Source organism: Agelaius tricolor, unplaced genomic scaffold (genome assembly GCF_023055355.1).
Source record: "Agelaius tricolor isolate 1412-34295 unplaced genomic scaffold, bAgeTri1.0.p SCAF_19, whole genome shotgun sequence".
Lineage (NCBI taxonomy): Eukaryota > Metazoa > Chordata > Aves > Passeriformes > Icteridae > Agelaius > Agelaius tricolor.
In genome coordinates this window covers 13,568,653-13,689,494 of record NW_027269279.1, presented here as the reverse complement: position 1 = coordinate 13,689,494, position 120,842 = coordinate 13,568,653, and the positions used below count along the sequence as shown (strand labels likewise).

At 49.6% G+C, this 120,842-nt stretch overlaps 7 protein-coding genes and 4 long non-coding RNA genes across 31 annotated transcripts; 3 read left to right on the top strand and 8 right to left on the bottom strand.

Moving 5' to 3' along the window:
• Nucleotides 1-9,067: 9,067 nt before the first annotated feature.
• MRPL28 (mitochondrial ribosomal protein L28) lies at nucleotides 9,068-15,360 on the bottom strand. The gene is made up of 5 exons (XM_071444386.1): nucleotides 14,946-15,360; nucleotides 14,709-14,861; nucleotides 11,973-12,107; nucleotides 10,521-10,607; nucleotides 9,068-9,506 (listed from the first exon to the last, which is right to left on the bottom strand). The coding sequence occupies exons 1-5, from the start codon at nucleotides 15,231-15,233 to the stop codon at nucleotides 9,423-9,425; spliced, it is 747 nt and encodes a 248-aa protein (XP_071300487.1). The 5' UTR covers nucleotides 15,234-15,360; the 3' UTR covers nucleotides 9,068-9,422.
• Nucleotides 15,361-15,891: 531 nt separating this feature from the next.
• PGAP6 (post-GPI attachment to proteins 6) lies at nucleotides 15,892-33,652 on the bottom strand. 3 transcript variants are annotated; one of them, XM_071444379.1, is made up of 13 exons: nucleotides 33,509-33,652; nucleotides 29,285-29,462; nucleotides 27,636-27,843; nucleotides 27,424-27,557; nucleotides 26,798-27,063; nucleotides 25,065-25,390; nucleotides 24,310-24,403; nucleotides 23,610-23,733; nucleotides 22,852-22,988; nucleotides 20,835-21,013; nucleotides 19,865-20,011; nucleotides 19,359-19,475; nucleotides 15,892-18,508 (listed from the first exon to the last, which is right to left on the bottom strand). In XM_071444379.1, exons 1-13 carry the CDS (start codon nucleotides 33,594-33,596, stop codon nucleotides 18,212-18,214), a joined length of 2,295 nt encoding a protein of 764 aa, XP_071300480.1. In that variant the 5' UTR covers nucleotides 33,597-33,652; the 3' UTR covers nucleotides 15,892-18,211. The 3 variants fall into 3 exon arrangements, with proteins under 3 accessions (XP_071300480.1, XP_071300481.1, XP_071300482.1); XM_071444380.1 differs by having other exon boundaries at nucleotides 27,424-27,524; XM_071444381.1 differs by lacking the exon at nucleotides 33,509-33,652 and having other exon boundaries at nucleotides 29,281-29,391.
• Nucleotides 33,653-33,866: 214 nt separating this feature from the next.
• On the top strand, nucleotides 33,867-36,003 carry LOC139598234 (uncharacterized). Its single transcript, XR_011681840.1, has 2 exons — nucleotides 33,867-34,388; nucleotides 34,993-36,003. It is a non-coding gene; the product is annotated as an uncharacterized lncRNA (long non-coding RNA).
• A 5,025-nt stretch (nucleotides 36,004-41,028) lies between these two features.
• Nucleotides 41,029-41,868, bottom strand: LOC139598229 (hemoglobin subunit alpha-A). The gene is made up of 3 exons (XM_071444371.1): nucleotides 41,711-41,868; nucleotides 41,358-41,562; nucleotides 41,029-41,256 (listed from the first exon to the last, which is right to left on the bottom strand). The coding sequence occupies exons 1-3, from the start codon at nucleotides 41,803-41,805 to the stop codon at nucleotides 41,128-41,130; spliced, it is 429 nt and encodes a 142-aa protein (XP_071300472.1). The 5' UTR covers nucleotides 41,806-41,868; the 3' UTR covers nucleotides 41,029-41,127.
• Nucleotides 41,869-43,884: 2,016 nt separating this feature from the next.
• On the bottom strand, nucleotides 43,885-44,788 carry LOC139598232 (hemoglobin subunit alpha-D). Its single transcript, XM_071444373.1, has 3 exons — nucleotides 44,629-44,788; nucleotides 44,311-44,515; nucleotides 43,885-44,065 (listed from the first exon to the last, which is right to left on the bottom strand). The coding sequence occupies exons 1-3, from the start codon at nucleotides 44,718-44,720 to the stop codon at nucleotides 43,937-43,939; spliced, it is 426 nt and encodes a 141-aa protein (XP_071300474.1). The 5' UTR covers nucleotides 44,721-44,788; the 3' UTR covers nucleotides 43,885-43,936.
• A 54-nt stretch (nucleotides 44,789-44,842) lies between these two features.
• Nucleotides 44,843-48,372, top strand: LOC139598233 (uncharacterized). 2 transcript variants are annotated; one of them, XR_011681838.1, is made up of 2 exons: nucleotides 44,843-45,139; nucleotides 47,855-48,372. It is a non-coding gene; the product is annotated as an uncharacterized lncRNA (long non-coding RNA). The 2 variants fall into 2 exon arrangements; XR_011681839.1 differs by having other exon boundaries at nucleotides 44,843-46,650.
• On the bottom strand, nucleotides 47,079-49,396 carry LOC139598231 (hemoglobin subunit pi). Its single transcript, XM_071444372.1, has 3 exons — nucleotides 49,085-49,396; nucleotides 47,915-48,119; nucleotides 47,079-47,342 (listed from the first exon to the last, which is right to left on the bottom strand). The coding sequence occupies exons 1-3, from the start codon at nucleotides 49,177-49,179 to the stop codon at nucleotides 47,214-47,216; spliced, it is 429 nt and encodes a 142-aa protein (XP_071300473.1). The 5' UTR covers nucleotides 49,180-49,396; the 3' UTR covers nucleotides 47,079-47,213.
• Nucleotides 49,397-55,532: 6,136 nt separating this feature from the next.
• On the top strand, nucleotides 55,533-99,438 carry NPRL3 (NPR3 like, GATOR1 complex subunit). Of its 10 annotated transcripts, none has more exons than XM_071444359.1 (14): nucleotides 55,534-55,698; nucleotides 57,412-57,481; nucleotides 62,314-62,352; nucleotides 65,718-65,847; nucleotides 68,994-69,068; nucleotides 71,058-71,232; nucleotides 72,452-72,533; nucleotides 78,697-78,834; nucleotides 80,311-80,467; nucleotides 82,754-82,860; nucleotides 84,011-84,140; nucleotides 84,658-84,790; nucleotides 92,114-92,303; nucleotides 93,438-93,577. In XM_071444359.1, exons 1-14 carry the CDS (start codon nucleotides 55,581-55,583, stop codon nucleotides 93,445-93,447), a joined length of 1,554 nt encoding a protein of 517 aa, XP_071300460.1. In that variant the 5' UTR covers nucleotides 55,534-55,580; the 3' UTR covers nucleotides 93,448-93,577. The 10 variants fall into 10 exon arrangements, with proteins under 10 accessions (XP_071300458.1, XP_071300460.1, XP_071300457.1 ...); XM_071444356.1 differs by lacking the exon at nucleotides 84,658-84,790 and adding an exon at nucleotides 96,041-98,759 and having other exon boundaries at nucleotides 55,535-55,698; nucleotides 93,438-93,630; XM_071444353.1 differs by lacking the exon at nucleotides 84,658-84,790 and adding an exon at nucleotides 98,766-99,438 and having other exon boundaries at nucleotides 55,536-55,698; nucleotides 71,079-71,232; nucleotides 93,438-93,630.
• LOC139598227 (uncharacterized) lies at nucleotides 57,464-70,382 on the bottom strand. 2 transcript variants are annotated; one of them, XR_011681836.1, is made up of 3 exons: nucleotides 69,690-70,382; nucleotides 63,917-69,243; nucleotides 57,464-60,839 (listed from the first exon to the last, which is right to left on the bottom strand). It is a non-coding gene; the product is annotated as an uncharacterized lncRNA (long non-coding RNA). The 2 variants fall into 2 exon arrangements; XR_011681835.1 differs by lacking the exon at nucleotides 57,464-60,839 and having other exon boundaries at nucleotides 63,671-69,243.
• On the bottom strand, nucleotides 79,237-90,646 carry LOC139598228 (uncharacterized). Its single transcript, XR_011681837.1, has 3 exons — nucleotides 90,224-90,646; nucleotides 88,149-88,269; nucleotides 79,237-80,144 (listed from the first exon to the last, which is right to left on the bottom strand). It is a non-coding gene; the product is annotated as an uncharacterized lncRNA (long non-coding RNA).
• A 1,589-nt stretch (nucleotides 99,439-101,027) lies between the features above and the next one.
• Nucleotides 101,028-120,314, bottom strand: MPG (N-methylpurine DNA glycosylase). Of its 8 annotated transcripts, XM_071444367.1 has the most exons (6): nucleotides 114,530-114,570; nucleotides 114,103-114,205; nucleotides 110,459-110,609; nucleotides 109,639-109,864; nucleotides 106,354-106,558; nucleotides 101,028-101,547 (listed from the first exon to the last, which is right to left on the bottom strand). In XM_071444367.1, exons 4-6 carry the CDS (start codon nucleotides 109,858-109,860, stop codon nucleotides 101,153-101,155), a joined length of 822 nt encoding a protein of 273 aa, XP_071300468.1. In that variant the 5' UTR covers nucleotides 109,861-109,864; nucleotides 110,459-110,609; nucleotides 114,103-114,205; nucleotides 114,530-114,570; the 3' UTR covers nucleotides 101,028-101,152. The 8 variants fall into 8 exon arrangements, with proteins under 8 accessions (XP_071300468.1, XP_071300470.1, XP_071300469.1 ...); XM_071444369.1 differs by lacking the exons at nucleotides 114,103-114,205; nucleotides 114,530-114,570 and adding an exon at nucleotides 120,148-120,314; XM_071444368.1 differs by lacking the exons at nucleotides 114,103-114,205; nucleotides 114,530-114,570 and adding an exon at nucleotides 120,148-120,314 and having other exon boundaries at nucleotides 110,459-110,606.
• Between the last annotated feature and the right edge of the window lie 528 nt (nucleotides 120,315-120,842).

The following is a 120,842-nucleotide window of genomic DNA, read 5'->3' as shown; positions in this document are numbered from 1 at the left end:
ACCGGCCCCGTTAGGCACCACCGATTTACTTATAATTGCTGGGTAAATAGTCAAGACAGGCCGCTTTCATCCCGCACCCAGAGATTGCTCTTCCTCATCTCCTTTTTTCCCTACTTTTTTTTTTCCCCTTGGAGGAGGAAGCCCTGAAGAGCAGCAACACTTAAGGAAACTCTTTGAAGGCTGTTGCAGGAAGTGGTGCCTCCCTTGGCCAGCCTTTCCCATCGCTCCCGCTGCACAATGCCTCAGTGCCAAGGCTTTCCTGCACCATCACGGCTCATCACCATCAACCCTCATCATCCTCCTCCTCAAGGAGCTCTCTGGCTGCAGACACACGATGCCCTATCAGCCATTTCTTCTGTTTCCCATGGGGATTACACACTGGTTCATCCCAAGAGCCAGGATGGGGCCAAGCTGTCCTCCATGACCTCTTCCCCCCTTCCCCACTGCTGCCATCGTGATTCCTGCTCATAGCACTGGTGTTTTCTGACAGGGAACTGGCACTGCCTGGATCAGCCATCCCTTTTCCTGGCCTCGTGGTGCTGGCTGGAATGAGGAAGTGCTACCTTTGGCCATGCTCATCCCTGGATGCTTCCTGCCTCCCTGCTGAGCTGCTCCAAGCCAGGTCTGTGAGGCCCAGAGCCTCCCACTCCTCTGGAGGCTGTTGACCATGATGGACAGAGCGCAGGGCTGGACAGCAGTCCTGTGATGTGGGCATGGGCTCATGCTCATGGCTGAGCAGGTCCTACAGGTGGGAATGTGGTCCTGGCTCCACCCTCATGGTCCAGGGATGGATGTGGCAGCCAGAGAACAGCAAACAGCCCAGCCCAGCCCTGCTGGCTGGAACACCAGCATGGGACCTGCAATGTGCTTCTGTTCCCATGGGTCATTACTGGCACCAAACAGCAGTTCCAGGAAAGTGGGGGGAAAAGGGGTCTAAGGAGGAACCTAAAGACTGAAGAGATCTGGAAAAAATGGACAACAAGGCAAGAGATGAAAGCGTGGACTTGAGGGAAAGGAAGCCGAGGTCATCTTCCCTTTTCCTCCTCAAAGCAATCCAGAGAGTGGAATCCTTCAGGGCAGCTGCAGGAGGAGCATGAGGAGACTCTGCCCAAGCTCATTATTTTGTTGGGAGAACTGGGCATTCCCACCCTGGGGAGCAGAGAGGAGACAAAGGTGACCACAGATGTCAACGAACCCAGCTGACAAGAGAGCAGAAAGGAGCTGTGGAGCTGCAGGTGTGTCAGGGCTTTTGAAGGAACTGGGGGAGAACAGCTGATCCTCAGACAGATCCCACCTACCCACTGCCAGAAAGAGTTGTCTGGAGCCTGCCACATGTGATAATAAATTTCTTTTTCACACATCACAGGGAGAGCCTGGAAAGGGCTGGTCACTGACCCCGACAGCAGTACCAGTGAGTTGGCAGAAACACTCCTGGAAATGGGGTTTGTGGGCACCAGAGTAAATACCCTCCATCTGGGAAACTGGGGTGATTGTGAAGGGAAGCCTGTCTCCTGGAGGAGCAGCAGCAGTGAATGATGCCCACAGTAAAGCTCCCATGGGTGTGCAGAGGGCTGGTGACAATGTGGTCACCAAAGGCTTCCAGAGAACTGGAGGAGAAGGGGCTGGCTGGTGCCTGGAGCAGCTGCTGCTGACAGTGCTGGTCCCAGTGCTGGGCAAAGAGCCCACCTGGGGCCAGGGCAAGCAAAGGGAGGTACCAAGGGTGGGCTCTCCCCGCCCACGCTCATCAGCAGCCGGCTCAGGGTGGCTGGGAAGGCTCAGCTCAAACATTGCAGCCGAGCACTGCACCCCCAGGGCAGCGAGTGGGGCCACAGCAAGGACGGTGTCCCGGCCCCAGCCGTGCTCTGGGGCAGGGATGGCTGCTCCGAGCTCTGCTGGGCACGGGGGGCAGGTTTGGGACTCGGGGATGGGACTCGGCACAGCTCGGGGTCTGTTCCCGGTCCTGCCTGGGGCTGCTCTCCTGCTTGCGCTTTCTCTGTCTATTAAAGGCAGCGTCTCTCTGAAGTGCTCCGGGGTTTATCTGGGTGGGGATCGCTCCCTGTGCCCTGAGCACGAGTTGGGACTCCCGGGTAGCTGCAGGTCCCCAGCAGGGGCAGCTCCCAGCGGCGCTCGGGCCGTGGCGCAGAGCCCGCGCTGCCCTCCGAGCATCCTCCGAGCATCCTCCGGCCGCTCCCGTTCCCATGGCAACTCCCGGCTCGCAGCTCCGAGCCCGCGGGTTTGGCCACGGCCATCACGGCTTCAGCCACACGCAGCCACTGCCAGCTGCCTTGCCAGGGTGCCCTCACCTTCCAGCCCCTCCTGCCCCCGGGACCTGCTGCTCCCCCCACACAGGAGCCGCTGCCTTGGAGCCCCCACTGCTGAGGGGCTCCACAAGCCCCTCCTGTTGGGGAAGGTGAAACAGGAAAGCCTTATAAATATGATTGTCTGGCAAAAGATTTTGAGAATATGGAAACTATAAACGAGATTGAAATGAAAGCAAACTTTGAGATACCTTAATTACTGAACAATGGGAAAACAATGGCATGGCCAGCTGAATGTAATCCTCTTTTGATGGAACAACACCCTCTGCTTGCAGACAGGTCCAAGGGTCAGAGCAGACCCTACAGCTTGGCAGAGGGGGCCCAAAGAGGAGTTTATAGGGTTTGAAATGTACCAGAGTATTGTAATGTAATAGGCTGTATGTAAATGCTATAAGATTTGTATATTGTACTAGATTGGTTAGTGAGAATTGGAATATTCAACACAGAAGAAGATTTATTGTATTGGAATGGGAACCTCATGCTCTTACCCTTTTACTCTCTTACCCTTTTTACTCCCTTATGCTCTTACCCTTTTACTCTCTCACCCTCTCATCCTCTCTGCCCCTCTCTTCTCTGGGGCCTGCTCTGAGCTGTGCCTGGCAGCTCCCAGCAGGGCCCTGCACCCAGGCCCTTTGCAATAAACCCCAAGTTCCTGACCTGGCTGCAGAGATCTGGGTCTCCATCCATCCCCACCGTCCTACCCCCGATGCTCCTACACCTCCAACTAAGTATCTTTCCCAGAGCCCTACAAAGGCCTTAATTCACCTTTTTCTTCAGCATATCATGCAGAAGACAGGAAAAAAAAAAACAAAAACAACCCAATAAAAGTGACACAGCATTCAAAGAAGAGAAGGGAGCTCAGCAGGACAAGTGGGTCTGGGTATGAGTGATTTTCACAGTACTTTCAACTCTGCATATCCCAGGACCAAGGAGATTTCAGCTCTGCACGTCCCCTGCATCCAAGGAGATTTCCCTCCTTTTTTGGTGCTGGCACACAGGTTCCACACTTTAAAACAGTGGTAGAGAACTGCTGTGAAAAGAAAGAGTCACAGCTAATGACTTCTGGAGGAAAAGCCTTGCAGCAAGACTTGAAGCTCAATAGACTGAGAGGATAAAGTGTGAGAAAGAGGAGAAAATCCCATGGATGGCAAAGTCCTGCACAGGGAGCAGAGCATGACAAGGTTCCATTCCCAGAGGTGGAGCAAGGCAGCTTAAAGCTAGGAGTAAAGACTTTCCACCCCTTGAAACCTTCCAAATCCATACATGACTTTTAGGGGGAAGGATTTAACAAGCTCAGGTCCTCCAGCAGCCTCCAAAGTCAAGGGACAGCAGTAGTAAGGAATAAAATGAGCAGCCATAGACAGTTATGGGCTGTGGGGGCAGAGTCACCTCACATCCAGTGGGCAGGTGAGACTCACCTGGGAAAGTCCACCTGGGTCTCACAACACATGCAGGAGGGGGCTGTCAAGGAATTTAAAGGGCTGTCAAGGAAATTAAAATGCCTTGGAATGTGTGAGCAGTCTCCATGGGAATAAATACCTGGCTGAAGCACAACAATCCTGGCCCCATCCATGCCTGGAGCACTGGCAGAGAAATCCCCTTCCCCCTGCTCCCTTTTCCCTAACATGTCCCATCCTGTTTGCTTCCTCCACCTCATTCCACCTCTGCTTCTGGGGGGACACATCCCTGGGGCCACCAGGGCACAAGGACCTGCTCAGAGCAGCCACATCCCTGGGTACCCAGAGGCCCTGTGAGCAGAGCCCACCTCAGAAATGCCATTTTCTGTGTTTGAGTGCTCTGGCTGGCCTGAGCCAGCACCATTTCCATGTTACCATGGCAATGGCTGCCTGGAAATGCGTGCAAGGGATGCTCAGAGCAGCAGAGTCCAGCCAAGCAAAGGCCTCTGTGGCCACCCTGGAGCTGCCATGGCCATCCCCCCTCAGCTCTTCCTCCTGCAGCCAAGGAGCCCAGCCTGAGCCCCTGGAGTGTGCCAGGAGAGGGGAATGGAGGGAACTGCCCCGTTCTGTGTGCCCATCTCCCATGTGCAGTGTGCCCAGTCCAGCTCAGCCCACAGCTGCAGGAGCTTTTGGCAATTCATTTGCATATGGAGATTTTATTAGCTTGTTGTTTCTTTCTTTCTTTGTTTTTTGGTTTGTCTTTTTTTTTTTTTTTTCTTTTTTTCTTTCTTATGACTCCTTACTGTAACAATTAAGCCCCAATGTTCCTGCCCACCTCTGCTCAGGCTCAATCAGACCCTGCCTGGCTGCAGGCTGGTGTCACCCCAGGGAGAGTCCCCCCAGAGCCCTGCCACCACCAGGCCACCACCGTGCCCTGACACACTGGCCATGCCTCGTCCCCTGCAGGGCTGGGGCAGCTGGGCAGAACAAACAGCGTGTCAGGAACCAGCAGGGCTGGAAAAGCCAGTGGTCACTCCTGGAGAGCCACCAGGACCTTCTGCTGGCCACAGGCAGCAGCACCCGAGGCTCCCAGCCCCAGGGATGCTCACACAGAGCCAGGTTGGTGGCTGCTCCACTTCCCTGGGCTCCAGGTGATCCAGCACGTGGCCAGTGACTCCATGCTGCCATCCCTGCCTGCAGCCACCTCTCCTGGAGGTGATGCTTTGGCACACCAGGCAATTCCTTGGGAGGATGGAGGAAGACAGAGCACAGCACGTGGCAGCAGGAGGAGCTCAGGCAGGAGGGTGACTGTCCATGCCCCAGAGGAGGGAGCAGAGCTACTGGACTCCCTCCCCTCCAGCCAGCACCTGGGAGCTGCTCTTCCTCAGACTCATCCTCTCCTCTCTGGCTGCTTTGCAGGGAGGAGCTGCAGCACAAACAGTGAGCTTGGGAGGACCTCTGGAGGTCTCAGCCCAGGCTCCTGCTCCAAGCAGGGCTCCAGGGCCTCACCCTGTCCTGAAAACCTCCACCTCTCCAGAGCCTGTCCCAGACTGCACCACCCTCCTGTGGAAGTTTTTTTCCCAAGTCCAGCCAGTGTTTCTCACTACCCATGGGCTCCTGTTCTTCCCCTGCAATGAGCCCAGCTCCATATTGATCCCCAAAATCCAGAATGGTTTGTCGCTCATGTGGTAAATATCCACCAGGATATTTGCTGCCATTTCCTGATCCCCAGAGCAAATTCCAGGGAGAGAGCAAAGCTGTGGGGGGTAAGCACAGCCCATACTTCCACCTCCAACAGTCTGAGCATCCCAGACCAGCTGTCTGGAAGGAATTGAGTCCTGTGGATCTGAAAACAAACACTGCAGTGATACTTGAAAGGGTTTGCTGGAATTGTCCAAGTGAGTTTCTAAATCTCATGTCTCCTTGATTAATGCCATAGGACGGGGGATTATTTCAGGCTCCATTTTGAGCTGTGCTGACACCAAGTTTGGGCTGATTCACACCCCTTTGCAACAGTGATTCCAGACCAAGAGCCTCCAAGCCAGGAGGGAAAGGCAGCTCACCTCTGAGACCACAGGAAAGGACATACTGCTTGTGCTATTGCTCCCCAGATACCCCTTTTGTTTGAATACAAAGGGGCTTGTTGGGAACTTACAAGGAAAATCTGTTTAATTCATGAAGGTAAACAGGAAAGAAAATGTTTGTTGAGAAGCAGAGCCTTAATCTCAAGCTGGTTTTTTGATCAGTGACTGCGACTTGCTGGGAATAACAAGTGAGACAGGCAAAACCCAAACATTGCTTCAAGACACCAGCAAACACCAGAATTCAGAACCACCAAGTCCCAAAGAGCAGGATTAGCCCAGCCATCCCACCCAAGGCCTCTCCTGCTTGGATGTTTTTTCCCAATTAACTTTTTTCTCTGCTTTATGACTTTGCAATGTTGGGTTTGGGGGTGATTGCTCCTTCACAACTGAAACATGGGCCCAAATTTCATATTCCAAGGGTCAGTTTCATATTTGTGGCTTGCTGGGACTATTAAAGAGAGTGGCATGTTTTTGATACCTGAGGAATGAATGAAACAGGAATCCCTCAATCCTGGATTGATGTCCCACTTCCCAGTGCTGGTGGCTGACACAGCACACGTGCCTCTCCCAGCCTCTCATCCATCATCCTTTCACTGCTGTTTTGATGAGATCATTTTTCACCATTCCCCTCTCCAAGCACTGCTATTCCAGCCTGGTTTAACTCTGCCAGATCCAAGGTGACCCTGGCAGGGCTCTCAGGCCCTCTCAGTTTGTTGGGGGCTGTCACATCCTTGCCAGCCCGGTGTTGGATCCTCCCCATGTTCCACCTGCCTGGGTCTGGCTCTGGGCCAGCAGCAGAGCCTGGTGACCTTTGCAGAAGGCTGAGGCAGTGCTGGGGTCTGAGCAGGGCTGGGCAGCCAGGCCCTTCCTCTGTGCAGGGGTGGATTTTCAACTTCAAGCTGACAGCACCCTATTGCACCCTGGGTTTGTGGCATCTGTGGCTTCCTAGGAACATGTTGTCATGGCAAACTACCAGCTCCTCTGACCCCTCCTGTCAGGGCAGCAGGGGAACCTTTATCTGAGCCCACCCAAACAGGGAAAACCATCCCTCAAGCAGCTCCAAACTCTCCAGCTGCAAAATCAGGACAGGACTAATAACACAGAGCCCTGAGCTGTTCCTCTACCTCCTCAAGGCCACCTGGCTGTGGGGTTTGTAGCCCAAACTGCCCCAAATGCTGCACAGGAGTTGCCTCCCCACCTCGAGACATCTGCTGCTGTGCCCAGCAGCCCTGTGTGCTCCAACTGTGCTTCTCCTGAGGCTGCAGCACCCCTGGTCCCCAGACTGCAGCTTCCCTCAAGGCAGCAGAGTAATCCATGAGAGTACATCTCTGGGCCACATCCAACATGGGTGGAAGGAAAGGAGCAAGGGGAAGGCTTCTCCACCAAGGCAGGATGACAGAAAATCAGGATTCACCATATCCTAAATAGATCCCCCCAGAGACCCTCCTGCAGCTCCAGCTGTGCTCATGCAGTGCCCCCCTTAGAACCCTCACCCCCAGCAGGACAGGAGCTCTCCCCAAAAGCTCCTGGTACCCCATGTCACCCACCAAGCAGAGCCTTCATCCACCCCAGATGGTTGTGCCCCAAAAGTGTGACCCCAAACCCCTCAGCAGGTGGGGCTGAGCTCCCCAGCACAGCTCACTAACCCCTGGGGTACAGCCCTGTTTGTGTTCTAAGTTGGTGACCTCTACATCTTACTTTGTAAAAATGTAGTTGAAGTCTTTGCTGCTGTCTGGCAACAGGCTGTGCTCATGCAGTGCCCCCCTGAGAACCCTCACCCCCAGCAGGACAGGAGCTCTCCCCAAAAGCTCCTGCTGCCCCTTGTCACCCACGGAGCCCTCCTGAGGCAGCAGCTCCTGCAGATGCCCTGTGAGCAGCTCTGGAGCTCAGTCAGGGTCCAGCCATGGAGGACACACAAGCAGAGCCTCAGCTCCACAGAACCAGAACCTCCCACCCCTGGGACAGAGCAGCAGCTGCTCATTGTCCCCTCAGCCACTTCCAGCAGCTCCTCAGTGCCCAGGGCAGGGGCTGGGCATGTTCCAGAGCAGGGCCAGGACAGAGGCATGGCTGGAGCTTTGCTGGGAGCTGCATTAAAATGCATGAGCTGAGCTGGCCCTAATGATGAGCAGAGCTGTCACACAAGGAGCTTGTCCCAGCTAATTATCTCTAACGAGGGCAGAGTGTCAGGGTCCCCGAGGAGCTGGGCAGCAGCTTCCCACTCAGCTCAGTTGCAGCAGAGAGAGAAGATAACCAAATGTCATTGTGCTGGCCTAGCTGCACTGTCATTAATTAGGCAAATATGACCTTCTGTGCCAGTTTGCTCTTGAGAACCTGGACTTGCTGGGGATGGAACATAAAGACAGGCTGGAAACATTCCAGCTTCTGCCACCCAGGCTGTTCCCCCTGTGCCCCTGCAAGAACAGCACAGCCCTGCCTGGCAGCCCCAGCCAGCCCTACCAGCCTGTGCCAGGCTCCTCTGCAGGCTCAAATACCCTTATGGGGACTCCAGCCCCTTCTCTGTCCTGAAGAGCAGCAGAGAAGTCTGGTTTTCATGAAATGTTGTTGTTCAGATCCCATTCAAGTCCAGCACCTCCCTCAGCCAAGCCCCAGCACTGCCCTGCCAAGGCTCTGTGCTCACCCAGAGGCTGCTTCTGCACCATCCCCAAACCTTGCAGGCACTGCCAATCTCCACTCCTCTGGGGTCCTGCTCCATTCCAGCACAGAGGGCAGAGCCACACTCTGCTCTACAAGGCCAGTTTCTCTCTTAGCAGTCCTTATCACAAACCCTTGGTGTGCCAGAGAGGGGGAAGGCAAAGTCTCTTCCACAGAGATGAGCCACACAAGGTTCAGCCTGCAGGCTCTGTGCTTGCCCCTCACCTCAGAGCTGAGGGGAAAAGTGCAGAGGCTGATTCTGATCCACCCAGAAACTCACTGCACCACCACAAAGCTTCCAGACAATACCAGGGACTCCCAGTGCTGCTCATCAGCCTGTAATTATGGCAAGTGCTTTGCAGTCCCTTGGTGCCAGACAGCAGCAAAGACTTCAACACCCACTTCAGCCACATCTTTACAAAATAAGATTTAAAAGTCACCAACTTACAATAGAAACAGGGCTGTAGCCCAGGGGTTAATGAGCTGTGCTGGGGAGTTTAGCCGAGGTTTGGGGTCACACTCTTGGGGCACAACCACCTCAGGTGGATGAAGCTGGGGATTGATCTAAGTTACATTGTGTCTCACAGCCCCTGCTACAACACACTGATAAAACAAGTATCAGAGAAAAGTTTACTGCTACTGATACCAAAATGTGTATTTTGTATCACAGATCAGCTCTCAACAGCAGCCAACTGCTGGTACAGGCACAAGATCCACACTGAGTCAGTCTGACAAGGACTCTCAGAGCCACAGCACAGAAACTCTTTCCTCAGCCCACAGGAGCAGGTCCTCAGTGGATTTAGGCTCTCATGGCACTTCAGCCAGGTCCTCAGTGAATGTAGGCTCTCATGGCACTTCAGCAATGTGGCTTTCACATGGCCCCTTCCCCAGCAGCCTGGTTCAGGCAGCAGAGCCCCTGAACCCCACTGCTTTCTCTGCAGCAGGGGTTTTGCTGCCAAGGTTTCTTCCTTCTACTGCTTCTGCACTGCCTGCTGCTGCTCTCTCAGCTGGCTGACAAGCTCCTCAGCATACACCTTGAAGAGGGGAACGGGGTCCTGCAACAAAGCAGAGAATAAATCATGTGAAAGGAGTGAGCCTGAGCAGCAGCAAGGGGAAGATGTGACTGGGTTTTATTCAGGGGCTGAACAAGGCAACCTGCTGTGCCACAGCTGCTGCTCAGCTCTTTTCTTTCTTTTCTTTTCTTTCTTTCTTTCTTTCTTTCTTTCTTTCTTTCTTTCTTTCTTTCTTTCTCTCTCTTTCTTTCTTTCCTTCCTTCTCTCTCTCTTTTTCTTTCACTCTCTCTCTCTTTTTCTTTCACTCTCTCTCTCTTTTTCTTTCACTCTCTCTCTCTCTCTCTTTTTCTTTCACTCTCTCTTTTTCTTTCACTCTCTCTCTCTCTCTTTTTCTTTCACTCTCTCTCTCTCTCTCTTTTTCTTTCACTCTCTCTCTCTTTCTTTCACTCTCTCTCTCTTTTTCTTTCACTCTCTCTCTCTCTCTCTTTTTCTTTCACTCTCTCTCTCTCTCTCTTTTTCTTTCACTCTCTCTCTCTCTCTTTTTCTTTCACTCTCTCTCTCTTTTTCTTTCACTCTCTCTCTCTCTCTCTTTTTCTTTCACTCTCTCTCTCTTTTTCTTTCACTCTCTCTCTCTCTCTCTTTTTCTTTCACTCTCTCTCTCTCTCTTTTTCTTTCACTCTCTCTCTTTTTCTTTCACTCTCTCTCTCTCTCTCTTTTTCTTTCACTCTCTCTCTCTTTTTCTTTCACTCTCTCTCTCTCTCTCTTTTTCTTTCACTCTCTCTCTCTCTCTCTTTTTCTTTCACTCTCTCTCTCTCTCTCTTTTTCTTTCACTCTCTCTCTCTCTCTCTTTTTCTTTCACTCTCTCTCTCTCTCTCTTTTTCTTTCACTCTCTCTCTTTTTCTTTCACTCTCTCTCTCTTTCTCTTTTCCTTCCTTCCCTTCCCTTCCCTTCCCTTCCCTCCTCACACTGCCTGCCATCAGTGTGTCCTGGAGCCTATGGAGAAGCTGGATGTGCAGCCACAACACCTCAGTGCTGAGCACTGCCTCAGGAAATCACCTTTTTTTCCAGGAGCCTCTGTTTTTCTATGGCTTCTTCCAAACTCAAGCCAACCCATTCAGCTTCTTCCTCTGGGATCACAAATTCCTGTGATAAAAGGAGGAGAAGGTAGCACAGTCTCTGCAGGTGACCAAGATACAAATCCTCTCTATGCCCAGTGTTGGAACCCTGGTTACTGAGAATTTCAGACTTTCTGTGCTCACAGGCACTGATCCCAAGAGAATACTGCATTTGACCTGAGGCCATGGAGAAAACTTCCAAAATTTAATGACAGAACCAAAATTATAAGTGTGTATTTTAAATAGAAGTGTATAATATCACATAGTATAGAACTTAAGAGTTTAAAGTTTTAGATTATAGTAATATATATAAAACCAGATAGAAGTTTTAGAACAGAAGATAGTCCTTCTTCTTCACAGGTTTAGGTGGTATTGTATATTATATAATATATTATATACTATAAACAATATTATTATAAATATAATTATTGAGTTTTTTTGTTTATCAGTTTTTGTTACATTATATTGTAAATGCTTTAAAGCTAATTATTTAAAATTACTCTTTGTTGGTCTTATAATGTATTTTTCATAGTTATATTTTTCTAAAGGATTTAGAAATTTAGTATATTTTTACTTGTAAGGCTATCTTTTGAAACTTGTTTTTAGTTCTATTTCTCTTAACAATGTTTCTTATTCTATGGTATTTTTAAGCTCATGTCTCTTATCTTGTCACTGTGATATTTTCTGAAAAATCCCTTCACCAGGATTTCTCCTGGGAAGATGAGAAGCCTCAGCTTCTCCATGTTTTGCTGCTCTGGAATGTGGGTCTGGAGATTGTTTATCCAAACATGTGAATTGTTTCTAATTAAGGACCAATCACAGCCAGCTGTGTCAGACTCTGAGGAGTCTGTTACAGGTTTTTTTTATTCATTCTTGTTAAATCTTCTGATGCATCCTTTCTCTTTCTTTAGTATAGTTTTAGTATAGCATAATATATATGATATGATATATGATATGATATAATATAATATGATATAATATGATATAATATAATGATATAATATAATATGGTATGGTATGATACGATACAATACAATACAATATAATATAATATAATATAATATAATATAATATAATATAATATAATATAATATAATATAATATAATATAATATAATATAATATAACATAACATAATATAACATAATATAATATAATATAATATATCAGCCTTCTGAGAACATGGAGTCAAATTCTCATCTCTCACCTGGTCCTGAGGACCTCACACCACCACACTTCTCTTAAGGTTTATATATAAATGTATATTATGTGAGATTTTTGTTAGGCTTTGAGAATTTTTCAAAAATTTAGTTTTGACAAATTTATTTTTGACATGTCCCCCTGTCTCTTGGCCAGAAGCACGAGAGCAATGCATGCCCAGGAGCTGAGCCCACCTTGTACTTGTCATAGATGGCCTCTCTGCGGGCTGGGTCGTGCGGGTGCAGCGCGGGGTCGCGCCGGGCCAGGCGCAGCAGCATCGTCCTCTTCAGGTCCATGCCCAGCTTGGAGCACATGTCAGCTCTGGGAGTCTGCAAAGGTGTCACACAGGTGTTGGCCCCTCTGCTTGGGGGGAAACCCTCTTGTAACAGTTTGATGGTACACAGGACTTTGTTGGTCTGCAGCTTGTTGTTTTTTATAATCTTATCTAAAGCTTTGGCACGCTGTCTGTACCAGACTCAGCACACAGGGAAAGCACTGCAAAGTGGTTATAAGATGTACAGCTTCAAGGTCTTTTAAAGTTGTTTCATCTAATTAGCTCTTAAAAGGCACTTTATTTTTACTTTTCTACTAACAACTCATCTCTTGCCTGTTTATGTAACTTTTGCATTGTGGCTTTCCTCGCTGTGAAAAATGTGGATTTTATGATTGGCTTTTTGCAAATATTAGAATGAATATTATATGTGTTATGTTAGAAAGTTAGGCTGTATTAATTTCCTTAAGTAGTGTGTTAAATATAGTTTTAGGTTATAACAATGTTAAAATAGAGACTACACTATGTAAGATACTTTTTTAAAGAAAGGATTCACAGTGAGATAGCAACCACAGGACACCTGAATCTTTCAGAGAAAGAGAATTTATTGCTCTCTTATCAGAAGAGATGAACTTCTTCCTGCCTTGCTCAGCCCTGAAGATACAGTCAGGATTCAGAGGAAGAAGTTGATGATGACCAGACAGAATCCTGTATTTGAATGGAATTTATGCATCATGCATGAGGTGTATGAATATGTAACAGGCTGTTGTTTTTAAGGGTTAATCCCCTGTTAACGTGGGTCTTTTTTCAGGCTTCTTTTGCTTCTTTTCTGCCCAGGAAAAGGTACCTGGACGTCTGTAACTCTTTGTTTTTATTGTCTCATATTGTCCTAATCCAAATTGTCCACATTTTTATTACTCTAATTATATTATTATTTTTATAACCATTTTATTACTATTAAACTTTTAAAATTTTAAAAACAAGTGATTGGCGTTTTTCACACTCACCTAACTGTTTTTGTGCTACTAACACTGTGGAAAATTGAGTAGATAAAGAAGAAGACAGAGACAATGCTCAAGATCTTCCATTTTGCTTTGGTCTACATCTATACTAAAAATCTCAAAAGCTAAATTTCTCACCCAGTGACAAACCATACTACTGTCTATTATCTCTTTCACACTTTGGCAGACTCCACTCTATCTCAGTCTTGCAAGCCCTCTCCATGGACAAAGGTTAAAGGCAGTGTTTCTCTGGGGGTCAGAACCCCTCAGAGCAGACAGATAAATATTCCCTGTTGTGGAAACTCAGGGCACTGGGAATATTTCCCTGTCTGCTCTGGGGTGCCCTGACCCCCAGGGGAGCACTGACTTTGACCCTCATTCATGGAGAAAGTTTCCTAGACTCCAGAACAGACCAGAATCCACTAAGGTGTGAAGTAGATTGTAGAGAGTAGTGTAGGTGTATCACTTAGGTGGGAAATTGAGGTTTTGGGATTTTTTAGTATGTTGTGGATGGAAGCAAGATGGAGGGCACAGGGTGTCATCCTGGGTTTCTTCTTCACGCTTCTTCCTTCTTCTTCATGGGTTTGGGTGGCATTTTGTAATTGGATGGAAAAGTCCCCATTGCAGCTCTTTAGGATCAGTTATTGGGTTAAAAGGGAAAATAACCTAGATGTCAGTTCTTAATTGGATAGTTTAGCTTTAAAAGACCTTGTCAGAAGAGATTGTTGGCCATTTTTGTGGTGCTTTTCCAGTGTGCTGAGCCTGGTGTGGACAGCATGCAAAACTCAGGATAAGATAGATAACTCTAGATAAGATAATAATAAACAAGAACCTGAAGACCAAAAAGATCCAGTGCATCTCTCTTTCCTGACACAAAACCACTCCAAGAGGGTCTCCCAAACAGGGGAGCCCCCTGGGAGGGCCCAGCCAGAGTCCCAGAAGTCGGGGAATTGGCAACAGGAACCCCAACACCCTGTGCCCTGGGCTCCCACAGGGTTAGGGACCAGCCAGGGGGCACAGCAGTGCCCAGCACACTGCCAGCACTGCCAGCTCACCCACAGCCAGCACAGGCTCCCAGGACACACGTGGGGAAAGATCTGTTGGATTTGTTTGGACAACTTGGACAACTTGATCACAGCTCTGAGTTTTTGTATCAAGGGCTGCAGTCAAGAGAGAATTAAAGGCTGGGAGCATTAGAACTGTGCTAAAGCATTAACAGCAGCATTTGTTCAGCCTGGAGGAGAGGAGACTGAGGGCAGAGCTCAGGGGGGGCTGCAGCTCCTCCCCAGGGCAGCTCTGATCTCTGGGACAGGGACAGGGAATGGCTGGAGCTGGGCCAGGGCAGGTCAGGCTGGATTTTGGGAAAGGTTCATCCCCAGAGGGTGCTGGCACTGCCCAGGCTCCCCAGGGAATGGGCACAGCCCCGAGGCTGCCAGAGCTCCAGGAGTGCTTGGACAATGCTCAGGCACAGGGTGGGAGTGTTGGGGGGTCTGTGCAGGGCCAGGGGCTGCCCTGGATGATCCCGGGGGTCTATTCCACCCTGTGATTGTCTGTGCCCAATTCCAGGACTCCGTGCCTGCCAGCCGAGGCTGAGGGCACTGCGGGCACAGCCCGGGAGGATACAGAAATCGGTACCTTGAGAATATATTAGTCGGTACCTTGAGGATGTAGAAGTCGAAGCCGAAGGCGGCGTCGATGAGGTCGAGCGTGCGCATGGTGACGGTGATGGTCAGCGTGGCGTCCAGGATCTCGCTGTAGAACTGACGCTTGAACAGCTGCGGCTTCCACGTCTTGGGCAGCCTGGTGGAGAGCTGGGCACGGCCCGGCCGTCAGGGGCTGCCCCGGGGGAGGCCCCGCTGACACCGGCCCGGCCCGGGGAAGGGCGCAGCGCTCACCTTGTCGTTGCGCGCGTAGCGGAAGCCGCGCACCCATCCCTCGCCGCCCCAGAGCCCCTCGTTGGCGGCGGGCGGGAAGTACACGGGCACGGGCACGTCCTGCACACGTTCGCGCTGCCCGGTGCGCGGGTTCCGCCGGTAGCGCAGGCCGTGCGGCTCCCAGTGCACCGGGGTGGGCGGCGTGTCGTCCTGCAGCGAGGCCAGGTAGTGCTGCGGCAGGCGGGCGCAGATGCCCTCCCGCATCCGCATGGCGGCCCAGAGCCGCGGCGGGAAGCGGTGCAGCGGCATCGCCCCAGCCCCGCGACCCCGGCCCCGCCGCCGCTTCCGCTTCCGCCGCTCGTTGGCTGGGGCAGACGGAGCGCGACGGTGGCCGGGAGGGGCCGCGCCGCGCCCGCGTTTCGTCCCGGCCAGCGCTGAGGGCAGTCCTGGGGCGGCCCCGGTGGGGCCCGAACAGGGACGGAACCGCTGGAATTTCACCCTAATGGACTCGGGGGCACGGCTGGAGCCGCGCCAGGCTGGATTTTGGGAAAGGTTCCTCCCCAGAGGGTGCTGGCACTGCCCAGGCTCCCCAGGGAATGGGCACAGCCCCGAGGCTGCCAGAGCTCCAGGAGTGCTTGGACAATGCTCAGGCGCAGGGTGGGGTTGCTGGAGGGTCTGTGCAGGGTCAGGGGCTGCCCTGGATGGTCCTGAGGGTCCCTTCCCACTCAAAATATCCCCTTATCCTGTGAGGAAGAACCCACGGAGGGAGCAGAGCCCGGGAGCAGCCGCGCAGGGCAGCCCTGGGCTCTCCGTGTTTGGGCCATCCCAAAGCCTGCCTGGGCACGGCCCTGGGGCTCCAGGTGACCCTGCCTGGGCAAGGGGGTGCAGGAGATGCACCCCTTCTTCTTCTTCCACCCCTTCTTCTTCTTCCAGCGCTGTGGTTGTGTTACTGCAGCCACCAGGCGTCTGCCCGCAAATACCATCACCTTTATTAAATTATAAAACCGTAAGCTTTAAAATTTACTGTATAAAATAATCACAGGTATTAACAGCAAAGAAAAAAATAACATTTTTTTCTTTTTTTTTCTCCCCAGATGCAGGAATTTGCTCAGATTTTACCCAAAATAATTAACCCTCCCTCCTGCAGGCACCAAGGCCGGCGTCAGCAGGGAGGGGGCAAAGCAAAAATGAATGATACATAAAATAAAAATAAAATAAACAATCATGTGAGCGGGATTTCTTGCCCCAAAGCTTCTCCTGCTTCCAGCACAGAAATCCCTGAAGGGAAAGGCCCGATAAGGAATTATTGCTTTCTATGATAACCAGCAATACCTGGCCATGTCAGTGGCATCACATCACACTGGGGGCACCCAGGTCACACTGGGGGCATCTGGGTCATATTAGCACCACCCAGGTCACACTGGGGGCAGTTGGGCCACTCTGCTGGCACCTGGGTCACCCTGGTGGCACCCAGGTCACATTGGCAGCAGTCAGGTCACACTGGTGGCACCTGGGCCATACCGGCAGCACCTGGGTCACACTGGAAGCACTCAGGTCACCTTGGCAGTACCCAGGTGAGAGCAGTGGCACCCAAGTCACACTGGCAGCAGTCAGGTCACACTGGTGGCACCTGGGTCCCACTGGCAGCATCTGGGTCACGCTGGCAGTACCCAGACCAGTCTGGTGGCATCCAGGTCCTACTGGTGGCCCCCAGGTTCCAGTGGTGGCCCAGCATGGACGGCACGGCTGTGAAGGAGCAGAGATCCCCTGCCATGGTGCTGGGGCCTCAGCACCACTGTGCAAACCAAGACAGGGGACAAAAAAAGTGCCTAAAAGTGGTAAAAGTTGGAGGAAGACCTGAGGGCCCCGTGTCCCCCTTCCCACCGTGCTGCCCTGGGGGGAGCAGCACAAGGAAAGGCAGGGGACACAGGTGGCAGGGGGATGACACTGCTGGGTGTGGACAAGTGTCCCTCACTTGTCCTGAGCCTGCTTAAAAAGGGGGACTTTGCAGAGGAAGGGGAGGCAGAGGGATAAAGTGCACAGCTGAGCTGGGTGCTCTTCAAAGCAGAGAAAGAACCCCGAGGAGGCAAATCCTTCATAAACAGCTCTTTCCTCCCCAAAGCCACCTGAGGAGGGGCTCCCAGCAGCACACACCAGGCTGACACAGCTGGAAGGATGGAGTTGAGCCCTTATCTGTACAAGAAGGATGGGCAAAGACAACTTCCCTGGTTGCCAAGTTCTGCCCTTGCTTTCTGCGTGCCCTGGAGTAAGGCTAAGGTGAGACATGCTGCAAAGGAGACCATGGCCACCTGGGGAGCCCCTGGTGATGCTCCTGGCTGGGCTGGGGCTGCTGAGGCCTCAGAGCCTGCAGCACATCCAGGCTCTGGGGCACAGCAGGCTGGAGGAGCAGCTCAGGCACCACCCCAACCACCTGTGCTGCCCCAGAGAGAGCCCTGCCCTGCCAAACCCCCCAAAAGGAGGAACACAGTGAATCCCTGAACACCATCAGCCTGGCTCCTCCCAAGCTGAAGTTAAACTCAGACTAAACCCTGCACTGCTGTGGGTGTCACATGCTGCTGCTGCTGCCTCCTGCATGTCCCCACGTGGGGTTTTTCACATTCCTGCCAGGTCTGATCCTGAATCCACAGCCCAAGTCCCAGCCTCATTCTTCCCCCACAGAATCAGGACCAGGTAAAAGCAGCAGCACCTGTTTCAGAGGGAGAGAGGCTGCAGACCCCCAGGGAGATGGCAGCCAAGGGCCCAGCACGTGTTGGGATCAGCTCCCTCCCTCCCCATCAGCACCAAGGGCACTCGGCAGCATTTGCTCCCCAGAGGAGAAGAAACTTCTGTTCTTCTCTTGAGTTCAAGTGCTGGCTGCAGGATGGCAGGGGTGCCCCACATCCTCTGCCAGGACGGGGTGCAGAGAAGAGCCCAGCAGCCAAAGCCTTGGCTCCAGCTCAGTGTGGGCTAAGCCCAAGCCTCATGGATGCAGCAGCAGGGGAAGAAGGGTTGGCGATCTCCCCCAGGGCTATGGGGAGCTGGGGGACAAGCTATTCCTTGATCTGGAACCACAGAGAGCCTGCCCCACCCCAGCAGAAAAGCAGAGGTGGCCTCAAACTTGCCTCCACAAGACCAGCCCAGACCATCTTCACCTTTAAACCCAGTCCATGCTGCGCCCTCCTGCCCAGGGGATGAGCCCATGAGAGGAGTGCCGACGTGCCAGGGGCAGCCACGGGCAGGAGCAGCCTCCCCATCCCTGCAGCCAGGCCAGGCCAGGCCAGGCCAGGTCAGGTCACAGCATAGAGCTCCTCACGGTCATTCTGGCAGATCTGATAGCGACACGTGAGCTTCTGGGGCCAGGCCCAGGGCTTCTTATGCTTGTCCCGAGGAGGGAGCAGGAAAGCCACGCTGCAGGCCACCAGCACGTGCCAGATGCTGTGGGTGTAGTAGTAGTTCTCATTGGTTTCCATGAAGGCGTACACTGAGATGGCAATGAAAGCCAAGGTGATCCCTGGGAGGAGGTAGAAAACCCAGCGCTTCCACGAGGAGGGGTAGCAGTGCCTGCGCTTTGCTCCGTGGTGAACCTGGAGGGGGGGGTCAGAGCACACTCTGGGGGTTCAGCAGCCCAGCAGAGGCTGGGGCAGGGGGGAAACAGACCCCAGAGCATCTGCCAGCCTCCCAGGGTGTGGTGTTACATTTGAGTTAAATGATATGCTCTGTCTCACCCCTTGAAAACGTAGGGTTTATTCCAAGCCTTGAAATATCATGGATCTGTAACCCCATTGGCCCAAGTCTTACTCTGCACCTACTTTGAATCTCCCTGTTAAGCTGTGGGGGGAGACCACAGAGGCTGTCTTGGCCCTTTTCCCCCTAGGATCTCCCTCTCTCCTCCTCCTTCCCCTTCCCCCTTTCTCCCTCAGGAACCATGCTGCTCCTGGGGTGGGACCCCCAATAAACCTCATCTAATTAACACCCTCCGAACTGTATGGAGTCTCCTTGCCCGCGTGCTGCTACCAGTGAACATACAGCTTAGGGGGCCCCCCAGGGACCCCCCTAAACGAACTGCTACACCAGGGTGCTTGCTGTCCCTGAGGAATTTGGCCCCCCTGCTGCTTGGGCCCACCTCTGCTCTGCAAAAGCCCCCCAGGAGCTGGTGGTAGCAGAGCCTGGCACAGATGCTACAGCTCCTGCCCAGGGCCAAGCCACAGCCTGTGTTTTGGGACAGCACTGCAGCTCCAGGTGTGAGACCCAGAACCAGGGGTTTCTTAGCTAATGGAGGGCTAGAAGGTGAATCCCTTGCCCTGCTCCCTCCACCTGGGTGTTTCAGGGTTTCAAGCCATGCCTGGATGGGCTGGAGCCTTGGGTCTGCTCCACCACCACCATTCCTCATGGGGAGCAAAGGGCAGCAGGTCCTGCCTGGCTGCCCTCACTTACCCAGGCTGTAACCATGATGAGGAGGGCGAAGAGGCAGGGACCCATCATGTTCCACACCCCTCTGCGGTCCAGCTGCAGGGACATGGCAATTAACAGGGTCCCCAAGACGAAAAGGACCTGGAAAAGAGACACCACCACCACTGGCAGGAGCTCATCTGTTGAGAGAGCACAGCCAGACATGCCAGAGGCAGGGAGAACCTCTTCTTCTGGCTTCCCAGCTCTGCATCCACACAAGAGTCAGGAAAAACACCTTCAAGAAGGAGAAACCACAGAAGCCACAAACCTTTACCCCAAATCTCAGGGGAAATTTTCAGGCCCAGCCCCTACGAGCACGCAGGCTCACAAGCCAAAGTGCTGGGACAAAACAAGCCAGGGTGGCACTGGGTGACAAACAGGCTGTGTCACCCAGCTGTGTCATTAAATACAGAGGTGAGAGGGCTCGGTGTGGTCACTCAGCTTGGCTGGCTGGGGTCTGGCAGGGCTGTGTGGGGACACCTGACACTCACGTATTTCAGGATCTTCTTGAGGCGGGCCATGCAGAGGATGGTGACCCAGATGGACACCACGGAGCCCAGGAAGTCGCAGTACTGCAGGGTGTCATAGTCCATGATGCACAGCACGGCCACACCCGGCTGGTCACACGCGTGGTAGAACTGCAACAGAAGGGGACAAAAGCAAAGGTCAGCACAGAGCCTGCAGCACCACAGGGCTCTTTGGGAAGGGGAGGCAGGAGAGGGCTCAGCCCACAGGCTGGATCCCTCCTGCAGTGGCTCCAGGAAGCTCCACCAAACTGGCATTGTGGAAAGCAGGTGAGAGCAGGCAGGCTGCAGCTCTGAAAGGGCAGGACACAGAGCTGGGGCAGGGCCAGAGGAGGGACAGATGACAAGGGCACTGAAGCACCTGCTCTGTGAAAAAGTTGGGGCTGCTCAGCCTGGAGAAGAGAAGGTTGCATGGAGAACTCATTGCATCTGAAGGGAGCTACAGGGAAGCTGGAGAGGGATTCTTCTCAGGAACTGGAGTGATGGGACAAGGACTAACGGGTACAAATTGAAAGAGGGGATATTTAGGTTAGATATTAGGGAGAAAATTTTTACTGTGAGCATGGTGAGACACTGAAACAGGTTCCCCAGGGAGGTTGTTGATGCCCTAGCCCTGGAAGTATTCAAAGGCAGCTTGGATAAGGCCTTGAGCCACCAGGTCTAGTGGGGATATCCCTGTCCATGGAACCAGGTGATTTTTAAGGTCCATTCCAACCCTTTAACATTCTTGGATACTACAAGAATGTTAAGGGTTGGAATGGACTTTAACATTAACATTTAACATTCTTGGATACTACAATGTGCCCGTGGAGGAGGTGCTTGTCCAATGATCCCAGGAGCTCCTTGTGGAGCTCCATGATGGGCTGGTCCACCAAGGACTTGATTCTGGCACAGCCAGAGCTCAGGGGGAGGTGAGGGGACACAGGGCAGCCCCTACCGTGGAGAAGAACATGGTGTAGGTGTAGACAGAGGCCTCCACCAGGTAGAAGCGATAGACAGCGACTGCAATGGCGGGCAGGAACATGAGGTTGCTCAGGGTGAGCAGGAGCGTGGCCAGGTTCTGTGTGCCCACGCTCTGGGCCTTGCTGTCATCTGTGCAGCTCCAGCCGCCCCAACCTGCGGACAGAGAGGCTTCTGTGGATCTCCAAGGCCCTGCCTTGTCTTCCCACAGCAACCAGCAGGAGCTGGGGTGCCTGAGAAGGAGCAATCCCACACCAGACTGTCCCTGAGCCTCTTCTGCATCAGCCTCTCACGCTCCTGCTCTCAGGGTGTCTCATTACTCTGCTGTGGGAAGCTGGGGAAGCCCAGCAGAGCCCCGTGGCTGCCCTGAGGACATTCCCCAGGTTGTTCCCATGTAGCAGAGGCCATCCTACATCCACACTGCTACTTTCCATCCCTGCAGTAACTCAACACATGTACTACTTGCTGGTGGAACATCAAGCACTCAAGGGTCAGATGCTTCACGTGATGGTGTAAGTTGGGTGCAAGATCCCAGGAATTGGATGGAGAGTGATCCCCAGCGCTGAGGAAGCCACTGGGCTCCTCTCCTACAAGCTGTCATAGCAGGGCAGACCCCAAACCAGGTCAGGCTGCTCTGGACCTTCCCCAGCTGACTTTTGAAGATCTCCAAGGATGGAGACCTGGAACCCGTGCAAAAACAAACAGCTCTGAAGGGGGAGAAAATGTGTCTTCTTCAATTTAGGTGACAATTTCCTGCTGCAGCCAATGTCTGTGGCCTCTTGCCCTTTCCCTGTGCTCACCCTGCATAGCTGGCTCCAGGGTCCCTGTAACCTGTGGGCAGCACAAAGTGTGACTGGTGGCACTGCAGCTCCTCTTCCACTGGCTGAACAAACCCACTGCCTCAGTCCATGGTGACATCCAGGGCTGCAAAGAACCCTAATTCCCTAATGGACAGTGCCTGACACAAAACAAAACTCTCACTCCCTGACTGGATATCAAAGACTGAACTGAGGCAGTCTCTATGAACACAAATCTGCCTCTCCTTTTTAAAAATTATTTAAATTATTTTAATTAAAGATTAAGGTGCCCACGCCCTCCTTTTGAAAAAAGGAGGTCAGCCACAGGGCAGCTGGGGTATGTGCAGGCACTCCATGGTCAAGAGGCAGAGTTAACAGTGGCATCCATCCCATTCCAGAGGGACTGGAACCCTCAGCAGCAGCTCTGCCCCGGGTGCTGGCTCCCTGCCAGGCAAAGCCCAGGGAACCTACTCTCTCTGTTTTTTTTCTGGGTCACCAATATGCAGATGGGGCACTTTGCTCGGGGTGATTCAGCAGAAAGCTGTCCTCAGCCTGATTCTCCAGTTCCCTTAAGGTGCTCTGTGCTTCCCAGAACCTGGCAGCCCTCGGGGAAATTGGGATGCTGCTCTCCATCTCCCTCCTCACCCATTAGCAGCACTGCAGCAGGGAGGTCCTGGCTCAGGCCCAGAGCAGCAGGGAACCACAATTTGCCTTGTCCTTGTGCTGAGAACAGGTGCACAGACCCACCCAAGCACAGCAGAGCTCTTCTTCCCTCCACCACAGACTTCCCAGGCCATTTAGATAATTAGGAGCTGACACAGATATTCCTCCTCCAGGGGCACCTCTGAGTCTCAGGCTCTTGGCAGGAGACACAGGGACTGCAGCCCAGCCTCATCACACCTCGTACCAGGAGCCCACACAGCAAACCCTGACAGGCACAGGCTCTGACACAGGCATTTCAGGCACCCTGATCTCTCTGGAGATGCTCACCAGCACCGCTCCAAGCCCTGGGGGGCTCCAAGCTGTCCTCATCCCAATTCCCCATCACCCTGGGCGCTTCCCAGAACTTTCCTTCCCTGGGCACTGTGACACTGCCACCCACAGCAAACCCCAGGCTCCCCCACTCCAACCCCACGCCCCTGAACTGTGCTGTCCCCTCGGGGAGGATGGCAAAGCTTCCCAGGAGGGGGCACTCACCAGCCTTGCAGCTGCAGCCGGCGTAGAGGAAGCCGTGCCTGCGCAGGAGGCTGCACTGCCCGTAGGGGCCGCAGTCGTTGAAGCAGGGGGTGAGGTAGGCGAACACGGACACTCTGCCTTCAGCACCGGCACATCCCCTGCAAGGACAGCACGTCCCCTTGCTGCCACAGCCCTTGGGACAGCCCCCTCCCTGCTCCCCATGGCCAGGCCGTGCTCCTGCCTGCAACTCCCTGGTATTTCGGGATCTGCTGCATCCCTCCCTAGAGCCAGGAGCAGAGCCTGCCCCCTCACCCCCTGGGCTGCCAAACTGATGTGCAGGTGGGTGGCAGCTGTCCCCAGACCCCCTGGCAGACCCCAGTGCCCATGGCTGGTCCTGAGGACAGTGTCACCAGTGCTGTTTTGCATCGTGCACTTAGCTCCTTACACAGAAAATCAGCAGGAAGGCAAACTGCAGGAATTCTGCACCTTAGAGACCCCCCAGGAGCGTAACAGCAGCAATTATTTCCCAATTTATCACCTCTGAATGCACCTGGGGAAGGGGAAGCTCCCCTAGGCAGGCTCTGCCATCTGCAGTCAATGTGAGCTGTGCCAGCTCAGCATCAAACAAGCTGCAGGGTGCTCACAAGGGAGCAGGGCCACCCACCTCCCTGTCCCTCTGCAGCCACAGTGCAGCTGAGAGGAGCCCACAGCCCGCACAGGAGGACAGGGTTTGCTCACACAAGGGCAGTGGGAGGTAGTGAGGTGACATCCAGACTCACCCCTGTCCCCTGGGGCAGAGGAGCTGCAGGGACAGGAACCAGTCATCGGTCTGTGGGTACAGGACAATCAGCATGGCTTCTGCAGAGGACGTGCTCACACTCAGAGGGTAGCCCTGGGAGAAAGCTGAAAAAAGGAGAGTGCTGTGATGTGCCAGGGCTTGAGGAGAAGGGCCCACAGCAATCCCAGGCTGAGACTGACCCCACAGGAATCAGCTGGCTCTTGTGGCTCCTGGCTCCTTGCTCCCATGCTCAGGAGGCACCTGGAGAGCACCCCTGCTCTCAAGGTCCTTTTTCTTGAGATCTCAACTTTTTCTTTCATCTCAGTTCCTGGTACATATCTGGGCAGCACAGGGCACCTGGAACAGCCTGTTGTCTTGGCTGGTCCTCCATGCACAGCTTAACTGCTTTGCACACCAGCAGTACCTTCACCATCCCCAAACCTCCTGCCAACAAGGCTGGAAGAGCCCCAGCTGGTAACCAGACCTTCCTTTGGTGGAGGCTATCTCGTGGTGCCAGGACACCACCTGCACCCCAGCACCCTGGGAATGTGCCAGCACAAAAACCTCATGAGAGTTTGTGCAAAAACTGGATTCTTTGGGACACACCATGAAGTCCTGAGTCAGTTAACAGCTTGCCAGGTCCAAAAGCAGAGCCTGGGATGACACAGCTGAGCTGGTGGCAGTGCCAGCATCTCTCCTACCTGTGCTGCAGTTCTGTGTGGCGTTGAGGGACAGCACTGGAGAAGCAGCACTCACACAGGCTGCCACGGTGGCATTGGCCAGGCTCACAGATGTCTGTGCAAACAGAGCAGTGCCCCATGTTAGAGTGCCCCAGTGCCATCCCCCTGCACCATCCCTTTCCCACAGTGCCCAGGGACAATAAATCCTTCAGGTCAAGTCACCCATCAATTCAGAAGGTTTCTGTTTGTGCTGCCACTGTATTGTGTCATGGATGAGAGGCAAGAGACCCTCGTGGGGGACCCTGCCCCAAAGCTGGGACACCCACTCATCATTTCAGCACCAGCACAGGGGAGACACGAGTCAGAGTCTACAGAACATCAGGGCTGAGCCCTGGGCCAGCCCTCAAGAAGTTTAATGGAATTTCAGGGGGCTGATTTTGGTGGTGGGGTGTCACTGAAGGAGGCTGGGAATCAATGACTTGGACAGGAACATCCCTGGGTTCCCCTGCCCAGCCTCCTCTCCTGGTGGCAAGGTGCCAGGCTCCCATGGAGAGGATGGCACTGCAGCTGCTTTCCATTTTGTCTCCTCTGCGTCACTGCCACCACACGCTGCAGGCTGTGCCATTGGAATTGGAGCTGGCAGGTGGGACACGCTGCACGCAGCTAAAAAAGGCTCAGAGTACTTTGTAACAACAAAAAGAGAAACAGTCCCACTGGTGCCTACAACCCCTGGAGCCCTGCCGAGGGGACACAATCCCGTTTGTCACCCTGCTCACCTTGTTGAGCAGCAGACTGACCACGAGGGATCCCCCGCTGTCCATGCCCGTGTTGAGGTTGAGCAGGAGCAGGGTGGGGGACAGGGAGCTCACGGGCACGCTGGGGCCGTTCAGGAGCCGGTAGCGCACGGACACCACGTCCAGGTCCTCCCTGACCACGGGCTGGTTCTGCAGGCAGGAGCTGCTGTGCTGCCCAGACGTGTTCTGCGGAGCCTCTGCTGCAGCCAGAGCAGAGCTGCCTGCTGCTCCTGGTCTGTGGGGAGCAGACTGGCTCTGGTTTAGGCTGATGAAGTTAAGGAAGGAGCTGGTGCTTCCTGGTCTGCAAACTAGAGTGAAAAAGGAGAGGAATCAGCACAGCCAGGTCTAGCACCTCACCCAGCAGATCCAGTGCTCCAAGGAGCAGCACAAACCCCAGGGGGTTTCAAGTGGTTCATGCCCTGCACAAACTGGGGGGTTTCAGGTGGTTCATGCTCTGCACAAACTGGGGGGTTTCAGGTAGTTCATGCCTTTTATGAACTGGGAGGTTTCAGGTAGTTCATGCCTTTTATGAACTGGGAGGTTTCAGGTGGTTCATGCTCTGTATGAACTGGGGGGTTTCAGGTGGTTCATGCCCTGCACAAACTGGGGGGTTTCAAGTTATTCATGCCTTTTATGAACTGGGGGTTTCAGGTAGTTCATGCCCTGCACAAACTGGGGGGTTTCAGGAGGTCCATGCCCTGCACAAACTGTCCCTGAAGTGCCATCTTTGCAGGAGGAGCACCCACAAGCTGGGACACTGCTGGGAGCCAGGCAGTGGTAGAGTGGGTGGAAGCACCCTGGAGCTGCAGGGGAGAGGGAACAGAAGAAGGGATAGCACAGCACTATCAAGGTGCCCAGGGAGTGCTCGCTCAGCACCAGCAGAGCTCAGCACTCAGCTGTCCCACAGGCTGCACAAAAGTCTCTCCCAGCTCCCCATATGTGGGCAAACAAAGCTGAGCAGGAGGGAGAAGCCAACCCAGTGGAAATGGGCACCCTGGTAGATGGATCTGCATGGGACACTTGGAGTCCCACTGCTGGAGACTGTCCATTGCTCCCACAGACTCCAGTACTACCCTCTGATAACACCTCTGCTGCCAATGCCAGTCTTCCAGCACACAGGATGAGGCTCTGCTTTGAAGAGGAGGTGGCAGAAGCCCCAGCAGAAGAAAACTTCCAAAATGTACCTAATTGGTGAGCTTCCAGCAGTCAAACAGGGATTATGGTCATGTAATAGGTGCCTACCACACAGCCACAGGGACCTTGTGACCACCTGAGCCACATGGAGTCACTGGAAATGGTGACACCCCCTTACAACAACACCAGACATTTCCCCAACTAAACCTCTGTGGTTTCCTGCCTGTAGCCTGCTCTTGGCCAATTCGTAGTCAATACAGCCTTAGTCTGGTGTACCACAGAAAAATATTTTCCCCACCAAATTTTAAGCCAGCCACTGCTTCCCAAACAACCTTTAGGACAATAACACTGAACTTTTCACGTGTTTCCAAACAGGCAGCTCTAGAAAAAGCCTCTCTGGGATGAACACCAGAGTTTTCAATTTTGTCCCCAAAGCAAAAACTATGGCATCCAAGAGGAGGCAACCAGCATGATGGGGAGCATGGCCACCACAGCCAAGCACCCAAAGACCCAAGGGGGACACAGCACACACAGAGCTCCCTCTGGTCCTTCTCTTTTGGCTAAAGAACATGGAATCCCACCTGTGAAAGAAGCCAGCATCTCCACCGACACGCTGGCGTTGGCAGTGCCGAGACTCTCCACCATGATCTGCAGCCACTTCTCCCAGGGGGGTGACTCCAGGGCCAGGCTGCAGTTGGTGCTCCCTGTGCAGGTGAGGCTCCTCTGGAAGGACTGGGGCAGGGTGATGGAGCCCAGCAGCACCCTCACAGTGCAGGCTCTCTGCTCGCTGGTGACGCAGCTGCTCAGCTGGAACCGCATCGCCGCCGCGTGCTTGGGAACGAAGACCCTGCAGGGGAGGGAGCAGCAGTTTGCAGGGATTGTACTCTCAACACAAGCCAGGTCCCCAGGGCTTTGTGACAAGAGCTAGACTGCCCTGGTTGATGCTGTGAAAATCCTTCCCAAGGCAAACATCTGGAAGTACTAAAACTCCTGCAGTTGAATCTGTGACCACCTGGGAAGAGCTGGAGAAGGGTGCTCGTGTGCTCCCCGTGCAGACCCTACCACTGCTGCAGGGAACTCAGCAACAGGCTCACAGACCCCCCAGCTCCAGCCCCACGTGGGAACAACACTGCCTTCCCCTGAGCAGCTCGTGTGGGAAGTCCCACCCTGCCATGCCCTCAGTTGCCCACCCGCTGCTCCCACTCACTTGACATGCAGTGGCTTAGCAGGCGAGACAACGGTGTGAGGCATGGGCACACCAGGCTCCAGGACAGGCATATCAGTGAGTCTGAGCACAAACATATCTGCCTGGAACATATAGGGGCATGGAGTGGAGAAACCCTGCAGGAGGGGAGAGCACAGGGGTCAGCTGTGGTTGCGATGAGACACAAGGGGCAGGGCACTGGGCAGGACCCTCACCTTGACCTCGATCCTGCCCGCAGCCTGGGGCAGGTGGGCAGCGATGAACCAGTCCCCAGCAGCAGGGGTGGTGACGTTGACAAAGGTGGTGTTTTGCACAGCACTGCTCAGGGTGATGCTGATGTTGTAGGAGGGACGGACGGTGGCATTGGCAGGAAAGCGGGTGCCCAAAGGGTTAATGACGGGAGGGGCTCCGTGCCGAAAGTGCCTGCAAGATAAACGGGGATACAAACTGGCCTGGGACTGGAAAGGGAGCAGGCTGGAAAACCCCACATTTTCAAGTGGAGTCATCATTTTCATCTGGGGAGGATTGGCTGCTATTAGCTTATCTAGGATTTGTTTAGAGATTGGTTTTACTTGGCAGCTTATTAAGATTTACATGGTTCCATCAAGCCTGGGAGCAAATTTCCAACACTTGCTAAGGCTAAGCCCCACCTACAGAATTCTGCTTTATAATCATCAGCAAATTCCCCATATAGGGAAAATCATCTACAAAGAACTTTAATTTTCTAGCTAAGATCTGCATCTTCCCATTTCCTCTTTTAAGGAAGGCAAACAGACAGACTAAAAACACTTTCCAAGGAAGGCCCCTATTACAGACTTCAGTACAGCAGCACTTCTGCTTTCTAGATAAGCCCAGCATTTGAAGTAGCAGAAACACACACAGCTGAGGAACGTAGGAGATATTTACCCAGTCAATTTGGCATTTAATTTGATTGCTTTTGGACTGCACTGCAACAGGTTCGGCAAGCAGACATGACAGGTGACATGTTATTACTCCTTGGAGCTTATCTGGGTTAGCCATCATTTCTTGGATTATTGTTTAGCTGCTGCCTTGTCCCTCACGTCCCCAGACTGCTGGAAACCTTTCTGGGAAGCAGAAAGCAGGCAGATCATCTGTGCCAGGCTGCTCAGGAGCAACTTAGAGTGCCAGTCTCCCCAGGACAGACCAAGGAGGCACAAGCCAAGCAGCTTCAGTCACTCCCAGATCTCTGTGGAATGGGTGCCAGACACCCGTGTGACTTCATGGGCACAACTTGCTGAGGAAGCTTGGTGTCCTCCAAAGATAAAGCTCAAAATCTGCCAAGTTTTGGACCTCAAATCCTTCAACAAGTCAAGCACTGTTTTAAAAGCAGCATTTCTTTCACTGACATTGAGTTTGCAATCTCCTCATGCTCCTGTATCCACACAACACCACATTCCTCTCCTATCTTTGTTCCAGGCTCGGCCGCGCCCCTCACAAAGTGCCCCCAAATCTCCTCAGTTCTTTTGCACTGGGCAGTTTGCCCATCTCCAGCCATTCTGGGTCTGCTCAAGTCCCTTGTAGCCCTGCCACATCGTTTGGCACCTTGTGCAGGTTCTGCCAGGCCAGGAGCAGCTCTGAGCAGCACACCTGCCTCACTGTGAAGCTCTCTCCAGACTCCTAAGGGCTCTCTGGGACACCACACCTGACAGGCAGCCCCAGACCCGCTGGTAACACGAACACCAAACACTCCTACAGGTTTTAACACAGACTCACTGCTGCTGCATGAAGAAACCACATGAGGAACTGCCCAGCCTCCACAACCAACCCCAGCCACGAGGACCAGGACGAAGGGACAAGAAGCCCACAGGACAAGCCCTGGCACAGGGACACAGGACATACATACACAGTGATCTCCATGCTGGTGCACTCAGGGCCCTTCCCCTGGGATGCCTGCAGGAGCCAGCGCAGCAGCACGGTGTCCTCTGGCACGTGGAAGTGGAACAGCTTGGCATTGCCGTACCAGCTGTAGAAGGAGAGCTTCTGTGCACTCTGAGAGAAGTACTCGGACACATACAGGGAGTCTGCAAGGGAGAGAGCACAGCAGTTGGTGGGGGAGCTGCTGGGGGCAGGCTGCAGGGCTTTATCCACCCACAGAAGCTCACAGGAGGTTTAATGTTTCTTGGAACAGTGCACTCTGTGTCCCTGATTTCTCATTCCAGTCCCATTAGATATGTGGTGATCCGTGCACCTCCAGCCAGAACCACCCACGTGCCTACTATGAAACCATCACGCTGAACCAGAGAGCACTAACAGATGCCTAAACTTCACTCTGAGAAACGTGCCCTGAAGATAAGAGATCACCAGAGACACCAAACAGGAGGAAAAGGTCAGGAGGAAAGGCTGATGGCAGAAGGAAAGGTGATGGAATAGGCAGCAGGAGCCCTGGGCACAGCACAGAGCAGATGGGCGCAGGCAGCATGGGGTGCCCTCTGCCCCAGCAGCAGTTCATGGTGCCAGGAGGCAAGAGCTGTGCCCTTGTCTGCTGCTGAGCACATGGGCTGATGTTTTACATGGGCAGAGAGGGAAAGGATGGGGGATGATGTAAAATGAAAGGAGGGGAGATTTAGATTGGATGTTAGGAGGAAATTCTTCCCTGTGAGGGTGAGGAGGCACAAATTGTCCTGAGAAGCTGAGGCTGCCCCATCCCTGGAAGTGTCCAAGGCCAGGCTGGATGGAGCTCAGAGCAACCTGATCTGGTGGAAGGTGTCCCTGCCCATGAGATGACCTGTAAAGGTCCCTTCCAACCCAAACCATTCTGTGGTTATCCATTTACCCAGCTCAGGACACAAGGTGCTGCCTTCCTGTGACACACAACACTATGCAAATTCATGTGCTGCAAATGTAACTCTTTCAGACATGCCTTCTAAAGCCTAGTGATTTTCCTAGCTGGAAGAAAGGCTGCTGGGACAGTGAGAACAGCCCCAGGGTAGGCTGAAAGGGTGTGCAAGAGGACAACAGCTACTCAGCCAAAGTGCCATCAGGATGAACTAGATCCTCCATCCCTCTGCCCAGCCACACACCTACAGATCGCCCCCAGCAAAATATAAATGACCAAACCAGCCAGACTGCAGCTCAGGGCTGGAAAAGAAGCACCACATCAGCTGAGAAAGGGATAAACTGCACAGAGACATCGGAGTCAAGGCCATCCAAAACCAAGGTTTGTAACACACAGCAAGAGGGCAGAAGGTTATGTCTTCATGGGTCTGTGGAGATGATGGAGCATCTTCTTGATGCTCCTTTCCTACTTTGGAATCCCCGGAGTGGGGAGAAAGTGTGGCACCTTTCAGAGGCAGATTCCTCGTTTCTATCATAGAATAGCAGTGAGGGTGAGTTAACTTGGCCTTCCCTCAAAGCTGCACAGGGTCGTGCTACAAACACAGAGCTGTTATACACAACTGTGTATAAGAAAGACAGCAAAGAAAGAGGAAAACAATCCTTAGGCAGCAGCAGATCCTTGGGACGTAGTTCCTGCCGGGAGGAACCTAATCCTAACAGGAACTACGATTCATTCATGCCCCAAAGGAGGACGCTGCACCCACGGCAGGGCCGGGAGACAGGAACGGTAATCATGGCTTTAACTCCTTGGCAATTTACCAAGGCAGAGCCTGCGGGCATCCTGCGAGCCCAGCAGGGAAAGGAGGAGACAGGAAAGCGAGAAATACCAGCCACACAAGGCAGCTGGAGGATCTGCTCCGGGAGGAAGAGCCTGGCTCTGACCTTGCCGCAGGGGCTGCCCCGGGGGACAGAGCTGGCAGCACCTCCGTGCACAGAGCCAGGAAAAGCCACAGGGAGAAGTGAGCCTTGAGCAGGGCAGCCAAGAGAGCACAGCCCCTGGGCAGAGCTGTCCCACTGCAGTCCCCAGGCCGGGGACACACTGCTCTCCAGCCAGCAAGGAGCAGAGACCACAAAAGGGGCTTTTCAAACCAAATCTCCCTGGCTGAAACGCCAGCACAGTGCGTGGGTACTGTGGACAAGAGCTGGCTGTGATCCCTGCAAGCCCAGGGACATTTCCCTCATTGGGGCTATGGAAAGGAGCTTTCATCAGTGCTGTCTGTACCCCCAGAACACTCCATACACACTTGGCACTCTCATTTCTGGCAGCCCATGGGGACATTTGGGCACAGGAGGAGGGTAGGCAGGGACACAAAGCATCATTAGAGCTGGGAGAGCCCTGGTCCTTCTGCATGCAACAGGTCCCATCAGACAACCTCCAACCTGCCCCAAGCCCACCAGCTGTCAGCCACGGCCACCACCCATCCTGCACGTCCTCACCGAGCCAAAGATCCCCTTGTGTGGGTTTGGGGGAGGACAGGGCGGGCCAAGTGCAAAATTAAAAACCCCAGCAATCAGCAGTGCTCTTTATTAAGGACTGGTCAATTATGTGGAGCGAGCTCAAGAGCATTACCAGGTCAGAGCAGGCAGCCCTGCCCTGCCCACGCACTGCCTGTCACCAGGTGAGCACCAGCTGGGGCTGTGGACAAAGTCCACTGCCAAACAGCTGCTTGTGGTGACAAGGGCTGAGCCCCTGCTCACAGGCTGTGCTGGGCACCCAGAGCTGCACCACAGCCTGGTATGTGACTTCCTCCACCCAGGGTGACAAGGAAATACCACAGATAAGCGGGACATCAGCACAGAAAAGCCTGAAAGACAGGTCACTGCAGCCCAATGTGTGCTTTGGCAGCTCAATGTGAGCTCTGGCAGCCCATTTGCATCAAGAGAGAGTTCTCTGGCATGTGCTGCGCTCTCTTTGTGTCCATCCCCGTCTATTCAGTCTGCTCAACGCCAGCGTGGCAACACCTGGAAAGTCCCACTTGACTGTTCCATGATGTGAAACAAGCTTTAAACTGAGCAGGAGACCCATCCAGTGGATGCTGTTTTCCATCCTCTTCCATACAGATCTCGCATAAGCAGATTTCAAAGGTATCGTGCAAAAACCAGAGGTGTTTTAAGACAAGGAACAGAACTCGGTAGAATCCCTGATGCACGGAGGAGACACATTATTTCAATTTCAGAGTAAAGAGTCACCTGCCACAGCTTGGGTTTGTTTGTCCAAAGATGATCTCATGGGAGTTTTAGGACATAATGCCTTGGCTGCGGGTTTCACAGGGCGCCCCATCAAAGGGAAGGAGCCCTCATTTCAAAGCAGACACCGTCTAAAGCTACAGAGTTGATGAGCCCGACTCGAGAAAAGGCTGGGCTGCGTTGCAGGATGTTTGCCCACTTACAATGTAACAGCAATCCCGTTCCTTTATCCCGGCTCTTAAAATCCACCTGCAAATGTTGCAGAGCAAGGATCCCCTCGCTCCCCGGCGGAGCAGTTGATCTCTGCCAGCGCCCAGCCGTATTCCTACGGAGGTTTTCCCTACAGAGCCATTCCCACAGCCGGCGGGACGGCGCCGGGACAAAGCCGGCACCACACCTGAGGCGCAGGGAGCTCTCCAGGGCTGGGAACCCAGCGAGCAGGATGCCAGAGCAGGGTGGGCCTGGGGCACGGGGCCACGTCCCCGCGGCTCCCCGGGAGCCTCACGCTCTGCGGACTGTGAGGAAGCGATAAGCACCATCCATCATCAACAGGACAACCACGGGCACAACGAGCCCACCCCCGGGACGGAGCGGGCAGGTGAACAACCTCGCCTCCCCAAAAAACATCTCCACCCCAGAGCAGCTCCGGAGGGGGGGCACAATCCCCGCGGGACCCCAGACCCACAGCTCTCCCAAAAGCCCCGTTCCCATCGTCCGCATGCACTGGAAGTAAAGTAACCTGAAAACAAGGCAAACCCAAGGAAAACAAGCGCTGCGAACACAGCAGAGCCCCCTGCGAGTGGCCTGACCTGCCACTGCTCCGCAGGGCCGGCACAAGCGCTGCTCCCCGGGGATGCTCCAGAGCCCCCGGCTCCCTCGGGAAAGCACGAACCGCCCCAAAGTCACCGCAGATCCACCCCGGCATCAGCTGCGACACCCGGGGCAGCTCCCGGGGCTCCCCTCAACACCACCCTCCGCTGTCCCACCGCCGCCTCTGCCCCCCGAGACCCCGCGGATCGCCGCTCTCCGCCCCGCCGGGACTCACCGGGGCCGGCGCGGCCGGCGGGCAGCGCCAGGAGCTGCAGCAGCAGCAGCAGCAGCCGCGGCAGGGGCGGCCCGGCTGCCCCGGCCATGGCCGCCCGCCCGCCGCTGCCCCGGCCCCGCCGCCCGCCCGCCCCGCAGCGCCGCCGCCGCCGCCGCTTCCGCCGCCCGGCCCGCCCCGAGCCCGCCCCGGGCCCGCCCCCCGCCGCACCGGAGCGACGGAGCGGGGCTGGGCTGCCCGCGGGGCCGCAGCTGCCGCCGGGGAGCACCGCCCCGCACGGCCCCGCCCCGCACCGCCCCGCACGGCCCCGCTCCGCCCCGTCCTGCGAGCCCCGGGATGCGCCCGTCGGGTCGGAGCATCCCGGACACGGTGCCGGTGCGGCTCCCGGCTGCGCTTCTGAGCGCCGGGAAGGCCGGGGAAGGTGGTAGTTGGGTACTTGGAGATCAGTTGAAGCTGGAATCACAAACACGCGCATGGCTCGGTCGTGACCGGGCAGCCCACCATGCCCCCGCTCAGACGGGAATCACTGCGGAGGCTCAGCCCTTCAGCTGATGGGTGATTTAATGCTCGTTTCTGCAAAGCCCGTTGCTTTCTCTGCTCCCACGGACCTGCCATGTTCATAGGACTCGCGGGAGATGTGGCTTTCATAGGCACGGTCAAGTCATTCTCTGATTTTCCAGCTGATTTCAAAAGAGTCAAGGATTTTCTTTTACCTGCGTTTTCCTTGGCATACGTCTGATGTGTTCCCCAGCGGAAATAATGCAGCTTGGGGACAATCTCGAAGTCCTCGCTCAGGCAAAAATCCCACCACTCCCTCACCGGTCAAGTCCTCCTTAGCTGAGGACTTCAGAGCTGTTTCCAGTCAGCCACGAGCTCCCTGGAGGTGGAGTTTCTTCTTCTGGAGCTCAAAGTCTTTGCTGCTTGCTATCACAAGACTTTACTCTTTGTAATAAATTCTTGGGGCATGGGAAGGAAATCCCCTGGGGAAGTGCCTGCCATTTTCCAGGAGCTCTGACACCACCAAAATCCCCGTCAGAGCAGGCTGTGTGCTCAAAGCTGGCAATGTCCTCATCTGATTTAGGAGAAGACTTCCCTGAAGTCAGTCCACAAGCTGAGCACATAAAGTTCAAGGGATGGGAAAAGACTATTCTGCTAATTTCCAGCTTCAATTTGTTCACTGCTGGTTCATTTCCCTTTGCCCCTGTGTGATACTATCCTTGGATTTTCAGAGCTCTCCTTCTAAGAGAAAAACAAATAAACCCTTCTGTCCCCATTCTACATTAATTTAGCCTTCAGCTCCACTTCTAAAGATATCAGCTCATCTCCAATCAGCACTTATGAATTACTTTCTTGAAATGCCATTTCTAGTTATTTTCCTCTTAAAAGAGAAAAAAAAAAAAGTCAAAGACCTGAGCATAAATTAAGCTTATCTAACACAATGCAGAGTCAGATCCACAATGTGTTACAATATCTATTTTTTTTCACAGCTTGGGTCCCTTGGAGATGCTTGTTCCCAAGAGAAGCATTCCAGTGTTCCCTGTAACTGTGTGGATGGATGCTGTAGGACATGCCACCTCCAGAGTGACAGCTGCTCCAAACACATGGGGACGTGCAAATGTTGTCATTGGCTCAGTGACTGTCTGGGCTGCTCCTTTTCCCTTTGGCTAAGCAGCCTTGCAGCCTCAGAAGGGGTGAGTTTGGGCCAGGCAGGGTCTCCTTTGGCTGCAGAGCTGGAGCTGGGGCTGAAGCTGGAGCTGGAGAAGCTGAAGCTTCCTCCACTTGCCCAGTCAGTGCATCACAAAGACCTGCAGCCAGGCAGAAGGTACAGCTGCAGTAGCATCTGCCTCATCCTGTACAGCATCAAGAGCCCAGAGGATTCAGAAAATCACACAGGGGATCCTGTCTGTGCTGCAGCCTCAGGAACCGTGGCTGTGCTGGGGTCAGGGCTTCTGTCTGAGTCAGTGACGCTCTGAAAGTGGTGTCGGTGTCCCTGTGATGGTCAGGGCTCACCGCTTCTGCTGCCTGCTCTGTGGTCCATGAGTCCTGAACACAGCCCTTCACATCAGGAAGTCAGACAAAAGAGGAAGACCCTGTTCTGGAGAGTGTGTTTCCTACAGTGCTTCAAACAAGCCTGTGGAGAAGTCTGGATTGGATACTGGAAGTATCCCTTTTCCAGGTTGAGGCAACAACCTGGAAAAATAAATAATGGTGGCCTGTGCAAATTGGATTTATGGAGCTTTAACAGTGCTGACCCATGAATTTTGATAAATACATTTCTACTATTAATAAAGGCACTGAGCTGCTCAGCTATTGAGGGATGTCTAAAAGCTTTCTGGATGAGCAGCTGCAATGCACATTTTGCTGTATTGCTTTCCATAAATCCATAGCTGGGATCCTCCTGGCCATGTGCAAAGGTCTCTGGAGAGCACAGAGCTGGCACAGTCTGCTCCCCTATCTCTGTTTGATCCTAGTGCAAGGAATAAAAAAAGTGTCACTGACTGGAAAACTCTGTTTTAACTATTTTCAGCTAGATCTGCATTGAATTGTGTCCACCCAGCAGCTTGACTTGAAGTCACTGTGACAGGGGAAGGAAGAGAATAACGAGGAACTGTACCCCAGGATTAGAGACCAAAACTCTGCTGTTAGAGTTGCACAGTTTTAGCTTTGGACAGAAAAGTCAAATGATGCTCCATCACTGCAGGAGGCTGCTGAAAGGATATTTGATGTACTCTGTGGAACTTTGCTATGTGCAGCTCTCAGTGTTACTCACAAAAGGAAAAACAGAAGGTCAATCCTTTCTGTGTAGATAAAGAGGGTGACCTGGATAGGGAAATGTGATCTAAAACAGAGGAGGCTGAACTTAAACTGGCTATTACAGCTCAGGAAAAAGATGCTAGAGTCCTCACTGATGGTTTGCCAAAATTGTAGCCTTGATGTGCAGAGAAAAAAAAAAATACAGTGGTGACATCAGGAAGGGCTTGGGCTTGCAAAATAACAAAGAGAGCATCTCCTGCCTGTTGTGTAACAGCTTGGTGCACCCACATCTGTGCAGGTCTGGCCTCTGATCATGGAATCCTATAATCATGGCATAATTTGGGTTGGAATGGACTTTTAAAGGTTGTGTAGTTCATCACCTCTGCCATGGACAGGGATGGCTTCCACTGGGTCAGGTTGCTCAGAGCCCCATCCAGCCCTGGTCTTGAAAGTTTCCAGGGATGGGGCATCCCAACCTCTCTGAGCAACTTGTGCCAATGTTTTACCACCCCCACTGTAAAAACTTCTTCTTTACATCTAATTTAAATCAAATCTCTTTGTTTGAAGCCATCACCCCTTGTCCTATGGCAACAGGATATCTTAGGATGTGAGAACATTGTGGATTTACAGCCCTGAGCAGGGCAACTGAGATCAAGGGGATGGGGTAGCTGCAATACAAAGGGGTTCTGGGGAGGCTGGGATTTTTCTCTGGAGAGCAAAACATGCCAGCCCTACAAAATCATAAAGAGAATGTGGACCTGGTGCATGATGAGAGTTAGAGGCCATTGATCAGCCTGCTAGATTGATTTTAAATGGGTAAAAAGGACTTTATTTGGAGCAGGTGGGAGAATGAACTTCTGGAACTCACTGCCACAGGAGGTTGTGGAAACAAATAGGATCAGCAGGTTTATAAAAGGTAGAGCAAATTCATGAGCAGCAGCAGGCCAACAGACAGATGTTGAAGGTAACAGGCAGGAATGCAGCCTCTGGAATTGCTGTTACTGCTTGTGTGGGAGCTGGAGGAACACAACCAAAGCTGGGCCCTCCCCAGATGACATCTCCTGCTGCTGAAAAATGCAGAAAAACAACACAAGGAGAGAGGAAGCACTGATGTCACCAGCAGAGCACTGCCTACATCTCAGCTCCAAGCAAAATCAGATCTCCCAGGTGGTTGCTGTGTGGTAGGAAGACAGAGCAACCAGCAGGAAGAAAGATTTTGCATTTCTATTCAATTTCCATCTCTGTAGTCAAAATCTAATCAATGCTCATTTTCTGTCTTCTACCACTTTTCCTTTTTCCACTGGCAAAACAGCCAGTGGAGGAGGTGGGAGGATTCCAAAAAGTTTGAATTAAAGTATATTTCAATCATTCCTTATTTTCAGATTGCTTTCCTGAGGAAAAAAAATCCCCTCTACCTCAAAAACTGATGGAAGCCACCTCCAAACATTCAATATCTCTGGGAAAAGAGGGAGGGGGATGGGGTCACAGGAACAAGACCTTAGTGTCTCTTATTGTTAGCAGGGTAAAAGGAGGAAACCAAGGAACCACAAAACAGTTGGGTTCAAGTAAAAAAAAACCCAAAGCAAACAGTGGGACTTTTAATCAAAGAAAGAGATGAGTAATAATCATGTCCTTTGCCAAGAATGAATCCTTTCAGATGAGTCTGTTTTCCTTCCATAACAGATTCCAGTTTTTTGTTTACCATCATTATTTACTGTTCTGTCACCAATAACTTGTTTTGTAGTGGAGAACATCCTTATTAAGTTCTCAGATGTTCCTGAGCTGGAGGGGCTGTAGGCACTGGCTTAAAATTCAAAAGAATTCAGACAAATCAGGGAAGAAAAATCTTTTTTCAGCAGGAAAGATCTGACATTTAGGAAAGACTGGCTGTCCAAATACACAGCAAAGAAGCAGAAGACCTATTGGCTGCACCACTCATGGGTTACACTATTGCCATATTGAATTCCAATATGGGATGCACAAACAAGAACAGGCTGTAAAACACATGATGTTTTCCCTCCTCATTCCAGCAAGAGGATCTCTCACCTGATCCCCTAAGATCAGCTTCCAGTGAGGAATTAATTCTCTATCTTCCCACTGCTTGTTTGCAAGATCCCCCTTGCTACTGGGAAGATAGAAAATTCATGGAGAATTCCTGTTAAACTCCCCTAGGATGTTTGACCTCCTCCAGGAGTGTGTGTTTCTGTGTCTCTCTCCAGGACACACTCCTTAGGGACATGACTATCTAGCCAACATAATAAGATTAGAATCCAACCTATCTGGACAATGCTGTTGGCAGCCCCTCAAGAGCCTGGTGGAAGTCCTGTGATGGGGTAAGTCATTACCATCAAGCTCATTTCCTGATGTTGTTTAACTCCTCTCTCAATAAAAATGAGCTCTGAGATGCCACTTGCCTTGGTGTCACCACAGAGCAGAACACTGGAGGTATCTTTGAACCCTGGGTGCTTTGTCCATCAAGAATGAATGAGAGCTGAGCAAGGCCTGCAGAGAGTGGAGACATCAAAGCAGGCATGACCTGGAGATACTCATCCTCTTTCTTCTGCTGAAGCTGCCTGGTGTGATTCAGCTTCCTGAGGGCTGCCATGCCTGGATCAGAGGGCTTTGTGTCCAAATCCACCTCCCCAGTGTCATCTGGGGCTGTTTCAGGCTGCTGCTGCTGCTGTGGCAATGCAGGAGTTGCCTCCAACTCTCTCCTCAGCACTGGAGCTGCAGCAATGCCAGCTGCAAAACCAGCCTGGGACAGCACCAGGTGAATATTTGCCCTGCTGTGCTCCAGATCATGGCTGCTGTGTGGCTGGTGGGTCCTGAGGCAGCTGGGCAGGGATGCCAGCTCAGGGAGTGCCAAGCTGTGGTCAGTGTGAGTGTCCCACAGGGCTGGGACACAGCCACGGCCACCAAGGGATGCCCAGTGAGGGGACCCCTGTGCTCTGAGCCAGAGCAGGGGGGCTCGGGGCTGGAACTCTCAGCAGGGCACAGGGAATGATGGGGAAGGGTCCTGCACCCCCCTCCAAGCTGGCAGCAGTGTCCCCAAAGCCCTGGGGATGTGGGGCTGGCTGGAAGCCCTGGCTGGCAGCCCTGCTTCTCCCAGCCCTCTGGCTGGCCCCGATAAAGCACCACGGCTTGAGGTCCCCATCTTGTGGCAGCAGGGACAAACGGCTGGGACAACACGAGCTCAGTGGTTCCCCGGCCAGGCAGAGCCCTGGCAAAGTGCTGCAGAGGCAGGACACTGCCACTGCCACCCGAGTGTCCTGCCTGAGGTCACAGCACGGCTCAGGAAAGTCAGAAGCTGAAGCAAGCTGGGAACAGCTCTCACCCCTCACATACACACTGTCCCCACATTGCTCTCACACCTTCTCTCCTGTACCCACCATGCTGGGGACCATGAGGGCCCTCAGTGGCTGGGTCTGGAGGAGTCCAAGTCCGTGCTGGATTTGATGTTGGCCCTTCCCAACGCTTTCCACACCAGTTCACACCTCCTTGCACACCTGTGTGCCCTGAGTCCCCACCGTATGCTGTTTCTCCATGACATCCCCAGGAAGTTGTGCTACAGCTGTGCCTGGGTGATGTTCCTGGCTGGAAGGGTGGAAGCTGCTCCAACACCTGCTCCATACAAAGGTAGAGATTGGCCAGTGATGCCCTGACTGGCTTTCTCCTCCCTTCCTCACTGTGCTCAGGTACAGAGGGTGTGTGGGCTCATAACACCTGTGGTGCTTTGCAGAAGAGACCCTGAAGAGCCTCCTCCTCTCTTTGGAGTTATTGGAGTTTCTCCTGTCTCTGTGCATTCACTGACAGCGCCTGGAGGCCATGGGATTATGGAAGAGGCCATCCTTGCCAGTGCCAAGGATCAGAGGAGCCTGTGGCAACCTTGGCTGGCTTTGTGAGCCACCCTGGGGCTTCCTTGATCCTTCCCCTCCTCACTAAGGACCTCCCAGCCCTTACTCAGCACCTGGCAGGTTGTAGCCTCCTGGGACTATCTGTTGCCCAGTCTCCCACCACACCCACAGCTGGAGGAGAGCCCACACGTTCCTTTATCAGCCCCCACCATGGCCACCCTGCTGTGGGCTGCGATAAGGCCTGGGGGGTGCAGACACCAGCACAACTCCTGGGCTCCTTTTTGTGGGGCCCTGACACCTCCCCACATTGCTGGATCTGGAGCTGAGCCCCATCTGCTCCCCTTGGAGCTCCCCAGGACCCCTCCACAGTGACACCCAGCTATGGGCCATTTGGTGGAGGCAGAAGAAGTCTTGCACCTCTGCACAGCCCTGCGTGCTGGGCGTGCAAGGAAAGATGTCCTGGCACAGGGAGGTCCTCAGGCCATTCCCACTCTGCTGCCAGGCAGAGGGTCACAGGTGCCAGGAGCCCCTGTACTCCTGTGTAGATTTTCAGGAGAAGGTGTCCTCCAGCTCTGTCCTGAACAAAGGTGCCCAGGGCTGGTGGTGCACGAGGGGATCCCAGTGTGGAATTCTGGTGGGACAGCCTGGAGCTGCAGGGAGCCCCAGATCTTCCATGAGTCTCTCCCCTGCACTGGTGCCTAGAAATGCTCTGTTTCCTCCCAGAGCCCCACGGCAGCAAGGCAGTGTCTGCCTGCTGGACACCACCCCCAGATTCTGCCTCCTCTCAGGGACAGCAAAACCAGAGCCCATTTCCTGCATGTACCCACCTGATGGGGAAACCTCCAGTTCAGACCCCCAGAGCACATCCCTCCCGCTCCCTTCCCGCGGGCAGCACACAGAGCAGGACACCGGGGCTGCAGCACAAATGCAAGAGATTTTATTTCAGAACATTTGACTGCTGGCTGTCGGAGGGCTGGTGGGGTGTTGGCTCCAGCTCTGGCCACAGCACACGCCTTAACGGTACTTGGCAGTCAGCACGGTGCCCACGGCACACAGGAACTTGTCCAGGGAAGCGTGGACCTCAGGGGTCAGGAGACCGGGGTTGCGGGTGGCCACCGCCACCAGGAAGCACTGGCCCAGCAGCTGGAAGGCAAAACGATGTGGTGAGCAAGGGCATGAGGCAAGGGAGTAGCCAGGAGGTGCAGGAGGGAAGCTGGGCTGGTCACCCCTCCCCAGACACTCACTTTGAAGTTGACAGGGTCCACACGGAGTTTTTGGGCGTGGAGGTCGCTGAGCTTGGAGAGGGCACCAGCAAGGTCATCGATGTGGTTGACAGCTTCCACCAGGGCGCCCGCCACCTTCTTGCCGTGCCCCTTGACCTGGGCAGAGCCCTTTCCTAGGTCGAAGTGGGGGAAGTAGGTCTTGGTCGCGGGGTAGGTGGCGAACATCCTGCAGAACAAAGGGGTTCAGAGACAGGTGAGACAGGACAAGGTGGCAAAGCACAGCGACAGCTGCGGATGGCGACAAGAGGGGGCAGATGCGAGGGAGTCGGGGCTGGAGAGAAGAGAGAGGGTCACACAGGGAAGAACCACGATACCTCTCCAGGGCATCGGCGCCATATTCTTCGGCCTGGCCGCCGATTTTGGCGAAAACGCCCTTGACGTTGGTCTTGTCTGCGGCGGACAGCACCATGGTGTCACCTCCGAGTCGGCAGCGCCAGCACGGGTGTCCCCGCTGCCCGCCGCCGCCCTTATATGCGGTGCTGGGGCTCCGCCCGGCCCGGGGGTGCTGGACCCCGGCCAGGCGGGGCCGCCGCCCGCCCTGCCCTCCCCGCCCCGCTCCGCTCCGCCCGGGCACCGGCACCGGCACCGGCACCGGTGCCCGGGCTGGCATGGGTTGTGGTTAGGGTCTGCACTGGCACTGGCGGAGGAGCCCGTGTGTGTCCCCTGGCATGGGACTGGCACAGCCTGGATGTGTTCTGGCCGGGTGTTGGCACAGCAGCGTGGGGGAGTCTGTGCCCCACATCCCCACACAGCCCCGTGTGCACTTGCATGCACAGCCTGACCATCCAGCAGCCTGCACACACCCCCCGAGCTGCCCCAGGACACACACTGCCCCTCCAGGCACTGCCAGCTGCCACCTGCGCGTCCTTGCACACCCTGTGCTGTCCCTGCTCAGCCCTCTGCCGTCCAACACCTCCCTGTGCACGGCTGCCCCTCTGCACTCCCTGCTCTGGTTCCTCTGCACACCCCACACCCGTGTGCCCCAACCACCCCACAGTGTGTGCTCTCTGCAGCCCCTGCTCCTCGAGGCACTGCCAGGCCAGCAGAGCCCGGAGCTGCCCTGCCCCAGCCCCTGTCCTGCACTGCCCTGCTGCTCTGGGGCACTGGGGACCCTGACATCTGGCAGGGGGGACACTGGGCAGAGCCACGGGGTCAGCACTGGGCACTGCAATAGCTTTGGGAAGATACCAGGGAGCTCTGTGGTCTGTGGTGAGCCCCGTGTGCTCCGCATGATGAGGAATGTAACAAGGGCAAGGAAGATGAGGGTGGTGAGGAAGGCAGGGAGGGTGAGGGGGCTTGCAGAGCTCACGGTGGGCTCGGCAGGTGGCGCAGACCAGCAGTGACAGCTCACGCCCGTGTTTCCTCCATGGCTGAGGTTCTTATCATTTGTGTTTGGGGGAGATTAGCTTGGTCTGGCACCGCTTCAGAGTGGGGAGGGAGGGCTGGGGGGCTGATTTTCTGGGAAGCAGCAGCAGCAGCAGCAGGGCAGTGTCTGCTGCATGTGTGTGCATGGGGAGAGCTGCCAAGGCAGCAGAGCCCTTCAGACTGGTGTCACAAAAACAAACGGGTGTAAATGCACATGAGCCCACTGGGATGTGGACTGGGGTGTGTTTGAGGATGGAGCACAAGTGCTGTGGGTTCACCTGCAGGTGCTGCCACGCTCAGGGACTGCCAGGCCTGTTTGTGAGCAGGCAGGGTCCCTGCATGCCCCCACCTGCCTCCTGCCTACACCTGGACACTCAGGCATCTCTCTCTTGCAGGATCTCATCTCCTCCCTCTGGTGTCACAGCACAGAGCAAACCCAGGGCTAATTTAGTATCTCTAATTTAGCCCTTCACCTGTGATCATTGATTCTTTTAAAATTCAGGCTCCAAAGTCCTGAAACCAGTGTCCCTATATTGGACTGCAGCTTTGCCCATCCCATTCCTACCCTGCCCAGGTCCCAGGGGAAGAGCAGACACCTGGGGCAGGTGTGGAGGTTCTTCCCTGGCAGTTGACTGGGATTTGTGGTTCAGGAGCTTGAGTCCCAGAACAGTCTTTGTGCTTAATGGTCTGCGGTGGACTTTTTTCACTTCATGAATTCTCAGATTGCTTCTGGAGCTCATGCAAGCACTTAGCTCCTGCAGCACTCCTAATAAAGCCTTAAAAAGCCATCTTGATAGATGGAGACAGGCAGGATTTATCCTACACCCCTATCACCTCCCAGGAATCCTTCAGGGGAATGCAAGGATCACATTTGGCACAGCCTTCGCCCTGCTCCCTGGAGGATTGTAGGCACAGCTTCACTCCCTGATGCTGCCATCAGCTGGATCCCGTGCTGGGGAGGGTTGGGAGCCAGCAGGGCCCTGGGGACACCCAGGGAGCCCAGGGCTGGTGCTGCCCTTCCCGTACCTCATCCACCCCACCCGCAGCCCCCTCCCTCCATCGGGAACACCGCCACACTCCAGCCCGGCCCAGCCCCCGGCCCCGGCACAAACGGACGCGTTGCTGCAGCAAAAGAATCTTTTTTTTATTGATGGTACACAGGCACGGCTGACAGCTCATCTGTACTTCTCAGCCAGCACGCTGGCCACGGCCGACATGAACTTGTCGACGGCAGAGTGCACCTCGGGGCTGTAGTCCTTACCCAGGCGGGTAGCCAGCGCCACCTGCAAGCACTGCGACAGGAACTGCAAGGAAAAACGGGGCTTAGCACCGCCACTCCAGCCCCCATGTCCCCATCCCGGTCCCACACCCCCTGTACCCCATCCCCTGCTGTCCACCCTCCCCCGTCTCCTGTCCTCCATCCCCCGGTTCCCATCCCGATCCCTGTGCCCCATTCCCTGCCCCTCAGTCTCCATTCCCCATCCCCTGCTCCCTGTCCCCCCATTCTGATCCCTGTCCCCATTCCCCATTCCCCATTCCCCCTGCCTGCCTTGAAGTTGACGGGGTCCACACGCAGGTTGTAGGCGTGCAGGTTGCTGAGCTCAGACAGAGCCTGGCTGAGGTTGTCCATGTTCTTGATGGCAGTGCTCAGGGCAGCCACCACTTTCTTGCCATGGCCACGGACCTGGTCAGAGCCCGGGGACAGGTCGAAGTGGGGGAAGTAGGTCTTGGTCGGGGGGTAGGAGCAGAACATCCTGGCAGAGTGGGACAGTCAGTGGGGCTGACCCCAGCTGGACCCACCACGCCGGCCCCTCCGTGGGGCTCCCACCCCCTTGTCCCCTCTCCCATGGGGTCCCCAGGTCTGTACCTTGTCAGGGCCTCGGCTCCGATTTCCTCCTCGGCGCCCCCCAGCTTTCCCCACATCTGCTGGATCAGCTTCTTGTCCTCGGCGGTCAGCATGGTGGCGGCTGCAAGAGTGGCCAGGGATCGGTGGCAGCAGCACTGCAGGGACGCCTTTTATAGCTGCTGGCACCTCCACCCAGCCTTATCTTATCACACGGAGGGGCGGGGGGATGGCCGGGCCCTGGGAGCGGCTGCAGCACTGCCTGGGGGGCCCCAGATGCCTCGGGGGGGGCCCTACCCTAAGGAGGCCCCTGGGGGCCCCGGCTGCCCGTCCTGCCCCACTGCACCAGCCCAACACCAAATGGGGCAGGGGGCAGCACCTTTCCAGGCTGCCTCTTGGACAGCAGCAGCCCCAGGCATGTCCCAGGGGTGCCACAGCCTTGTCCACCCTGGCTGGCACGTCCTCAAACCTGTTATTGTGATCCATTATTCTTCACAGATGGGCCAGGGTCCTCCTTGGCTCTGAGGGTGTTGAGGTAGGTCCCACAAGTGTCCCATGTCCCCTCCAGACGTTGGCACAGCCAGCCCCTCTCTGCCCCAAGTCCCATGGTCTCTGGGTAGGAGCCATGGACAGGCCTTCCCAGAGAATCCAGCCAGGGAACAGCCTCCTCTTTGGGTTCATGGTTTTCCCAAAGTCCATCCTGTGATGCTTGTCAGTCTTGGACTCCTTCCCTTCTTCCCACCCCAAGGTGTGCTCCTGCCTCTCCCCATAAATGCTGGGAACTCCTTCAGGCCGCATGGTGTCTGGTCATACAAGAGCAGTATGTTAGAATAATCGAATTATTAATGTTGATAAGGTGTCTAGGATCCTCGAGCTGGCCATTCCCCCAGCACTGCCAAGGCCAACACTAAACCAGGTCCCCAGGAGCCACATCTACACATCTGCTAAATCCCTCCAGGGACAGAGACTCCAGCACTGCCCTGGACAGCCTGTGCCAGTGCCTGACAAGGCTTTCAGTGGAGAAATTTTTCCTAATATCCAACCTAAGCCTCTCCTGGCACAGCTTGAGGCCATTTCCTCTGACTCTTACATCCTTCTCTCAGTCTCTGCAGGAAGGAGTTGGTGCAAACACGGGGTAAGGGACACGCCAGATGCTGACCTAGCACATAAGTCATGGATTTAAACCTCCAGGTTACCTGACACCAATGGATGCAGAAAGCTTTAAAAGCTGCTGTGGTGACATTTAGATGTTTGGAGCCATTTGATGGCCTGAGAGCTTTCACATCACCTTCCTCCCCCTTGTCCAAGCACAGTCCCTAAATTCCATGGATGAGACGAGGACTGCCACGTGCAGTGCTGGCTCAGGGTGGCCATCAGAGCAGGCTGAAGGCTTTCCACCCACTGTTTCATGCCACAAGTCTCTGAGACAGGAGCTAACATGGTGCTGTGCTTCAGGTTTTTGGCCAAACTGCCCCAGTAAAAGGCTGATGTTCCAGATTTTGTGTGAGCAGCATTTGCACAGCATCTAGACTGTCTCTGCTTCTCACTCTGCCCCCGCCCGGGGAATGCATTTTGAGGTGCTGGGAGAGGACACAGCCAGGCAGATAGGCCCAACTAATCAAAGGTATTTCATGCCATATAACACCGTGCTCAGCAATGAAAGGGAAAAGAAGAGGTCTGAAGGAATTTTAGGGGGGTTATTTATGGTTTTTGCTCATGAACTGGCTGAACATCAGCTGGCCTATGGGATGTGGTGAGGGATTGCCTTTGCATCCCCTGTTTGGTTTTCTTCCTTGTACTTCCACTTAGTCTTCAATTACTAAACAATTATTTCTGTGTGTTTGTTTGATCTTGACCCCCAATTTTTCTTGCTTTTATCTTCCTTTGCCCTTCACCTCATCCCATTGCAGGGGGGAGGTGAGTGGGCAGCTGGGGTGCAGTGGCTGCACAATGGGGTTATCCCACAGAAGAAACACATCAGATACCACATCCCTACCCCATGGAGAGAGGCACAATGAGAGGACAATGCACTGCATTGCAATGCAGGTTTGGTTCCCAACAGCCTGGGATGGGTTTTGGATGGGTCCTAGCAGGGTAAAAGATCTTTCCTGGTCAGCCTGGAGACAGACTATGGCAGATACACCTCGGTGAGCAGCTGCAGTCCCAGGGCTCCAGCCCACTCTGGGCTTCTGCTCCCACTGTTGCTCCCACTGAATGTTTATGTTGTTATGTTATGTTATGTTGTGTTATGTTATGTTATGTTATATTATGTTGTGTTATGTTATGTTATACCCACTGAACTGGCACATGAATTAGTAAGAGATCATTAGTGTATGAATTAGTACATGAGTTTCTAAAGTTTAATATTTCCCCCTCCATATTGTGTAGACGTTTCAGAACACCCCTGCCTGAACAGTCAGGTGTGGGCAGAACATACTGAGAAGAAAGCACAGAGACCATAGCTCACATTTGAATTATTTATTGGTTTTGCAGATGACTGAGCCCCTGCAGCAGGGATTTAAAGAGCTGCCCAGGATGGGGTGATATCCCAGAGCCTGGCAGCAGGGCTGGGCTGTGGATGGGCCTCCCTCTCCCTCTCTTGAGGTGATTTATCTGTACTTCTCCGTCAGAACAGAGGAAATACTGGCCAGGAACTTGTCCCACGCAGCATGAACTTCTGGGGTGAAGTCACTGGGATAGTGGGCAGCCACGGAGCACAGGATACAGTGGGAAAGCAGCTGTAAGGGAAAGCAGCATGAAATCCATCACAGTGAGTGCCAGGTATCAGTGTAGGGGTCTGCAATGGACCTTGGGCCCAGGGTGCTTGGGGATGACAGCTACATGTCCCAACCAGGCAGTGCTGCTGCCTGAGATGGGAGTGAAGAAGCACAGTTGTCTTTTTTATAGGGCAAAAGGCACTGCTTGATCCCCCTCCCTCTTCCATGTGCCCTTTCCTTCCTCAAGTGCAACAAAATGGGACTGTTTATAATTTGTTAAAACTTTGTTCAAGACAGGTGATGTAGCTTGATGTGTGAAGCAGATTCATGAATTACAGCAAAACCAGCAGAGATTTGAGTCTGTCTAACACAAACCACAGGAGCTCCCTGAGGAGCTCTTTGCCTGCACTGGGCCAGAACTTTCATTAAAACACCCAATCTCAGGTTAAAAATTGTATGAGAAGCCAGCACAGTCAGGGATGAAGCTGCCATTAGCCCACATGACCCGTGGTCTCTTAATTTCATGATGGCAGGACCATCTTTGTGATGGCAGGACCACCTTTCCACCCCTGAAAGTCTCTGTGCTCGCTCACCTTGAAGTTCACGGGGTCCACCCTGAGGATGTAAGCGTGCAGCTCGCTGAGCTTGGCCAAAGCCTTGCGGATGTCATCGATGTTCCTCACAGCCTCCCCGATGGCACTCATGACCTTGGAGCCGTGGCCACGGAGCTGAGCTGAGCCTTGGCTCAGATCAAAGTGAGGGAAGTAGGTTTTTGTCTGGGGGTAGCTGAAGAAAAGCCTGGAGGAGAACATGAGGAACAGGGTCAGCAGAAAAATGGTATGAGATAGTAAAACCTCAGAACAAGTGCAGAGTAAACCTTCTGCAGCACATGCAAATTAGACAGCAGGTTTATCTGTCTAGAGAAGAATTAAGTGTTAAAAATTACTAAAGAAGAATTAAGTGTTAAAAATTACTAAAAACTTAATGTAGTTATGGGTTTGGTTTTGTTTGGTTTTGTTTTAATAAATAAAAGCCCCAACTTGTCACCAAATTTCCTGTATTATGTTATAACGAAGTTTCCAGGACCTTCAAATGAAAATGAAGAAACAAGAATTTATATGAATGGTACTCAGAATCCTGAAAGGAGGATCACAGTACTTTATACTGAGCTGTAAATAGCATTTAAATCACTTTGAATAACATAAAAATGTCTGATAATCTCCAGACCCTTTTATGCCAGCTTGTTTAATTGGTATGGACTTTGAATTACTGTGCCATGCTTCATGCAGGGGGTCCAGCTGTCTTGTTTCCTAACAGTTTGTTACCTAACAACTGGAACAATGAAAACTGAGCATCCAGTGAATTTAGTGGACAGCTATTCTCTTAATGCATAAAAACTGTAAGAGAAAGTGCATCACTTGTACAATAAACCACTTCAAGTTTATCCCCTAACAGGGATAATGGTGTTTAGGACACTGAGTATGAATGGCTTTGAATTCCTCACCAGTGCTTCTGGCTATGAATTCTTCTGTAAGGCTATAAGGAGAAAAAAAAAAGCCCTATTAAATTGCTAAAAAAAATCATGGTTTACTGCTAGATTGTGAAGCATTTAATAGCACTGCTATAACTCCTGAAGATTACATATCAAACAGTACAACTCTTTGTCAAGTCTCCCTGGTCCCAGCCTGCTCTCACTCACCCAAGTTCTACATGAGATGCATCCCAACAGCAAAGCCCTCTTTGGAGGCCTGCTGGGGCCTTACCTCTCCAGTGATTCTGCCCCAATGGCATCAGCCTGGGTGGCCACCTTGGTCCAGACGGTGACCACGGCGGCTTTCTCGGCTTGGGTCAGCGTCATTGTGCAGGAGCTGCTGGCTCTGTCCCCTTGCAGTGACTGCTCAGAGCAGGTTTGGACTCACCCCCTGGCAGCCCTGGTTATAAAGGGGAAGGGGGGAGAGGACCTTGGTGCCTGTCCACACTCATTGGTCACTGCAGAGGCCCACTGTGGACTGGGGGACACTTATCTCCCAAGAAGCAATGGCTACCCTGGCAAGGGTCAGCGCACTGTCCTCCTTGCCTGCTGGCCTTATCAGCTTCTTGCTTCTTAACCTAGCAGCTGTGTGGCCCAAAGAAATTGTCTGGACACGTATTGATACATGAGCAGAGAGATAATGCTGCAAAATTCCATTGATGAAGCTTTAGGACACACCTCTAAGCTGAAGAGCGTGTGGGCTCCAGCACAGAGGAGCCTGGAGAGGAATCTGCATTTATTTCCTCCCTTGGTTCACAGATGTGAACACAGGACTCTGGGCCTTTCTGACCCAGCCACTTCCAGCATATGTGTAACATTTCACATAAAATGCTTTGTAGGTAGTGGTAGGGACAGGCTGGGAGATCTGTAGTGCAGCTCAGAGGAGAAATGAAATCTTGATTTTTTAAGAGTAAGTGGAGTAATGGCAGATTTTGCCATTTGCTTCAGGACTTCACTTTGCCAGCCTCTTGCAAAGAATTAGGGACTCACTTCACAATTGCTGCCTGTGATAACACTGGTAGTAAGAATTACTTTGGATACAGGAATAGAGAGTTTGTGAAATTGAGTATCGTGCTAGAAAAAAGTGTGTGTGTGAGAAAGCCCAGTCAGATTTCTTTTTTTATAATCTTCAAACTGCACATCTTTGATTTCTAATGATGTGATATTACTGTTAGTTGTTCCCTCACTATAGAACACGAAATAATATGATGCAGACATGCTGCTCTTTTCAAGGTAAAAGAGAGTTTTAAAATTTTTGACTTTAATATTTATAGATTTCTAAAAGTGACAGTGGATTGGAGGGTGACAGTGCCAGCTCTCCAATGACACTGGATAAACCAACAGTTTATCAAATTTCTTCTTTTCTATAAAAGAATGCAAAACAATAAGTTATTTACATAAAGTGTGTGAGAAAGTTTGTTACATACAAGAATGCAAACATCAGAAAGCTTAGAAAAATCGTTAAAAATCAGGGCAACAGTTCCCTGCACTGTAAAATAGCCCTCAGCACTCCAGTTAGTGCTGGCTGTGTTGTGCTGGACATGCACAAGAGCTCCTGGTCCCACAGCAGGTGGCTGGTACCATCAGGGCATGGGCCCTGCCTGGGTGCAGGACCAAACAAGCAAAACAAAGACCAGCACAGGTCTGTAATCACAGATAAGTGGGCAAAGTGTCAAAGAAATACCCTACTGGAGATGGTTGCTGCAGAAGCTCTGGGAGTAAATATCCTGCCAGCACATAAAGCAGAGGTAAATCTCTTTGCCATGCTGATAAACTACAGCAGCCTCAGACATCAGACACCACTGAGAGCTGGCAGCTGTGCAAAGAGCACTGGCTGGTGCAGTCAGAGGGGTCAGATAATGTTCTCTGCCCAAGCAGCCCTTGTGTGGAGAAGGTTGGTGTGTCTCAGGCAGAGATGTGTCTGCATTTGACAGCAGCACTACCCACGGCCACAGAGGGTGTTCCCCAGCCATGGCCATCCTGCTAAAGGGAAAACCCTCCTAGGGATACTGATCCCAGGGTGGTGCATGGACTGGGGGTGCCCAGCCTATGGATACCTGTACCAGAGCACAGGTGTCACACAGGAGTGTGCCCTGAGCCTCTCAGGAGCCACAGGGAGCTGTGCTGTGCTGTGGGAAAGGTGCTGGGTTTGAGGTGGCACCCCTGTGTGTGTGTGTGTGTATGGCAGGGATCTCTTCTGTGCTGTCACATGGGCAGAGGTCTCTCCTCTCTGGGCAGACTCCATAGCCTGGAGGAGTTGATCCATACTCTACAAAGAGACACCACTCTCCTGGGCTGTGCCTCTGGCACTGCATCCTGGGCTCAGGTGGGAATGAACCAGTGGCAGGGTCAGAACCAGGGATGGGGTCAGACAGCAACTTCTGTATCCTCTGGTGTCCCCACTTTGCTGGGGCAAGTGGCACTTGCAGAAGGACTCTGACCCATCCCTTTTACTCTGCACTGGGCTCTAATTTAAGCTTCTCTGCGTGCCATCTGTCACACAAATTAGAATAAACCTTGGGCTTTCCCAAAAGGGAGGCACAAAGCACTTAGGGCCCCAGAGTCTGCAAGCCTGGCTGGGTTTGGGAATCTTGAATTATCATCCCCTCCATGGAGGCCAACAACTCCTCTGGGATTTAATTTCAGATTGTGTTCAGTGCCACAGCTCCTCCTCAGTCCTCCTGACCATGGGCTGGGTAATTCACTCACTTCAAGAGGGGATATGAAAGCAGACACATCTGAGACACAAGGGGGACAATTGTTTTACCATAGGGAATATTATCAGAGGGCTCTTTGTATACCTTCCCTTTGATAGTGCCATACACATCCCCTGAAAACTCAGAGCTCACTCTGGCTACACAGGTGCAGAGCAGTGCAGTGTCCAGTTCAAAGTGCCACTGACAGCATGGGCAGAGCCAAAGCAAGGAAAACATGGCATTTAACTTTATACAACCTAAATGCATGGCAGTGCCAAGAGAGGCTGTGTTCATCATCCCTTGCTACACACATTCCCAAAACCTGCAGTTTTCCCATAGAAAATTTACTTTGAAAATAGAGATGCTGTTGTGAAATATCCATTTACATAATGTTTTTGTCTCCTCCCCAAAGTGCTGCCTCTTATGTGTTGTGTTCATGGCAGTGCTCCAAGCTCTCCTCAGTCAGAGTGCTTTTAATCAGGGGTTACTCAACCAAGCTGTGACCCAGATAAACACAGGGATAAGGCACAGACTATGAGGATTCCTTCCTATTCTGTGTAACCTGGGCATTGCTTCTCTGTGACTGCAGGATTAAGGTTTGTGTGCACACAGAGTGATGTCTGCACAGGAGGATTCATCATCACTGAAATCATTATGGAATTTGAATTATTTTTCTGAGAGTTACTTCTGCACTATCTCAAATGCCAGAGCAGCCAAAATGTGACAGTGGTTTGCCAGAAGGAGCTCATTGCTCACTCAGGATCAGGGCTGTGCTGGGGATTGTTGTGGGAACAAGCCTGGTGGGAGAAGTCTGCTCCTCAACACAACGTGACATGGAAAATAACCCAGCTCTGCATGAACCTCTCAGCCAAATTCCTCATTCCAGTGCTCCAGCTACCCATGGGGTAGTGAGACAAGGGGTCCTGGCCTCAGGAGTGCAAAGAGCTGGACAACATGATTGCTGCTGTTCCTCTGTCACAGGGCCAGTAGAGAAGACACATCCTCTGGGAAACGCCACCAAACCTGCCTTCCTCTCTTGCTGCTGCTTCTCATGATGATCCACAGCTCCACTGCAGAATGTCAACCCTTTGGGCTGGTCATGAATCTTTGTCAGAAAATCACCAAAGGGGATTTTTTTTTTAATTAATGTAGGTCTTTTTAAATCCAAAATCTGTTCCAAAAGCCGGCTACCAGAATTTCTCATTTTAAACAGCAGAAGCAAGCAACAGACCTATTAGCTAATTGTAAAAGGGGGATTCTAATTTCCAACATCCCTGATTATAAATCCAATTGAATGGAATCACTGTGAGATCAGGGATAACTTTCCCCACGGGCCTGTATTATCCACAGGAACTGCCTTCCCCTCAAGGAGAATTCTGTGGATAAGGGAGGGACATTTATCTGCTCTAACTCTGAAATATTTGAGGCATATTACATTTTGAAAGTCTGGAAAGTGGAGTCTAAATCCTGGCTTTACTCTTTGATTTCCTACCAGGGCTTGAAGAACTTGCAATCATTGCTTTAAATGGCAAGGCTAACTACAATTAAATGTCCAAGAGCTGGGAATGACAGATAGGCCTATAATTTATTATTTGAGAAAGTAAAATTATATTTTGAAGCAAGCACACTGAAATTTTAACATGACAGCCCAGTGCTGGTGTACAAGGAGTGCTCTGCTGTGATAACACGACTGGTCTTTAATCACCCCAGGACAAGTCTCTCCCCTCAGCATTGCCTTCTCTTGCTCAATTGTTATCACTGGCCTTGTGCAGAATGGCCCTGCAGATTATAACCTGCTGGGGCTGCTCATCTCCCTCTTCAGCCACCCACCTCTGCCCTGTGTCCCTGGGGGGACTGCAGAGCAAAACCCAGAGTGGGGATACCTCAGAGTGTCCAAGCATCTAAGTAATGCAATGAAATACAGAAGAATTTACATAAAACCCCAGGGCATCCTCAAATATAATTGCTGATAACTTCTGATCTTACTTAAACACAAAAAAATATGAAGGCACCAAGACTTCTGCCAGGGGAGTAATGTCACCTTCCTAATGCAGAGGCAGGAGTAAAAGCACAGGAACCATGAGGCAGGGTGTGTCAGAGCTGTGAAGTGAACATGAGCAACAAGCCCAAGCCAGCCTTTCCATGAGCATGGGGAGCCCACAGGTCTGACTTCCACAGCTGCCCCCCTGCAGGCACCCTGGTGTCACAGAATCAGTAAGGTTGGAAAAGCCCTCTGCAATCATTCATCTGCAATATTGACACGCTGGATTTGGCAGCTCTGGTGGAAGCAATCTACTGCCAGATGGGGGAAGAATGGAGAGGGACTGGAAGGGAGGACAGAGGGATTCTCCACCTGCAAATCCACCCTCAGTGGCACCCAGGCTGGCACAGGGAGGGTGGAGATGCACATTCAGCCCCTGCATCCCATCTTTTATCCATGGCAAACCCAGGAGAGGTGATCAGTTCCTCTCCCATTAGGGAAAAAGCATCCATGGCCTCATTCCAACCCACAACAAATTCCCTTTGTTCTCACAATTAATTTACCCTTCCCCTCAGTGTGCAGCACATGTGTAATTAGCTCTAGAAAGGCAGAAATGTTATTTCAAAAAACTGTTTGAAACGTCCCAAAGAGGCATTGCAGCAGGTTTTACCCAGTGTTCCTTTATTTCCATTCCCACTCTAATAACCAATGGGCCTCCTTATTTAATACTGTTTTATGGAGCTCTTTTTTTCTTCCTTGTTGCTATTAGAAAGTTGCTGATGTGGAAAAAAAAAGAGGGAAAGTGTCATGAGAAGAGTCATGGCAAACTGAGTGCACTTTGAAAAATCTCTATTGACACACACACTCCAAGGTGTTAGGTTAACCCAGCACTGTCAAGTCCACCACTAAACCATGTCCCAAAGTGCCGTATCCACATGTTTTTTTAAGACTTCCACGGGTTGTGATTCCACCACTGCCCTGGGCAGTTTCACTCTTCCATGAGGATGATAACCCAGGGGGTTCTGGGCGTGGGGGAGATGAAGAGCCCTCACTGCTCTTTGTTACCAGCTCTCAGGAAAGTTCTGGAGTTCACTGAACCATCTGAAAGGCCACAAATGCTCCAAAGTGGCCAAATAACAGCATTGGGTGGTGCAGGATCCATCAGCCCCTGTGGAGGGATCCAGGGCTGGGGCCACCATGCACTCTCTGGGTATGGGGCTGAACTGGGCGTGCTGGGCCATGCTGGGGCCACTGGGCAGAGCTGGAAGGTGCTGGATGCAGGCATGTGAAACACTGGAATAAACTGGGAGTGTGTGGAACAGGGAGTGGTGTCCATGGGACACTGGGGTGATTGAGAGAAAGTAAGGCCAGAACTGGGGGCATTGGGCTGTACTGGGAACAGGGCTGTGTGTGAGGTGCTGGTCTGAACTGGGAATACTGGGCTGTACTGGGGATGAGGCTGTGTGTGAATTGGTGCTCTGAACTGGAGGCACTGGGCTGTACTGGGAACAGGGCTGTGTGTGAATTGGTGCTCTGAACTGGAGGCACTGGGCTGTACTGGGGATGGGGCTGTGTGTGAGCTGCTGGTCTGAACTGGGAATACTGGGCTGTACTGGGAACAGGGCTGTGTGTGAGGTGCTGGTTATAACCGGGGATGTGGCTGTGGGTATTACCCCGAAGAGGTGCTGGTATGAACTGGGAGCACTGGGAACGAGCTGTGGGGGCATGAGATGCTGGTCAGAACTGGGGGCACTTGCCTATATTGGGGATGGGGCTGTGTGTGAGGTGCTGGTCTGGACTGGGAGCACTGGGTTGTACTGGGGATGAGGCTGTGGGGCCATGAGATGCTGGTCAGAACTGAGGGCATTGGGCTGCATTGGGCAGCCGTGGGGCGCAGGGCCCGAGCAGAGGCCGCCCCGGTCAGAGCCGTCCCGGGCAGAGGCGTCCCGGCCGCGCTGTCCCGCCGGTGCCCGTAGCGGCGGCCGCACCGTGTGCCGGCGGAAGCGGAAGGCGCAGCGGCCGGGCCCTTCCTGCGGGGAGCCCGAGCCGGCATGGGCGAGAGCACCAGCCCCATCAGCGTGATCCTGGTGAGCTCGGGCAGCCGCGGCAACAAGCTGCTGTTCCGCTTCCCGTTCCAGCGCGGCGCCGAGCACCCCGCCGCGCAGGACAGTAAGTGCCGCCGCCGGGAGCTGCGGCTGCCCCCGCCCGCAGCAGCCTCCGCCGGGGCCTGGCATCCTCCCATGGGGGGCTGGTACCCCACGCGGACCCCTCAAACCGCCCTTGCGGGCCCGGAACCCGCCCTCACATCCTTCACATTGTCTATGGGGGCCTGGCACCCCTCACCTGGCACTCCGTGCCCCTCACACTCTGTGGGTATCTATCATTCCCCCCACACGCCCCTCACACTCTGTGTGTACCTGTCATCCCCCCCAGACACCCCTCACACTCTCTGTGTACCTGTCATCCGCCCCCGACACCTCTCACACTCTCTGGGTACCTGTCACCCTCCCTTCACACTCTGTGGGTACCTGTCATCCCCTCATACACCCCTCACACTCTCTGTGTACCTGTCTTCCCCCCCCCCATACCCCTCACTCTCTGTGGGTACCTGTCATCCCCCCACACACACCCCTCACACTCTGTGGGTACCTGTCATCCCCCCCTCACACTCTGTGGGTACCTGTCATCCCCCCACACACACCCCTCACTCTCTGTGGGTACCTGTCATCCCCCCACACACACCCCTCACACTCTGTGGGTACCTGTCATCCCCCCACACACACCTCTCACACTCTGTGGGTACCTGCCATCCCCCCCATACCCCTCACACACTCTCTGGGTACCTGTCATCCCCCCCTCACACTCTGTGGGTACCTGTCACCCCCCCCAAACACACCTGTCACACCCTCTCTGGGTACCTGGCTCCCCTCACTCCCTCTGTCCATGAGGACCTGGCCCCCCTCACAGCTCCCCATGGGACTCTGCACCTCTCAGCCCTTGCCCTGCCGTGCCCTCACTCCCCCCAGGTGCCCTGGCACCCCTCTCATCCATCAACTGAACCACATCAGTGCCAGGTGTCCCTGTCCACCTGGGGCAGGTGAATCCTGTGCGTTTTGGGAGCTGCAGGGGAAGGGAAGGAGGAGGCAGGATGAGAAGGATGGCACTGATTTGGAAGAAGTGATTCAGTAAACACTATAAGCTTTAACCAGTAATGGGTAGGAATTACAAAATTTTAGTCTGTGGTCTTGAATAGTGTGCTGGAGGAGGTTTAATTTCTCCTGGAAAACAGGAGCATGGGATTATTCAGGTGCCAGCACTGCTTGCACCTCTTGCTTTGAGGCATGTGGTTTGGGACAGTGCCTGTGGGGTGATGGAGCTGTGTGATCTGGGTTGTGTGCTGGTGGCTGTGTGTTGGGAGAAGTTTAACTCCTCTGCTTAGGGTGTGAGACAGTTTATGAAGGGAGAATAATCTCTAATTCCCTTTCCATTTTTATAGGTGAAATATGAAAATATGGGGGCTTTTTTTGTTTTTGTTTTTTTTTTCTGACTGCTTCCCTGCCACCCCCCTCCTTTTTCTCTGCCACCCCTGCTTTTTGTTGATAAAGGATTTCCCTTCCTTTGACTTTGGGAGCATTGCAATTGTCTCAAAACCTGAGCAATGAGGAGGGAAATTGCATTGGTCAGACTTTTACTTTTCCCTCTTGAACTTCTGTTACCTGTGTCAGTTTCTGTGTATGTTTCACTTTCTCCTCTTCATCCCCTGGAGGATAAAAATTTTCTCCTTTTTTTTTTTAATGTTCTTTTGAGTGAGAATAGAAAAACATACACACACACATTAAGCAGATTTTTCCAGGGTAAATTTATCTTTATTCTTTGCTTCAGACAAACCAAGGAGTCGATATGCTGTGAATGGCTCTGGTGACAGCACAGAAGATCAAGATGGGGACTCCAGGTAGGAGGGAAAACATTTCTTCTGCCTGAGAGGTTGAAATGGAGGAGAGGCAGCCTCCTGCTCTCTTGCCTCCTAGTTCCTAGGCACATTTTCTTGGACTCTATAGACAACAACCTGGCAAAAAATGCTTTAATATCAAGTTATGAGCAACTTAGTGCTTAGTAAAGAGGACTGTCTCACCAGGGAATGCTGTTGAATCTGTTGTTTCCTGGGCAAGATCAGCTATTCTTGCTTGTTAGAAAGGCAATATTGCCCTTTCAAAACTAGGAGTATTAATCCTTTGGCAAAATCCCACTTTTCTTTACCTGCCTACTCCTAACTGGATATATTTTTCAGTTGCCTCAACTTCTTCCCTAGCTCATGTAATGGTCTATTGGAATTGCTGTGCACTAATGAATAACTAATTTTGTTTCTCCAGACAGAGCTGCTGTTGTGTCAGTGGAGTGACACAGTGGCTCAAAAGGAAACTGACACTTGAAGAGAGTTTTTTAAGTACAGGAAATCAGAGGGTAACAAATGCACTGAAAATAGGCAGTGTGGTGTTCAGTATGTATTTATTTATGGATGGACTCTAATTAGTTTTGCTGAACATTTGAAATCTGCTGCATAGCTCTAAATTTATCACTACTAGATATGAGAGAAATCTGGGAGAGAAAAAGGTTTTTTTGTCTGTTGGCCCACAGTTCACTAGCAGATCTTTTTTCTGATATGTATTTTTATTTCCAGTATTAATAAAAAAGAGGTATTTGCTGTTCTTCTCTTTTATAAGAGTACTAAAGAAGTAATCATCACTTTGTCAATGTAAGATTGTTGTTAACTTTATGACAGAGAATGGTTTAACTGAAATTAAAATCACCCACATGACTGTAAATATCCATCAGTTAATTTCATTTTCCAGGACTGGGATCTTATGAAAACACATTTTGCTTGAGGTAATTTGTATCTCTTGCCATTCTGATGCCTTTGAAACCTTCAAACTCAACCTTTGGTTGTGTGTGCAGTGAGTGCAGCATGGACAGGGCACAGCTGCAGGGGGAGCAAACCATGTGTATCTTTGGGAACTGGTGGCTGGCTTGTCAGGCTGGGCTGTGGACAGCAGGAGAGCTCAGTGTTCAAAGCCCTGGCTCTAGAAGTTCCCTAGGTAGATTAAGAAGGTGTTGGAATGATACCAATTTCTGTCTGACACTGATTTGGCAGGTTGGACAAAGCCCTTCATGTGTGGCTGTGTTTATTGTATGTTGCCTGTGTTGCTGAGTTAGTGTGAGACAATATGTGGTTACTGCAGTGATGTAGGAAAAGCTTTTATCATTTCAGATGATGGTCAGGTGAGAAAACTGCTGGTGTTTTCCTGAAGCAGATTTTTACATTGAATGTGCTGGCATGTAACCTACACTAAACAAATATTTAGATTGTTTCATTGTAGTGATGTCCAGGACACCAGGCATGAAAGTTCATGCTTAATCTCCTGCTCAGGTATTTGTTACTAATAAAAGATTTTTTTCAGATCTGTCTGTATCTCCCATGCATATGGAAAGGGAAATAGAAGAGCAGCAGCATTTCTGTTGCTCTGAAAGTTTATTTATTCTAGATGCTGGGTATTGGAGTTTAGAACACTGCTGGTGCTGCTTATATGGCTGGGCATCTGTTTTCTGAAACTCAAAATCCCTTTCAAAACTGTGTTTGTTTGCAGTTTGATTACAGAAAGCTTTTTCCCAGCAGCAATGTAAGCTTCACTCTTAAATCCCCTGCATCCCACACAACTCCTGTAGCAGTTAAATGTGTCCTCTTCAGTGGTACCTGCTAGTAGAAGGACATGCTGATGCTCTTTATATACTGAGTGCTGTTAATTCAAATTAGACAAGAGAAGCTTTGTTGGCAAAGTTTGTATTTTTCACTGACTGATGAGGTGGAAAAAATATGCAAGTTTTGAGTACACAGATGCTTCTTCCAGCAGAAGACAAAAAGGCATCTTCAAAACTGTGCAATGGATTGCTCCAACTTTGATTTGTATCAGGCAATTTTAGGAGTAACAGAGGTTGGTGCCTTGGAATAGAAGAGATTCCAAGGGGAGAGTGGAGACAGAGAAGTGCAGATCCCCTGGAGGGAGGGAGATGCACCTGCTTTGTAAGCTGGGAGAGGAAAGGAGTTTAACCTTCATATGCCATGGAACCAATATCATCATTGATTTTTTTCCTCGCCAACATTATAAATTTTTGCTTCAGTGTGTGTGTTTTCATTGAAGATCAGGTTATAGAGACCAGGAATGGAGCAACTGGTTTTGTGAGAGCCATTCCTTCCGTGGCAGCTCCATCCCTGTAAGATCCTTCTGCAGTGCAGCAGTTCCCTTCCTGGACACTCAGTGCACATGGAGAGAGTTCATCAGCACAAAGTCCAGTCTGTTTTCTGGTGGTGATGATTTTCTGTCTGAAATTGTCCACAATAAAAGTAATTTATGAAGTGGTTTTGTATTATTTTTGGAAGACTTCATCGAGGAAGAGTTGGAAAAAGTTTCTTTTCAATCCCTGCATGTCAGGAGCACCCATGGGTGGTTTTGGTGGCACAAAGTGAGGCTGTGGAGTGGGCAGACTGCTAGGTTGGGTTGGTGGTATATGGCAAGTTTGATAATGTTGTAGGGTTGGGGTTTTCTCACTGCATGCTCAGTACAAAGGTTATTTCAAATTTATCTTGTAGCTGCAGTAGTTCCTAAGAGGGTTGGAGTCATCCTTTTTTATATTGGATGCCTGTCTTTAATTTATTAGTAATCTAGTACCAATTGTGTCCTAGGTAAGATTTACTGTTGTTTTTTCCCCATAGCTATTGGAACCCAGATCAATTACTTTGGAACTGACCTTTCTTAATGCTCTCAGGAGGGACAAAGTCAGATCAGTTTAGGTGCCTTAACTCCATTTCCATGTAGCATATTTGTACAGATAATTGGATTTCTTTTAGCCTCCAGGCTCAATTTCCTGATCATTGTTATGCTTTTTGGTTTTTTTTATAGACAATGGCAGCTTATTCATGATAATCCTTCCCCAGGTTCCTGGGGTGTGTTTGCTTGTATTCATTTCTGCTCAATGGGGCTGTGTTTGGGTCTGCAGAGTACATATTTTATTTCCTGCTGAAAGCAAGTTGAGCAGCAAAAGTGTTTGAGGTGTGTTGATGGTGGCCATGCAACAAAAAGGTATTCAGAAGACTGTCACTGTCAAAACAAATTGCTTGTCAAGTGTCTCTGTTGGCTTCTTCTCAGCCTTTCATCATTTGCACTTTTCAAAAACATCCTTCAGTTTCTGAGTGTTTTACCAGGAATACACCCCCTCCCAATGTTTATGGAGATGCCTGCCAGTCTTCTTTCTTTCCCCTGAAAAAATAGGAGGCAATAACTCCTTTGAAGCCATCAAATAATGCTATGTTAAATTGGTTTGAAATAGGTTTTTTTGTAGTTTTTCTGAAGGTGGTATAGCCAGCAAGCAAATATTCTAATGAGGAAGCACATATAGTAACATATGTTACAGCAGACTTTGCATTTTTAGTAGCAGAGCTGACTAACTGAAGGAGTTTTAGCAAATTTAGCAAATGCTTCTGTTATAAAAACCCCAAGTTACTGACAAACAAGGGTTTGAATGTCCCTTTCTAACAAACAGTAGTTCTCCTGTGATAACATTTGTTTCCTGTGTCCCTCTTTCACTGGACTCCAGTGTTGTTCCTTGTATTTGTTCTGAAAGGCTTCCTTTCTGTAAGCCTGTGCTTTTCCATTCATGCACCCATTCCTTGAAACACCCTTCCTGTAATGTCAGCCCATTGTGTAGTTTGTCATTTGGGCTCTCTAGGTTCTCTTTTCATTGTCACTGGCAGAAATCTGGGTTTTGTATTAAGTAATTGTTGGAGGTTTTCAGTTTGCCTCCCCTTTCTCATGTGGCTTAGTAGAAAGCTTTTATCAGATTAATTTTTCAGTAGATTTATGAAGTTGTTTTATGAACAAGTCCTTTTTTAATCTTAACTGGGGGAAAAAGTGGCAGTTGGATGTTAAAATGGAAACAGGTGTTTCTGATATAAAAGTGAGTACAGGTGCTAACTCAGTCCTGCTCTGTACACCTGTTGTAAAGAAGGGTTTAGGATTCTTTGCCTTGAAAGCTTTTTCAATCCCCTTTTCCTAAGCTGTGCTTATTGCCTGGGGCACAGAGAGGGGCAGGGAAGGATTTCAGTGTGCTGTGAGTCTGGCCAGCCTTGTGTCTGCTGGGAGGATCCCTGCAGGAGCAGTGCTGGCTGTGTGTGCCAGGCCCTTCACAGAATCCTGCAACAACAAACACTTGGCATCCTCTTTTCCTAAGTCTTGTGGGTATGGAAGCTCTAGAACCAACTGGGAAGAGCTGTGGGTTGTTTGGGGCTGCATGGGAGGTTCTTTGGTGGAAATGATAGCAATAGTCTAGGAAAGAAACTGAGGTTTAGAATCTGCTCTAAATCAGGCTGCAACCTCTGCTGTTTCTCTTAAGGTAAGCATGAATTAAAAAGTGTCCTGGAAATCAGCTCCATAAATGCTGTGTACTGTGGGAAAACACATGGCAGCAGCCACTGCTAGTGCAAGGACTAAATTACCTTAGTCTGTTTTCTCCATGCTGTCAAACAGCCTGCAATGTATCCCTGGAATTCACCTTCCATTAACTTTAGACTCTCCTCAACAGTTATATTTCCTTTACAGGAGTTTAACCCTTAATAGTTCATCCTTGTTTTTAATATTATCTCTTTTTTTTTCTCTTTTGTATTTTGTGTACTTGCCTCGTTTATTTTCTTTTGTTGTGTTTTGTTTTGTGTTTATGGCCATGTTCCCATTTCAGAGACCAATGTCCTCTAACTGATGAGCAATTGGTTTCAGGGTAAGACCAAACATTCTAAACAATCACCTTTGTCTAGAATGGCTTTCTTTTCTCACCATCCTTTTAATTGTGCTTTTGTTTCTGGTTTCTGTTTTACACTGAATGATGAGAAAATCATATGCTAAATCACAGTGTCTGTAGGAAATGTATTGCTAAAGGTTTGTTCCAGGATAATTACCAAGGTCCTACTAACATTTCTGTGCTTCCTGTAGGGAATCCAGAATGGGTGTGGAACTGTCCCCTCTGTGAACTGGGAAAAACTGGGAGGCTCTGGGAATGCAACAAGTATAGCCTTGGCATTGTAGTTATTCCAACAAGGAGCCCTGAATCAAATTGTTTTCTGAGGAGAAATGGTTTGAAAGTACAGCTCAGTGAGTAATCTATTTAATCCCAGGGTAATGATGGAGAGCCCTTTAGAGGACCCAGGTTTGAACAGCTGTGCTGGTTGCTTGTTTTTGGTGCCCCACTCAGCTGAATGGGATGAGAGAGGGAAAAGTGCTTAACTCAGGGCCCCAGAAGGAAAAAAAAAAACATCCCTAGTCCCTGCTTAACATAAACCTCACCTACATACTCCGATCCTGTCTGAAGTACTTCAAAGAAAAATTCTTAATAAGAGCCTTGCTTTGAATTCCTGTGGCATATACAAAGTTACAATCCATTCTTGGGGGAAAGAATGAATTCATGTTTGAATCTTCCCCCCTTCTTTTCAATGTGCTGTTGCAATGTTGTGCTCTGGAGAGGAGTGGTAGAATATTTTGGAGAAATCAAAGCTTTTGTTTATTGTATCTCCTTTCTGCCTGCTGAATTCCTTAGTACAGAAGAGGTTTGCTTCCCCCTGGAATTCACAATGCTCAGACTAATCTCATAAAAGGAGAAGGGTTACTGCCCAACTGCAAAACCTAATCTGCTTCTAGCAAACTCTTGGTCTCTGAGAAGTCAGTGTTTTTAGGTCATCTTAGCATACCCCAAAGATGGGAAAACGTGTGTTGAAATATTTAAAGTGTCATTTTCTAAGATGAGGTGACTAATTGAAGTAATGGGAATAACACATCTGCTGTTCCTCAATTTCCCTATTGTCCTGAGGCCTAAGAAATGTCAAAATTATGTAGAGCACTGGGGGTAAAAAAACCCAGATGGCAAAACTATAAATCCAGGCTGTGAGAGGAGGAGAATGGGGCTGGAGTGCAGGTGACTCTTGGGAGAGCCTGTGGTGATAGGGGGTGCACCTGTGTCAGGGTTCTGTCCCTGAGCATGTCCTTTGGCTGCAATTCAGTACTCTCCCATACACAGAAGACCCTGGTAGTGAGAAGATCCTGAGGACTTTCCAAAATCAGCCTTTTAATCTCTCCCTCCCCAAAGAGCCACACGCGAGGTAGGGCAGAGTGGGCTGTTGGTGTCAAGAACTCCCCTGGGAAACTGCTGAATTCCTACCTTTAGCACTACATTTATCTGTTAAAGGATCTGCTGGTGTAATTCCTTGTGGAAGTTATCAGAATGATCAGTTGATCAGCTCCCAGGTATCCTTTGCCAAGGCTGGAGGAGGGAAGGGTAACTCATTTCTTACCAGGAAGCCGACATTTTCTAGTTTGCCCTCCTTCTCCCTTCACCCCCCAAAACATATGCTCCTTTTGGATCCACTGCTGTTCCCATCTTCCTGGCTCCATGATGAGCCTATTAACGAGCTGCTGAACAGGGCAAAAGGAGGAGGAGAAGCTCCCTGCTGTCATAGTGACTTTTTTTCCTATTTTGAATGTGATCTCCAGGGACTGTCAGTCCAGGTCCTGTTCCAGCGCTTTGCTCTTTGCTCCCAGACTTCCCAAGTTGTGCAGCCCAGTGGCTGAGGAGCATGGGCTCAGTGGCCCCAGGAGTCTCTGGCTAGTCTCTGCTTGCCCTTAGCTTGGAGTTTGGAGCAGAGCAGCCAGGGATTTGGAAGTTTGTACACAGCTGCTCCTTCCATAAACCAAACATAAGCAGAGTGCTGTGGTCAGAGTGACCTGTTTGTACAAGCACCAGGGGCTTTGGCAGTTTGGACCTGTGTGGTCCTTCATCTCCAGTATTTGTAAATAAAAGGAATTCCCCCTGTGTCCTTGAGTGCATTTGTCTTAATTTCTGTAGTGCTCCATAACTCAGAGGGAAGCAGGACTAAGCTACATTAATTGCTTCTCTGGGCATGGAGGGCTCACTTGTGGCCAAGAGATAAGGTGAGCACAGCACACACCCATGCCTGCCCTCCTCTCTGAGTGATACTGGTTTATCTGGGCTACCTGCCTGCTCTAGGGGGATGGTCTGGCAGGGGCACACATCCCTGGCTGTAAATACACAAAATGCAATAAACATTTCATTCTTTAAAACCAGCTCTCCTCAGAAAGTGGTCTGAAATTCATTTGGTCAAGTAGGAGCTTCTATAAAACAGATGAGGAGAGAACTTGTTAATAACAAGCCTTGCACTGCTCCTATTTTAGAGCAACAAATTTACTCTAGCAGCTGAGTCCTCTTCCCTGTGGGTTTGGGCTTCACTGTCCCAGGGGACACCTTGAGGAAAACAAGTGTTGGTAGAGACCAGACCAATGCTCTGAGGCCATCAGAGAGAGCAGTTGTGGAGTTCCTCCCTTGTCACACGGGATTTTTAGCTGGTTTTGACCCCCTGTGGATTCTTGCCCTCCTGTCTCAGAGCTGCTGCCTTGGCCTCACCAGTCCAGAGCAATTCAGTAACCCCATGCCTGGGCATTGGGAAGGGCCTGGCCTGTCATGAATGTGATTTATCAAATGAGAAAGCCCAGGTGAGGCCAGGGCTCAGCTCTTGGAAGGTGCCAGTGGTCTGCTGAGCACAGGTTGAGATCTGTTAAATGAGGCAATTGGAATGTCACTGATGAGCTTTGGGAAAGGAAGGACAAGCATTGGCTGTGTTTCTTTTAATTGAATCAGCTCTTTTTTGCCTTCCCCTCTGCCATACTGAGTGGCTTAAAGATCTCTGTTGTGCTTGAGTGACAGGCTGTGTCAATATGTAATTGCTTAGTAAGTTCATTAACCTGCAGCTAAATCCAGGCAATGGCTAACTCCAGCTCTTTTTATATTTAAGCAAACTGCATCTAATCTTTTCATTGTAATTTGCTGAGCATGTAATTAAATGAGCATGACCCTGCAGTCTTTGTTGTGAACGCTTCCTGTTTTATAATTGTGATGATCTGAGGGATGTAATTGAGGGGTCCTTAATTTTACATAATTGGTGGTACTCCAGGTACAGCAATCCAGTCACAATTTACAACGCCTTAAAAACTTTGGAGTTAAATATATCTGTATTTGGAGGACTGTTTTGGGAGTGTGCTTTTTGAAAACTGTAATAACTTCTGTTTCTGCCCTTCAAGGTTTTCAGATGTCATCCTGGCAACAATTTTGGCTACCAAGTCAGATATGTGTGGCAAAAAGTTTGAATTGAAGATTGATAATGTTCGCTTTGTTGGCCATCCCACCTTGCTCCAGCATGCCCTTGGGCAGGTAGGTATGAGATCCCCTCTGGGGACCTGCCTTCCTCACAAACTGCCTGGTTTTAGTGAGGAAACCTGCAATTCAGAATGAGCATGTTGGCTTTTGATCCTGCTTTTACTTCCTGATGCTCCAAGCTGTCTTTTACTTATTCTGGGTCAGTGGAGTGAGTGGCAAACTGAGGGAGCTGTCAGTGATCACAGAAACTCTTCTGGTTACTGTAGGGAAGCAGTGTGAGTAAAGAGAAGTAAAACTGGGCACTCCAACTCAAAAAGCTGCTTCTCACTATTTTAGTTACTGCAAGTTAGCTTTTAGCACCTCTAATTAGTGTGGCAGTTAAAAAAACACCACCAAAAACCTTCACAAATGCTAAAAGCTACGTCAGCCTTGTTTGGCTTTTAACTTTTCCTGAGGCTGAAGATGATCCACAAGACTTAGATGGAATATGTAGGATGTTGAAGGAGATCTAGAGTTTTCTTGTGGACCAAGTCAGGCTGCTGTTTGCATTGAGACCTTCCTCTATGGCCTGTATTTTAGGTGCTTAGAATGAGAGCAGTGTGCTGTCTGGGCTATGCAAAAGGCCCTGCTTAAATCCTGCAAAGAATTCACCTGCTTCTGTGTTCCTGATATTCTCTGTCCTGTTCCTTCTTCCTGCTCAACTGTAGGAATGAACTAGGTTTTGGTAATTTCTGAATCCAACACTGATCCCAGTCACTGAACTTCTTTGGTCTCATTTTTCATTGAATTTGCTAAGTCATTCCTTTTTCAGGGGAAAAAGTCTGCTTGCCAATTCTGTCCTGCTTTCTGGCTATAATTAGAGGTGGAAACAGCTTGTTGGTAACTGCTGCATGATATTTAGAGGACCAGACTGCTTTCATGCCAGCGAGGAGCTGCCCTAAAGCATCAAAAGATGCTACTTTGGGAACTCAGTTGTGAGTCTGCAGGAAATGTCATGAAGGATCACCAAGACTCAGTCCTGAAAGGTTAAACTGTCTTGAAGACAGGATTCAAGTGTGCCCAAGCTGTGCAAATCCATCAGCAGCCCCAGACAAGGCAAGTGGTGAACCAGGCCCAGGGTCTGTATTGGGACCCCAGCCAGGAGCAGAAGGGGACAGGACAAGGGTGGGATGTACTAAACCAGGAGACAGACACAGATCCAAGGCCCATCCTGGACACAGCACAGCTCCAGGCCCTGGGCTGAGCCTAAATGGGGCTCCCAGGTCATGGACTTTGGGGGGAATTTGTGTGGGAACAGGTCCTGGCCAGGGCCATTTAAGGTGGTGCCCTCAAGGCTCTGACAGCAGTGGCCTGTTCTCCCTCAGATAATTTTTCTTTCTTTTATTAATCTCATCTGAAAGGTTCAGCTTCCTAAATGTGCTCTAAACGAGGTTGAAAATTTGTATTTGCATTTTTTTCACCACTTATTATTGTACATTCTTTCCAATCATTTTAATCCTAATTGCATGAAATGTCACTTCAGTTTGTCTAAATAAAATTGCATCTGGGCAAATAAAGTTATAAGGAGCTGTAAACACTTTTTTGTTACTTCTGAAGGAACTTCTTTTTGGGTGTGTCTCATCACCCTAGGAGGCACCCCAGAACTTTCTAGAGTCCAGAATCTTCGAGATGTGGCAGCCATCTCTGCTGGTTTGTGTCAGTGTAAATCTGGGACCCTCCTGCAGTTAGGAGGAACCAGATGGAGCTGCTTTTCCATGGAGCTCAGGCAGTGTCTGGAGTAACCCAGCAGCCTCTGCTTTGAATTTCCTCAGAGTTCATACTGCAGTAAATTAATCCACAGGACAGCTCAGCAAATTCTTACCCTGATGAAATTCAGGAGTTACAAGAGCACAAACATTTAATCCTGTGTGCCAGATTGCTTTTTATGTAGCAATGTTCTGAACTCTTCAAATTCCTTCAGCATTTTCTTTCCCAGCTCAGCCTTCTTCTTTTTTTCTGGACATGAGTTGATATGAAATCTAGCCTGCATCCCAACTGATGTTAGTGGTGGTCATTTCTCTGATTTTAAGGAAGGACCAGGATCAGTCCTTACACTTGGAAATTCACAAGATGTCCTGGAACCTGTAACTCCAGAACAGATTAACACAGTAAACTGCCTTTACCACTCTCCCATCACTGCCTTTCTGACAGAATGTAATTTTCACTTTAGGACAAAAAAAACCCCAAAATATGTATCACCTCTTAGTTTTCTAAATGTAGAGCCTCCTGAGTGAAAGCAGTCAGATTTTGGAGTTCAGTCCTGAGCAGTTCAGTGCTGGTGCTTGGAACCTGTGGGGAAGGGCAGATGCTGCTCTGTGCTTGCCCTGGCTCAGGTGCTGCACATACTTAGGGTAGAGACCAACTTTTGTTTGGCCTGGCAGGTTCCAGCTGTTTGCTCTGGGGATGGGGTGGGTGTTGAGCAGGGAGCCACAGGGGAGGTGGGAATGTCCTCTGCATTTTGTGCTCCATCTTGTGGTGACACGTGCTCCCTTTGGAGCTGCTCTGGCTGTCCAAATTCCACTTGCTTGTCTCAGCTCCAGCTGTTTCTTCTCGCTGGAAAGTTTGAATCTGCCTTAGGAATGGAGCTCTCTGCTACAAAGAGAATAGAGGGGCTGGATAATGTGTTTGAAATCCTGCAGGAAGGGAAAAATCAAACCTTTTAGTTTAGTACTGCTGTTCTAGAGCATATTTTGTGTGATAAAAGCAGCAGCTTGTAACAGGATGGAATTTGAATGAGGATTTTAGGAAAGGAAGGAATAGGTGTGGCCTGAGATCTGTGCAATTCTGTTGACAGTACATCTGACAGTTGTGCTAAAACATTTAAACCTAAGGTCTCTAATGATGCTAAATGTAATAACAGAGACACTAAGTAAGAGTGCTGTCTTAACTGACCCTCATTTCCATGCTTGTGTTTGGTTTAAGTCTTCACAGTTGCTCAGCAAAGGCAGTGTTGTAGAGTAACTGTGACACTCCAGTTAAAAACAAAAGCATAGTTCTATGTTTTGCCAGTCATATTTGATGTTATATATTGATTTGTCTACTCTCTTTTCTCAGCTTGTTATTTAACTATATTTTTTTAAAAATTTTTTTACATTACTTTCCCTTTGTTACTGTCTCCAGCTGACACTAGCCAATGGGATTTTCTAAAAAATATTTTTCAGGTATCCAAAACTGACCCCTCACCAAAGAGAGAGATGCCCACCATGATTCTGTTCAACGTGGTGTTTGCACTAAGGGTAAGGACTGTCTCCATTCCATCTGACAGTGGGATGTGCCTTGGATGCATGAGACAATGCAGAAGGCTCACACTCCAGGCTTGTTTTGTGATTAATGGCCAGTGTTTGAAAGCTGCCTCCTCTCAGCAGTGAGGTCACTGTAAAGGGAGAGTGCCAGGGAGCAGCAGCTGAACAGCTAAATGAGAAGAAGGTACAAGTGAAGAATAAAGAGGTTTCAATGCTCAGCAAAAACCTAGAACAAATACATAGTTTCTGCCTGGAATTTTTTTTCAGGCATCCTCTATTAACTAGATGCTGGTGTTAAGGGATCCTGGCTTGTCTAATTAGGTGTATAAAGCCCTAGAAATTTCATTATGTTCAAGCATTACTTGATTTCTGAGCTCTGGCTTTCTTTTCCTTTTTAAAAATAAAAGAGGGAGGTGGAATAGTTATCTTTGTGGAAATGGTTGATTTGTGCTCAACTGGATGTAATGTCATCATTTTAAAACCTCCAGCTCCATGCTTGTGAAAGGAATTTTTTTTCTTTTAGCACTGGCACTTTTCTTACCACTGGCTTTGCAGTGGTGACATGGACATGGCTTGTCCTCAGATGAGGAGCAAGATTTCACACAGGACAAGTACCTGAATCAAGCCAGAAATTGTTTACAGAGCTCTGCTGGCAATCCAATGTTGCTGTGCTTTAGGACACTGCTGGGTCAGGGAGTGCTGAATTTACAATGGAGGAGTTGATTTTAGATTTCTCATGTTAAAAGATGTTGTTTTGGTGATTTGGTAAAGCCCTGTGCTTTGCTTGTGTAGATGCACCTGCAAATGCACAAATTGATGCACACTGAGCCATGTGGCAGCAGAAGTGTGGAAACCAATGCACCTTCATTCACAGTGAAGACTAGCCCACATTTTTCTGGAATCTAATTTCTAGTGCTTCTAGGAAAACTTGCTGTCTTTGCCCTTCAGCCATGAGATGATAGTGATTTAATTGTGTGTGTGATGCAGCACAAAATCCATTTGCCAAATGAGACACTCTTAGTTCACAGGGAGCAGTCAGGTTTCTGGAAAGTGTTGGGCAAGAAGCAAGTGGAAATTTTTTCCTGGGATGGAGCAGTGCAGTAGCTGGGTGGAGGCCCTCAAAGATAAAGATGAGTGTCCATCTGCAGTGGGCAGACAGAGCAGGCAAAGGCCCAAGTGTGATAATCAGCACTGATCCTGCTGTGTTTGAGCTTCAGGGCTACCAACGTGGCGTGACTCAGCAAGAACAGCAGAGTCAAAAAACTGATGAGTCACAGTTTGCTGGTTTCTGTGCCAAGTGGTCACTTGCCAGAACTTTAAATTCCTTTAAATGTCTTAACAAACATGAAGCAGCTGCTGACTCATGCTGGAGCTAGTGAATTCCCCCTCACCCCCCTTGGCAGCTGTACTGATGTGATAGATTTTTCCAGCACTTTCTTTCTGGGACTTTCATAAATGCAGTGTTGGCAATAAGCTATATTTGTGAATTTTTTGGGAGAATAAATCCAAATTAATTCAGATTTGGGATGAAAATATTGGTCATGAGCTGGTAATTGTTACCTAGTCACTGCCTTGTCAGTACATAGGACAAACACCCGTGGGGCAACATGGAGTTAGTGGGACATGTTAAAGGCACTGCAGCCCTTGTGCTGCCAGTGAGTTTAACCTGAACACTGGGATATTCTGCCTTTTCAAAAAGCTTGCACTGTCTTGTTGCACTGTGTGAAGTTGAGGTCTTTTCTCTCTGCTGGTAGAAGGCCTGTTAACAACTGGAAAAACAGCCCAGATAGAGCTATCCCTGTCCAGGTGTGGTGTTCCTTTCACGCACTTAGACGAGCTTAGAATTACATTTGGACACCTCCAAGCTTCTGCTTGCTCGTGGGTAGAGAAAATTCTGTTCCTTTCCAGTCAAGAGGCTGATTTTTGGTCTCAGTGGGAAACCATTTGCCTGTTCCCCATCATGGCTGTCCTTGCATGGCTCAGAGGCTGCTGGTGCTCCCGCAGGCCAACGCGGACCCGTCGGTGATCAGCTGCCTGCACAACCTGTCGCGCAGGATCGCCATCGTCCTGCAGCACGAGGAGCGCCGCTGCCAGTACCTGACCCGCGAGGCCAAGCTCATCCTGGCCATCCAGGACGAGGTGTCTGCCATGGCAGAGAGTGAGTGCTTTCAGCAGCAGGGGCTCTCCACTGGAATGCTCTTCCAGAGAGGTGCTGCTTGTGCCTTCTTGCTTCTCTCGTGCCTCGGATCACTGGGAACAAGTTTTGGTGCTCTGTAGCATTCTGAGAGCTTTTCCCTGCATTTTGCCTCAGCCAAGTTCACTATCCCTATGCAGGGATGTGATTTTTAGAGGTGTATGGTGGTGTTGCAGGGGTCCCAGGATGAGGGAAGAGACAAGAATGACTCTATGTTTTGACTCTATGTTTCAGAAGGCTTGATTTATTATTTTATGATATATATTATATTAAAACTATACTAAAAGAATAGAAGAAAAGATTTCATCAGAAGACTGGCTAAGAATAGAAAAAGAAAGAATGATAAAGGCTTGTGACTGAGACAGTCTGAACAGCTGGACTGTGATTGGCCATTAATTAAAAACAACCACATGAGACCAATCCCAGATGCACCTGATGCATTTTACAGCAGCAGATAGCCATTGGTTACATTTTGTTCCTGAGGCCTCTCAGCTTCTCAGGAGAAAAAATCCCAAGGAAAGGATTTTTCATAAAACATGTCTGTGACAGAGGTGAAGTAGTTTCTTTGATTTCTTTGCTAGTTAAGTTCAGCACAATCTCTGGAGACTGCACTGAGCCATCGTGTTTGCCTCTCCCTGTCAGGCTGACATGGAAGAGCTCCTGTGTGGCCAGCTTCACCCAACCTAGAGCAAGTTTTGCATGCTTTAATGCTGTCTGCTGAGTCACCAGACTCCTTATGTGGAAGCTTCACTCTTATGTGCTGTTACCTGGCTAGCAAACAGTTACAGAGCATTTTCCAAGTACAGTCTGTAAAAATGCTCTGTAACTGTAATGCTCATAACAGTATGTACTATTTAAGGTGAACTCTGACAGTGATGCATTATCTTGCTGCAAGCATTAAAAATTAAAGCTAACATCTAGAAAAACAAAGCATTTAAAGTCATCATTTGTCCAATTTGGTTACATGTGCTTTACTGGGTTGAGGTTTAGCAAAAGTTGGCAATAATTCACTATTATCATTTTAACGTGTAACTTGAGCTATTGTAAAAGATTTGAAAGATAATTGTAGATTAAAATGATACAAATTCTGTCCCTAAGATACAGGTTGATACCCAGTGGGGGAAGAGGAAACTCTTTGATTTGAAGTCAGTTATTTGCTTTCTTGTTTTGAATCTTTCCATAGCCACAGAAGGGCCCCAGTCACCTTTTCATCACATCCTACCCAAGTGCAAACTGGCCAGAGATCTCAAAGAGACATATGACAGGTAAGTTGGATTTTAGCCTTCAGTCTTGGCTCATACTATGCTGTTTCTCATTGAAATCACTTGGCTTTGTTCCTAAGGATATTATCCACTTCCTCATGCGGTTAATCATTGGGATTTGGGTTTAAACCAGGTAGAGCAATGTGAAGCCTGGAATTCAGGTGAAATGTTTGCAGAACTGCTATCCTCATCATTACCTTGGTCTGTCTTTGTTGTCTCATTGTTAAAAGCTGATGATGCCTGTCACAGCTTTAAGAATTATTATTTTCTTCCTTAGCACAGGGCCACCTATTGCCAAGTGAAGTGTAGAACTGACCAGTGCCATAACAGGGGCATCACAGCACTGGGGAAATGCTCTAAACCTGTAGCTAAGGGGAAAGTGCTGCAGGAGCACTGATGGCAAGTCAGGTACTGGCCTGGCCCCATTTGTGCATGTCAGGACAGCAAATTTGGATGAGATGCTGAGACTTCCAGCAGAATGAAAAGTGTAACATGCTGTTTCTTGACTGGGCTAGAAGTTCTGGCAGAGCTTTCAAAGCAGTGTGGGGCTGTTGTTGAACTTCAGCAGGAGCCTGTGCCTGTCAGTGCTGCCTCCTGAGGCCCAGAGGCTCCTGCAGCCTGGATTGTGCTTGGGGAAGGGCCTGGGACAGAGGGACACAGAACCTCTGTGTGGGGGAAGATGCTGTGCCCCTTGCTTGGGGTGTTTGTCAGGGATTCAGGGAATCAGGCTGGAGTTCCTCAGGGAACCCTTTATCCTCCCTGGGCTGTGGATCAGAGCCCTGTAAGGTAAAGCACTGGGAGCCTAAATGGTTTCATGATAGCAAAGAGCATCAGAAAACTTCTGCTAAGCTGCTCTTTGTGTTCCAGAGCTGTGAATTTCATCTTGTTTGAAGAAATGTTGTATGTGGTTCCACACACCTTGCACAAAACCTAAGTACTCAAGTTTAAGTACGAAACTTTTAAGGAAGGCAGTTTTTATGCAGCCTATAATTCTAATATTCCAGTTATATTTTTCTCTCCCTCTAGGGCTATGTATTTATGACTGGGCAAACCCTAATCATGTTTTCAAATATTTTAGGGACACAGTGACATCTTGTGGCATTTAGCTGTGACTGTAGCAACACAGAGCTCATGGACTGTGCTGATGTGAGCCTTCCCAGAGATAAGGAGGAATAAACAGACCATGGGGAAATGCACTTTGGTGCTGCCCCCAGCTGTAAAACAAGGCAGTTTCTCCCTCATTTAGGCATTGTGAGTGGGGAAGAAGTGGTGCAAGTTGGATTTTGACACTTCTGTATGACACTGTCAAAAGCAAATGTGAGACCTTGTTGGTGTTGGTAAAAATCTGAAGTGCCTGTGTGCTTGATTGGAAAGCTGTACTTGAAAAGGAGCTGACAGTGTTGTTGGGTGATAAGGAAATGTTCTGCAGGGCTTTTCTATTAATACTTCATATGAGAACATAGGAAATATGCTTGTTATACCTGCAGTCAGATCAGCTGAGAGGAGCTGCAGCACCTTGCCAGGCAGACATAGATTTAAAATTATTTTATAGTAAGGTAGAAAAAGCTCTAGAAATACAATTTTCTCCAGGATGAATTAATTATTCCTGTGTGGTAGCAGCTCTGGAGTGAAGTCTGTGTGGTCTTCTGTGAAGTGAGGGTTAGTCATAAGTTAGACATGGGGTTACAAAAAGAAACCAGATAGACAAGAATTCATAAAATAAGTCTTGTCTGTACTATAGGCACCAATCCTGCTCACAGTTGTAAAACTCCTGCTGTAATGAATATTTTATCCAGTTTGGACACCACATATCAAGAGGGATTTAGGCCACCTAGAGAGTGTGGAGGAGTATGAATGACCTCAGAGGGAAGATGGAAAGATTTGCTCTGTTGCTTTTAAAGGAGAAGGGAGTGCTGGGAAGGGTAAACCTTTGGATGCATGCAGGGACAAAGTGCTGCTCTAAATTTACAGAGGCTTCTGGCATAGCCTTTGGCTGTGGGAGAGCAGCCAGTGGAGTGGAGAGAGCACTTTGAATTGCAGATGGAGCCCAGCTCTCCGTTTGAGATTTGCTCCAACCAGCATTTCCAAGTGCCTGCTGATTTCTGCAATTCCAGCCCAATTTCCAGGGTTGCTCCAGAGGTGCTGTCGAGCCCTTGGCTTCCTGTAGATGGTGCTGAGGTATTTCAGGCAGGACCCAGCATGTCCCTGAGCAAGTTGGTTTGTGCAAAACCACAAGCAGAGGAATATTTCTGTTGTTCAAAGTGTTCCTTGGTTTTGAATGAGATGCCTGTGTTCCATTAAGGCAGGATCAGTACCCAGGACATCTTGACTAGCAATGGAGTGGTATTACAGTGACAGCTCAGAGCCTTTCAGCTTCTGCTTCCTGGGACATGTTGTCTCTAATGGAGAGAACTAGAATGTTTCTTTTTGATTAATTCAGAAAATTGAAACTCTTCATTCATCTTGTCCCCAAACTGAAGCATTGGTGTGGAACAGAAAGCAATGGTTTCTAGGCTCAAGAAATTTTTCAGGACTTCAGCGCTGAAAAACTTATTGGTGTTACAATATGTGTCTGTTTTAAAGAGCTTTCACATAGTTTTATCTGCAACTGTAGATAATATGTGAGCTTGAGAGTTACTAACTGCCTGTCTGGTTCTAGCAAATTTCTCTTAGCTTTGCACTGGAATAAAAGCAAAAGTGTGGAGAGGTTTTTGGGGAGGTTTGGATTGTTTATTTCTTCTTTTTAATACAGAAAGAGCCTTTATAAATTTTTAGCCTAGTGAGACTCAGCTGTGTGGTAAATCTAGCCCATCTCAGCTCAGGAAATAATTCTATGAGACTTAATGTTATTTCTGTGGCTGTGCTGTAAAAAAGAATCCAACTACAGTTATTTATCAAAGGACAGCCCTTTGTCCTTTATAAGGAAATGTGAAATCATTTCAAAGCTCTTGAGTAGTCACAACCTCTAGGAAAAACAAACTCCAAAGCTACAAGCTCACCTCCACCACACTCAAAAACATGGGGCTAATTTCTGATATAAACAGGACAGATGTGATGTGAGGTGTGGACATGTAAAAATTCATAACTCTTTTATAAATGTGAAGTGGGATTTCTTTTGCCAATAGTAATGGAAAAGGCTGCAGTTCTGGGAGATGCTGGCAAACTTTCATGTTCTCATTTTGAGGCAGTAGCTCACAGCTCAGGACACAGCAGAAGAGAGCAAAAGAGCAGTGATAGCCCCTAAAATATTCCCCAGCTTCCTGCAGCTCTGGAGGGGTTTCTGTACATTCAGCAGCTTTCAGCTGATGTCACTGCCTGGAATTAGCCCACAGTCCTGTGAGCCAGGGTAAATATTGAACAACCACAGCATCCTCTGATAAGGAGGTCCATGCTTTAACTACTTTTTGTGTTTCTTTCTATTTCTTCTGAACTTTGCTACTTCTTGTAGCATGAGATGTCTCATGGGCCTTATGATGGAGAGACATTAAACAGCTTTTTCCTGTTTGCCTCTCCCTGTCTCAGTTTTAAACTCTGTTATCTGATCATCCTGATCCTTGGCCATATCCCTCAGATCATTCATCAGGTGTTACCAACCAGAGATTAAAAAAAGTGTTGAAACAGAGTTTTTATGGAATAAAATATCTTGGAGGGTTTAATATCCTATTGCCTGAATGTTTGTGTCTATACTGGGGACATTATTTAACTCTGCTTTCTGGCCAAGGGCAGTTGCAAGTGCTTCTGCTGGAGGGTGCAGCTTGTTCCTTGTCAAATTACAGACACTTAATTATTTTCCATCCAAGGAGGGGCAGGTGAAGGAGAAATTGTGTTCATAAAGCTATAATGCAGGCTGGAAATTGTACAGCTGAATGCAAATGCAGAAGAATAAAATTAAGATCCAGATCAGAACTGAAAATCTGGTTTTCTTGTTGTCTTTAATTCTAGGCTCTTGTTGTGTAGTGCACTGCAGACAAAATTATGTTGTGGAGAGTGTAATTATATAATTAAACCTTTTGCCTTAGTGCACTTGGACCAAACAATGAAAGGAACCAACTGGATCTTTGTGTGAATGTTAAACTCTGCAGGGGAAATGTCCCTGCAAGTGTTCCATGCTTTCATACATCTCTGCTGCTCTTGGGTAACCTGTTTTTGCAACCCCAAGAGCTTTCAGGTGGTCTCTGGACTCACTTGTCCCATTCCTTTATTGGCAGGTTTCCCCTTGTGAGGGTTTGGCCTGGGAGATGGTGTGGATAACCACAGCTTCAGCCCTTTTCCCTGATGGATTTTGAGGGAATCCAGCTTTATCTGTCAGTTGTTTGTGGTGGATAAGCAGTGTTACTGGAGCTGCAGCATTTAATGAACTAAACCAGAGGTGTTGGTGCTTTGCATGTTCCTTCAGGGCTGGGAGCCTCTGAGCAGATCAGAGCTGATGGGGCCAGAGAGACACTGGATTCACCCTCTCAGTGCCTTTTAGAAAGAGGAAAACACACAGTATCTGCTCCCTTTGCAGCTTGAAAAATCAGCATTTTCCAGAGTTCCATGCAAGATTTGAGAACAAAACCTTTTGGGAAGTGCTGTCTGCAGTGAGATGTTCCCAATGGGTCTGATCATGTGTGAGGTGGGAGGGGATGCTGTTTGCTCCCTCACCACTGTCTTGTGGTTTGGTGAGTAGTTGCACCAGCAGCCAAAGCTACCCAATGTTTTTGTTTAAAGCTGAAATTTCTGCTCTCTCCAAACCCCCTCCACAGCAGATGAGCTTGAAAAAGAGCATGTTAGTTTGTGACCTGCAGTTGAATGCTGGTTATAAATGGTTAAACCACCACATAAAGACTTTTCCAGCAGCATATTTGCTCCTGGCCTGTTCCTGGCATGTTTTTTAATCTGTTTTGTGTAGAGGGGGAAATTCATGGCAGTTATTGACATAAAAGTCAAATTGCGAATCTCAACACACTTTGAATTTAAAATTCAGGCTGGAGTTTTCAGAGTGCAAACTTTGAAATTTGATTTTAAGCCAAAAAGTGTTCTTTGGGAAGAAAGTTTGAAATTGAAGGGCATTGACAAGTTCAGTTCTCAGGTGTAGAGCTTGAGATAGATAAGTTTATGTGTTCCTAACTCATGAAAAGGTGTGGTGGGCCTTGCTGCTTCCTCCCAGCACAGCTGTTCCCAGGCCAGCATCCCCTGCCTGTGGAATGGGAATATTGTGAGGGTTTGCAAGGTGGTGCTGCCTTAACTTCTTATGGTACATTCCCCATTTTGAGTAAATATAGTTCCTTCCTGAGGTGGATTCCACCTCTTGTCTGGACTGGCAGACTTCTGTAAAAGCACCTGAATGATGATCCTGGCTCTAATCTCCAGCTTTTCTGTTTAGTTTTGTTGTTGTTGTTGTTGTTGTTGTTGTTGTTGTTGTTGTTTTTTGGGGGGGGGTTGGTTTTTTGTTTGTTTTTTTTTGTTTGTTTGTTTTTGTTTTTTTTGTTTTTTGGTTTTTTTTAAGTAAAAGAGGCTTACTGTTGCTTTCAGGCCGACTGCCAGGGTCTGACTTTATTGTCTTTATTATTCCTGGGACATCCACTGCTTCCACTCCAGTCCTGTTGGCTGGAGTCAGCTGAAGGGCTTAGCTTAGTCCCTGTGGTTTCCTGGAGTGAAGAAACCATGTAACAGGCACGTTTGTGATTTCATGTCACAAGCAGGGACAGGTTAGTAAGGAAACAAACAACCTAACACAAGGAGGCTGTTATTGTGGAAATGTGCTGCTTGGAACAGCCCTTGCCCAGTACAGACATCCTCTTTTCTTTTTGCTTGGAGGGGAAGATGGAAATTGGAGATGAAAACTGTGCCCAGTTCATCTTTGCAGCTTTGGCCTAGAGGATTTTCCTTTGCCTTGCAGTAGATCTTGAATAAACTACTTTAACTTGAGACACTGCTGCAATGTTAAGGGCAGAGGGAGCAGAAGGTCAGTGGTGAAGTCTCTCAAATCTCCCTCAAATGCTGTAGGGGATGGTGCTCTGTATGTGCAGCTGTCAGCTGGTCCTCAGCCAGCCTGGGCACAGACAGAGTGCATTCAGTCTTTTCCTGTCCTGATCTGATTTCTGTGCAGGGGTGACCCTGGACCACAGTTTTCATTTGTGATTGAGGGTAAATGCTGTATGGATTGATTGCCTTCCTGTTTTAGTCTCTGCACAACAGGGGTGGTTCGTTTACACATCAACAACTGGCTGGAAGTGAGTTTCTGCCTTCCTCACAAAATCCACTATGTTGCCACCAACTTCATACCCCCAGAAGCAATTGAGAGAAGTCTGAAATCCATCAGGTAAGAGCAAGCTCTGCCCCTCAGAGTGTGGCCAGTCCTTGCTCCTGTTCCAAGGGTGGTGCTGCAGATGTCTGAGGTGGCTCAGGCAGGGGGATGGTGTGACTGGGCTGTGGAGGAGGGGGGCCTGGGCTCAGACAGGGCTCCCAGAATCACACAGAATCACAGGATCACACAATCACACAGAATCACAGAATCACAGAATGATGAGGTTGGCAGAGACCTCTAAGATCCTCGAGTCCAACCTGTGCCCTCACACCTCACCCAGACTGTAGCACCAAGTGCCATGTCCAGGCTTTTTTTAAACACACCCAGAGATGGTGATTCTACCACCTCCCTGGGAAGGGCATTCCAGTACTTTATTATTCTTTTCTGAAAAATTTCTTCCTGATATCCAACCTGTACCTTCCCTGCTGTAGCTTGAGACTGTGTCCTCTGGTTCTGTCAGTGCTGCCTGGTGGGAGAGACCAACCCCACCTGTCCTCAGCCTCCCTTCAGGAAGGTGTAGAGAGCAATGAGGTCACCCCTGAGCCTCCTCTTCTCCAGGCTGAGCACCCCCAGCTCCCTCAGGGGTTCCTCACTCACAGGGTTTGTGTTCCCAGCCCCTCTCCAGCCTCGCTGCCCCCTCTGGATGTGCTCAGTGTCCCAAGGTCCTTCCCAAACTGAGGGCCCAGAGCTGGGCACAGCTCTCAGGGTGTGCCCTCAGCAGTGCTGAGCACAGGGGCAGAATGAGCTCCCTGCTCCTGCTGGCCTCACCATTCCTGACCCAGGCCAGGAGCCATTGGCCTTCTTGGCCCTCAGGGCACTGCAGGCTCATGTCCAGCTGCTGTCAACCAGCACCCCCAGGTCCTTTCTGCCTGAGCACTGTCCAGCCACACTGTCCCCAGGTTGTCCCTGGAGCTGCTGCTGTGGCTCTGTGGGGCTGCTGGATTCATGGTGGTTGGAAGCCACAGCCTTGGTGTTCTCTTTAGGTGGTTGTACTGAGGGGATGCTGCAAAAGTGGCCTGCACTGTTTGCAGCCAGGAATTGTGTGTTCATTTTAATCTGTTGGCCCAGAAGTAATTCTGCTTTTGGAGGAAAGAGAGCCCAGGTCCTGTGATACCTTATTTCCTGTGTTTGCTTACCTGCAAAAGTAATTAACTTCTGCTTTCTTCCTTTCTTCTACTCCATTCTGTATTTCAGTATTGCAGATGAGCAGTTTTCAGACTTGTTCTCAATTGTGTGCCAATGCAGTGCAGTCTTTTTTCCTTTGTCACTGGGGTATCCAGTTACCATATAACCCTCTGTCTCCTTTTCACAGGGAGCCTCTTATGCTGTAACATAAAAATAAGCTGATTTTGAACCCAGTTAGAGCAAAAGGATGATATTAGAAATTCTTTTTTTACCATTACATTGACCCCAGGTATCATGGTGTAGAAATAACAAAGCCTTCAGGAAAAGCTGCAGTTTACTGTGCAAATGTATTCTATTTTTCTGCAGGCCTTACCATGCCTTATTACTTTTAAATGATGAGAAGTCATTGCTTAATGAGCTCCCGTTGGACTGCTCTCCTGCCCTGGTGAGAGTAATTAAAACTACCTCTGCTGTGAAGAATTTGCAGCAACTGGCTCAAGATGCTGACTTGGCATTGCTGCAGGTATGGGGAGCTGTCAGCAGCTGCTGAGAGCTTTTTAAATCACGAGGTGTTTTCTCCTGTGTGCCCCTGGGCTTGTGTGGGGCTGGAGCATGGCAGTTCCTGGTGTGAGCAGAGAGCAGGGAGAAGGTGCCAGCCCTGGAGCCTGGGGAGAGGCTGGAGAAACAAAGGGCAGGGGTGCAGGGACAGTGCTGGGCAGCCCTGCAGCCACATCCTGTCTCAGATGGGAGTCTCCATCCTGGGGGTCTCCAGTCCCCATCCCAGGGCTCTCTGGTCCCCATTCCCAGGGCTCTCTGGTCCCCATCCCCAGGTGTCTCTGGTGTCTATTCCCAGGTGTCTCGGGTCCCCATCCCCAGGTGTCTCTGGTCCCCATCCCAGGGGTGTCTGGTCCCCATCCCCGGGGTTTCTGGTCCCCATCCTGGGGGTCTCCAGTCCCTATCCCAGGTGTCTCTGGTCCCCATCCCAGGGGTGTCTGGTCCCCATTCCCAGGTGTCTCTGGTCCCCATCCCAGGTGTCTCTGGTCCCCATCCCCAGGGCTCTCTGGTCCCCATTCCCAGGTGTCTCTGGTCCCCATCCTGGGGCTCTCCAGTCCCCATCCCAGGGCTCTCCAGTCCCCATCCCAGGGCTCTCTGGTCCCCATCCCAGGGGTCTCTGGTCCCCATCCTGGGGCTCTCTAGTCCCCATCCCAGGGGTGTCTGGTCCCCATCCCAGGGCTCTCTGGTCCTCACCACTGCTCAGGAGAAGTCCATTAAAACAGGCTGATGAAAAACTTCTCTTCAAATTGTGAGCACCTCATTGTGAGGGCTGCCTCCCACAGCCTCTCTGGTCCAGCACCTGACCAGCATCACAGTGAAACCTTTCCCCTGATCTAAGGGGAATTTCCCATTCTTCTCCTTATTTGTGTTGCCTCAGGACCTGTCCCTGTGTCCCTCTGAGGACAGTGGCTCTGTCTGCTCTGTGTCTCCTGTTTGGTAGTTAAAACCAGAGCAGGTTGTACTCCTGACTGACACCACAGTGGCCTCTCTTGGTCCTGTTCAGTGATGTCTACATGCAAATGAAGCACCCAAAATGCAGGTACAGGTTTACAGCTGCTGTGGCCAAATACCCCTGGAGCTGCCAAGATCTTTTCTACCAAAGGCTTGTGAATGCCTGTACAAACCTTCCCATCCATTTCCCTTAGTCCATTAGTGCACAGACTTGGCAGTCATGGGAAGAAGATTTATTTTAGGCTTGGGCACAGATTTGGAGCCAGTCTCCCCAAGCCAGCAGCTCTTTCCAAATGCCCTTCCAGTAGTGACAACCAGCTCTCAAATCTGAACTGCTGAAGGTGATGTGATGAGCCCTTGGAAAGGGAAGTTTGTGCCAGTGGAGGGATGAGACTCTGGCTCTCACATGAGTTGTGAGGCCACTGAGAGACCCCTGTGGACGACTGTGATCATTTGGGATGATTACATGAGATGATCCCAGTGAGGGAAGGGCTGCTCCAGGCTCCTAAGGGTCGATCCAGACCCAGGGACACAACCTGTGCTCTGTGTGACAGGGGAAACACAGCTCATCATCACATGTTCTCCTGGTCATAGGGCAGGGCCTTCTCCTGTTCCAAGGGAAAGGTCCTGCTTTGTAATAAAACTCCAGGTCTGCCTGCAGTGCTCTGTGGTGTTACTTGGCTGTGGGATGAACTCTGGAAATTCCCTACTGCTTCTGTAGTTTTGTTCTCCACAAAAAAGCACAGTTAAATGCATCTAATGATACAGGCTGGATTTTATGTCTTGTAGACACTATTTATGTGGCTTTTCCAGAGCCATTAGCAACCACTGACTTGTTTAACACATTAAAATACTTTATGTAGCTCATTACTGAAATACCTCTGTGCAGTAAAAAGGCAGTGTTGGTTTCCTTTATGTTTTTGTCATAGTAGGAGCTGATTCTTTTGTTTTATTTTTCATGTATAACAATGCATTTTGTGCATAAAGAGAAATAGTTTTTGGGGGGCATGAAAATAAACTTAACTTGTATTGATACAGTTTGGAGGAATTCCTTTGAGGCAGGAAATACTAAGTTGCTTAGAAATGTGAAGCGAATCTCTGGAAATTCATAACCTTGTCAAATGCTTTTTGATCTGCCACATGTTATAGTAAACCATGAATTTATTCTGAAGGCTGGGTGAAAGGATGGAACATTTTTCTTTCATTTCAACTCAAATGAGACTTTTTTTGTTGTATGCAACACTTGCTGAGAGTTTGTATATTGATTTTGCTCCCCTAATTTTTCCCTGTTTTCTCCATACAGGTTTTCCAGCTTGCAGCACATCTTGTTTACTGGGGCAAAGCAATTATTATTTATCCTCTTTGTGAAAACAATGTCTACATGCTTTCTCCAAATGCCAGTGTCTGCCTGTAAGTAGAAGGAAAATGTGTTGGTGGCAGCCCAGGGCTGAGGAGTGCAGATGCACTTTCCTTCCCTGACTGATACAGAGTGGGATCTTTCTTCATGAATTGGTTGACACTGTGCAACACAAACCATTACATGAGCCTGGACTTGCACAGCCAGTGTGGGCAGGGAGGAGCAGCAGAGCAGATCAATATTCCTCTGTGGTGCTGAGGGCCCTGGAAGCAATATTTACCCTGTGGAGCTGCTGTCAGTATTTTTAGTAGTCCTGCTCACTGAATGTCCAATATGGGAACACTTACAAACCAAAAAACTTTATGATTAAGTTAAAGGAGTGGTTTATAGGGCTCTCTGACGTGAATCAAAAGTAGGAAAAGTTGCCATTGTGTTGTTTCACATGTTGCCATTCCATGCTGTGTGCCTTGTCACAGACAGAAGGCACCATGGCCATTTGGAGAGAGGCAGAGCCACTGCAAGGAAGATGTGGAGGCAGGGGTGGGTATTTTTGCTCTGCTGAAGATTGGCAACCCTTCCTCTGTTGGATTTTGAGATGCTTTTAGACTCTGTGTTGGAACTCAGTTATAGGAAAATAGTTTTAAATCAAAACTTTGGTGATGGAAGTATAAAAATAGGGCTGGAAGGGACCTTGAGGTCATTCAGCAACAACTGTGCCTGTGTCAAATATGGCAGTGCTGTTCCTGAAGACCTTTGGAGATGGAAATGCTAAGACAGACAGCTTTCCTGATATTTAACTTGTCTATCCTTCACTTCAGTCATATTTCTTGACCTGTCAGCACAGGGAGGGGGCACAGCCACATCTGCAGCTGCAGTTGGCACATTCAGAGGTCGAGTGTGTATCCTGCCCAGCCCTGCCCAAGCTCTGTCCCTTTCACCAGAGGCTGCACAGGTCTGGAATTTTATCCCTTTCATTTTTCTCCTCTGGATTCCCTTCATGCCTTGAATGAAAGGCTGAGGTGAAAGTGCATGAGCTCCTGGATGCCTTCTGCAGGACACAACATGCCATCAGCTATGCTTGGGGTTTTCTGGATCACAGGCAATATTACACTGGGGAATTGGCACTTCTGCAGTGCTCAGTAGGATCCCAGTTACCCTGACAGCACTGCAGAGCTGATCTGTGCCTTTGCCTCTCTGCTGCAGGTACTCTCCCCTGGCAGATGCCTTCTCCTGTCAGTTCCGGGGTCACAACCTGCCCTCCATGCTGGCCAAGTTCTCCCTCCCGGTGTCCCTGGCCGAGTTCAAGAACCCGCTGGCACCACCCATGCAAGAGGTGAGCTGGGCACTGAGCTGGGGACTGCCCTGGGCACTGCTGGGCACTGCTGGGCACTGCCCTGGGCACTGCTGGGCACTGCCCTGGGCACTGCTGGGCACTGCCCTGGGCTCCTTGGGCACTGCTGGGCACTGCCCTGGGCTCCTTGGGCACTGCTGGGCACTGCCCTGGACTCCTTGTTCTGCTGCTCCTGGAGCACTGCTGGGCACTGCCCTGGGCTCCTTGGGCACTGCTGGGCACTACTGGGCACTGCTGGGCACTGCCCTGGGCTCCTTGGGCACTGCTGGGCACTGCCCTGGGCTCCTTGTTCTGCTGCTCCTGGAGCACTGCTGGGCACTGCCCTGGGCTCCTTGGGCACTGCTGGGCACTACTGGGCACTGCCCTGAGCTCCTTGGGCACTGCTGGGCACTGCCCTGGGCTCCTTGTTCTGCTGCTCCTGGAGCACTGCTGGGCACTGCCCTGGGCTCCTTGGGCACTGCTGGGCACTGCCCAGGGCTCCTTGTTCTGCTGCCCACAGGAATGGTGTTGCTCCTGGAGCACTGGCTCAGGAACCTGCTGTTGCACATTTACAAGTTCCCAGTTACTGTGTTTCCAGCTTTATGATTTGTTGTTTCATGTCCTGGTGCCAAAAAGCTGTGGGGATGTTCAAGGTGAGAGGATGCTCTGTGCTGGAAAAGCACAGTCCTAAAAGAAATATTAGAATGCTTCTTTTCATGGTGTGATAACTGAAACCCCATTTGGTCTGTCCCAAGCTGTTACCAGTTGGTAGGGCTGAATTAAGTTTGTGGATTCCTCACAATCACATTTGATTTCATTCTATTCCATCTGCTCCAAGCTCACAATCTGTTTTTAAAAGCAATCTGTCTGTTCACTTGGTTTTGCTGTAAAAGTGGAATTGTTAAAAGGCTTTTGGAGGAAGTAGGCTCAGCATGGGGTCAGCAGAAGTCCATGTGTCACTGCATTAGCTTCTGAGAGTAGAGAACTGTGTTAATAAAATATGGATTTGGGATTTGTGAGCTGTTTTGCTTGTGCATCGATCATGGCTTGTGGCGTTTCTGGGAACTGGTGGAACACAGGAAGGAGCTCAATAATGTGAGGTCTCCTGGCTGACTCTGCTCTGTTCCCAGATGGAGGAGCCTGGACTGAGGCTGTGCCTCAGTGTGGCAGAGGAAGCACAGGCAGAGTTCTTTGGCTGCCTTCTCCTGGTGTTTGTTGCTGGCCTTCAGACTTGGGTGCCCTGGTGGCTCCATGGCTTTAGCCCCTGCTCAGATATAGAGATTATCATCACCTGTGCACTCCAGCACAGCTGGGAGGGAAGAATTGGCTGTAATTACAGGTTCACAGAGATGATGATCAGAGATAAAAATAAGTAATGATGTAAGTCTAATTCCAGTAGCATGTACTGGTCAGCTGCAACCTTGGGAGGCAGGGGAAGAGCAGGACTCCACTCTAGTTACAGACAAATAAGTATCCTGAAAATTGAAGCTGAAGTCATAGCATTAATTTTATTATAGCTGCAGTAGCTTCAGGAGACATTCTCAGTAATCCTTTTAAAATTAATTACTTGCCTTAATACTCCTTCAATAGTTCTGGTTGTTCTCAGACGCCCTACTTTTGTTTAAAATATATAAATAAGTGTCTGTCACTTACTGCTGCAGTTATGCCTTGAAACAAGGGTGCAGTAAATGCTTACCAGAGCTGATGGAGTGCTCAAGTGTTTTTTAGAGTGTGTACCTTCCCCCTGCTGCTCACCTGTGTGTGTGGGGTCCTAAGGATCACCAGCACAGCTTTCATCCTCCTTTCAGCCTTATTGGAAGGGTGGAGGATGATGCAGGGAAAAGTTGTGGCTTTTTGATAAAGCAAAGTGTAACAGTTCTTAGGGAAGTTTAGATTAGAGCGAGTTTTTATGTATTTTTGTATCAGTACATTTTCTTCTACTCTGATTTACCTATGTAGGACTTCTTGTGTTATTTTTTCATTTTTTAGTCTTTTAAGAGACGTGACTCCAATCCTTGCCCTGAAGTGCTCAGGCTCCAGTTGTAATTACAAAAGATCTAATCAATACAGCAATTAATCTAATGAAATGTGGGTGGGTTTTTGTTCCACCGTGCTGTGATAAAAGATGTTGTACTCTGAACTGTAAATATTGTCAAAATGTACTCGCTTTGCCTTTGAAAAAAAATAGCAAAGGTGGGACTTCCCTCTGTAGTTTTGTTCTTTGTGTGTACAGGAGGGGATGTGAGGTTTTTTAGCTTTAAAGATTTCCAGTGGTTTTCTGTTATCTCATGCTTTTCATCAGGCTGAGGGCACTGTTTGTGCTCCTGAAGGTCACTGTGCTGGGGGGCAGTGCTGTGGCAGGGGGTGAACCTCAGAAACTGCTGTGGCCTCGTGGCATCCATGGCATCCATCCCATTTGATTCTTCTCTTAAGCATGGGATTGGCTCCCTGCTTTTGGCATGTGCTTCTGGATGGGTAAAGAATACAGAAGGCATTAATAAAGCCCTCCATAGGAAATAGGAGAGCTCTCAGAGCCCTTCCTGTTTTTATACAAAAATATTGCTTGATTTGAAAGGGGACAAAGTTATTTTTGTTCAATTACCATTACATGAGTGGAATTCCTCTCTTCCTTTGGGTAGATGAAAAAAAGTGACACTCATTTTTCTACTTGGTGTGCTGTGGTATTTTTGGGCTGGTAGGAGATGTGAACAACCTGATCAAGGACAGGGCTGCCTTGGGAGTGCATGGCTGTGTTCTGCTGTTGCTGTCTGCCTGTCAGGTAGGTGGGAGGTGTCAGGTGAGAGGTGTGTGCCAGGCCTGCCAGTGCTCTCAGTGTGCCCTGTGCCACAGACTGGAAGTCTTGGTTGTGTCATCTTGATCTCTTTTCTTGCCTGAGGTGAGGAGCAGTTATTGCAGTGGAACCCAGGTCAGTGTGCACCTGTTAGTTGAGGTTTTGGTATCCTTGCAGTGCTCCCTGCTGCTTCCCTTTCTCTGTGTTTCCCTTGGATTCCCTGGGACAGCAGCAGGGTGAGGATGAGCCCATGCCTCCAGCTCAGCTGACCTCAAGAGATCTCGGTGCTGTTGAGCTGAGGCCCTGCTTTTCCTTCCCCCTCCCAGGTGTGTGCACATGTGAGCCTTCCTCCCTTCCCTCTTCCCTTTCCTAGAGCTCTGGCCTCTGTTCATTTAACCTGTTCCAGCTGCAGAAGGGTTCTGCCAGGTGAGCAGGTGGAATTCACCTGGGCACATCCAGTGAGCTGCAGGGCTGGCACAGAGGGAGGGAGGTGATTTCTGCAGAGCTTGTGCAGCTGGGGGGTGAGGGAAGCAGAAGCTGTTCTCCTCATTTCACAGGGAGTTGTCCCTTAGCTCCATTGTGACTTTGTCACCAGGCCTTGCTGCAGTGCCTGGGTTTGTCCTGGATCTCACCAGGGTGCAGCCACAGGGTGGGGAGATGTGTGAGCTCACACCAAAGGGAACTCACCTTGCCTTGTGGTGTTTTTGCTGGAAGAGGAGCACTTTGCATCTCCCCTGCCCTGAGCCCAAAGAAGCTGTCCTTGTTCTGCTGCCTGTGGCTGTGGGCTCGTGCCCCTGTGCTCTCCTCCTCCTGTGAGTGTCACAGCCTTGCTGTGAGTGCAGGGCACGCTGGGCTGCAGCTCTGGGGCTGCTCACTGGGCTCTGCACCCCTTCCAAACCTCCTGGGAAAGCACAGGAGCACCTGGTGACCCAAAGCCTTCAGGTCAGCACTGTTCACTGGCAGGATGTGTCCCAGGCACTGCTGCTGGTGCAGGGGGAGGCTTTGACCTGCTGTTCAGGATAAGGATTTCTTGATCCAGCATCAAATTTCTTTACCCAGCTACTGTGCACAAGGTGCTTTGCAAACCAAGAGTTAGGGATGATGATTGTGGCTTCCCCTCCTCTGCACTGTAACCTCAGCCAATTTATCTGCTTCAGAAGCTGTAACACCTCTGTGCCCTGCCTTGAACAAACATGGACTAGCAGGAGGGATCTTCTCACCTGTAAGGAGTGTTCCCAGGTGAATTAGGCATCCCATTTCCTTCCTGCATCTCCTTTATCATAATGCACATTGTCATTATTGTTGTGGTTCTTTTATTCTCCCTTGATGGGATGTCGATAACTGCAGGAAAAAAAAACAAACCCAACAGATGGGAAAGCAAAGACAGCTGCTGCTGAACAAAATCTGTTTAACTTTTCACTTTTGTCTCAGTCAGTCTGGGAGTCAGGCACAGGGAGATGAGGCCTCTGCCTTGTGCTTGCTGCAAACATGTCAAGCTTTGTGCAGGGCTGATGGAAAATGAGGTAGGAAAATGTGTCAGGGGATGGAGTGGGAGGGGAGCTGAGTTGCCTGCACACCCTGAATGGGCAGCTGTGTCTTCAGGGAGCCATGCTGCACGTGGGGCTGCTGTGCTGCAAGACATCAGGCAGCTTTTGTTGGCAGAAGTAGGGAAGTGGGATTCAGATGCATTTATGTTCAGTTGGACTGGGTATAAAAGCAGGGGTTTAGCACAGTAAGTTAAAAGAATATCTCATGCTAGGCCTGAATGGAGGGAATGGTTAAGCTGTTAACTAATGATTAAAATGGCAATATTAGACAGTAAATGTTTCATCCTGCATCAGGAGGAGTTTGCAGAGTCTGTTTCCTGTAAAACAGGGAGAAGTTTTCATAGCTTATGTGTTTTCCATGAAACAGCATGGTTTGAATGCTAAAGGAAGGTAATACATTTCAGCAAACATCCCTGCACCCCAGTGGCTTTGAAGGTGTCATCATGCTGAGCCAAGGCAGCCCTCAGTTCTCCAGTCAGACCTTGAAGAGGATTTGTATCAAATAACTGGATAATCCAGGCTGGAGAAAAGGGGCTTGTGTGCTTCAGTAGGCAAAACAAGCTGTATTTTCACTGTCTCCTCACATGGTGAGAAACAAACTGGGATTTAGTGCTTCTAGGCTGCTGTTTTCCCTTCCCTTTCCTGAACCTGTTGCTGCTCCCAGTTACCCATAATTTTTTAGGCCTGGGAAAGAAAACAGCCTTAAAAAATCCTTGCAGGAAATGTAACACATTTCTCAAGAGTTTTACAAATGGCCCCAGAGAATAAGGAATGCTGGATCTTGTTCCTCCAAGACTTGGGGCTGAGCTTTCCTCTGGCCATCCTGAAGTGCCCAGCTGGGCTGATGTGCAGTGCTGTGTTTTTGGAAGCCAGTGAGCACAGAGCAGGGCATTGTACCAGAGCCTTGCATGACAGCACCCTGGCACTGCTCTGGGAATGGCCTGGACTGCTCTGTGCCAGCAGGAACAGGCCAGATGTGGCTGCTGCAGCAGACAGGACCCCCTCTGAGCAGGCTGGAAAGAGGCAGCACGGGCAGACAGGAAGCATGAAAGGAACATGGATAAAATTTAGATTGAATTGGTAGTTAAATTAAGCAACAGAAAATGTTTCACTTTATATTTCCATCACAGTCCTGGTGTTTCAGCCAAAAAAGGCTGGCTCTGGATTCCTGCTGTGCCAGAGCATGACTGAGGCAAGCAGTCCTGGGATGAAGTACAGCCCTGCCTGGAAAGCTGCTCCCAGCCCACGTGGCTTCAGCAAGGAGCCCAGCTCTAAGGAAGTGCCCTGAGAGCAGGCACAGGGAGAACCCTGGCCCTGTGGGGAGGAGCAGCATTTCAGGCAGCACAGCACACATGGTGCAGAGAAACCTCTGCTCCTGCAGCCCTGGGTGAGCTCCATGGCAGCTTGGGAGCAGCAGATGGACAATGGATGGAAAGGCAGTGCTGGTGTCCAGAAACACAGACAGCAGAATGTGTGTGCAAAGCCTCTGCTAGAGCTGATCTGGGAAACACCTCTGCCTTTGGTAAGAAATGAGTCTAACCCTGGAGGAAGTGGGAATGGTGTGAGGCCCTTGCAGTGGTGGCACAAAGCTCATCACATGGGCAGGGGCCAGTGCACAATGCTGCAGCACTTGGGCTTTTGCTAGGACTGGGTTTTCAGAGGTACCAAATTCCTGCTGAAGTTTGGCTTGTACAGAAAAATGTCAGGGATCATCAGTCTCTGGTCTAGGGATGATTGCTCAAGTTTACCTCAGGATGGAAGAAGTTTCCTCTGGTTCTCAGGGTAGCCCCAGATCTCCAGCTCTCCTACCCAGAGATGGCACAAAGGTGTTTGGCAGGGGCTGTTTGCACAAGGTTGTGGCTGTAAAGCTGTAACACCACTGCTGCCTGGCTTCTTGTTCCACTGGGCCATAGCTGCTGGCTCAGGGTGGCTTTCCAGGTATTTCCATGAGGGTGTGGAGGTGATGGTGCATGTGCAGGATGAGACTCTCCATGCACATGGAGCTGCAACAAAAGAAATTGGCCATTTTTGTAATTCATGGAACCACCAGAGTGCCCAGGGGAGGCTGGTCTGGGTCAGGCCCTACCCCCTGCTCTGTAGACAGGTAGAGCCTGTCTTCCTGTCTCCTTGGATTTTTCCAGGGTTGTTTTGTGCTCTGAAACGTGCAGACCTCTTTCATTTGCTAATCAGACATTGCTGCGTGCCAACAGGTTGGAAATTGAAGTAAAATAAATGAGCCATCTTTCCATCCAGACCTGCATCTGGAAGGAAGGATTTCAGCAACATAATTGCTGGAGTAAACCTCACTCTTCCAGGCTGGCTTCAGATGTTAGCAAAGCATTATGTCTTTGGTGTCTTTTGCCAACCTTCCTCTTCTGTAGATTTTCTGTTAAACATGTAAAGTTAATTATGGCTTTTCCAAAAAATAGATGTTTGAAGGCGATCCCAGATAAAAAGTTTTAAGATTAAAATCCACTGAGCCCCCAGAAGTGGTAACCTCTGAAAAGACAGGGTGTGGGTCTGTCTGCAAACAGAGAGGTTTCTTTTGTGATTTGAAAGCAGAGGAGGAACTGAGAATTACCAGATTTATGGAAAAAGGAAAATTATGTGGGCTGATGAACTTGGGTTTGGGGCTTTTATTGGGATTTGGCGGGGTACCCTGATGATTAATGCAGCAGGGAGAGCTTCCTTCTGAGCCTGAGCTCATGCTGCATGTGTTTGTCTCACCAAAACAGTGCTGGTTGCTATGAAATCCCCAAGCAGCCTTGTCAGGGATTGTGTTCTGAGCCCTTTGCTATGAGAGTTGCCTGCAGTGATATGAAAAGGCTTTTCATGCAGGAATCAACTCACAATGATGCATTTTGAAGGCTCCTCCCAGATTTCTGAAAGCAGACCCTCCAAACCCTTGTCCCTCTCTCTGCCCATGGTGCAGGTCTCCAGCAGGTGTTGGGCAATGTTTAATGCATCTCATTGCTTTTGAGTCTCTGCCTGCCTGGAAACCCAGGTGCCTTTATTAGCTTGGCCTGTGTAGCAGAGGGAGGTGAAATGAGGGATGGTGACTCTGCATGGAGAGGGGACTCCTGGCAGCTCAGGCTGCTGTCCCCTGCCAGGGCTTGTGCTGCTGCTGCTGTTTCTGTACTGCCCAGCCCTGTCAGGCTCTGATCTCCAGAGCTCTCCCATGGCTAATCAGCAGTTTCCCACCTGACAGCAAAGGGCTCCTGGCCACATCCCCTGGTTGCTTCAGCTCTGCCCCATCACCCTGCCCTCTCTCTGGCTCTCTAGAGGAGCCTGCACTTCAGTCTGACCATGTGGGATTAACCCTTTGGTGATTTACTTTAGTGGCCCTTGTGCAGAACCAGGTCTGGAGCTGAGGGGGGGGCAGGGCAGGCTCCTTCAGGCTGTGCTGGTCAGTGCTGCATAAAGATGTGGATCATGAAAGGCTCCACTGCAGCCTAAGCACCCACAGAGGCTCTGGGTGTGAGGAAGTTTTGTGTCTGGAAAAGAGATAAAATAAACTCGGCGTGGGGCTAGAAGCATTTTCCACGTGACTCCTTACTCACCGAGTGTACCCTCTGTGTGTTGTTCTCCTCCTGTATCTCATTTCCCAGGTGTTTAACCCCTTGTTTGTCTCCCTGCAGACCCAGCTGATCCAGATGGTGATCTGGATGCTGCAGCACCGGCTCCTGATCCAGCTGCACACCTACGTGTGCCTGATGGTGCCCCCGCAGGAGGAGGAGCTCCGAGCCCAGGACGAGGACGTGCCCTTCACTGCCAGGGTTGGGGGACGGAGTTTGAGCACCCCCAATGCTCTCAGCTTTGGCTCCCCAAGTATGAGCACACTTTGCTCTGCTCTTCAGACTGCACCTCACTCCTAGAGCTTCCCTTAGTGCTGCTGAGGCCATCAAGCCTTGGTAGTGAGAATCTCCTCTTGCTGCAGTACTTGCTAATTAGGTCCAGCCTTTCCTAAATTTAGAGCTGGGCACTGGTGAAAGTTCTAGGGGCTATTGGCTTCTTTTTAGAAAGAAGTAATGCTTTGTAATTTGTCAAATTCTCAGCTAATGTAAAAGATTTTTATGAGAGGTACTTCTTTGTTTTTAAAAGTAACTTTGTCCTCCCTTGCTGCACTCAGAATTATCCCCTGTGTTCCTCTGGCAGATTTTGGTTTTCAGGCCAGAAAGAAAATGAGAGAATTTGTTCAAGCAGCATTGGTTTCTGTGGGCTGTAGAGCCATTAGAGCCACCTGAGGAGACACAGAGCTGGCTTTGTTCTCACACATGATTGATTTCTGTTTGTATCCCCTCATTTCTTTAATCTCCCCAGTGCCAGTTTTTCAGGGTGATTCCAGGAAAGCATTCTTTCAAGAGGATGAGTCAGATTTAATGCTGAAATCACCAAACTTTCCTGCTTGGGCTGTTCTGAGCAGCCTTCTCAGAACACCACTGGGCTTGGATATGGGGAGAGATGCTCTGTACAACTTTGAGCTTTACAGGAGTCATGAATTAGGGCAGAAATCTTGGAAAGTGAGTCAGATGAGTCTGTGATCTGCTTTTTCTGGCTGCCTCACAAGAGGATATTGCTTCTTGGCCTTTCTGCCTGCTCCCACCTTCTGTGCTGTTAGGCTTTTCATGTTACCACTTCACGGTATTCCAGCACAGCTGTCTGGGAATTCTCTTTTCAAATGTTTTTTATGGACTGTTTATGGTCTCCAGAAATACAGTTTTCCACACAAATTGATGACTCTGTTGAAACATTTGAATTTCCCATTGAGAAAATCGCTGTGTTGTCATATGACTAATTGCAGATTCATGGAGCACTTGGAGAGCCACTTTCTCCTGCTCTCCAGAGAAGAGGGATTAGTTGGAAAGGCTGCACAGAAACAGCCTGAATTGATAAACTTTGCATCCTTATGCTGAGGAATACAAAAATTTCATGTGTATGTGTGTCTCTCTCTTGTCCTGATAGCCAGCAGTGATGACATGACTCTGACAAGCCCTAGCATGGATAACTCCAGTGCTGAGCTGATACCTGGTGGGGACTCACCCCTAAATAAGAGGATGACAGAGAATCTCCTGGCAAGCCTGTTGGAGCACGAGAGGGAAGCCATCCTGAATGTCCCAGCTGCCCAGAATCCAGAGGATCTCCGCATGTTTGCAAGGTCAGCAGGGCAGGATGCAACCATTGTTCCTTATCCTCCTGCTTTATGGAAGGATTGGTGTGGAGTCTGAGCAAATCCTGTTAGCCTGGGCATTTGGAGGAGAAATTCTTTGGGGTTTGCTCCTGGATTTCATCTGTAATACAAACTAATATTGGTGGCACAAGAACACCTGGTAACAAAAGAGTCCTGGGTGTGTGAGGGAGCATCAGGGAGTAGGGCTGGACTTCACTGTCCACACATGGCAGGCACAAAACTGCACAGCCTAGAACACCCATCTCAGCAGGCAAGGCAGAGACCCAGGGATGCTGATGCTGCCATTTTGTGTCCATTGGTATTTCCAAGCCAGTTCTCCTTAATTTTATGGTTTGTAAACTCCATGGAAACATGAGACACAGAGCCAGCCTGAATACTTTTCCAGAGTGTCCCAAGGTGTGTTTAGCAGTGATGAGAGCTCACTGCTTAGCTTAGCTAAGCTAAAGGCATTAGGATGTGTGATCAGTAGCACACATTTTGTTGTTACACATTTGCACTCAACAAAACCAGGCACTGTGTGTTTCTGCACGTGGTAAAAGCAGAATGACTTCCTAAGCAGCCATCTGGGAAGCAGGGAGGGGGGGGAAATACTTTTTCTTCCAAAGGATTTCAAAACTCAGTGGCATCACTGGAATGCAACTTCCACCATTTTCATACTTGTGGGGCAGAAAACCACCTGAGGCAAGGACTGCAGCTGTTCTGTATTTTGGATTCAGTTGGTGATACCCTGAAAACCTGGTTCTTGCCCTAGGATGGATACAGGGAGGTAGTCCAGGGAAATTGTAATAGCAGGAAGATGCTTTCCTTGTCTATGGCAGAGTACAGCTGTGGGACTTTGACAGAGCTCTCAAACCTTGTGGGTAGTTACTGCTCTCTGAATTATTTGTGTCCTTCATCTTCTGCAACTCTTCAGAGAATATGCTCTGACTGGGAGGCAACATTGGCCACTTGAGAACTGTGAAGTGTTTTTCTCTTTATTACCAGCAAAGTCATTACAAAACCACTGAGGAAGCAAAGTAACAACAAAATCATATTTAATATCTTAAGACAGAATTTTTGGGGGACTCCTTGGACCAGTTCAGGGGCGATGCAGATTCTTATGCCTGTTATCCTAGTGAGAGGAAAGGATGTGGTGATTGCTCCCCTCTCATACCCTCAGCTGGGTAAAAGAGCCATTTTGGAAGCTTGGGAATTGCAGATGCAAGAAATGACTGATTTGATTTCTTTGTGAAACCAGCTGAGTGATGTTTGTTGTGCAGTTTGCTGCTGCCCCAGGTTCTTTTGCAAATCCCCAGGCCTTACCAGGTCAGAATTTCTAGTCTACTACAGATTGAATTGACAAGAGCAGAGTGCTCTGAGGCAAGATTGAGGGACAAACAGATTAAACAGTAAATAAACAATAAACAGATGGGTCCTGTGGGCAGATGCTGCAGTGCACATGTAGGAATGTTCATGCCAGACCCTCTTGGTTTTACACACCACAACTTGTAGGTGTATTTTCCTCTGTTTTTGTGTCATAACCATCAGAGATGAGTGAGTAAATCTGTTGCTCTCAATGAAAGAGAAAAAGCCATGGTGAAGCTGCCTGCAGGAGCTGATCTCCCTCATTACCCTCATGCAGGTACTGCTCCAGCCCTGCCAGCAGCTCTGCTCCCACAGCTGCCTCCAGAGCAAAGTGCTGGAAATGCACAGCTGGTGCCCCAAATATCCTGTGGTGTTTGCCCTTCCCAGGATGCTGTGTGTGCACACAGAGGGATGGGCTATTTCCAGCACAGCAATAAAGCTCAGCCTGGCACATTTGCCTGTGCTGGTGCCTCTGAGTGCCTGTCCCTTGTTACACAGACAGCCCAGAGTGCTGGTGCCTGGCCAGGGCCCTGCATAGCCCATGTTTGAAGGCAGAAGCCTTAAGGGGAAATAAGGAATTACTAAAGCTTGGCTCCAGCATTGGCTGTATTAACCCTCCTAACATGGAATGGGAATTTAAATACAAGTTCTTTCCTAAGCTGCAGTTACAGGAGGGCTGGCATGTCCATCCAGGAGAAGGAGACAAGTTCTTTTTGAGCTAGATCCTCAGTAATGCACACCAAGCCTTCCTCACTGCACATTAGCAGTGCTTTTGAAGGCTGGATAAGCTGGAGGCTTCACTCATGGCTTCTCTCCCAAGCCATGGGTGTGGAGCTGCTTTCAGGGTCCATTTGTTTTGCTCTGAGATTGGGGGGTGGGATCCTTCCCTCACTGAGGAATGCTCATGGGCAGCACTGAGCTCTGGACAATTCTGCTCTGGTTTCAAGCAGTGCTGTGGCAGGGATATCTCCTTGGCCAGAAACAAACTAATTCTATTTGAATTGCTAGTCTGAGAGAATTCTTTTCTTTTTAGTGTGTAGGAACACTCCAACAGTGCTGTTGGAGGGGCAGCTCTTGCAACTTGAGGAGGGGAAAACAATGATGAGCAATGGAAAGCAATAATCTTCCATCAGTGCATCTGGATGTGCACATCTGTCAGCAGACACAGCTGTGCAGCTTCAGAGGGACTCAAGCACAGTGCTGGTGCCTCAAGAAGTGCCATCTCATGCTGATTGTGTCCCATAAATGTTCCTTGCCCAAAAAGTGAGGGCAGTGCCCACGTTCTCTGGAGCTGTGAGCCCCAAGGACAGCCTTGTAGATTCTAGTTGGACTTTTGGGAAAGCCTCCTCCCTGGGAGCGTGGTGCAGCCCAGGACAGATTGCCCAAGCATCTGGAGGGATCTCCATCTTGGAAGGGTTTGAAAAAGCTCCACAGCATTAGCAATACTTCTGCTGGAGCAGGATGCTGGGCTAGACTTTGGGGGTGTCTTCCAGCTGGCATTTTGGTGATATTCTTTAATATCCTCTCTAGCTTTTATTGGAGTGGAAAGTATTTAGTCTTGACCAGTTACAAATCCAGACTCTTTCTGAATATAAGATGGATTTATTTATTGGCAAACTGCTCAGTCTTTGCTGCTGTGGAAAGCCAGGTTGTACCATTTGCATGGGAGAGAGCTGAGGCAGGGTGTGAGCACATGGGCACAAGAGCCTGGCATAGGGAATCCCCAAAATCCCTTTGTGAACTGTGAGATGAGCTGTAAAATACAGATGTTTCTGTTCACACCTGTGGGAACAGTCTGGCTTTGACACACCCAGACCTGACACTGTCCCTGTGAGTGACCACTTCTCAGTGCACACAGGTGCCACTGGCCCAGGGGGTGCCCAGTGAGCCTCGTGTCAGTACCCAGTGGGAGACAGTGCAAAAGGCAGAGGCACAGCCCAGACACAGCAAAGACTGGAGCTTGTGCTGCAGGTACAGAGTGGCAGCAGTGACCTTCTCCACACTGGTGCCAGCTTGAGCTGGCAGAGGAACAGCAGGAGGAGCTGGGGCTGCCCAGCCCCAGGCTGCCACTGAGGATCCTGCTCTGAGCCCACAGACAGCTCGTGGGGGAGAGGAGGGATGTGGCAAGTTGGGAAGCAGAGAAACACACGTGGCACTGGGCTAGAGGTGGAAACTCTGCAGTGGGACATGTGATGGAGGGACCCTTGTAGCACAGTGCCTCCTTCCCAGTCACCTGTGAGGGTGGTGGGTGACAGGAGTGCCCAGCCTGAGCAGCAGGAGCCAGGCAGGTTTTGGTCCTGCAGGGAAAGCAGGAGCTTTTCTCCATCCTCCAAAACAGGCTGGAGTGCTCCAGTGGGTATTGGGAATATTTTGAGGGCAGTTCCTGCACGGGGGCTGTATGAATCCATTGGAAAACAGATCATGTAATCTCCACTCATTTTACAGTCAGCTGGCATGAAGCTGCAGCTGGGTAACGGAACATGAGCAGAGGCTGCTGGAGCACAGAGTGTGATGTGGAACACACGTGCAGGCACAGCTGGCTGTGGAGCTGGGAAGGGACTCTGGCCTTTGGGCCCTCACAGAGTGGGGAGTATTTGAGTCACAGCACGGCTGTGACACTTGGGAGGGAGTTGAGACAAGAGGCTGAGCAGTGAACTCAGGCTTTATGTGGGGCTGCCTTGGTGTTATGGCTCAGAGGGAACTCTGGGGAGTTCTGCTGTTTGTCATGGACCTACTGTGACTGACTGTGCAGGGCCATGGTTTTCTGATGGCTGTATCAAAGGGGTATCTCTGCTGTCTTTGTTGAAAGAAAACAGGGAATTTAAGAAGCCAGCATGGTTTGAGCTAGGGCTTCAGGGCATTTGTAACTCCCACAGCTTCTCTGTGGTGCCTAGCACCAAAATTTCCATCTCCCTGTTGTGACTGCTCCACCCAACCCAAGCTGCCCAAACCCTGAGTGCAGAACCTGTAGTTACAAAGCCCCTAGGGCTGCTGTGAGGGAAAATAGCTCTTAATTCTAAAAGGCAGTGCAGGTACCTGTTGTTGTTCTAGTATTTCTCTAGAGTCCCATAATGATATTATCAGACTTCTAAAGTCCATACCTCTTTGGCATATTCTCATGGCTGCAGATCTTCCCTGACTCCTTCTTCTGCATGCTGTTCTCTCTCAGGTCAGGGCTCCTTCAAGGCTCTCCCTGACTGGCTAACCCACCCCCTTTTATCCCAGTTATCTTCATTGGTTACAGCTGCAGCCCAATTAAGGACATGGCAGCTGCAGCCCATCAAGGGCAACCGGGACCTCTGGGGCAAAGCCTCCATACAGATATTCAAAATACATTTCCTCTACTATAGGTACCAAGGCCCCTGATGGAGAGCTGTGACAAAGGGCAGTTGTAGGCTTAGCTAAGAGAGCACAGAACAAATCTGCCATGTCCTGACTTCTCAAGGCTCGTTGGCACTTGTGTTTGTTCACTTTCTGGAATTATAACTAAGTCGAAAATTGACAGTCTTGGGAAATGCCCCAGACTGGGAAACCTCTTGATCCAAGGAGAACCTTGGCAGAGCCCCACAGTGGGCAAGTCCCAACCTTTTCCAGGGGATTTCTGTGCTAGGCATGATTTAATTCCCTTTTCATGCAAATGAGGGACATAACCCAAACAACCTTGTGATTTGCATGCCATGGGAGAGGAGACCTTGGGGGTTGCAGTGTGAGTTTGAGCTGCTTTTGGCCCACGTGCTGCCTTGCTCTGCTCCCTGCAGGCTGCTGCACTACTTCCGAGGGCGGCACCACTTGGAGGAGATCATGTACAACGAGAACATGCGGCGCTCGCAGCTGCTGATGCTGTTCGACAAGTTCCGCAGCGTGCTGGTGGTCACCAGCCACGAGGACCCCGTCATCTCCGTCTTCCAGTCCCTCCTCAAGTGACTCTGCTGGCACAGAGGAGGCAGCCTGCCATGCTCTCCATGCTGAGAGTCTAAAGGATGCCTAAAGACTGCAGGAGGTGGTTTCAGTTCTGTCTAGCCACGTGACACACAGCAGGTTGTCCCCGTTGGTGCCTGGTTGTGCCAGCTGCTCTCCAGGGCTGCTGCAGGACAGCACGTGCTTGCTCAGCCTGGATCCCTGCCCTGCCACACTCACAGCCTTCCCAGGGATCCTCAGAGTGGGACAGGAGGGTTCTGCTGTGGCACTGCTGGCAGAACTCTGGGGGACACTGGGAGTGCTTCCTGTGCCCTCCAGCACGGGACACTCGGCCATGAGAGCCTGTCCCCATGGCACAGCATGCATGGCCTTGCTCCAGGGCACAGGGGAGCTGGCCTGGCTCCTAGGGAATGACCCTGGGCACCCAGGAATTCTGTTTGCTCTCACAGCAGCAAGGACAGGTGGGAAGGCAAAGTATCACAAGTAAACATGGAATCATGAATGAATGACTCAGTCACTGTGTCACAGCTCATTCTTTCCTTGCCCCAATATCCTTATTGCCAAGTGTCTGTTGGAGCAGGGCTCTCACCAAGCAGCCTCTGTGTTCCTGGGTTTCCATGTTTCCCAGTTTGTGCCTGGGGGTGGGAGCTTGCTTGTTGGGCAGGACTGAAAGGTGCTGGCCAAGCTGCAGGTTCAGGGACCTGTTCCACCCAGAGGCTGGTGCTGAGGACACTCAGGCTTGTCCCCCTGGGCTTGTTTTGTCCCTCCAGTCCCTCTCCCACAAGCTTGGCTGTGGCTGCACACAGGGATCCTGGCCTGGGTTAAAGCTACCCAGCAGGAAAGTGAGATACAGGGCTGTGTTTCCTGCTCTGGTTTGGGACTGCTCCTCCAGCCATGCCAGGGCCAGAACAAGAGGCAAGAGCCCTGGGACATGCCAGGGCTTGGGGACAGCCAGCTCACCCCTGCCTGTGTGAGGCTGGAGCTTTTCCCAGAGCAGCTTCACTTGCCCACACCAACTGGGTGAACTGGGAGCTTCAGCTGATTTACTTTCCAACAGCCACTGGGGGAGCTTCTTCTGGGTCCCTTCAGTGAGTCTGGCCCTGCAGCTGCAGGATGGTAGGGAAGAGCAAAAAGCCATATCTGATCTAAAACTCAGATCAACACCACTGTAGGTCCTGTCTAAAGCAGCCCCAGCACCTGAGCATCAAGGTGAGCTACTGCAATCAGAAAAAAGGCTACCCAGAAGGGGCTGAACCCAATTCTTTCATGGGATGGGGACAAGAGTATTTAAAAAGAAACTTGAGCTTTTTTATTGTATGTGAACCTTAAGGTGGGGGTGGAGGGTGTGTCCCTGTCACCCAGCCAGTGTGGCTGCAGTCCTGCAGGTCCTGCCCTGAATCCTGGAGGTTTTTCCTCTCTGTACCTCAAGCCAGGCTGCTGCAGTGCAGTGGGGGTTCACACAGTGATAAATTCTGAACTGGTTTCAAAAGCAGCTGGGAAAATGAACAAAAACCCATTCTTGTTTTCCAAGCTGGGCATTAGAGATAGGTAGAGGTTGGAAGGGGTCTCTGCTCAGAGGAAAGGTGTTAGCTCAGGTCACTCAGGACCCTGTCTGGGGAGGTGTGAATGGCCCACAGCTTCTCTGGGCCCCTGTTCCAGTGTTTGACCACCCTCAGGGGGAAAATTTTTTCCATAGAGCTAATGAGAACTTCCTGTTTTCCAGCTGGTGCCTGTTGCCTCTCATCCTGTCTGAGAGCAGCCTGGCTGTCTTCTCTATGCCCTCCCCTGAGGTAGCTGCAGACAACAGCAAGATCCTCCCTTTACATCCTTCTCTCCCAGCTCCCATCCTTTCAGTCTGCTCTGCTGCCACCCAATTTTTAAACTATTTCCCTGCAGCAGCCAAGCACTGGCCTCTGCTGGGGGCTGAAGTGATGGGAGCAGCCCAGAGCTGTGACCCTTCTCCTCTCACCTGCCTTAATTAAGCCTGGATCCATTGGCAAGGGAGAAATTGGCCTTCAGTGTCCAAAGTGTCCAAAACCAGCCTCAGTTCTGGCTGGGAGGCCCACACCAGTCTCCTGCAAATAAAGCTCCACCTTGCCCCATTCATTGTGACAAAATACATTTATTGTTAAAAACCCCCCAGGCCCCTCTATCTGCCATGATGCAGCCTGAGGCCATTGTAGAGAGCACAGCTCATGTCCTGGTCCCTGGTCACTTGCAAGACTCGTCAGCTGCCAGGGGAATGTCCCTTTGCTGCCATCTCTCTCTCTACTTTCTTGTCTACAACACTCACAAATCTGTTTCCTCGTAAATAAAACCTGAGTGGTTTCTGTGCCCACTCTCCCCTGTTGCCAATGCCAATCCTGGTGGTGGCCACCACGTCCTGCTCCCCCGGTGGGTCCTGTCCTGGCACCATCCAGATGGCAGCATCCTGAGTCAGGTCCCTTTGGTCAAAAGCCTTGTCGATGCCAAAGGCCTGGCAGAGCTTGGAGGGCCCATTGCAGAGCTGCCAGTCCTTGAGCAGCCTGCTGGGTGCTTTCCTGGAGGCGCTGCGCAGCTCCCTCATGGCATCCAGGCCCTGCAGAGGCTCCAGGGAACGCAGCAGCACTGCAGCCCCTTCTCCTGTGCACAACAAGAGCTGGGGTTAGTATGGGGCTGTTTGCTGGCAAGGTCTCACCTTTCAGCCCACTGCCAGCAGCACTTCAGCTCTGAGCCCGTGGCTCAGCCTGATGGAAGAGGGAATGGCCTGGTGCACCCAGCCATGGGCCTGTCCTTTGCTCCAGGGGCACTCCCTTCCTCCTCCATATCTCCAGTGTCCTGTAGCTCTGTGCCCTTCATTCTGCAGGGCTGACTTGCTCTTCCCAGCTCCACCTGATGTTGCTAACTAAGTCTGGCTGCTGCTCCAAGGCTTGCCAGAGGGCAAGAACTTTTTCTTATGTCAGCACGATGTTCAGGAATAAATATACATCTGGTTCAGTTTTGGCAGAGGCATCCAAAGCTCTGCTCCCAAAGCCAGTGGATTTCTAATAAACTCTGATTACAAGAACTCCAGCTAACAAAGGCAAGGAGGAATGAGTCTGGATGCTGCCAGAGAAAGAGACAGCTTGAAGAGAAACCTGGGAAGGAGCTGCAGGCACTGGGAGCAGTCACTGCTGAGGCAGCCAGGGCTGGTACCAATCCAAAGTCCCTCTGGAGGTGTAAGAGCTGGGATGAGCACGGCCTTGGGTCACTGCACAGCTCCAGCAGAGTGTGATCTGGACACATGTGCCACAGAAGATCTCCCAGGGCAGGAATCTGGGGCAGGACAGGGCTGTGGGATGCACAGCCCTGGGAGCAGCACTTAGCAGAAGAGACCTTTCTATGACAAAAACTGAACAAAACTGACAAATTCTTTTCTCAAATGTGATTTGCCACCCTGTCAGAAGCCTTAGGTCCCCTGCCCTCCCAGCTATTGCAGCCAGGTGACAGCAAAGCAAAGATGCAGCTCTGAGCAGACATTCCCTGTCAGACAAGGATCTCCAGCCCAAGTGGGACAGAAACGTTTCCCTGGTGGCCAGCAGGGGCCCAGGTCTCCTCCTGTCCCTGGTGGGTGAGGAGAGCACTGGCACAGGGCCTGTGTGCAGCCCCACACAGCTCCCCCTGTGCTGGCCACCCACAGCTTTCCTCCCACCAGCATCTGCACAGTGCTGCTCCCCAGAGTCCCCTCTCCCTCTCCAGCCTCAAACATCTGGAGCCACACTCATGCCTGGCAAAGGCTTTTTGTGTAGGCACTGGCAGATCCCTAAGGACATGTGATTTCCCAAAATAGAATCCCTCTCATTTTTTGTACAAATCCCAAACTACATTACCCCTCTGGGCTGCCAGTGAGGTCCTGGTTCCTGGCTCTCTGAGGTGTGCCTGCTGCCCTGAACCATCTCAGAACCCCTGACTGCAGCTCGGTGAAGTCAACAGCCTGGATTCCAACAGCTGTCAGCAATCTGTTCCCAGGCACTCCCTTCTCCAAGGAGGGGGATTGATGCTAATCTGGCAGCCAAAAGCTGCTTCCCTGGCCTAACAGTGATTTAGAGCTCAAAGGTCATTTCAGATTTTTAAGAACATGTTCCATGTCCTAATTCTGCTTTTTATCAATGCACAAAGAAACATCCTTCCCATCATGTTGCTGCCTCCCTTGCCAGGAACAACTTGCAGGATTCTGAGCAATCTCTCATTACACTGCTTGCTTTCACCCATCTCAACTGCAAATGGAAACTGTGGTCACACTAGAATTGAACCGAGTCCTTGGGAGTTCACATGAAGAGAGATGAACACTTGGAAATCTGCAGGTGCTCCCTGAGCAGCACAGCCCAGCCAGGGGGTACTGGCAATTTCTGTCTCTGGCTGCTCTTTCTGCATTTCCAGCTGGAAGTTTCCAGGTTCTTTCTAGCTGTGTGCAACACACACCCCACTCTGCCCAGAGAACAGCCTTGGGAAGAGGTGGAGACAGCAGGCAGGACACGAGTGCAGGGTTACCATGATGAGCCTTCTTCCCCTCATGCCTCTGGTTCCTCCTGAGCAGACCTCCACATTAGAAATTTAATTTCAATTCCCAAAAAGTGGCTGAGTCAACTGCAGAGTGCTTCAGCTTGGCTTCTTCCCCCTCCCAGCCTGCAGCAGTTCATTCTCAAGGGTCACCCGAGTTCAGCATCTGCCCAATGTGCACACAGCAGCAGCAGCAGGGCCAGCTGGGGATGCTGAGTATTCATCTCTCCTGCTAAGAGTCACTCCATATAATGAGCAGCATTCAGGGCTAAAAGCTGGGATCTAACAACACTGCAGAGGCCAGTTCTCTCCCTGAGCAGCTAGAATTCATAACATGACAGTGGAGTCCCACACCCCCACAGTGCAGCTTCCAGCTCCAGCTCCCAGGTTTGCAAACAGCTCTTGGCCACTGGAGAGAATTTTCTCCTCCATTCACCCACCCACCTCAGTGCTCCCCAATACTTCCTCCAAAATCCTAGTCTAGGAGCTGAAAGTTAGGGAGAAGTCCCTGCAGTGTGACCCTGGGCTGAGCATCACCAGGCTCTTGATTTTACAAGCTGTTCTTTCAGATCTGGCAGCAAAATACAGACCTTGGCAAATTCCAGAGAAACAGATCACAGCTAAGTCAAAGAGAGGCATGACTGGCATTTATCCTCTTCCTGAGGCAAGGGAAGCCCCACATGTCTCTGGACTCTAGGGAAAGCTCCTAGCACTGAGATTATTGTGCTGCTCAGGATATACTGCAGGATTCATGCACAGTAAAAGACTCTGGCTGTATGTTTTCTATAAGCTCTTCTCCTCTACCACCCATGATTTCTCCAAATGTAGTGATGCCTGCTGTGGCTTCAGGCAGTTGCAGTATTTCAGTGATGGGAGGACCTCTCACAGTAAAATTCCCCACAATGAAGCTTTATGTCATTGATGTGCATGAAGATTTCCCCTTCCTCATGACAAAGAATACTGGATCCCCCCCATCTCATTATGGTTTTATGAACCCAGGGCTGTGGGTGACACAATCTTCCCATCCCTGAATGATACTGGAGCCTGAACCTCAGCATAAACCAATAAACAGAGAAGGTTTATTCCACCTGGAGTCAGAGGCTCTGAGGTTGTGTATCAAAACAAGTGATCCCTAAAGAGTCACAGCTCCACTGCTTCAGAGGATTCACTTGTCTCTTGGAGCTGTTTGCCTTCAGAGTGTGCAATGAAGAAGGACCAAGCTATGCCACAAGAGATGGTTTTTGGTTGGTTTGGTTTTTTTTTGCCAGGGTTTCTTCGTATTTTTTCACAGCCAGAGTGGAAACAAAGTTTTGAAAATCCCATACCCAGAGAATGAAATGCTCTGTGAAGATGTGAAGATGACTCCCTCAATCCTTCCCTCAGACTAAACCACAGCACAATAAACAACTGGAGAGAAAACATCTCGTGTGTGATTCCTCCCCAGATTCTCTCTTTCAACACTTCTGCACTGGGCAAATACACAGAAGGGGCAGCTCCAGTTTGTGTAGCTGCATCAGGAGTGCACAACGTGCACAGCCATGGCACTGACTGCAGGGCTCTGACAGAGCTGGCAGGGACAGCTCTGCCTGGTGTCACTCCTGTGGGACAGCATGGGGAGGGAGTTTGTAACAAAAAATGCAATGAATTCTATCACCTCAGGGAGCCCTTTAACTGCTTTGCTACAAAGCTAAAACCAGATATATAAGGAAAAATTTCCCAAAGTGTGTATTTCGAAGAAATCTTTCTAGAATTCAAAGGCTAAACATTTTTTTTAATAAAAAGTATGACTCTTAATATTTTAATCACTGAGAATCCCATCCTGACAAATGAACCATGTGCTTTCATAATCTGAACAGATGTGGCAGAGCCACTGTAATGAAGTTCACATGTGTTCATCCACCAGACTCAGACCCTCAGCTGCAAAGTCAGGCTCTTCCCCCACACATTAACGTGGCACCATTTTTCTGCTTGGCTTCTGTCCAAAGGCCAAAACCTGAGCATTCATGGTCACAGTTACATCTGCTTTCCACTTAGGAATACACAAGCTTTTTAACCTTTAGCATTGAAATAGTGAAAAAGAAATAAATTGGGTTTGAGATTTTTCCTAGGAAACACTTGCTGCCATTTCAAGGTGTCTAATTAAACAAGAGATTCATTGCAAGGCAAATACTGTCATTCTTACAGGACAGAAAAAAAGAAGGAAGTTTTCAGTAATGCTTCTTAAGAGTCTTGAAATGTGAAGGACAGTTTCAGTCAATTACAGAATAATTTAATTAGAGCTTGATTATTTTTTCTTGAGAATAATAGAAGACTGAAGATTCTCTAACAGTCTGGGTATTTTGATTTGGGTGGGTTTTGTGGCTTTTAGATACAGCTAGACAGCTAAAATGCTGCCACTGACTCCTTGCTTAAGCTTAGGACATCTCAGACTTTTTGTTTTCCCCAACACTTCATTCAGCCTCTGAAGATAAAGGCAGGAGACAGAGGAGTTTCCTGCCATGGCAACAGACACCAAGATTTAGGCTATCATTAATGACTCTGGATTTTTCTCTACATCACCACTTTAGAGGAACAAGGTTCACTGTATCATATGACTGAGGGAGCAGCTCAGGTCATCGAAACTGAAAGCTCCATCCTATGCAGATTTCCCCTCATTTCTCAATCTTTGTGTGCCTGAACAACTCCCACAGCTCCCAGCTGGGACAAATGGGGCAGCTGGAGATGGGCCCTGCCTGCTGTGCTGTCCACAGGTACACTCTGGTCACAGTGGCAAAGGCCAGGTCCCAAGGGAGGATGGTGACAGCAAATCAGAGAGCCCACAGAGAGCTCACATGTGACCTGCAGCACCCCTGTAGTTTGAAATGTCAGCCCCATCCTGCTGGCATTCCATCTCTTTCAGCCTCAGCTTACCTTGGCTGGAAACATTGATGCAGAAATAAATGCCATAGATCTGGTACACGTACAGAGTTCCCGGTTTCATGAACATCGCCGCGTTCCGTTGGGTTTGCCTCCCACCTTTCGAGTGGGAAGCTTCATCTTCCCCACCCAGATAAGCTTCTGTTTCAACAATCCTGCCCCAGAGCTCTCTGCCATCAGGAAGTTTGCGAACTAAAATCTGAAAGAGAGGTCAGAGTGCATCAGTTACCAGCCCTCAGTACAAAATAACCACAGCAAGAGCTGTGGAAACAGAGAAGTTGGAAAGAAAGGACCTGATGGTAGTAAATCCTCTCCAGTGAGCAGGCTATAAGCTAACTCCAACTTTTTCAGCTTCCAGAGCCCAGTACAAGGAGTTCCCACCTGTCTCTCACCCCACAAAATGCCTGGAGTGTCTAGATGAGGCAGTATGAAACAGAACCAATTTATGATCCTACATAGACCCATGGAGGTGCTTTTGTGGTTATTTTCTGTAACTCCAATCCATCAGGTTTAAGGCAAAAATCACTGCTGATATCAACCTTGAAGCATCATGACTGTATATTCCTTAGATCAGAAGAAATATGACAGTGGCACAATTAAACAACTGCCATGATTAGACAGTTTCCCTCCCTAGAGATGTTTCAAACAAGTCCCAGTCCCAAATCACAGAGATAATCAGCTCTAGAGAGGGCATCAATGCCATTTCAGTATTTTCTGCACCACAGAGAAAGGCAGTGAAGGAGAGATGGGAATTGGCTTCAGGCAGACAACAACAGATCTTTGTTATTACAGTGTGTTCTTGCTGCTGGTACCTCCTTAAATAAAACAAAGCAGATGCAGGGGAAACAAAACATGACAGTCAAAAGATTCTCTTTGAAAATAAAACAACCACTAAACTTTGTACAAAGGAATTTGTGGTTTGACCTGATTTCTAAACTTTGTGCTTTACTTAACGTGTATGAAATACTGCAGCACAGTCTTGTTTGGGCACCAGCAATCAGTTTAATTATAACACTTTAATTATGCAGCTGTTCAAAAATGACCTTCAGAAAACAAAGCTTAATTCCTAACAGATGTTTGTGCTGGATTGCTAATGCAGATATTGATCTGATCCATAATGGAAGCTCCAGGAGTTGGTTTCCAAAGCTGCAGCTCCAGTATACCACAGTTTCCCTACAGCACTTGTCAAATTGTTGAAAATAATATGTTTATTATTTTTTATGGAAAAAAAAAAGCATAGGTGTTCAGCAAGTGCCTGGGAACACCCCAAAACCAGACCCATGTGGCTGCATTTCTCCCTCAGTATGATGAAATGCAATGGTTAGGTTATGGGTATAAAAGCATCCAGGCATTTCCCTGTCTTCAGACACACCAAATGTTCTGTTGAATAAAAAAGTTTAAAAATGGTGATAATTCTGAACACATTCTCACAATGAGCCATTTCATAAAGATTATTTTTCTCACTGAGGATGTTATGTTGATGTTATGGCAGTTCCCTCTGAAAGGCCATTCATTGCATGTACCTTTTTTGGTTCCAAGAACTCAGGTATCATGAAGATAAGCAAGATTAATATACCAGATGCCTCCAAAATTTGGTAGAATGAAGGTAATGAAGGAAACACTAAATTACCTTTATAAGAGAATAGGCTGGGTCATAGGCTGGGAAACTGGAGGTCATAGGCTGGGAAACTGGAGGTCATTTATAAGAGAATAGGCTGGGTCATAGGCTGGGAAACTGGAGGTTATACTTTAAAGAAAATGTAAAATTAGGATAGAAATCATGTAGTTTGGAATACTAGGCCTAAATAGGAAAACTACAGAATTAGGGCTCAAAAATCATCTGCCCAAAGTGACTGAATGCATGAGGGTGATGGAGCCATTAAGACAACAAAAATGTATCAGTAATGGGAGACTTCAGGCATCCTCAGATAGAGCAGGACATGTGCAATGTTTGCTTAGACACCATCAAACTTTATGCAGAGCAAGGAATCAGGAAGCTCATGAGAAAAGACTCAGTTCTCAGATCTGGAGCAAAACACAAAGTCTTTTCCAAAGACTTATTCCTGAAAAACAACCCAGTATCATGACCGTGAAGGATAAAGTTCAGGGTCTTTTCACAAGCATTAAAGTCCAAAAATAATCTACCAGAGTCCTGCCCACCAGCACAAAGAGGAAACTATGTAAAGTGAGGGAGCTTGTTGGGAAGAACTTTAGAGGCAGCCAAAGGTTAAGGCCTGAAAGGCAAGCCTCTAGCAAGATGTCTGCAAAGATAGCAACACATGTGGAGTATCACAGAGAGGTGAAGGCACGCCAGAAAGAAACCCAGCAGGGCTAAAAGGCAGAGCAAAGAGCACTTACAAGCAAGATATCCTTAGAAAATAAAAAAAAGGCTGGATGCAGCAAAACAGGCCAAAACCAACAGTTTGTGGAACAAATTCCTGAAGTTATCTAAAGCCATGAGAACCCAGAGAGTCTGCTCACCCTGCAGACAATAAAGGTATAAAGAGAAGATAAGAGCATAGCAGTGAAACTGAACACACATTCTGCAGTTGAGTTTAGCAGGTCCAGGACTGGAACTTTTTATAGGGAAAACACTAAGGGAACTCCCTCCCCTGGAACCAGCCAGAGAGTTTCTGAAGGACTCACTAAGCAGGAGAGTCAATCTCCACCACTCTGATTTCCAAAGGCTTTCAGCAAGGGCCAAAGACTCCTCAAAGTTTATGCAATGGGCTAAGGGAGAAGTCCTTGCATGAACAGGTGATGACTTGGAAACTCAGAAACAAAAGACAGGAATTGCAATATTTGGCATGAAAAGAGCCTAACTGTGGGACTGTGCAATCCTTAGCATAACAAGCCAGTAAAATGGAGGCAAAGAAGATGCTGCTGACTGTGAGCATTGCTTTCCACTGGGCTAAGCAAGAAACAAAAACAAGTAAAGCAATTGCTGAAAGGAAGATAATGGGCCTGAAACAGCCTTCAAACCACAAGTAGCTAAGCACATTTTAGCAAACAGAAAAAAGGAAGGAAAACTCCACCAAAAAAACCCCAATTAAAAATGTGACAGACTAAATCTGAAAAATTACTCCTCTGACTTCATCAAGAATAGATTCAGCTACTGGTCTTTAAATTCCACTGCACTTAGCAAGAGAAGGAATGAGAGCTGTATTCCTAAAATAGCCAAGCCTAGGAGTCAAATGGCAAAAAAGAATTTCATCCTTTCACACTAAGTTATCAGCTAGCACATAATCCAGTGCAAGAATCCCAGTGCTCATGCCTTACCTGTCCCAGAAAGGACTTGGCCAGACTAACACAGGGCTGGTTGAAAAAATCTTCTTGCAGCTGAGGAGAATTTTTTTTCTCTATCACAAAATATTTGCTGCTTTTTGGAGAAGGATCTGCTCCAGGTGTAGCGTTCAGCTGCTCCACAGCACTGATCTGAGGGAAGCTGCTGGTGTTCTGAAGAGCACTTAATTGAGACAACAGCTTTCTTTTTCTTGGCATAGTTCTAGAAAATGGATATAAGCATCATTAGGATTATAAAGCTTATTTAAAAGCCACTCATTTCCACAAACTTCTGTTTTTACACATCCCTGCACAACAATGAATCTGAAAGACATGACTACATGGACAACCTGTGCAAACTGCAGCAGCAGGTGACAGATTTAGCTGTGTTTGCACCAGGCTGGGCAAATACTGGGCTCTCCTGATGAGCAAACAGAAACCAGCAGTTTGAGTATTTATCTTTTAAGGACTGCAGATAAAAGCAACTCTGCTCCACTAAGCATTGGAAATAAGTTTGCTGTTAAGTTAGAAAATTCAGAAAGTAAAAGCAAAGATGAACCAGTACTTTGTACTTTTTACCTAAAGCTCACAAAATCTTTTAAGCAGACAGAAAAAAGAGAAAACAAGCACTTCAAAAATTGTGCTGCCTCAGAAAGCCCACAGAAGCTGTATATCAATCATTTTCAAAGGTAATGTAACTGGATCAGAATCTAAACCTCCACAGGAAATTTAGAGATGCCCTACTCACAGTCACAAACTTATTTATCATGCTGTACAAGTGCTTGTGTAAGAATCTCCCCAGAATGATTCAACTTACCAGGAAGATTCAACCTACTGCTCCAGCCAACAGCATGGACCTGAGGCAGCTACAGCACAACTGTGCAATTGTTCTCCTGCTCTGGCACCACTTTCCATGTGAGCTCCACAAAGCTGGTGTTTCCCTTTCAGTGCTGCAGTCCTTACACCTGCTGAACAGGTACAAGCATTTATTCACTGGATAAAGTGCTTTGAAACAGCCCAAGAGATTCTGGAGATCTGATACCAAGAGTGCACCATTAGATCAAACTCCAGAGTAATTTGCAGTTTTCTCTTGGTCCAGAAAAAGCCCATCTCCCAGATGGGCAGTGCTGGAGATGCTCTTAAGCCTTTGTTAGTCAGTGGGGAATAAACTTTTCCTACACTGAATACACAGAAAGCTGAAACCAAACTTTTAAAATGCCCCCATTGGCACTAAATTTGGCAAGTGTCAGCCTCAAAAAAAGGACTTTTACAAGAGAATGCAAAGACACCAATTCTAAATTGGACCCCATGTAGATGTAAGGGTCCAGTATCATGCAGCCTTAGAAATGGAGATAGAATCCTATAGCTGAACCTGCAAGCAAGTATATACATAAGTAATTAACTGTTGCCACTCATTTTCCACCAGATCATCAGCATTTAAAAATTACTACAAAAACTTTCAATATTAAAAACAATCTTTATCTTGGTCTGATGATTCTCACAATGAAGTTCCACCAGCAACAGTTTATTTTCACTACAGTGAAATTCAGCATTGCTACAATCTGAATCACCAGTGCCAATTCCCCAACAGTGTTATGTTTCACTTCAGAAGAATCCAGACACAAACATATAAAAATAGGTAGGAAAAAAAATCAAATCACATTGGCATGACTGGCAGAGAGGTAGGATGGTTTCATTTTTTTCTGAACATCTAATTCTTTATTACAATAATTCAGTGGTGTCAGAGACTTGCCACAGCTGCATGCCAGGTACTCTGCTCTGAACTGTGGCTTTTAGCATTTTTTTGTCAGAACTCACCAGCCTGCCTCAGACAGAACTGCCTGGTGGCCTGGGCAAGTGAGTCCTGTCAGGAGAAAGAGCTGCAGGAAGGAAGGGGCAGAGGAGCAACACCTCCCCATTTCAGCCTGACCCTCTGGAACACTCAAGGCACACTTCCCACTGAGGACAATAGCTCCAGACTTCCCTGACAGTATTAACTGCAGCTTCCAGCTCATCAGCCACACAGAAAGACCTGCTGCAAACATGGCTGACTCGAGTGGAGCATTAACTCCTCTGGTAATTTGTGCTCTTATGGAATGTGACATCAGAAACAGGATCTGAGCTGCCTGGCACCTGCTGCACTTCCAATTAAATCATTCCCAAAGCTGCTCTCACTGACACGTTACAGCAGCAGCAGCCTCAGGGCACTGCAACTTCACTGCTCTGGGCTGATCCTTGACACATCTCAGCATCTCCAATGGAAACAGCAGCAGGAAATTGCCTTGTAGCCAGGAGAAATGGGTCAGGACAGAAACACAGTGCACAGTGAGGGGCTGCAACAGCAGCTGAGAAACCCAGAAAAAACCCAGAAAAAAACCCCACATTCCTAATGTGCTCTGTGGCCCTGCTTGCTCATAGCAAGATCTGAAACACCAAGCTCTTTGTCTCAAAGCCTATCTACACTGTCTGGAAAGGATGTTGCTTGCAAATACAAATCTCTTCTTGCCCAAGAAAAATCACACTGTAGAATGCAACACATACCATGGATCCAAGCCCTGTGCATTTGGAAAGGAGGAGGCTCAACCTCTTCTGTAAACCCACACACAAATTCTGCAGCTCTTCATTTCTATCTAGATTTTCCTGCTTTTATAATAAACAAATCCTACTCCTGGGCCTCAAATAATGAGCCATGGGTTTAATCACTTTTTACTAATCCTGTTGTAACCAAATGAACTACAAGCTGTTAAACACATCTGGTAAAAACATAACAAAAAAAAAAAAAAAAAAAAAAAGGGGTATGGAAGTCAGAAAAAGAGGATCAAGAGCAGAATCAGCACAAGTGCCTGGAGTGTTCAGGGCTGCTGGGCTCATCTCAGGCAAGTGGTTCAGAAGCCTGCAAGGCAGAATTGGAGAGACACTGCAAATCTGTGCAGAACCCAGCTCAGCAGCAGATACCCCCTGTACTCAAGGCACAAGAGAGTCTACAGAGGATTCTTCAATCCTTCTAACAAGACTGTATTTGCAGGCATTTCCTTAGGTATTTAATGAGTTTTCATGAAAAGAAGGAGGGAAAAATACAAATCCCACTGGAAATTGGCATTTGTAGTTTTGGCTCCCAGGTCCAGATATCTGCACAACCCTCCTCAGGTACATCAATTTTTCTGCCAGAATAATGAAGAGTACATAAAACACTGCCAGTTCTGGAGAATTCCTCACAGCAATTCCCAGTTGTACAGATCTGCAGTGGGAACAGATGCTAGGTCAGACCAAAGGATACCTCTCCCTGCATCCTGCTCTCCAGCCCAGGTCAAGAGCAGGAGTCTGGGGAAGAACAGAATAAATACCCAGGACTCCTCCACACATCCTCCATGACTCTGGACTGGACCCTTCTGATCCAGGCAAAGTCTTCCCTGAACCCCTGTAACACCAGCCAAAGGGAGATTTGACCAAGAAAGAAAAGTTCACAGAATCAGTTAATACTGCTCCAAAAACTCCCTCATTTTGTGTGGGGAATTTGCACTGCTCCCCACCCATATAAATCAGTTTACACCTGCACTTGACCACCCTCAGCCCTCTTTACCACCTTCAATAAGGCAAAGCCAGCTGGAAACACTGATTTTCCATGTCATCTACAAACCATCCCCACAGCACCCCAACGGTGACCTCCAGCCACCAGGAGAGCTGCCCATTTAGTCACATCCTCTTTGCTATCTTTGCAACAGCTGTGTATTTGTGACAGGGGAACTCCCTTATTATGTCCAGGTAAAGGGCTCCTGTTTAAAACCTTCCTGAAATCTGACTACAGACTGTGAGCCAGAACTCAACATGCTTACTTAGACCTGGGTCTAAGAAAATTCCAGCATTCTTTTAAGGCATGACTTTGAAGCCACATTGATTTTCCCCCCCTGATACTTATGCAGCTCTCCAATAATCCTACTTTGCTACATTTGCTATTAATTCACTTGGTGGTGGTCAAACTTCCAGGTCTGCAGTGCTTGGATTTCCCCTGGAACCCTCTTTAAAAATTAGTGACACGTTTGCTGCTGAAACCATCACTAGCAACACTGTCCTTGGGGGCTGCATCTGGTTTGGTAGTTTATTCCTGCCTGTTTCTGCCAGTTTAGCAACTTATTCCTGCCAGTTATTCCTGTCTTTTTTGTTCCATAACCTCTTAAACAGACATTTTAAGGCAGATCCTTCAATGAGTTCTCAGCATGAATGATGTCTCTCTGCCTTTCCTGTCTAGTCTACTCTATTAGTAACCAGAAATAAGATAATAATGTATAGTTTTCTGGAAAACAGTGTCAGAAGCAAGAAAAAAAAAGAAAACCACACTGAAAAATGAGTGCAGGCATGAGCTAATATAACCATAAATATAGTCAATTTCTCCACAGACAGATTCTGACAGCACGTGCAACCCTAATACTGCAAAAATAAGCCAAAAAGGATGCTTTTATTCACCTTACTAAGTGCTGGGGATCTTATTTCCCTGCAATTCAAGTCCTTGCTCATACTCCCTACCGAGCATCTTGAGCTTTTTTGGGATGAAACCTAACTCATCCTTCTGTAAACAATAAAGGAGGCAACAAGGAGCAATGACGAAAAACCAAAAAAATAATAATAAAAAAAGCCTTCTCATCAGAATTACATATTGGTTGAGTACATTCGTGATTTGGAGCGGAATCCGGGGCTGCAGCGGGAGGCGCGCCCAGCAGTGCCGGGCAAGGCCGGCCGGGCCTGTTCGGGCGCTGCCGGCGCCGTGGCCGCGGTCGAGCCCCGGGAACCCGAGCTCCCTCCTCCGCCCGCCCCGGCCGTTCCCGGCGATTCGTGGCCATTCCCCGGCCGTTCCCGGTCGTTCCAGGCCGTTCCCGGGCTCCCCCTCACGCACCTGCCGGGCCCGTTCCCGCCGCGGGCGGGGCGCGCGCAGCCCCTGCCGCGGCCCTGCGGAAGCCCCGCAGCTGCCGTGAGGGGCGGGCCGGGGCGGGGCAGGCGCAGAGGCGCGGCCGTGAGGGGGAAGAGCCGGCTCCGGTGTAGGGGCTCTTCTGCCTCGGGGGTGTCTCGTCGTGGGTGTTGCTTTGTGGGGCACAGACCCTCTGTAAAACAGCGTTTGAACTCTCGCTGGTTTCAGCATCCACTCCTCGGTTTTTCGTGTTAATCGTTAGTTCATCAATACGAAGGCTGAGAGTTGAGAGTGTTCGGCCTGGGTTAGAGAAGGCATGTGGAGACCTCAGAGCCCCTTCCAGTGGCTAAAGGGCCTTCAAGAGAGCTGGAGAGAGACTTTGGATAAGGGCCTGGAGTGATAGGAGAAGGGGGAGCGGCTTCAATCTGACTGAGGGGATATTGGGAAGGAATTCTTCCCTGTGAGGGTGAAGAGGCCCTGGCACAGGGTGCCCAGAGTAGCTGTGGCTGCTCCATCCCTGGAAGTGTCCAAGGCCAGGTTGGACAGGACCTGGAATAACGGGAGGTGTCCCTGCCCATTCAGGGGGTGGAACTGAATGATCTTTAGGTTCCTTCCAACCCAAATGATTTAGTGGTTCTACTCCAAAAAGGCATGAGCATGCATTCTGATGAACATGCATGGTCACAAGCTGGCTTTACAGAAAGCTACATTAATTACTCCCTCAGTTCCCCAAATAACAAGTATCTGGCCTGCAGAAAAAATTCTTGGCTTCAGCTTTTATCCAGATGGAGCATATGGTAAAAATAGGGGCAAAATACGATTTTTCCTCACAACATTCTGAGGACATGAAGCTTGGGCCATTGATTCATAAACAAGTGTTTGCAGAAAGGGTATGAGAAAAAGTGATGAATTCAAGTGGATTTATTCCCATTTTTGTAATAAAATACTCATACCAGGATAGCACCAGCTAGGATCCAGTGATGCAGAGAATAGGTATTTACTGTCTACCCCTTTTGTGAATTTGGAAAGAAGGATAAATTGCTGACTATAATTTTAGGGGATATTGCAGCTTTGGATGTGCAGCCAGGAGTATGAGTAGCTAAAGGTTCTTAAGAAGGCAGAAATAGGAACCAGTTAATTTAAGCATGGAGTCATGCTCAAATGTGAGCAGGCCAGAGGAAAAACTCTGACATTCCTGGAAACCATGAACAGAGCCCAGAATTTCCAAATGTTACTATTCCAGTTTAATAAGAAGGTGTAAAAAAATACCCAAACAAACCATGAGTGGAGCAAACACAGAGTCTGTTACACAATATTCATTCTTTTTGACCATGAAAAAGCAGCTGATACACTTTGGAACCCAAAGCAACTTCAGGAATGCACTAAAAAGCCCTTAAATCATTGTAAAGCATGATAGCACTGCTACTGTAATGGTGTAAAAAAAAACCAAAAAAGGGAAGGAAACATGAATAAATCTCAAAGGTATTGATACTAGAGATCTCTATGATGTTGTAGTTAAAATAGATAAAAATAAGCTTACAAGAGTGAGAAACTCCTGGAGGGAGGTTACCTGCTGGCTGCACAGATGTGTTTAGCTCCAGTCTGAAGCGAGCCGTTTGTGTATTAGCAAAGAAAACAATCATTTAAAAATGATTAACAATGTTGACTGAGTGGCTTTGAAAGAGCATCTCGGACTTCCTGACTTGCATGGTTCACATCCCAGCTGTAATGTGGTATTAATATAAAAGAGGAAGACCTGGAAAGTGCGTGAAAAGGAAGATAACCAAACATCAGACTGATCTTTCAGCGAATTTTGAAACTTAAAGGAGAAACTGAGCAATAACAAGAGCTGTGGGGAGGATTTCCTGGGGTCAGACTAGTTCAGCTCTGCAGACATTTCCCCTGTGGGAGTCTGTGGGACAGGCACTCTCAGGATGCTGGCTTCTTTGGCAGCAGATCTATTTCATGCCCAAAGGAAGTATTTAAAGCTTTTAGCACCTGAGGAATGCAAATTGCTCCAAGCGACAGCATATGCCATGTTCTTCATTTGTCCAATAACTTCACTGTTACAGAATCAATGCCTAAAATAGCCTCCTGTAAAAGCAGATCTGTTTGAGAAGATTTAAGTTCCCCTCCCTGTGGGGCAAAAACTTTTTAATGTGAGAGGAATGACTTGGAATCTGCGGTTAGAAAATCTGGCTGGTCGAGACCCTGGGCTCTGTGGCACAATGGCTGCACAGAGCGCGCCAGGCTTTTCTTGGAGCAAGAACTGTTTGCAGAGTGGTTCCCTACAGCTCCCAGGCTGTGCAGAGCCCTGACTGATCATCCTTTTACAGCCAGCACAGCAGAGCAGCATGGAAGCAGGACAAAGCAGTAGGGGCAGATTTTCAAGTTTTCTCTTTGTAAGGTGCCAAATGAAGCTCAGCAGTGTCTGCTGAAAGCCTCCTCTGTCCCGTTAGGAAGAGACGCGGAATTCCCCAGCCGCCATCGCCCGGACACTTCACGTGGCCACGCTGCTCTTGCCAGCAGCACGGGACAGCTGCAACTCTTCATGAGCCAACTCTTGAAGAATTCCCGTGGATGAAAGCACTCCAAGCAGCACAGGGTTTTTATGACATCCCCTCCTGGCCTCTCCTGACATCCAGTCTTGGCTGCTGCTTCCTACTTATCCGCAACTGCCAGTGTGTCTTATCCAGAGCTATTTCCAACCAGCGTCTGAGGTACATGCAGCACTCCAAAACCCAGTGCTAGGAGGGAGAGGTGCTTGTAGCTACTTTGGTGTCTCCCACACCCAAGCTGAGCCACAGATCAAATGTCCAGGTCTGTAAACCAAGCCCATTCAATTCGTTATGTAAGCAGATGTGTGTGTATTATCCTAAATTTGGGGATATCCATGGTAGGTTCTGGTCCACCTGCTTTGCACTCAGGATGCAGGGAATTCTTCCATGTGCACTGCAAGCAATGGGAAAACTCAGTTAAGCAACACAGTTCTGTGAGCCTCAGTTCTGGACCAGAGAGGGCAAGCAAGTCCTATTCAGTAACCTATTAATGGATTCTACTCAGTCTTATTTGTTTGTTTGCTTTGTGTAAAAGACTTTTTTGTCCTCTGACAAGACAGAAATGGTTGGCTTCACAGGATTGCTCAATGCAGAGAAACAAATAGGTGAGATACTAGGAAGAAATTCTTCCCTGTGAGGGTGGTAGGCCCTGGCACAGGTTGCCCAGAGAAGCTGTGGCTGTCCTGTCCCTGGAAATGTCCAAGGCCAGGCTGGACAGGACTTGGAGCAGCCTGGGGTAGTGTAAGTTGTTCCTGCCCATGGCAGAGGTGGAACTGGATGGGCTGTAAGGTTCCTTCCAACCCAAACCATCAAAAAAGAACAAAAGCTAAAAACCCAAGTGAGCAGGGCAAACTGCTGGGCTGCTGGGCTCTGCTCCCTACATCTGTGGGACTGACAGCTATGCATGGGAGCCTCTCCTAACTGCACAGGAGCAATGGGAAGCCAGAGAGTGAGACCAAAGGCTCAGTTAAACCAGCAGGAAGTGAGGAAGGGTGAGATGGAGCTGTACCAACAATCAGCCAAACTTTTTAAAACATGCTAGTTTCCTGTTCTGAAGGGGTTAAAGACAATTCATTCAGTATTTTCTAGATCAAGATGCAATCATGCTTATAAATAGTCAGAACAGAGAAAGGGTAGACATGGGAGTGTTGGAGGGATTTGTGGAGAAATATGTAAATGTCTGTCCAGTCAGAGCATTGCAGGCCTGAGAGCTGTTAGCCATCTCCAGCTCTGCCCCTCTGCTGACAGTGCTCAGAATGTGCTGGATGCAGGGAAAAAGCCAATTAAAGAAATTCCTCTGGCTCCTTGCCCCTAACCACTTATTCTTGCCTCTCCTTCAGAAGAGTTTCCTCTCCACTGTACCAGTACAGTGACGTGCAGAGCTGTGCTTAAACCAGGGCCCTCCTGAGCTGGAGGAGGGTCACAACCTTCTCTGTGTCTGTGCCCTCTGGACTGAGCAACACCTCACCTTTGACATGGATGGCCTGGAGCAGTAAGAGCAGAAACAGGCATAAATGGGGTGCCAAGCTGAGGTCAGGGTAATACACTGAGGAATCACCATTTTTCTGCATCCTGTGCAATGTCAGCATGCCAGCAGACAGCAGCAGTTCAGATAAGCTCCTCCAGTGACTCATAACAGATCAAAAACTGTGCAAATTAGGATGCAGTTGAGCTGATGATGATAATTTGTTTTTGCAGGAGTAATCCTGTACCTTTTGCAATACAGAAGTGCTGCTGGGAGGGAACTTTCAAAGATGATGCTTATGTGTGTGAGTGTACTGGGATAAAAATTGGTCATAGTTACTGGTTCCCCTGGGATAAAACATCAGAGCATTTTCCAAAGGAGAGCAGAAGTTAAGGAGTGAGTGGGGCTTGCTCACCCTCTGTCTCAGAGTTTCATTACAAAACTTGGCATGGAGAGTGGGCAAAGACTGAAGAGGAAAGAAAGTGGACTAGAAAGTGCCAGGATCAAAAAGAAAGGGGCAATTTACACATAGACTGAGGAGCTTATTTCCACAAGACACTGAGTACTGAAATGTTTGGGTTCAAGAACCTATTGAAGAAATACCAGGAAGAAAAGTCTGTCTAGGCTGTTACAGACAGACAGACAGCATCTCTGCTTCAGGAAGTCCCTGAGCCACAAACCACTGGGTCTGGTGGAGTATTTAGGAGAAATATTACTCCATACATGATCTGTTTTCATACTATCTGTAAGCTTTGACAGTTTGCTGCTGTAGGGGGTGGATATCTTCTGCTCTGTGGATCTGTTATCTGACTCATCCACCTCTTAGAAACATTTTGCAGGAGTCACAATTGGTTTGCTCATCTGCTTAGCTGATATCTTCTAGTAAATCTGAATTCATCCAGGAAATGCTCAGAAGGTGAAAGAGAATGCTCAAAGAGCAAAAATGCCCCAAATTCTTCTTTGGTGAAACAGGACTGCCCACCCAGGCCCTGGTGTTTGCTATCACAGACATCCAAATTTAGGAAACATATGGGCGTGGGCATACTTAGAGTCATTGAGCAGAGGCATGACATAGCACTGCTTACTAAAACTGACCTGAAGCTGTTTGCCTTGCAGGATATGGTAAAGAGACTTGGATTGAATAGCATTGAGTAGGGTCACAAGAGTTAAGCTTGAAATAGCAGAACTTGAGAAGCTTTGGGATGTAAACAGGTGACTGGGGGAGTATGTCACAGGCTTTTTGCAAGGGATAATCATTGACCAGAACTGTTGGCACAGAGGACCTGGTCTGAGAAAGGCTTTCCTGCCTGTATCCGTGCTGCCAACGCAAAGATTAGCTCTGCATACGCTGCAAGTTAATTATAGCTGGAGTAATTTGTAACTCCATCCTGCTTGTCCTCTTAGGTTAAATGAAAAATTAAAATGCTGCAAGAGAGAAGCTCACCTAAACTCACAAGGCAGAGGAAAAGACAGAGAGCCCTTCTCTTGGGGTGTGTATTTCAAGTTTAGTTGTTGTCACTTAAATTGCTGCTACATTTCCCTGTTAACCTTATTTCTTAGGGTAAGAAAATTTACACACTCACCTTGTCTATCTCCTTCTCTTTTAAATCTGCAGGTTGAGTTCCTGTAGTTTCTGTAATAAAACCTGAGGGATAGGGGGAAAAGATCTGGAATCACGCCCTCCTTCCAAAAAGAAACAAGAATGTGCTCAGCAGTTCCCTACAGTGTTTGAAGTGTTCTGGGTGATCAGAACTGGCCAGCCAGTGCATGCATTGGCATGCAGCCTGTGGGACACAGGAGGTGGATGGTGTGGGAGGGCTGGGGACAGGGCAGCTGTCAGCATCACCAGGTCCTCAGGAAAGCAAGAGGAGACAGAGGTTATTGTGGAAAGGAAGGGAAAGGAAATGGGACAGAGGAGCCTAGGAAACTGTACTTTGTTCCATTGCTCAAAGAGCAACTTAAACATGAAGGATCTCCAGTTTCTGTCTGAGGCCTCATTTAAACAAAAGGGTTCTTGAATGCTCAAATCTGTCTTCAAACAAATCCCTTAGGTTTGATGTGATTATTTGTTTCCCAGAAAAGCACAGGCAGCCAGGGCTCCAGGGTAAGAATTCAAGCAACTGGAAAGCAGCAGGGTGCACCCTCTGCATATCAATTTTTCAGTTGGCATCAGACTTAATGTTCCAGTTCCAAGAACTGCCACAGAAAACAAACTCCTCCTTTTGAAGAGATGGGAACTCACATATTCCCAGGGAAAAAAAAAAGGGTCTAGGGACAT

Bases quoted from the DNA above. Each gene is read 5' to 3' on its own strand.
- MPG (XM_071444369.1), bottom strand. From the start codon at position 109,860: ATGCCAAGAAAAAGAAAGCTGTTGTCTCAATTAAGTGCTCTTCAGAAC. The intron at 106,559-109,638 runs GTAAGGCATGAG...CCTCTCTTTCAG, and splicing joins CCAAGTCCTTTCTGGGACAG to ATTTTAGTTCGCAAACTTCC. The intron at 101,548-106,353 runs GTAAGCTGAGGC...TGTTGTGCACAG, and splicing joins CATCAATGTTTCCAGCCAAG to GAGAAGGGGCTGCAGTGCTG.
- LOC139598232 (XM_071444373.1), bottom strand. From the start codon at position 44,720: ATGCTGACCGCCGAGGACAAGAAGCTGATCCAGCAGATGTGGGGAAAG. The intron at 44,516-44,628 runs GTACAGACCTGG...CCACTCTGCCAG, and splicing joins GGAGCCGAGGCCCTGACAAG to GATGTTCTGCTCCTACCCCC. The intron at 44,066-44,310 runs GCAGGCAGGGGG...TTTTCCTTGCAG, and splicing joins TGGACCCCGTCAACTTCAAG to TTCCTGTCGCAGTGCTTGCA.
- MRPL28 (XM_071444386.1), bottom strand. From the start codon at position 15,233: ATGCCGCTGCACCGCTTCCCGCCGCGGCTCTGGGCCGCCATGCGGATG. The intron at 14,862-14,945 runs GTGAGCGCTGCG...GGCCGTGCCCAG, and splicing joins GCTACGCGCGCAACGACAAG to CTCTCCACCAGGCTGCCCAA. The intron at 9,507-10,520 runs GTGATTTCCTGA...GCTTTGTTGCAG, and splicing joins AGAGGCTCCTGGAAAAAAAG to GACCCCGTTCCCCTCTTCAA.
- PGAP6 (XM_071444379.1), bottom strand. From the start codon at position 33,596: ATGGCCGGGGCAGCCGGGCCGCCCCTGCCGCGGCTGCTGCTGCTGCTG. The intron at 29,463-33,508 runs GTGAGTCCCGGC...TCTCCCTTGCAG, and splicing joins CGCCGGCCGCGCCGGCCCCG to ACTCCCTGTATGTGTCCGAG. The intron at 27,844-29,284 runs GTATGTATGTCC...TTTATCTTGCAG, and splicing joins ACCAGCATGGAGATCACTGT to GCACTTTCGGCACGGAGCCC.
- LOC139598229 (XM_071444371.1), bottom strand. From the start codon at position 41,805: ATGGTGCTGTCCGCCGCAGACAAGACCAACGTCAAGGGCGTTTTCGCC. The intron at 41,563-41,710 runs GTATCGTGGTTC...TTTGTTCTGCAG, and splicing joins GGCGCCGATGCCCTGGAGAG to GATGTTCGCCACCTACCCCG. The intron at 41,257-41,357 runs GTGAGTGTCTGG...TTTGCCTTCCAG, and splicing joins TGGACCCTGTCAACTTCAAA to CTGCTGGGCCAGTGCTTCCT.
- LOC139598231 (XM_071444372.1), bottom strand. From the start codon at position 49,179: ATGACGCTGACCCAAGCCGAGAAAGCCGCCGTGGTCACCGTCTGGACC. The intron at 48,120-49,084 runs GTAAGGCCCCAG...GTTCTCCTCCAG, and splicing joins GGGGCAGAATCACTGGAGAG to GCTTTTCTTCAGCTACCCCC. The intron at 47,343-47,914 runs GTGAGCGAGCAC...TTTCCCTTACAG, and splicing joins TGGACCCCGTGAACTTCAAG to CTGCTTTCCCACTGTATCCT.
- NPRL3 (XM_071444352.1), top strand. From the start codon at position 55,581: ATGGGCGAGAGCACCAGCCCCATCAGCGTGATCCTGGTGAGCTCGGGC. The intron at 62,353-65,717 runs GTAAGACCAAAC...CTGCCCTTCAAG, and splicing joins GATGAGCAATTGGTTTCAGG to GTTTTCAGATGTCATCCTGG. The intron at 72,534-78,696 runs GTAAGTTGGATT...TTCCTGTTTTAG, and splicing joins CTCAAAGAGACATATGACAG to TCTCTGCACAACAGGGGTGG.